The sequence below is a fragment of the Sus scrofa genome, chromosome X (assembly GCF_054392235.1).
Source record: "Sus scrofa isolate SSC_HxYL_T2T_F1_AM1 chromosome X, Sscrofa_HxYL_maternal_Yorkshire_Landrace_v2.0, whole genome shotgun sequence".
Classification (NCBI taxonomy): Eukaryota; Metazoa; Chordata; class Mammalia; order Artiodactyla; family Suidae; genus Sus; species Sus scrofa.
This window is the reverse complement of record NC_139401.1, coordinates 40619731-40763909: the sequence shown is the minus strand read 5'-3', so window position 1 is coordinate 40763909 and position 144179 is coordinate 40619731. Positions and strand designations below refer to the sequence as shown.

Genomic DNA, 144179 nt, shown 5'->3' with positions numbered 1-144179 from the left:
GAGCATTTAGGGCCACTCTCCTCTGGGGACATTCGCCCGTTCCAGAGGAGGCGCCCAAGGGACCCAACAGCACTTGGGACACTTCCCAGCGGTGGGGGGAGGGATGAGGGCCAGCGCTTGTCTGAGGGGGAGGGTTGAGGAGGGAGAAATGAACTTCCCTCGAGTTCGGGGGCACCCTGAGCGTTTGTTCGCCTCCTAGGAGTAAGGGTGACCAGCAGTGGACAGACCCTCACAGTGACTGCTCAGCCTCAAACCTGCTCAAGCCCTGGCATTTGATGGAGGAAGAATCCCTGTCCTAGGCCTCAAATATTCCCCACAAATATTTAGCAGACACCATGCCTGGCGAACAAACAAAAAATAGGCACATGAGGAGAAAATAGTTAAAGAGATGGATACAGTTTATATAAACATATAACCCTCATGTTTCGTTGGGTTTTAAATAGACACAAGTAAAATAACTATGACGTATGAGCTGGGAAGGAGGTAAATAGAATTAACATGTCTTAAGGGCTGCATATGATCAAAGGAGACCGTATGAGCATTAATTAAACATGGAGTCAAGGATGTAAGTTTCGAGTAATCACTAAAAGAAAAATATAAAAGAGTATACAACTTCCAAGCCAATAAGAAGGTAGGAAAATATAAAACATAGAAAATCAATCCCAAAAAAAGTAAGGAAAAGGAGAAATAATAATAATGGGGGGGGGGGGACAAATTGAAGCCCCTTAGTAAGACAGTGAATGTGAACCCAAGTATATTTAAAATTTTTCATTAAGTGGGAATAGATTAAATGCTCCAATGAAAATAAAAAGGGAGACTGTACTTAAAATTTTAGTGTCTTGAGTTCCCACTGTGGTACAGTGGGTGAAGAGCCTGACTGCAGCAGCTCAGGTCACCGCAGAGGTGCAGGTTCAATCCCTGGCTTGGTGCAGTGGGTTAAGGATCTGGCCTTGATACAGCTGTGGCAGGGTTCGCAGCTGCAGCTGCGATTCAGTCTCTGGCCAGGGAACTTCCATATGCTGTGGGTGCAGCCATAAATTTAAAAAAAAAATTTTAGTCTCTAGACTTATGAGACACATCTTAAGCATTAGAGAAAGATTAAAAAGACAGAAAAGATATATTATGAAAACACTAGCCAAAAGAAGCCAGTGCAGCTATATTAAAGAAAATAGACTGTGTCCAAAGGCATTATTAGAAATCATTTCATCCTTATAAAAAAGTTCAAACTGGAGTTCCCGTCGTGACGCAGCAGGAACAAATCCGACTAGGAACCATGAGGTTGTGGGTTCCATCCCTGGCCTCGCTCAGTGGGTTGAGGATCCGGCGTTGCTGTGGCTGTGGTGTAGGAACCTCCATGTGCTATGTTGGTAATTACCTAATAACCTAGCCTCAAAGTAAAAGGGAAAAGTGACAGACCTTCAAGGAGTAAATAGACCAAAAAAATCAATGTAGTAGTGGCCTATTCTAATGTAGCTCTCTCGGCAATCATAGCCAAGGTGACAAAAAATTAGTAGGGATATGGAAGATTTGAACGGCATCGAATCCCGAGGAATAAGTCTGACAAAAGACACACAAAACTCTTCTGTAGGTTATAGCTGATAAGATGTTACTGGAGGAGTTCCCATCATGGCGCAGTGGTTAACAAACCCGACTAGGAACCATGAGGTTGCGGGTTCGGTCCCTGCCCTTGCTCAGTGGGTTAAGGATCTGGCATTGCCGTGAGCTGTGGTGTAGGTTGCAGACGCGGCTCGGATCCCACGTTGCTGTGGCTCTGGCGTAGGCCGGTGGCTACAGCTCCAATTCGACCCCTAGCCTGGGAATCTCCATATGCCGAGGGAGCAGCCCAAAGAAATAGCAAAAAATAATAATAATAAAAAAAATAAATAAATAAAAAAAAAGATGTTACTGGAAAACTTGAAAGAAGACGGAAATAAAGGGAGAAATCGGCAGTAGTGGTGGCTGGCAAGATGCAACATTGAGAAGATGTTAATTCTCCCCCAAACTGGTCTGTGGATTCAGTACAATTGAATTCAAAATTTTGAGGGTTTGGTTGTTATTTTTTTTATTTTTGGCACTTGCCAAACTGATTATTAAATTTACATGAAAATTCCAAAGATCCAGAATAGTCAAGGCAAACTGAGAGGCGAAGAACAAGGTGTGAGAACTTCCTCTAAAAGCCTTTCTTTCTTTTTTGGCTGCCCCACAGCATATGAAGTCCCAAGGCCAGGGATCAGATCTGAGCTATAGCTGCAACCAGATCCTTTAACCCACTATGCCGAGGGTCAGAGATTGAGCCTGCGTCCTGGTGCTCCAGAGATGCCACTGATCCCGTTGCACCACATCGGGAACTCCCTTCTAAAGACTTTCTAAATTGAAATAGAGAGTTCCCATAGTGGCTCAGTAGTTAACGAACCTGACTAGCATCCATGGGGATGCAGGTTCCATCCCTGGCCTCGCTCAGTGGGTTGGGGACGTAGCGTTGCCCTGAGCCATGGTGTAGTTTGCAGATGCAGCTTGGATCTGGTGTTGCTGCAGCTGTGGTGTAGGCCGGCGGCTGTATCTCCAATTGGACCCTTAGCCTGGGAACCTGATATGCCGCGGGTGTGGCCCTAACAAGACACACAAAAAATTGAACCATAGTTATGATTGTGTTGGTTTCAGATGTCCAGCATAGTGATGCAGTTTTGGTGGCTTTTTTTTTTGCAAATTATATTCCATTATAAGTTATTATGAGATACTGGGTATAATTCCCTCTGCTATACAGTAAATCCTTGTAGCTTCTCTGCTTTATTTGAATCTGTTAATCTCATACTCCTAATTTATCCCTCCCCACCTCCCTCTTCTCTTTGGTAACCGTAAGTTTCTTTTTTATGCCTGTGACTCAAAAGACTTTTAAGATTTACCAGAAAGCTAGAGTAAGTGAATGCTTATGGTATTAGCACAAGGCTAGGTGTATAAACCAATGACCGAAATAGCCCAGAAACAGTCCCAGCATATTTGAACACTGGCAGAGTGATAGGCAGTGAAAGGAGAATCTTTTCCAAAAATAATGTGAGGACAATTGGATTACCATGCGGAAAATTTTTTTTAAAAAGACAGAAAAAAAAAAAAAAGGAATTAAGAGTTGCACCTGCGGCACATGGAAGTTCCCAGGCTAAGTGTCAAATTGGAGCTACAGCTGCCAGCTTACGCCACAGCCACAGCAACATAGGATTTAAGCCACATCTATGACCTACACCACAGTTCATAGCAACACCGGATCCTTAACCCTCTGAGCACAAGGCCAGGGATTGAACCCGCATCCTCATGGATACTGGTTGGATTCATTACTGCTGAGTCACGACGGGAACTCTGGAAAAAATAATTCTTGATTCCTGCTTTACATCATATACACAAGTCAATGCAGGACAGAATATAGCTCTAAATGTGAAAGGCCCAGTTCCCGCTGTGGCACAGTATGTTAGGAATCCAGCTGCTGTGGCTCAGGTCACTGCAGAGGTGCAGGTTCGATCCCTAGCCCAGTGGTGTTAAAGGATCCAGTGTTGCTGCAGCTGTGGCTCAGATTCAGTCCCTGGCCCGGGGATCTCCATGTGTCAAAGGTGCAGCCATTAAATAAATAAATAAATAAGAAAGGCAAAACAATAAAGCTTCTACAAAATAGTATTTTAGAATACCCTCATAATGTAGGGTAGGAAAAGATGGTTTATACAGGACAAAAAAAGCACAAACCATAAAGAAAGAGACTGATATTTAAGATCCTACATTTAATGGTCTAATTTAAGAATGACTTAAGACTATTTATCAAAAGACATGACGAGGAAACTGAAAAGGCAAGCCATAGACTAGGAGAAAAATATTACAAAATATATATATATATATATATATACACAAAATATATATAATCAATAGGTGATTTCCTACAAATAAGACAACCCAAAGGCAAAATGTACAAGACTTGAACAGGTGCTTCACAAAAGTGGATCTCTAACTAACCACTGACATATGAAAATATTCTCCACCTCAGTAGTCATCAGGGAAGTATATACATTAAAGCATTTCACTACCCTCAACACACGGGTGGTGTCAGACAGCAGCAAGTGCTGGTCACGGTATAGAGCAATGGGGCTTCACATGCCAAGGAAGGGGATATAAACTGGCCAACAGTTTAGCATCATCAACTAAAGTTGATGAATCACCTGTGACCCAGTTATTCTACTCCTGAGGATATATACAGTGGAAATGCACACACTTGTACAAGAATATTAATGTGTTTAATAATATTAATAGCAGTATTCCTTTGGAAATAATCCAAATCTCCATTAGCAGTAGAATGAAAAAATAAATTATCGTCTATTCATGGGAGTTCCCTTCATGGCTCAGTGGTTAACAAAACTGATGAGGATCCATGAGGATGCAGGTTTGATCCCTGGCCTCACTCAGTGGATTAAGGATATAGCATTGCCATGAACTGTGGTGTAGATTGCAGACGTGGCTTGGAACCCTGTTGCTGTGGCTGTGGCATAGACTGGCAGCTGCAGCTCCGATTCAACCCCTAGCCTGAGAACCTCCATATGCCTCAGGTGTGGCCCTGAAAAGCAAAAGTAAAAAAAAAAAAAAATTACAGTATATTCATACAATGAGATACTATGTAACAAGGAAGATGGACAAACTATAGCCACATGACAACATGGATAAATCTCACAAATACAATTTTAAATAAAAACAAGCTAGACACAAAGGAATGCATACAGTATGATTCCATTTATATAAACTTTTGAAAACAAGCAAAACTATAGTGTTCCAAGAAGCATGCTATACAGATGGCCAACAAGCACATGAAAAGATGCTCAGTATTGCAAATTATTAGAGAAATCCAAGTCAAAACTTTATAATGAAGTATCACATCATACTGGTCAGAATGGCCATTGATTAATAAATGCTCCACAAATAATAAATGCTGGAGAAGGTGTGGGAAAAAGGGAACCCTCCTACACTGTTGGTAGGAATCTTAATTGGTTAAGCCACTAAGGAGAACAGTAAGGAGGTTCCTTATAAAACTAAATGTAGAGCTACCATATGATCCAGCAATCCCACTCCTGGGCATCTATCTGGAGAAAACCATATTCAAAAATATACATGCACCCCAGTGTTCACAGCAGCATTATTTACAATAGCCAAGATGAGGAAACAACCCAAATGTCCATTGATAGATGAATGGATAAAGAAGATGTGGTACATATACACAACGGAATACTATTCAGCCATAAAAAAGAATGAAAGTTGCCATCTGCATTAACATGGATGGGCCTAGAGATTATCATACTGAGTGAAGTAGGTCAGACATAGAAAGACAAATATCATATTACATCACTTATACATGGAATCTAAAAGAAAAAAAATGAAAATGAACTTATTTAGAAAACAGAAATACACATAGAAAACAAACTATGGTTACCAAAGGGTAAGAAAGGAGATAAATTAGGAGTTTGGGATTAGCAGATACACACTACTAGATATGAAATAGATAAATAAGGTCCTACTGTATAGCATAGGAAACTATATTCACATCTTGTAAAATTATATTGGAAAATAATCTGAAATATAGATTTCAGATACACACAACATATATATATATGTATATATATAACTGAATCACTTTGCTATACACTTGCAACATTGTAAATCGACTATACTTCACTAAGTCGCATACCCACTCTAAGCCTCAAGAGAGTTGCAAAAATATTTTGCTTGTGGCCTCATTAGTGAAGTCAGGTTGGAAAAAAGGACCAAGCACCAGTTTCTGTCCCAACTGCCAGCAGAGTTATACCACTATTACTCCAAATACTTAACAAGTTAAGAGTTTAATTCCAGGACATTAAAATATAGGAGAAAAAAATGAAAACTCATTTTATGACTCAGCTTATTTAAAGCACACAAGGGAAACTCATCTATAGTGTTAGATTCAAGGCAATAGTTATTCAGGGGGAGGGGGTAGCAGCTAGAAGGGGGCCTGAAGAGGACTTTGGGGAGTGTTGTCCTGTTTTGTATCTTGATCTGGGTACAAAATACACAGATGGGTTCATTTTGCAGAATTTCATTGTGCTGTACACTTAGGATTTGTGCCCTCCTCTGTATGTACATTAGACTTTAACTTAAAAAAATTTTAAAGCTTCTGCACAGCAAAGGAAACCACTGACAGAATGAAAAGACAATTTACTGAATGGGAGAAAATATTTGCAAATGATATGACTGATAAGAGGTTAACATACAAAATATATAACCAGCTCATACAAGTCACCATCAAAAAAAAAAAAAAAAAAAAGCCCCATTAAAAAATGGGCAAGGATGGAGTTCCTGCCGTGGCGCAGTGGTTAACGAATCCGACTAGGAACCATGAGGTCGCGGGTTCGATCCCTGCCCTTGCTCAGTGGGTTAACGATCCGGCGTTGCCTTGAGCTGTGGTGTAGGTTGCAGACGCGGCTCGGATCCCACGTTGCTGTGGCTCTGGCGTAGGCCAGTGGCTAAGCTCCAATTCGACCCCTAGCCTGGGAACCTCCATATGCCACGGGAGCGGCCCAAAGAAATAGCAAAAAGACCAAAAAAAAAAAAAAAAAAAAAAGGGCAAGGAGTTCCCGTTGTGGCACAGTGGTTAACAAGTCCGACTAGGAACCATGAGGTTGTGGGTTCGATCCCTGCCCTTGCTCAGTGGGTTAAGGATCCAGCGTTGCTGTGGCTGTGGTGTAGGCCGGCAGCTACAGCTCCAACTGGACCCCTAGCCTGAGAACCTCCATATGCCGCAGGAGCGGCCCTAGAAAAGGCAAAAAGACCAAAAAAAAAGGGGGGGGCAGAAGATACGGGATTAGGATGGCAGAGTAGAAAGACTGGAGCTTACCTTCTCTCATAAAAGTAACAAAATTACTACCAACTGCTGAACAACCTTCAACCAAACAGACTTCAGACTATCAAAAAAGATACCCTACACGAGAAGGCAAAAATGCCATATCAAAACAGTGGGGGGGGGGGGCACGATTACACTATATAAGCAACCTCATACCCACAGACTAGAAAGTAACTATCACAGAGGCTCACCTATGGGAGTGAGAGTTCTGTTTCCCCCACCTGGGTATCTGGCATTGGGAGGAGGAACCCCCAGACCATTTGGCCTTGAGGGCCAGTGGGTCCTGTGCACAAGAGCTTCACGGGACTGGAGGAAACGGAGACTACTTTTTTTTTTTTTTTTGCCTTTCTGCCTTTTCTAGGGCTGCTCCCATGGCATATAGAGGTTCCCAGTCTAGGGGTCCAATAGGAGCTGTAGCTGCCGGCCTACACCACAGCCACAGCAACGTGAGATCCGAGCCACGTCTGCCACCTACGCCACAGCTCACGGCAACGCCAGATCCTTAACCCACTGAGCGAGGCCAGGGATCGAACCCGCGACCTCATGGTTCCTAGTCGGATTCGTTAACCACTGAACCATGACAGGAACTCTGAGACTCCATTCTTAAAAGGCGCACACAGGATTTCATTTGCACTGGGTCCCAGGGCAAAACAGAGACTCCATAGGAATCTGGGTTGGACCTACCTGTAGTTCTTAAAGGATTCCCTGGGAAAACAGGGGGTGACTATGGCTCATTGTTGGGAAAGGACATTGGAGGCAAAGATCTCAGGAATAATTATTAGCATGTGCTCCTCTAGAGGTGGCCATTTTAGAAAAATCTGGTCCCACCCATCAGGGCTGAGAAGCCCCAGGCCAAACAATAATCCTGGTGGGAACACAACCCCACCCATCAGCAAACAGTGCCCTAAGGCACAGAGCTGCCTTTAATCTTGAATCTCACCCAGAGACAAAGCCCCACCCACCAGAGGAATTAAAAATCAGCTCTACCTACCAGTGGACAAGCACTAATCCATCCCATCAGGAAGCCTGCAGCAAGCCCCTGTACCAATTTCAGGCACAAGGAGGGCAGACATCAGAAGGAAGAAAGGCTACAACCCTATATTCTTCCCCCCCCCCCCCCGCCCCCCCGGCTTTAGGGCCACACCCGTGGCATGTGGAGCTTCCCAGGCTAGGGATCAAATCAGAGCTACAGCTGCCTGCCTACACCACAGCCACAGCAATGCCAGATCTGAGCCACGTCTGTGACCTACACCACAGCTCACAACACCAGATCCTTACCCACTGAGCAAGGCCAAAGAATGAACCTGTGTCCTTATGGATACTAGTAAGTTTTGTTAACCACTGAGCCACAATGGGAACTCCCTATTTTCTGCAAAAAGGAGACCACACCAAAAATCTATACAAAATGAAAAGGCAGAGAATTATGACTCACATAAGGGAACAAGAAAAAACAAACAGAAAAACAGCTAAGTGATCTGGAGATTACCAACCTCCATTAAAATGACTTTTTTTTGTCTTTTTAGGGCTGCACCTGTGGCATATGGAGGTTCTCAGGCTATGAGTCAAATCAGAGCCATAGCCACTGGCCTATACCACAGCAACACAGGATCCAAGCCACATCTGCAACCTATACCACAGCTCATGGCAACATCAGATCTTTAACCCACCGAGCGAGGCCAGGGATCTAACCTGCATCCTCATGGATGCTAGTCAGATTTGTTTCTACTGAGCCACAACAGAAACTCCAAAAAAGACTTTATAGACTAATGATAGTCAAGATGATTCAAGATCTTGGAAATAAAATGGAGGCAAAGATTGATAAATTACAAGAAACACTGAGAAAAAAAATAGAAGATTTAAGGATTAAGCCAGAAGAGATGCAAAATAAGCTAACTGAAAAAATTCACTAGAAGCAACCAACAGCAGAATACAGGAGGCAGAAAAACAAATAAGTGAGGTGGAGGACAGACTAGTGGAAATCACTGATGTAAAACAGAAAAGAAAAAAAAAACATCTTAGAGAAAAACATAGACCAAACACTGACATAAACAACAGCAACATCTTCTCAGATCCACCTCCTAGAGTAATGACACTAAAAACAAAAATAAACAAATGGGACCTAATTAAACTTAAAAGTTTCTACACAGCAAAGGAAACCCTAAACAAAACAAAAAGACAACCCACAGAATGGGAGAAAATATTTGCAAATGAATCAACTGACAAGGGATTCATCTCCAAAATTTATAAACACCTTCTGCAGCTCCATACCAAAAAAACAAACAACCCCATCAAAAAATGGGCAGAAGATCTAAACAGACAGTTCTCCAAAGAAGACATACAGATGGCCGAGAAACACATGAAAAGATGTTCAAACATCACTCATTATTAGAGAAATCAAATCAAAACCACTATAAGGTACCACCTTACACCAGCTAGAATGGCCATCATCCAAAATCTACAAACAAAAAGTGCTGGAGAGGGTGTGGAGAAAAAGGAACTCTAGTACACTGTTGGTGGGATTATAAATTGGTGCAACAACTGCGGAAAACAGGATGGAGATTCCTCAGAAAACTAAAAATAGAATTACCATTTGCTCCAGCAATCCCACTCCGGGGCATCTATCCAGAGAAAACCATAACTCGAAAAGATACATGCACTCTGATGTTCATTGCAGCACTATTTGCAATAGCCAAGACATGGAAACAACCTAAATGTCCATCGACAGAGGAGTGGATAAAGAAGATGTGGTACATACACACAATGGAATATTACTCAGCCATTAAAAAGAATGAAACACCAGCATTTTTAGCAACGTGGATGGACCTAGAAATGATCATGCTAAGTGAAGTCAGCCATACAATGAGACACCAACATCCAATGCTTTCACTGACATGTGGAATCTGAAAAAAGGACAGAATGAACTTCTTTGCAGAACAGATGCTGACTCACAGACATTGAAAAACTTATGGTCTCTGGAGGAGACAGTTTGGGGGGTGGGGGGATGCGCTGGGGTTGTGGGATGGAAATCCTATAAAATTGGATTGTGATGATCATTGTACAACTACAAATGTAATAAATTCATTGAGTAATAAAAAAAGAGAAAAAACATTGACAAGAAGGGAAGACAGTCTGAGAGAACTCTGGGACAATGTTAAATACACCAACATCCATATTATGTGGTGCCAGAAGGAGAATAGAGAGAGAAAGGGCCAGAGAAAATGTTTGATGAGATAATAGCTGAAAAATTCCCCAACATGGGAAAGGAACCACTCATTCAAATCCAGGAAGCACAATGAATACCATCTAAAATAAACCCAAGGAGGAACACCCTGAGACACATTCTGACCAAAATTAAAGACAAAGAGAAAATATTGAAAGCAGCTACATAAAAGAAACTATAACATACAAGGGAACCCCGATAAGGTTATTGGCAGATTTTACAGCAGAAGCTCTGCCAGCCAGAAGGGAGTGTAGACTCTTACATCAAAACTTCATGTTAACTGCAAACCAAAAATCTACAATAGATACATGCACAAATAAGAAAAAGGAATCCAAATACAACACTAAAGATAGTCATCAAACCAGAAGAGAACAAGAAGGGAAGAAAAAAGACCAAGAAAAACAAATCCAAAATAATAAAATGGGAATAAGAACATACATATCAATTATTACCTTAAATGTAAATGGACTAAATGCCCCAACCAAAAGACATAGACTGCCTGGATGGATACAAAAACAAGACCCACAAATATGCTGTCTTCAAGAGACCCAGTTCAGTTCTAGGAACACATACAAATTGAAAGTGAGAGGATGGAAGAAAATATTCCATGCAAACAGAAATCAAAAGAAAGCTGGAGTAGCAATACTCGTATCAGACAAAAAATAGACCTTAAAATAAAGAGACAAAGAAGGACATTACGCAATGATCAAAGGATCAATCCAAGAAGACATAACAATTGTAAATATACATGCACCCAACAGAGGATCACCTCAATATATAAGGCAACTGCTAACAACCTTAAAAGGAGAAATTGACAGTAACACAATAATAATGGGAGACTTTTAACACCCCACTTACAGCAATAGACAGATCATCCGGACAGAAAATCAACAAGGCAACACAGGCTTTAAATGATACATTAGACCAGATAGACTTTAAATAGGTATTTATAGAACATTCCATCCCAAAACAGTAGAATACACATTCTTCTCAAGTGCACATGGAACATTCTCTAGGATAGATCACATTCTGGACCACAAATCAAGCCTCAGTAAATTTAAGAAAATTGAAATCATATCAAGCATCTTTTCCGACCACAACACTACCTGACTGGAAATCAACAAGAAAAAAACTGCAAGAAACACAAACACGTGGAGACTCAACAACATGCCACTAAACAACCAATGGATCACTGAAGAAATCAAAGAGGAAATTAAAATACCTAAACGCAAATCACAACACCGACACAATGATTCAAAACTTATGGGATCCAGCAAAAGCAGTTATAAGGGAGAAATTTATAGTAATACAGGCCTACTGCAGGAAACAAGAAAAAGCTCAAATAACCTAACTTTATACCTAAAGAAACTAACAAAAGAAGAACAGACAAACACCCAAAGTTAGCAGAAGAAATCATAAAGATCAGAGCAGAAATAAATGAAATAGAAACAAAGGAAACTACAGAAAAGATCAATGAAACGAAAAGCCGGTTCTTTGAAAAGATCAATAAAATTGATAAACCCTTAGCCAGACTCATCAAGAAAAAAAGAGGACTCAAATCAGTAAAATTAGAAATGAAAACGAAGTTATAACGGATAACAGACATCACAGGACATCACAGACATACAAACGATCATAAGAGACTACTACAAGCAACTATATGCCAATAAAATGGAAAACCTAGAAGAAATGGACAAATTCTTAGAAAAGTGCAATCTTCCAAGACTAAACCAAGATGAAATAGAAAAGATGAATGGACCTTTCACAAGTACTGAAATTGAAACTGTGATTTAAAACCTTCCAACAAACGTCCAGGACCAGACGGCTTCACAGGTGAATTCTATCAAACATTTAGAAAAGAACTAACACCTCTCCTTGTGAAACTATTCCAAAAAATTGCAGAGGAAGGAACACTCCCAAACTCATTCTATGAGGCCACCATCACCCTGATACCAAAACCAGACAAAGACACCACAAAAAAAGAAAATTACAGGCCAGTTTCACTGATGAATATAGATGCAAAAATCCTCAACAAAATACTAGCAAACTGAATCCAACAACACATTAAAAGGATTGTACATCATGATCAAGCGGGATTTATCCCAGGGATTCAAGGATTCTTCAATATCCACAAGTCAATCAGTGTAAATATATCGCATTAACAAACTGAAGAATAAAAACACTATGATCCTCTCAGTAGATGCAGAAAAAGCTTTTGACAAAATCCAACACCCATTTCTGATAAAAACCCTCAAGAAAGTGGGCCAAGAGGGAAACTACCTCAACAAAATAAAAGCCATATATGACAAACCCACAGCTAACATCATTCTCAATGGTGAAAAGCTGAAAGAATTCCCACTAAGATCAGGAACAAGACAAGGATGTCTGCACTCGCCACTGCTATTCAACATAGTTCGGGAAGTCCTAGCCACGGCAATCAGAGAAAAAGAAATAAAAGGAATCCATCTTGAAAAGGAAGAAGTAAACTATCACTGTTTACAGATGACATGATTCTATACCTAGAAAATCCTAAAGATGTTACCAGAAAACCATTAGAGCTTATCAATGAATTTGGCAAAGTTGCAGGATACAAAATTAATACACAGAAATTGACTGCATATCTATACACTAACAGCAAAAGATCAGAAGGAGAAATCAGGGAAACAATCTCATTTACCATTGCATCAAAAAAATAAAATACTTAGGAATAAACCTACCTAAAGAAACAAAAGACCTATACTCTGAAAACTATAAGATGCTGATCAAAGGAATCAAAGATGACACAAACAGATGGAAAGACGTACCATGCTCTTGAATTGGAAGAATATTATCAAAATAACTATACTACCCAAGGCAATCTACAGATTCAATGCAATCCCTATCAAATTTCCAAAGACATTTTTTCACAGAACTAGAATCAAATATTTTAAAGTTTGTTTGGAAGCACAAAAAAAAAAAAAAAAAAACAGAAGAGCCAAAGCCATCCTGAGAAAGAAAAATGGAGAGAGAGGACAAGATGGCGGAGGAGTAGGAAGACACGCTCGCCCTCTCCCACAAACACAACAAAAAAAGCACATCTACAGAATAAATGACTCGCACAGAACAGCAACCAATTGCTGGCAGAGGAACCTAAACTCCAATACCGGCAAGAAATTCGTGACATTATTGGGCAGAACAGGAGAAAAGAGGAGAGTGAGAGAAGGCGAATCCGAGCGAGACGGGGGCTCCCGAAAGGGAACTGCGGAGGAGAAAGGGATCCCGCACCCTGGAAAGTCACCTACCGGGCGAAAGATCAAACGAACCGGAGGAATCTCCAGATGCAGAGAGGAGTGTGGCAGGGAGTTGGAGTGCGGAGGGGCCGATCAAGAACCCAACGGACCATCTGAACTACGGGCACAGTCACCAAAAGTTGAGACGCCTGGGTGGGGGCTGGGCACCGAGACCTCGCCGCCGAAGGTTAGTCCCCGAGAGGGGGCCGGGGGACGCCTGGGTGGGGGCTGAACACCGAGACCTCGCCTCCGAAGGTTAATCCCTGAGAAAGGGCCGGGGGACGCCTGGGAGGGGGGCTGGGCACCGAGACCTCGCCGCCAAAGGTTAGTCCCCAAGAAAGGGCCGGGGGGCGCCGCCTGGGTGGGGGCTGGGCACCGAGACCTCGGCTCCAGAGATTAGTCCCCGGGCTAGGGGGGCGGGGCAGAGCGGAAACTGCTTGGGAGGTCTAGAAACCAGTTGACGGGGCAGAGACTGCCTGGGAGACTAGAAAACAAAGCTGTCACAGAGGAAGGGAGCAATACTCCAGGAGTGGGGAAGGGGAAAGCCACATCAGAGGGAACCTGGGAGAAGAGCCTGGTCTGCGCCCGTGCTGGGGAGGGGAGAGAAGAAGGGGTGGGTCCCCATAGAATACCCCCCACGCCACAGCAAGCTTACAGGCCCACTAGCTAGCTGAAAACTCTGCTTCCCAGTGCATCCCCTCCCCCCACCCCCGCCACACCCTACGCTCTCAGGGACCTGGGGCTGCCTGCCATCCAGGAGGGCTGGCCTCAACAATTGCCTGAAGCCTACCACCGCAGGGGCTGTCCCTGCACAGGCCTGCTTGCCCTTTGGAGGGGCCACACTTCCGCAGAGCAGCACCAAACAGCACCAGCCCCCGAGAAAAGGCCTGCAGCCTAGAAAAGCTAGAACAAGCTTAGCCAGGCTGTGAATAGATTGGCCTAATTCTCGGACGTTTTTTCTGAGTCGGGTTGCCCCGGGGAGGAGCCTCTTCGGTTTCCAACGGCCCTGCTACCCGCCCAAGCCCCCAGGGGATGCTCTAGTGGACCAGCTGCATAGGACTGCCAGCTCCAGGCAGGACCCCCTGCAGCCCAGAAAAGCTGCAACAAGCTCAGCCAGACTGTGAAAAGATCCGCCTACATTCTCAGGCTGTCCTTCTGAGTTGGGCTGCCCTAGGGAAGAGCCTCTCAGGTTCTCAGTGCCCCAGATAGCTGCTCCAGCCCCCAGGGGGTGATGCACCCCTAAAAAGCAGCTGCCCAACACCGCCAACCCCCTGCAAGAACCCCACAGCCTAAAAACACCAGAGCAAGCTCTGCATGGCCAAGTGAAATCTGCTGCCATCGCGGTGTGGACCTCTCAGTCCTGTCTGCCCTCAGGAAGTCCTCCTTTGCTTCAAAGAAACACTGTTAGCCCCATCAACACTCCAGAAAAGCCACACTGCCTCAAAAAAAGATTGACCAACAACGCCAGCTCTCAGGAAATATTCCACGGCAGTGACAAGGCAAACACTGCCCGATCACGGAGAGTACAACTCCCTCAGGAGAAAGAAAACAACAAGCAAGATGAAGAAGCTGAGAAACCACTCCCAGTCAAACCAACAGGAGAACTCACCTAAAACAGTCAACAATGAAACAGATCTCGGCAGTCTGACAGACCTGGAGTTCAAAAGAGAAATAGTGAAAATACTGAAGGAATTAAGAGAAGATATGAACAGTAATGCAGATACCCTCAGAAAGGAACTAGAAAATATAAGGAGGAGCCAAGAAAAACTAGAACATTCATTTGCAGAGATGCAAACTGAACTAGGGGCAGTAAAAACCAGAATGAATAATGCAGAAGAACGAATCAGTGATATGGAAGATAGAATAATGGAAATCACTCAATCTGGTCAACAGACAGAAAACCGAATCAAAAAACTGGAAAGCAATATAAGAGACCTATGGGATAATATAAAATGGGCCAATCTACGCATAATAGGAATTCCAGAAGGAGTAGAAAAAGATAAGGGAATGGAAAATATATTTGAAGAAATTATTGCTGGAAACTTCCCAAATCTAAAGGATACTGGATTCAAGATACAAGAAGCACAGAGGGCCCCAAACAAACTGAACCCAAACAGACCCACACCAAGACACATCATAATAAAAATGGCAAAAGTTAGTGACAAAGAGAGGATCCTCAAGGCAGCAAGAGAAAAACAGAATGTTACCTACACGGGAACCCCCATAAGAATATCAGCTGATTTCTCTACAGAAACACTACAGGCCAGGAGGGAATGGCAAGAGATATTTAAAGTGCTCAAAGGAAAAAATATGCAACCTAGAATACTCTATCCAGCAAGAATATCATTTAAAATAGAAGGGGAAATAAAAATTTTTCCCAACAAACAAAAACTTAAAGAATACAGCAACACAAAACCCAGGTTAAAGGAAATATTGAAAGGGCTTCTCTAAACCAAAAAGAAAGGAAGGAAAGGGAAGAAAAAAGAAAAGAAAAAAAAAAAAAAGAAGAAGAAGAGGAAGAACTAGGACTGAGGAAACTGCAATCAGAGAGCAGTCACTCAAATAAGCCAGCATACAGACTTCATCATGAACATGCTTCAAACAAAATAAAATTAAAAAGAAAAAAATAAAAAAGAGTCATCAAAACCATAAAATGTGGGCAAGGGATGTCAGGAGGTAAATAACCCTTTTTGTTTATATGTATGTCTCTCTTCTTAATTTTAATATAGTAATGAAGTGTTTGAACTTACAGGACCATCAGGCTAAAACACACATTTATGGGAAGGGGTTAGCATACTTAAAAAACAGGGCAACCACAAGCCAAAACCAAATATTGCATTTGCAAAAAATGAAAAAAAACCCACTCAAGCAGATAATAACAGGAGACCATCCAACCAAAAAAAAAAAAAAAAGAAAAGAAAAGAAAGGAAGAATGGAGAACCATAGAATCAACTGGAACACGAGGTTCAAATGGCAATAAATAATCATCTATCAATTATCACCTTAAATGTCAATGGACTGAATGCCCCAATCAAAAGACACACAGTGGCTGAGTGGATAAAAAGGCAAAAACCTTCAATATGCTGCCTACAAGAAACTCACCTTAGGACAAAAGATACATATAGATTGAAAGTGAAAGGGTGGGGAAAAATATTTCACGCCAATAGACATGACAGAAAAGCAGGAGTCGCAACGCTCATATCAGACAAAATAGACTTTAAAACAAAAGGCATAAAGAAAGACAAAGAAGGACACTATTTAATGATTAAGGGATCCATCCAAGGAGAGGATGTTACTATTGTCAACATATATGCCCCAAATACAGGAGCACCCAGATACACACAACAAATATTAACAGACATAAAGGGAGATATTGATGAGAATACAATCATAGTAGGAGACCTAAATACCCCCCTCACATCAATGGACAGATCCTCTAGACAGAAAACCAATAAAGCAACAGAGATCCTAAAGGAAACAATAGAAAAGTTAGACTTAATTGATATCTTCAGGACACTACATCCAAAAAAAGCAGAATACATTCTTCTCAAATGCTCATGGAACATTCTCAAGAATCGACCACATATTGGGACACAAAGCGAATCTCAATAAATTTAGGAGCGTAGAAATTATTTCAAGTATTTTCTCTGACCACAATGCCATGAAATTAGAAATCAACCACGGGAAAAGCAAAGAGAAAAAACCTACTCCATGGAGACTAAACAACATGCTACTAAAAAACCAATGGGTCAATGAGGAAATCAAGAAGGAAATTAAAAACTACCTTGAAACAAATGATAATGAAGACACAACCTCTCAAAATCTATGGGATGCTGCGAAAGCAGTGCTCAGAGGGAAATTTATAGCAATCCAGGCCTTTCTCAAAAAAGAAGAAAGATCCCAAATTGACAACTTAACCCTCCACCTAAACGAATTAGAAAAAGAAGAACAAAAAAGTCCTAAAGTCAGCAGAAGGAAGGAAATTATAAAGATCAAAGAAGAAATCAATAAAATAGAGACTCAAAAAACAATAGAGAAAATTAATAAAACCAAGAGCTGGTTCTTTGAAAAGGTGAACAAAATTGACAAACCCCTGGCCAGACTCACTAAAAAGAGGAGAGAAAGAACCCAAATAACCAAAATTATAAATGAAAAAGGAGAAATCACAACGGATACAGCAGAAATACAAAAAACCATAAGAGAATACTATGAACAACTGTATGGCAACAAGTTTGACAATCTGGAAGAAATGGACAATTTTCTAGAATCTTACAGCTTGCCAAAACTGAATCAAGCAGAAACAGACCAACTGAACAGACCGATCACTAGAAATGAAATTGAAGAGGTCATAAAATCACTCCCTACAAATAAAAGTCCAGGACCAGATGGCTTCACAGGTGAATTTTATCAAACATATAAAGAGGAATTGGTGCCCATCCTCCTTAAACTCTTTCAAAAGGTTGAAGAAGAAGGAATACTCCCAAAGACATTCTATGAGGCCACCATCACCCTCATTCCAAAACCAGACAGAGATACCACCAAAAAAGAAAACTATCGGCCAATATCATTGATGAATATAGATGCAAAAATTCTCAACAAAATCTTAGCCAACCAAATCCAACAACATATCAAAAAAATTATACACCATGACCAGGTTGGGTTCATCCCAGGTTCACAAGGATGGTTCAACATACGCAAATCAATCAGCATCATACACCACATTAACAAAAAAAAGGTCAAAAATCATATGATCATCTCAATAGACGCAGAAAAAGCATTTGACAAAGTTCAACATCCATTCATGATCAAGACCCTCGCCAAAGTGGGTATAGAGGGAACATTCCTGAATATAATCAAAGCCATTTATGATAAACCCACAGCAAATATAATCCTCAATGGGGAAAAACTGAAAGCCTTCTCACTCAAATCTGGAACAAGACAGGGATGCCCACTCTCACCACTGCTCTTCAACATAGTATTGGAAGTCCTAGCCACAGCAATTAGACAAACAAAAGAAATAAAAGGCATCCATATAGGAAGAGAAGAGATCAAACTGTCACTGTATGCAGATGATATGATACTATACCTAGAAAACCCTAAGGACTCAACCCCAAAACTCCTTGAACTGATTAATAAATTCAGCAAAGTGGCATGATATAAGATTAACATTCAGAAGTCAGTTGCATTTCTGTATACCAGCAATGAAACATTAGAAAAGGAATACAAAAAAAATGATACCTTTTAAAATTGTACCTCACAAAATCAAATACCTTGGAATACACCTGACCAAAGAGGTAAAGGACCTATATGCCGAGAACTATAAAACTTTAATCAAAGAAATCAAAGAAGATGTAAAGAAATGGAAAGATATTCCATGTTCCTGGATTGGAAAAATCAATATTGTGAAAATGGCCATCCTACCCAAAGCAATCTACAGATTCAATGCAACCCCTATCAAATTACCCATGACATTGTTCACAGAACTAGAACAAACAATCCAAACATTTATATGGAACCACAAAAGACCCAGAATCGCCAAAGCAATCCTGAGAAACAAAAACCAAGCAGGAGGCATAACTCTCCGAGACTTCAAGAAATACTACAAAGCCACAGTCATCAAAACAGTGTGGTACTGGTATCAAAACAGACAGACAGACCAATGGAACAGAATAGAGAATCCGGAAATAAACCCTGACACCTATGGTCAATTAATCTTTGACAAGGGAGGCAGGAACATCAAATGGGAAAAGGAAAGTCTATTCAGCAAGCATTGCTGGGAAACCTGGACAGCTGTATGCAAAGCAATGAAACTAGAACACACCCTCACACCATGCACAAAAATAAACTCCAAATGGCTGAAAGACTTAAATATACGACAGGACACCATCAAACTCCTAGAAGAAAACATAGGCAAAACACTCTCTGACATCAACATCATGAATATTTTCTCAGGTCAGTCTCCCAAAGCAATAGAAATTAGAGCAAAAATAAACCCATGGGACCTCATCAAACTGAAAAGCTTTTGCACAGCAAAGGAAACCAAAAAGAAAACAAAAAGACAACTTACAGAATGGAAGAAAAATAGTTTCAAATGATGCAACTGACAAGGGCTTAATCTCTAGAATATACAAGCAACTTATACAACTCAACAGCAAAAAAGCCAATCAATCAATGGAAAAATGGGCAAAAGACCTGAATAGACTTTTCTCCAAGGAAGATATACAGATGGCCAACAAACACATGAAAAAATGCTCAACATCGCTGATTATAAGAGAAATGCAAATCAAAACTACCATGAGATACCACCTCACAACAGTCAGAATGGCCATCATTAATAAATCCACAAATAACAAGTGCTGGAGGGGCTGTGGAGAAAAGGGAACCCTCCTGCACTGCTGGTGGGAATGTAAACTGGTACAGCCACTATGGAGAACAGTTTGGAGATACCTTAGAAAGCTATACATAGAACTTCCATATGACCCTGCAATCCCACTCTTGGGCATCTATCCGGACAAAGCTCTACTTAAAAGAGACACATGCACCCGCATGTACATTGCAGCCCTATTCACAATAGCCAGGACATGGAAACAACCCAAATGTCCATCGACAGATGATTGGATTCGGAAGAAGTGGTATATGTACACAATGGAATACTACTCAGCCATAAAAAAGGATGACATAATGCCATTTGCAGCAACATGGATGGAACTAGAGAATCTCATACTGAGTGAAATGAGCCAGAAAGACAAAGACAAATACCATATGATATCACTTATAACTGGAATCTAATATTCAGCACAAATGAACATCTCCTCAGAAAAGAAAATCATGGACTTGGAGAAGAGACTTGTGGTTGCCTGATGGGAGGGGGAGGGAGTGGGAGGGATCGGGAGCTTGGGCTTATCAGACACAACCTAGAATAGATTTATAAGGAGATCCTGCTGAATAGCATTGAGAACTATGTCTTGATACTCATGTCGCAACAGAAGAAAGGGTGGGGGAAAAAACTGTAACTGCAATGTATACATCTAAGGATGACCTGACCCCCTTGCTGTACAGTGGGAAAATAATAAAAAAAAAAAAAAAGAAAAATGGAGCTGGAGGAAACAGGTTCCCTGACTTCAGACTATACTACAAAGCTACAGTCATCAGAAAAACAGAAATATAGATCAGTGCAACAGGATAGAGAGCCCAGAACTAAACCCACGCACCTACAGTCAACTAATCTATGACAAAGAAGGCAAGAATATGCAATGGAGGAAAAAAAAACAGCCTCTTCAATAAGTGGTGCTGGGAAAACTGGACAGCCACATGGAAAAGAATGAAATTAGAACACTCCGTAACACCATACACAAAAATAAACTCAAAATGGATTGAAGACCTAGATATAAAACCAGATACTACAAAACTCTTAGAGGAAAACATAAGCTGAACATTCTCTGACATAAACCACAGCAACATCTTTTCAGATCCACCTCCTAGAGTAATGACAATAAAAAAACAAAAATTTAAAAATGGGACTTAAAAGTTTCTGCACAGCAAAGGAAACCCTAAACAAAACAAAAAGACAACCCACAGAATGGGAGAAAATATTTGCAAATGAATCAACTGACAAGGGATTCATCTCCAAAATTTATAAACACCTTCTGCAGCTCAATACCAAAAAAATGAACAACCCCCCAAAAAATGGGCAGAAGATCTCAACAGACCATTCTCCAAAGAAGACATAAAAATGGCCAAAAGACACATGAAAAGATGTTCAACATCACTCATTATTAGAGAAATGCAAATCAAAACCACTATGAGTTTACACCTTATACCAGCCAAATGGCCATCAGCAAAAACAGTAAGTGCTGGAAAGGGTGTGGAGAAAAGGGAACCCTATCACATTGTTGGTGGGAATGTCAATTGGTGCAACAACTGTGGAAAACAGGATGGAGATTCCTCAGAAAACTAAAAATAGAATTACCATTTGCTCCAGCAATCCCACTCCGGGGCATCTATCCAGAGAAAACCATAACTCGAAAAGATACATGTGCTCTGATGTTCACTGCAGCACTATTTACAATAGCCAAGCCATGGAAACAACCTAAATGTCCATCGACAGAGGAGTGGATAAAGAAGATATGGTACATATACACAATGGAATATTACTCAGCCATTAAAAGGAAAGAAATCGCATTTGCAGCAACATGGATGGACCTAGAAATGATCATGCTAAGTGAAGTCAGACAGTGAGACACCAACATCAAATGCTATCACTGACATGTGGAATCTAAAAAAAGAACACAGTAAACTTCTTTGCAAAACAGATACTGACTCACAGACTTTGAAAAACTTATGGTTTCCAAATAAGACAGGTGAGGGTGGGGGGATGCACTGGGGTTTTGGGATGGAAATGCTATAAAACTGGGTTGTGATGATGGTTGTACAACTATAAATCTAATAAAATTCATTGAGTTAAAAAAAAATAGCAGCAAACCAAATCCAGTAATACTTTAAAAGGATCACACACCATGATCAAGTGGGATTTATCCCAGGTATGAAAGGACTCAGTATCTGTAAGTCAATCAGTATGACACAAATTTGAAAAACCTGAAAAATAAAAACACTATGATCATCTCATTTTGTGCAGAAAAAGGGAGTTACCTAATGGCCTAGTGGTTAAGGATCTGGCATTGTCACTGCTGTGGTGAGGGTTTGATCCCTGGCCTGGGAACTCCTACATGCCATGGGCATAGCCAAAAAAAGAAAAAATACTCAACAGATGAAGAAAAAGCTTTTGATAAAATTCAACATACATTTGGAGTTCTCATCATGGCTCAGTGGTTAACGAATCTGACTAGCATCCATGAGAATGCAGGTTCAATCCCTGGACTTGCTCAGTGGATTAAGAATCCAGCATTGCTGTAAGCTATTGTGTAGGTCACAGACACAGCTTGGATCCTGTGTTGCTGTGGCTGTGGCATAGGCAGGGAGCTGTAGCTCTGATTTGACCCCTAGCCTTGGAACCTCCATGTGCATCTCCTTTTTAGGTGCGGCCCTAAAAAAGACAAAAAAGAAAAATTCAACTACGTTTATGTTAAAAAGTCTCCAGAAAGTGGGCATAGAGGGAACCTACCTCAACATAACAAAGGCCATATATGACAACCCACAGCTAACATCATTCTCAATAGTGAAAAGCATTTCCTCTGAGATCAGGAACAAAACAAGGATGTCCACTCTCAATCACTTTAATTCAACATAGTTTTGGAAGTCCTAGCCACAGCAATCAGAGAACAAAAGGAAAGAAAAAGACTTCTAACTGGAAAAGAAGTAAAACTGTCACTGTTTGCAGACCACATGATAATATACCTAGAAAATCTTAATGATTCTATCAGAAAACGACTAAAGCTTAAAGAATTCGTTAAAGTTGCAGGATACAAAATTATTATTTTGCTTTTTAGGGCCGCACTCATGGCATATGGAGGTTCCCAGACTAGGGGTCCAATTGGGGCTGTAGCCACTGGCCTACACCATAGCCACAGCAAGGCAGGATATGAGCTTCATCTGTGACCTACACCACAGTTCACAGCAATGCCAGATCCTTAACCCACTGAGCAAGGCCAGGGATCGAACCCACAACTTCGTGGTTCCTAGTTGGATTCGTTCCCACTGTGCCACAACAGAACTCCATGGTTACAAAATTAATACATAGAAATCTCTTGCCTTTCTATGCACTAATGATGAAAGATCAGAAAGAGAAATTAAGGAAACAGTTCCATTTACCATTGCATAAAAAAGAATAAAACATCTAGGAATAAACCCACTTAAGGAAGCAAAAGACTTGTACAATGAAAACTATAAGATGCTGTTGAAAGAAATCAAAGATGATAGAAACAGATGAAAAGATATACCATAATCTTGGAGTGGAAGAGTCAATATTGTAAAAATGACTATACTACCCATGGCAATCTATAGATTCAACACAATCTCTATCAAATTACCAATGGCATTTTTCACAGAACTAGAACCACAGGAATTTTAAATTTGTATGGAAACACGAAAGACCCCAAATAGCCAAACAATCCTGGGAAAGAAAAACAGATCAGGCTCCCTGACTTCAGACTATACTAAGCTACAGTCATCAAAGCAGTATGGTACTGGCACAAAAAACAGAAATATAGATCAATGGAACAGGACAGAAAGCCCAGAAGTAAACCCACACACCTATGGAAAACTAATCTACACCAAAGAGGCAATAATATACAATGGAGAAAAGACAGTCCCTTCAATAAGTGGTGCTGGGAGAATAGGACAGCTAAAAAGAATGAAATTAGAACTCTCTAACACCATATGTAAAAATAAACTCAAAATGGATTGAAGACCTTTTTAAGACTGGATATTATAAAACTCCTAGAGGAAAACACAGGCAGAACACTCTCTGACGTCAACTGCAGCAGTATCTTTTCAGATCCACCTCCTAGAATAATGAAAATACAAGAAAAAACAAACAAATGGGACCTAATTAAACTTAAAAAGCTTTAGCACAGTAAAGGAAACCATAAACAAAACAAGAAGAGAACCCACAGAATGGGAGAAAATATTTGGCAATGAAGCAACACACAGGCACTACTCCCAAATATACATATAGCTCATGCAGTTTAGTATCAAAAAAGCAAACACCACAATCAAAAAAATGGGCAAAAGGAGTTCTCACTGTGGCACAGCAGGCTAAGGATCCTACATTATCTCAGCAGTGGCATGGGTTCGATCCCCAGCACACTGGGTTAAGGATCCAGCATTGCACAGCTATGCATAGGTCACAGCTGCAGCTCAGATTCAATTCCTGGCCTGAAAACTTCCCATGTGTCACAGGTGCAGCCAAAAAGAAAAAGGTCAGAAGACCTAAGTAGACATTTCTCCAAAGAAGACATACAGATGCCAACAGGCACATGTAAAGATGCTCAACATCACTTATCATTAGAGAAATGTAAATCAAAACTATAATGAGATAACACCCCATGCCAGGCAGAATGGCTATCAAGAAAGTCTACAAACAATAAATGCTGGAGAGGGTGTGGAGAAAAAGCAACACCTCCCCTTACACTGTTAGTGGGAATGTGAATTAGTACAACCACTGTGGAGAACAGTATAGAGGTTCCTTAAAATTCTAAATACAGAACTATCATATGATCCAGTAATCCCAGTCCTGGGCATTTATCTGGAGAAAACCATAATTCAAAAAAATACATGCACCCCAATGTTCACTGCAGCACTAAACACAACAGCCGAGATGAGGAAGCAACCTAAGTGTCCATTGACAGATGAATGGATAAAGAGGTTGTGGTACGCATATACAATGGAATATTACTCAGCCATAAAAAAGTGTGGGAAAAAAAAGTGTGAAATAATGCCATTTGTAACAACATGGATGGACCTAGAGATTATCATACTAAGTCAGACAAAGACAAACATCATATAGCACTTATATATGGAATCTAAATAAAAAATACAAATGAACTTTATTTACAAAACAGAAACAGACACACAGATTTAGAAAATAAATTTATGGTTACCAAAGGGGAAACATGGTGAGGGGGGGAGATAAATTAGGAGTTTGGGATTGATATATGCACACTAATGCATATCAAATAGAGAACTACAAGGACCTACTGTAAAGCACAAGGAATTCCACTTAATATTCCGTATAACCTACACGGGAAAAGAACCTGCAAATCACTGTGCTGTACATCTGAAATTAACACAGATGTTCATCAGCTATACTCCATAGTGTCTAGTGTAAATCAACTATACTCCAATTTAAAATGAAAGAAGAAATTAATTTTCTTTTACAAAACTGCATGGCCCCAATACAAACTAGGAGATCAAGAGATCGGGCCAGAAAATGGGTCACTCAATTACAGTATCATCTTGCAGCTGGACCTGTTTTGTAAAAGGCAAAGTCAAGAGGAGGATGCCCCAGAGGTCCAAATGCTCACATCCCTGTTTTGAGAATCCCGGGTCTAGAAAACTCCTGCCCAGGTGTGCCTGGCTCACACCCTTAATTTTTTCTTTTTTCATTTTTACAGCCACACGCACAGCATAGGGAAGTTCCCGGGCTAGGGGGTCGAATTGGAGCTTCAGCTGCCACAGCCACGTGGGATCTGAGTGGCATCTGTGACCCACACAGCAGCTTGTGGCACCGCCAGGTCCTTAACCCACTGAGCAAGGCCAGGGATAGAACCCACATCCTCATGGATACCACTGGGGTTGGTAACAGGAGTTATGAGAACTCCTCACATCCCTTCAGAGTGTCTTTTCCCCCTCCAGGAACCCAGTAGTTTAGGGGACCCCCTTATGAGTCCACCTCCTCGAGGTCTACACCTGGGAACCCCTACCTCCCCCCAGTTCTGCGGGGGAACAGTCGTCCAGACTGTCTCCCCCCAGCGCCCTGCCTGGGCTGCTGGAAAGCCCACCCCCATAGCCCTCCAGCCCTGTCTTGTATCCTCCATTCCTGGAGGTGCGTCCTGCTGGTACTGAGCAAAGCAGGGCTACCACCAACCTCCCAATTGCACACTCTGTCCCTTGAGGGAGGTGCCAGCTGGTGGCAGAGGAGGAATCTGAGTCCATGTCCTTTTTGCTCTGGCTGACCTAGCTACTTGCAAAGAGAAATGCAGACGTTCTTCCAAAGGACCCCTGTTGGTTCATGGAGGAATTCACCAAGCTGACAATGTCTTAAGAACTTACTGGGAGGGACCCATGGGTCCTCCTTTCCACCTGCTGCACCTTTGAAGAGAAAGGCCGGATCCTTAGTGCAGCCCAGGCAGAGGCCTACGAAGTGGCAGCCAGAAATCAAGGCCACATGAGCTACCCGACAGGGAGGGATGCAATCCCCAACCAAGACCCCCCTGGGACTTCCACCAGGGTGGCAGAGGGCTGGCACACCAGAACCACATGATAACTTGCCCCACAGAAGGGATGAAAAGGTGTGTTATTAAGCCTGCTAATTATGGACAAAGTCAGAGAAGTATCAGGGAAAAGATGAGAATCCACCCTCTTCCAGGGCAGGCTGGTTTTGGAAAGTATACCAATATCTACCCAACACCCCCAAAGGGCAAGTCCTAGTAAATACCCATTTTTATCATTCAATCTGCCCCAGACATTAGCAGAAAATTACAGAATGCAGCTATGGCAAATCCCATGAATCAGCTGGTGGACTTGGCCTTTGGAGTATTTATTTTTATTTTATTATTGTTTTTTCTTTTTACAGCTGCACCCATGGCATATGGAGGTTCCCAGGCTAGGGGTCCAATTGGAGCTACAGCTGGAGGCCTACACCACAGCAATGCCAGATCCAAGCCCCATCTGTGACCTACACCACAGTCTGCGGCAATACTGGATCCTTAACCCACTGAGTGAGGCCAAGGATTGAACCTGCATCCTCACAGAGACAATGTTTGGTCCTTAACCCACTAAGCCACAATGGGAACTCCTGGAGTATTTACAGTACAAATAGGATTGAGGAAGTAAAAAGGACTCAGGGACAACAACAAAAGGCACAATTATTGGTAGCAGCCCTAGCCCTGCACCACCTCAGGGCTACCCACCCTTGCTAAAGCCCATGGCAGTGACAGGATCTAGAAAGTCTGGATCAGAGACGCTGCCCTGCCAAGAAGCAGCCTGTTTTCGATGCAGCCAGGAGGGCCACTGGAAGGACGATGCTCCTTGTATGGAAAAAGTCCACTGGGACCCTACCCCATAGGCAAACAAGAGGACCATTGAGCAGGACTGCCTGACCCCAGTCCTGAAAGGGACTTGGGGACTCCCAGACTGATGCAGCCCAAAGGGCTGAAGACTGACAGGGCCTGGGGACTCTGCCTGGCTCCCAAAGGACACCTGGTTATTTTCCCAGGGGAGCCTCTGATAACCCTTTGACATGGCAGGTAGGAAAGTCATTTTTTTCCCCATCTTTTTAGGGCCACACCCTTGGCATATGGAAGTTCCCAGGCTAGGGGTTGAATCGGAGCTGCAGCTACCGGCCTCCACCACAGCTGCAGCCACACCAGATCCGAGCTGCATCTGCAACCTGCACCATAGCTCATGGCAATGCTGGATCCTTGACCCACTGAGCGAGGCCAGGGATCAAACCTGCGTGTTCATGGATACTAGACAGGTTCATTAAGCACTGAGCCATGATGGGAACTCCTGGAAAGTCATTTTTTGTTATTCCATACAGGGGCTGCCTCGTCTGCACTGACCGATTTCCTGGACCCTTGTCTTCCCAATCCTGTATAGTAACTGGGATTGGTGGATGGTTCAAAGCCAAATGATCCATCCGCCACCCCCACCCCAGCTGCTTACTAGCAAGTTTGACCTTTGCACACCAGTTCCTGCTCATGCTCCCTGAATTCCAGACGATAGTCCAATTCAAAGACCTCCCCCCCGCCAGAGAAGGCACCTACTAGGAGAAATAACTGCTCTTGGCCATGGGAGCCTGCCTCAGTCATACATCAGAGGTCTCCCCTCCACCCCATATTGTTTCTCAAGTGAACCCCACTGTCTGGGACACAGAGGTTCCTGGCAGAGCTACCAGTGTGCCCCAAGTTCAGATTTCTTTTAAACCCAATGCTGGTGACTCGTGACAAAAGGCAAAACAACAACAACAAAAAAACAGTATCCCTGGAGGCCTGAAGCATGCCAAGGTATCCAGGCTTTAATAGCCAAGTTCTTAAAATATGGACTGTTATAACCCTGCCCATCTCCATGTAACACCCCCATTCTGCCCATAAAAAAAGCAAAGGGGAGAGTACAGGTTTGTTCAAGCCCTAAGGGCCGCTAAGGAGGCAGTGGTCCCAGTTCACCAGATAGTCCCTAATCCATATTGACCCCAGTTCCAGAAAATGCAAACTGGTTCACAGCACTAGACCTAAAGGGCACCCTCTTTTGCACTCCCCTGCACCCAGACTCAATATCTCTTTGAGTGAACAGATCCAGACACTCATAACACTTAAACCAGCTAACCTGGACAGTGCTGCCCCAAGGCTAAAGGGACAGCCCCCACCTGTTTGGGAGCGCATCAGCAAAGACATTAAGCGCATTACGGTAGGCTAATGGGGGCACAGCATCAAGATGGCAAGAGTAAGATGTCACGCTCACCTTCTGCCACAAACACATCAAAAAACCACATCTGGAGTTCCCGTCGTGGCGCAGTGGTTAACGAATCCGACTAGGAACCATGAGGTTGCGGGTTCGGTCCCTGCCCTTGCTCAGTGGGTTAACGATCCGGCATGGCCGTGAGCTGTGGTGTAGGTTGCAGACGCGGCTCGGATCCCGCGTTGCTGTGGCTCTGGCGTAGGCCGGGGGCTACAGCTCCGATTCGACCCCTAGCCTGGGAACCTCCATATGCCGAGGGAGCGGCCCAAGAAATAGCAAAAAGACAAAAAACAAAAAATAAAAATAAAATAAATTGTTCTTTTTTAAAAAAAACAAAAACCACATCTGCACGTAGAACAATTCACACAGAACATCTACTGGATGCTAGCAGCTGACCTTAAACCTCCAAAAAGGGCAGGAAACCCCCCACATAGCTGGATAGAACAAAGGGAAAAAGAGAGAGACAGGAATCAGGACAGGACTAGCACTGCTGAGAGGGAGCTGAGAAAGAGGAAAGGAACCTACACCCTGGGAAACCACCTAACCAATGGAGAAATCAGTTGAGACCGAGGGACCTCAAAGCCTCAGAGAAAAGCACAGCAGCTGGACTGAGGAGGGCAAAGCATCGAGAGCCGCACTTCCCAGGACACCACAGCCTCAACACACGGAAGGGGACTGGGTGCTGAGACTCAGGCTCCAGAGAATAAGAAAAAGAGAAGGAAAATGAAGAGGCTCAGGAGCCATTCCCGGTTAAAAGAACAGGAGGATTCACCTGAAGGAGCCAACAATGAAACAGACCTCTGCAGTCTAACAGACACCGAGTTCAAAAAGGAGATAATACTGAAGGAATTAAGAGCAAATATGAACAGTAATAGAGATTACTTTAGAAAAGAACTAGAAAATATGAGGAGCCAAGAAAAATTAGAAAATGCATTTGCTGAGAGATGCAAGCTGAGTTAAAGGTATTGAAGAGCAGAATGAGTAATGCAGAGGAAAGAATAAGTGACAGCAGATGGAATAATGGAAATCACCCAATCAGGACAGCAGACAGAAAAGCCAGTGAAAAGACATGAAAGCAATATAAGAGATGTAAGGGATATTATAAAGTGGGCCAATCTATGCGTAACAGGGATTCCAGAAGAAGAAAAAGAAAAGGGGATTGAAAAATCTATTTGAAGACATTATGGCTGAAAACTTCCCAAAATCTAAAGGAAACAGATAGCAAAATACAAGGAGCATAGAGGGCCCCAAACAAATTGAACCCAAACAGGCCCACACCAAGACATGTAATAAAAACAGCAGCATTCCCGTTGTGGTCCAGCAGAAATGGATCCAACTAGCATCCATGAGGATGCAGGTTCGATCCCTACTTTTGCTCAGTGGGTCAGGGATCCGGCATTGCCGTGAGCTGTGGTGTAGTTCGCAGACAGGGCTCAGATCTGGTGTTGCTGTGACTGTGGTATTGGCCGGCAGCTGTAGCTCTAATTTGACCCCTAGCGTGGGAACTTCCATATGCCAAAGGTGTGGCCCAAAAAGCAAAAAAAAAAAAAAAAAACAAAAAAAAACGGCCAAAGTTAAAGAGAATTCTAAAGGCATCAAGAGAAAAACAAGAATTACAAGAGAACTCCCATAAGGCTATCAGCTGATTTCTCTACAGAAACACTTCAAGCCAGAAGACAGTGGCAAGATACATTCAAAGTTCTAAAAGGGAAAAATTTGCAGCCTAGAATACTCTATGCAGCAAGAATATCATTTAAAATAGGAGAGGGGGTTCCCTTCGTGGCTCAGTGGTTAACGAATCCGACTAGGAACCATGAGGTTGTGGGTTCAATCCCTGGCCTTGCTCAGTGGGTTATGGATCCGGCGTTGCCATGAGCTGTGGTGTAGGTTGCAGACATGGCTCAGATCTGGTGTGGCTGTGGCATAGGCCGGCAGCAACAGCTCTGATTCAGCCCCTAGCCTGGGAACCTCCATATGCCGCAGGTGCAGCCCTGGAAAAGGCAAAAAGACAAAAAATAAAATAAAATAAAATAGAAGGAGAAATAATGAATTTCTCCAACAAACAAAAACTGAAAGAGTACAGCCATACTAAACCCATTCTAAAAGAAATACTGAAAGGGCTCCTCTAAATAAAAAAAGTAGTAAGAAGAAATAGGATGGAGGAAATCACAATTGTAAAGTTATCCCTTAAAAAAGCCAGTATATGTAGAGAGATGCAAATCAAAACCACTCTGAAGTACCACCTTACACCAGCCAGAATGGCCATCATCCAAAAGTCTACAAACAATAAGTATTGGAGAGGGTGTGGAGAAAAAAGAACCCTACTACACTGTGGGTGGGATTGTAAATTGGTGCAACAACTGTGGAAAGTGGTATGGAGATTCCTCAGAAAACTAAACATAGAACTACCATTTGATCCAGAAATCCCACTCCTGGGCATCTACCGAGAGAAAACCACGACTCGCAAAGACACATGTACTCCAATGTTCACTGCAGCACTATTTACAATAGCCAAGACATGGAAACAACCTAAATGTCCATGGACAGAGGAGTGGATAAAGAAGATGTGGTACATACACACAATGGAATATTACTCAGCCATTAAAAAGAATGAAACACCAGCATTTTTAGCAACATGGATGGACCTAGAAATGATCATGCTAAGTGAAGTCAGCCATACAATGAGACACCAACATCCAATGCTTTCACGGACATGTGGAATCTGAAAAAAGGACAGACTGAACTTCTTTGCAGGACAGATGCTGACTCACAGACATTGAAAAACTTATGGTATCTGGAGGAGACTGGGGGATGGGGAGATGTGCCTGGGCTGTGGGATGGAAATCCTGTGAAATCAGATTGTGATGATTATTGTACAACTACAAATGTGATAAATTCATTTGAGCAATAAAAAAAATTTAAAAAAAACTTCTGCATAGCAAAGAAAACAACAGAATGAAAAGGTGGTCTACAGAATGGGAGAAAATAGTTTCAAACCATATATTCGATAAGAGGTTAATATTCAAAATATATAAGGAACTCATATAGCTCAAAAACAGAAAAAAAAGAAGAAAAAAAATGGGCAAAGGACCCAAGATGACAAATGGCCAACAAGGATATGAAAAGATGCTCAACATCACCAATTATCAGGGAAATAAATTAGAGTCACAATAAAATGTTACCCCTCACCTCAGAATGCCTGTTATCAAAAAACAAAACACAGTGAGTATTGACAACAATGTGGAGAAATTAGAACACTTGCCCACTATTGGTAGGAATGTAAAATGGTGCAGCTGCTATGGAAAATGATAAAAGTATTTCTCAAAAAATCAAAAATAAAACTACCATATATGGTCCAACAATCCTACTTCTGAATATATATCCTAAGGAAGGGAAAGTAGGATATGAAGAGATAACTGCACTCCTACCTTCCTTGAAGAATTATTTACAATGGCCAAGATGTGGAAACAATTTAAATGTTCATCACTGGATGAATGGATAAAGAAAACATGGGGTATACACACAATGGAAGACCAGTCAGCCTTTGAAAAGAAGGAAATTCTGTCACAGGCAACAACAAATAAACCAGGAAGACATTATGCTGCTAAGTAGAATAAGGCAGTCGCGAAAGGACAAATACTGGCTGATTCCACTTATATGAGGTATCTAAAATAGTCAGATTTATAGATTCAAAAAACAGAATGGTGGTTGCCAAGGTCTTAGAGGTGAAGGAAATGGAGATTTACTGATCAATGGGTAGAATGTTTCTGTTATGCAAGATAAACACGCCTGTAGTTAACAATATTACATTATGCACTTAAAAGTTTGTTAAGAGGGTAGAGATCACGTTAAGTGTTCTTACCACAAAAAAGAAAAATGGGCACAGGGAAACTTTTAAAGGCGAAGGATATATATTATCTTGATTACTGTGATGAACTCATGGATAGGCATCTATGTCTAAGCTCATCAAATTGTACATTAAAATATATGTAGTTTTTTTGTATATCATTTATACATCAATAAAGCTGTTTAAAAAGTGGGGAAAAAAAAGCCAGTGTATGGATCTGCGTCCTCACAGATGCTAGTCAGATTCTTTTCTGCTGAGCCACAATAGGAACTCCAGGAGTAACTCTTAAGGTTTGCCAAGTCCCTGGCCTAGCCACTCTAATGCCGGACCCCCACCCAAGGGTCCCTCTTTCGCTCCTGTGTGGGGACTGTTGAGCAAGTTTACTCCATTAAGCCCGACCTCAAAAATCAACTCCTGACCAATCCCAATGCAGATTGGTTTACGAATGGAAGCTGTTTTATCCATGAAGGGTTTAGAAAGGCCAGCTATGCCAGGGTCAGCCTGCAGACAGTTGCTGAGTCTGCAGCTCTACCCTCTCACACTTCCACCCAAAAGGCCGGCTTGATTGCCTTGACCAGAGCTCTCCAGCTAGGAAAGGGATTAAGAATCAGTACATATACTGATTCCAAGAAGGGATTCTAGGGCTACGTGCCCACGCTGCCATGTGCAAAGAGAGGGGACTACCAACAGCCAAAGGCCTCCATATGAAACACCAAGCAGGAGTTCCCATTGTAGCTCAGCGGAAACGAATCTGACTGGCATCCATGAGGATGCAGGTTCGATCCCTGGCCTCACTCAGTGGGTTAAGGATCTGGTGTTGCCATGAGCTGTGGTGTAGGTTGCAGACGTGGCTTGGATCTGGCGTGGCTGTGGCTGTGATGTAGGCCGGCAGCTGCAGCTCTGATTAGACTCCTAGCCTGGGAACCTCCACATGCCACAGGAGCGGCCCTAAAAAAGCAAAAAAAAAAAAACCAAAAAAACAAAAAAACCCAAAAACTCAGCCTATTTGAAATGACCAGTGGGAGGCTCTTTATGGCTTCAGATCTCTTATTTGATGAGGAAACCCACAAACTGGTCTCCTACGTTGTTAGCTGGAGCCAAGTTCAAAGGGCCCTCCAAGAACACAGAAGCGAGGTGCTAACCACCTGCACATGAAAGAAAAGGCTGAGGTCTCACTTCAGTCAGGGGACTTTGTCCTAATAAAATCTTGGAAGGAAGTGTCCCCTGAGGACCAGCGGCAACTAAAATGGAAGGGACCATATCAAGTGTTACTAAGTATCCCAACTGCTATCAAGCTACAGGGAGTTACTAATTGGGTATGTCTATTAATAAAATCTGTACAGAGTTGCCATCGTGGCTCAGCAGAAACAAATCTGCCTCGTATCCATGAGAACGCAGGTTCGATCCCTGACCTCGCTCAGTGGGTTAAGGATCCAGCGTTGCTGTGAGCTGGGGTGCAGGTCGCAGATGTGGCTCGGATCCCGCATTGCTGTGACTGTGGTGTAGGTTGGCAGCTACAGCTCCGTTTTGACCCCTAGCCTGGGAACTTCCATATGCCGCGGGTGCAGCCCTCAAAAGCAAAAAAAATAAAAATAAAAACTAAAATTAAATAAAATCTGTACCTTAAAAGTTCCAACAGGAACCAAAAGTGAGGCATCTTCCTGTGAGCCAGTGGAAGCCTTCAGAGATCTGTTCAAAAGAACAGCTAAGTGGCTTCCTGCAGCTGTGCTGAGCTGGCCTAGTAACCCTTGTGTTTCTGACTACTGTGCTTGAATTCTGCTGCTTTTCAGAACGCCCTCCCCTTGATAAACATCTTCTTTGCCCCTTGCTGGGTCCGAGAGAAAAAAAATACAGTAATATTCCTAGTAGGACTTCTGACAATGGCCGTGACTCAGAGGGAACGGGAAAATACTGCTTGAGTAAACACATCTAAAATACTGCTTTAGTAAACACATCTAAAATAGTCACTGGGGGAGTTCCCGACATGGCTCAGTGGTTAACAAATCCAACTAGGAACCTGAGGTTGTGGGTTCGATCCCTGGCCTCGCTCAGTGGGTTGAGGATCCGGTGTTGCCATGAGCTGTGGTGTAGGTCACAGGCGAGACTTGGATGTGGTGTTGCTGTTGCTGTGGTGGAAGCTGGTCGCTACAGCTCTGATTCAACCCTGAGCCTGGGAACCTCCATGTGCCACAGGTGCAGCTCTAGAAAAGACAAAAAAATAAAATAAATAAAATAGTCGCCAGGGGAGGAAAACTAGTTAATTGTTGGGTCAGTCACAAAAAGTCTGGCTTCCAACCAATATTACACTTACAAATAGATACAGACAACGAGAGCTTTACACCAAGTCAAACACGTGGGAAAACAATCCCCCCACACACACCGATAGGAGTGGGGTGGGCGATACCCTATCAGGCCCGACGCTTGGCCCATGTCTAGCTCTTTTTCAAAAAGTTGACATAAAAGGAAAAAAAAAGAATTTAAAAAAAACCCATAAAAGAAAAAAAAGAAAAAACATAAAAAGAAAAACCAAAAAAGAAAAAATAAATTAAAAGTTGACCTAACTTTTCCATTAATGATGGCTACTTTTGTTATCCAGAAAACCGGCCATGCTTCCAGGGCCACCACACCGCTAACGGTTCTCTTGGAGATGGTGAGCCTCTTGGGAGTCATCTCTGGCCACTGGATGGTGATATCACGACAGTGTTGTGGACCCTGGACCCAACTGCAGTCCCACAAACCTCTCCACTCTGTGTGCTTGTAATGAAGACCAAACCCAAGGTGCCTACAGGACGGGGATGGAATGGACTCAAAGTTGGGCTAGAAATTGTCAGGCTACATGGAAGCCATGAGTAAAGCCCTCTTCCTGCACCATCTCATCTAAGCCCAGGGAATGGAAAATTCCTGAACATAACTCTTTGGAATACACTATTGCGCCCTTGACCCTGCATTGTGTTCATAACTCATCCCTCCCACGGATCCAAATGGCCGCTTCCCTGTTGAATTCTTGTCTTCCCAGATCTCCCATTGCACCTGCAGGATCTGTCTGGCTATGTGGCACTTGCTAGAATGAGGGCACAAAGACAAGGGCACCCCAGGGAAAACTTGGCCCTTATGTAAATGCTTTTCCTTATATCGATAATGCGTGGTACATTAGGACACTGGATTCCATTCACAAGCACCACCCCAGGAAGGCCATTGGGTTAAAACTGGCAGGAACAGGACTGGCAGGGGGATGGGCAGCTTCGTGGGGAGGCTTTGCCTACCCTGGGGCCACCCTAGAAAACCTAACCAACGCTTTAGAGAACCTAGTCCTGCCCACTGGAAATGCCCTGAATAGACTTGCAACTTCTCTAAACTCACTTGCCAGTGTGGTCATGGTCAATACATCAGCCTTAGAATACATGCTTGCTGGTCATCCACAAAACCTGCTGTACCTACGTCAATTGGGGCCAGTGGAGATGGACAGTGAAAAGATTTATGAACAGGCATCATGGTTACACCACTACAACCAAGAATCAGCCCCTAATGCCAACTGGTTCTCCATTAGGAGTGCCCCCCACCAGCCTTGCATGGTTCCTGCCCGTCCTGGGCTCTGCAGTGCTCCTACTGCTCTTCCTCCTCCTCTTTGGATGCTGCCTCTTTAACCTCTTGGTCAAGTGTGTGTTTTCCAGGTTGCAACAGTTCCACGTCGAAACCATGGCTCCGCAAGGATTCCAGCCCACGCCACCCTCTGACTTAAAACAAGAAGCCGTGCTGCTCCTGGGAGCCCTAGACCAGGCGTCCAGAGGTTTCACTCCCTCACAGGTAGGGTCGATGCCCCTGCCCAGCCCTGAAGCATCTGCAAAAGATCAACCATGGCTCCTCTGCTTCCCACGAGAATGTGGGAGTAAAATCTCTGGGGGAGGAATGAGACAGGAGGGAAAAGCCAGAACACAGACGCTAGAGAAAGGAAGAAGGGGGCGCAGCTGTGGGGATGTGATAACGAGCAGCTTCAAGATGAATCTGATCATTGACCCTTAGCTCATTATCCCGTCCCCGTGATCCTCAAAATCAGCCCCTCCTTATGTCATGCCGGTTCCGAGACAAACATACAAGGCTAAAAAAGTGGACAGGGGCCCAATTTCTGGAAAATCCCCACCCTTCCCCCAAACAGCAAAAACATTCCTCTTGCTCATTAGCATATTAAGTGTTTCAGCCCATAAACACCGAAGACCCCATACCCCTGGGCCACTCTTTCTGAGACCATCCGCATTTTCCCTGAGTGTGTATCCCTCTAAATAAACTCCCCTTCGCTTTTCTCTGGCTCGCTCTCGAATTCTTTCCTGCACGAAGCCAAGGACACTTACTTGGTGGCCAGTCCTAAGGACTGCTGCGCGTCGCAAGACATACTTCCCTCTCTGGCAGCAATTTAATGGACGGGGGAGACGCAAGACATACTTCCCTCTCTGGCAGCAATTTAATGGACGGGGGCGGAATCTTACCTGTGTGAAGCAAAGTCCTGCAGCAACCTCCCAGCAGCAGGAAATGGAGGCGGACTTTAGTCCCAGGGGCCGGGGGAGGGTGCCAGTTAAAAGGGGAATTGACCTCAGCTTGGCTCATCAGCTACCAAAGAAACCAGCAGAGGGGCACGCCCCTCCCCGCCCCTTTAGTGAGCTATCACGGTGGCTAAACTTAGAGTCATCATCAGCTGGGGCCCGGGTCAAGAACGTAGAAAGGTCAATCATGTACAGGTGAAGCAGGCACGGGTGGAGCGGGGGATGTATAGAGAGCAAGAGAACAGCCATCTTGGGCGGCCTGACCAGACACTAGCTTACAAGGTTGGGCAGTTGGGTTGAGTTCTCTCAAGAGTAGGGATGGGGTGGGGAGAGGGGGCTCTGATTTTTAGGCCAGATGTGACCCTGGAGAGGAAGTTGATTTGGATGTGAAAGTACATTTGCCTTGACCAAAGTCTGGCGACAGATGATGCGGTCTTCCCAGAGGTGACTGGTGGAAGTTACAGAACAGACCTCTATGTCCCTAGGGGGCCACCAAGTTGTGACAGTCTCCCCTATTCTCTAATTCCCCTTTATCTTTAGTAATAAAACCCTCATTGTTTAGCTGGATACATAACCAAGTGAGAGAAAAATGACATTTCCCAGCCTCCAAACCATTTTGGTTTGGTCCTATGACTAAGGATTGGCCAACGGGATGAGAGCAGAGGGGTTTGTGCAACTAACAAAGACCATTTTATTTTTGGCTGTGCCCGTGGCATATGGAAGTTCCCAGGCCAGGGATCGAACCCAGGCTGCTGCAGTGACAACACTGGAATCCCTTAATCCACTGAGCCACCAGGGATCCCAGAGAGCATTCTAGATAGAAGATGTATTTTTCCTCACCTTCTTCCTCCATCTTTCTGGGATGGAAAGGATGTGATGGCATGATACTGGGATTTATAATAAGAACGACGTATTTAGTTTTCATCCTGTTTCTAGCACCAAGCTCCTACAACCCTTGGAATTTCCTAAATGATAAAGGCCACGCCCATGACATGCAAAAGTCCTCAGACCAGGAATCAAACCTGCACCACAGCAGTAGCAATGCCAGACCCTTAACCCACTGTGCCACCAAAGAGGCCTGATCATCATTGCTCTTAACAAGCCCCTTTCAAGTACCCTTAAGTATGTTAAGTGATTTGAGGAAAGCTCTTAGATTAGCCTCAGGATGGGGCACTGGTTGCCAAGGGAACCAACCCCATGAGCAGAGGGTTGGAAATTTCAGCCCCACTCCCCCCCCCACAATCTCCTGGAAGCAGCGGGAAATTGAATTACCCACCCAACGGTTAAGGATTTAATCAATCATGCCTCTGTAAAGATCCCAAAAAGATACTGTTGGGACAGCTCCCTGGCTAGTGAACAAGAACACATCAGCATTCACCACCCAAACTACACGTGGACAGGAACTCCTGTGCTCAGAACCTTTCCACACCTCACCCTGCGTATCTGTTCCTATGTATTCTTGTAAGAATGTAGTAAGTAAAGCACATGGAGGTTCCCAGGCCAGGGGTCCAATTGGAGCCACAGCTGCCAGCCTATGCCAGGGCCACAAAAACGCCAGATCGGAGCCACATCTGCGACCTACACCACAGCTCACAGCAGCGCTGGATCCTTAACCCACAGAACGAGGCCAGAGATCGAACCCACAACCTCATGGTTCCTAGTCGGATTCGCTTCTGCTGCTCCACGATGGGAACTCACCCCCCCACACACACCTTTTTTTTTTTAACGGCCGTACCTGCAGCCTATGGACGTTCCCAGACCTGGGATTGAATCCCAGCTGCAGCTGCGGCAACACCAGATCCTTTAAACTACTGTGATGAGCTGAAGATCAAGCCGCTGCAGTCGGATTCTTAACCCCCTGTGCCAGAGCAGGGACTGCGAGAGTAAGCCCTTAGTGTGTGGGCCCTGATCCTACCTCCAGGCAGAGAGTGTCAGAATTGAGTTAAATTATAAGACACCCAGCTGGTGTCATAGAATTGCTTGTGTAAGAAACATTACCACTCATGTGGTGACCAGAAGTGCCAGGAGTGAAGAATTAAGTAGAGGAGAGACACACAAGAGTGTATTTACCCTCAGACGTGGATGGCAGCCGTCTTGGATCATGAGATGACTGCGAGCAGAGAAATCACACACAGGGGACCCATAATATAGGCAGAATCTGAGTCCTTATGAGCTCTGTGGAGCAGAGCTGCCACACATGCTCCATTGGACTTTGAAGGGTAGCAGAATGTACCCAAAATATGCCTCTTTGCCATGTTAAAAAACGAAATTCAGCTGAGTAAATTGTAACAATCTTATCGGCTTTATTGGGTGATTCATGAATTGGGGAGCATCCCATCTGGCAGAGAAGAGCTTGAGGAGCTGTATGAAATGCAAGACTTTTATAGGTAGAAGAGGGCAGGACAAGGAAGTTACTAGCAAATTGTGGATTATCTGTGGCAGGGTCACATTACTCTCAGGGACAGCAGGGGTCTACCAGGCAGATTACCACACCAGTGCTGAGCTTCCAGACTGATTGGTTTAAGATTCTACTCCTGGGAGAGGGTGAAACTGGGGGGTTTTTTTGTTTGTTTTTTGTCTTTTTAGGGCCACACCTGCGGCATATGGAGGTTCCCAGGCTAGGGAATGAATCAGAGCTGTAGCCGCCGGCCTACACCACAGCCAGAGCAACGCCAGATCCGAGCCGCATCTGCGACCTACACCACAGCTCACAGCAATGCCAGATCCTTAACCCACTGAGCAAGGCCAGGGATCGAACCCGCAACCTCATGGTTTCTAGTCGGATTTGTTTCCACTGCGCCACAACGGAAACTCCTCATTGCCCTTTTTTTAATAGCCATTTGGGTTATTTTCAGCTGATTGTTTTGAGAAATGAGACATAGGAGAAGCTGTGAAAACAGAAGCTACTCTTTTGTAAGAGGCATTTACATTTATAAGGAAAAACCTCCATTTCTGAGGGTGTCTCGATTCTGTGCCAGGAAGAGAAGGGGACGAAATCGCAAAAAAAAAACTCTAATCCATGAAGAAGGCGCCAACTTATATCTGCATAACGACCTTATCCTTATTTACTCCGAGTCTCCTGCCCTCCCAGAACTGCCCCCTCACCCGCAACGCACACACCCTTCTTTCTTTTGTCTTTAGCTGAACGTGGCCTTGAAACTGGTCTCTCCCTGGCACACAGGAAATACACATGTTAAGAAATGGATGGGCTTTTTTTTCTGTTAATCTGTCTTTTATGACAAGGATTTCAGCTAAGAACTCAGAAGGGTAGAAGGAAACTTATTTCTCCTCCCCTACAACTTGCCTGGGACTTGATCATGAGAGAGAAAGAAACTTCTACCTTGTTTAAGCCACGGGTACGTGGAGGTTTCTGTTCCTCCCGGCTGAGCCCAATCCTACTGGAGCCCCAAGTGGTGAGTCACATTTCCTTGGCTGGCGCAAGGGCTTCACAGCTATTAGACTCTCTGTTCCTCACAATAGCTCTTTGAGGTCAAAAGCATTTTCCCCATGAGGAAATGGAAGCTTCGGCCCTCCGTGGTGAAGCGAGACAAGTGATGCTGGCTTTGTCTTTCCAGAAGGCTGTGCCTGCAGTTACCGTATTCATCGCAATGAGTCAGCCCTGTGATTTCAGCCAGGTGCCCAGGGAAACCAGAAAGCTCGAGTCGTTCTTGGTTGGCCCTAATCTGAAGTGCTGGGTGGTGGTGGGGGGGTGTCCGTCTGGAGACCAGCTCCTGCCCAGAGGCTGCTGGTTTACAGAACCACAACGCATGCCAGGGAAACACGCGATGCCACTTCTCGGCTTCGCAGAGAGACGTTTCAAAAGCCCCAGAGGGAGCTTTCGATGAGGCTCTGCATAACGGAGGGGGCTCTGTTCTGCTGACGAATGTATTTTAAAACGAGAGAAAGCAAAAAATGTCAGCCGAGAAAATTACTAGTGGGGAACCAGGGAAAGCCAAAAAAAAAAAAAAAAAAGAAGAAGAAGAAGCAACCATGTTGTAGGGGAGCAAAAGTGCCCCCCTAAATTGTTTTCTCTTTGGCAGGAGGATTAATGTATGCTAATTATTTTTAGGGACCCAGGGACCCAGGAAGAATCTCTGACCTTCCTCCGTTCCAGGAAGGGCGCTACCATCATAGGAAACTCTGTTAATATTCCTCTCTGGAGTTCCCATTGCAGTGCAACGGAAACAAATTCAACTAGTATTTTTGCCAAAACTCGGCCTCTGTCCACCGTTGCTGAATAGAAACTCGGAGACAGAGTTTTGGGTAAAGGAGAAACAGAGAGCTTTATTGCTTTGCCAGGCAAAGGGGGCCACAGCAGGCTAATGCCTTAAAGACTGTGCCTTTCTTGCAAGGGGTTAGGAGGTGGTTTTACAGTTTGAGGAGTGGAATAAGGATGGGGCCACAGATAAGGATCAGGGTAGAGGCAAGTTTGCATTGTCTTTCAAAGCTGGTGTTTAGTGGCCCCAGGATGGGTTCCGGTGGTCCTCCTTCTTCCCGGAATGAAGGATGCTTCATCAAGTAGCTCTTCCATTTGCTGGGGGTTTTAGTTCTGCAGAAAGGCTCAAAGATACTGTTCTGTCTATTCCTTAAAGAGGAGTCAGGACCCTGCCCCGAGTCTGTGCCGTTGTCTCTTGACCGCTCTTCTCCGGTCTCTGCATCCCCTCCCTGCCCTGATTAGCAACCGTCCTTTGGAACTCAGGGAGGGTCACGTAGCCTGAAGCTTATTCCCTAGAAACAAGAAATGGAGGACGCAGAAAAGCTTGTGTGTCCAGGAGCTTCACAGGGCCCCGCTCCGTTACAGTATCCATGAGGATGTGGGTTCAATCCCTGGCCTCGCTCAGTGGGTCAAGGATCCGGCGTTGCCCTGAGCTGTGGTGTAAGTCACAGATGAGGCTCGGATCCCCTGTTATTGTGGCTGTAGTGTAGGCTGGCAGCTGCAGCTCAGATTTGACCCCTAGCCTGGGCTCTTCCCTATGCCACAGGTGCAGCCCTAAAAAGGAAAAAAAAAAAAAATTCCTCTCTGGGTCCCACCACCTGCGCACGGCCCAGCAAACATTTATTTCCCAAACATTTGCTTTTCCACCTCCTGTGAATTGCCTCCCCGACCCTGCCTTGAAGTCCCAAACCGCTACCCCCAACATCCACTTTTGACTTTCTTCCTCCCTGATGGTGTCGAATCTAAGAACGCTTACACTAGTCCTCTACCCCCCCCAAATTTTTTTTCTAAAAGTTTTATAATTTCATATTTTACTTTTAATTCCAAGATTCATTTTGAGTTAATTTTTGTATAAGATGGTGAGGCAGACTGCTAACTCAGGTAGTCAGTGGAGGAGCATGGGCTTTGATGCTTTCTTGATAAGGCCACTGATTCACACGTGGGGCTCAAGGGCTCCAGGGAGTAACATCCCCACAGGCCTTGTTTACTGCAGGGAGTGCACCTACGCCCAGATGGACGTGAATCCCTAGCCCCCTGTGACTCAGTTTACCGAAGGAAAAGCGCAAAGAAACCATGAGACTTAAGGGACATTTCCACCCCCAGGACCCTATTGGACAAGGGCTGATACAGGAAACTGAGCAAGGCCAATGGGAGAAAACCACATCTCTCTGGACCCCACGTTGGTACCCCCCCATCTTTAAGGACTAAAACCCCCTACAGGACAATAGAGAAGGGGGGCTCTTCTCCCCCCTCCCAGCAGCCCTGGGAGCTCTCTGCTTTCCTTTAATAATGACTTTGCTTGCTTGCTGCCTGTGTGTTCGTGGAGTTCATTCTTCGGCGGCCGGATTCTGTTATCATCTTTCCGGCATCAGTAGGAGGCTTAGGTTGAGGTTCATTTTCTTGCCTGTAGATATTCAATTACTCCAGCACCATTTGTCGACAAGGCTCTCCTTCCACTGAAATGCTTTTGCACTTTCATAAAAAAAAATCAGTTGAGCCTCTTAGTGTGGGTGTATTTCTGGGTTCTCTATTTCTGTTCATTGATCTACGTGTCTATGTTCTTATCTCTGACACTACCACACTTTCTTGATTCCTGCAGCTGGATAGAAGACTTAATGCCACACAGAGCAACTCCTCCCTCCTTACCCTCCTTGTCAAGATGGGTTTAACTATTTTATGGCCTGTGCCTTTCTGCGTGAATTTTTTTTCTTTTGGTAAGATTTATTAAGGAATCTGAGGGGGACAGGCTGGGCTCAAGATGGCACCAGCCCGGGGTAAACTTTAAAGATGCTTGTCTTATGCCTACAGAGAGCTTTGCCGAGACTGTAACAGAGATTGCATTACTTTGTAGGAGGGCAGAGTGTGCCACCTCAAAATGCATCTCTTTGTCATAAGGATTATTTTGTTGGGTTTGTTTGTTTTTTGCTTTTTAGGGCCACATCTGCGGCATAGGGAGGTTCCCAGGCTAAGGGTCGAATCGGAGCTACAGCCACCAGCCTACACCAGAGCCACAGCAATGCGGGATCTGAGACTCGTCTGCGACCAACACCACAGCCACAGCAACGCCGGATCCTTAACCCACTGAACGAGACCAGGGATTGGACCCGCAACCTCATGGTTCCTGGTGGGATTCGTTTCCACTGCACCACGACAGGAACTCCTTAAGTTGGTTATTTTTTAAGACACAGGAGACATGGGAAAAACAATGAAAACCAAATGGAAGTTTTCTTTTTCTTTTTTCAGAGGGCCGTGCCTGAGGCATGTGGAAGTTCCCAGGCCAGGGATCGAACCCATGCCACAGCAGGGATCTGTGCCCCTGCAGTGGCAATGCCTGATCCTTAATCCACCAGGCCACCAGGGAACTCTGAAGTTACCTTTTCATAAGAGGCATTTACATGTACAAGGAAAACCCCCTTTGTTTCCCACGCAGCACCAGAAGAGGGGGATGCATGACTTTCTAGACACGCTTATCGCCAGAGAAGGTAAGGATTTAAATCTGCATAACCACCTTACCTTTGTTTCCTGCGCTCTTCCTGGTCACCTCCCCTAAATGATGTCCCCCAGCCCCAACATCCTCTCTTGTCTTTAGCTGAAAATAGTATTTAAGGTGAGAACTTCGACCTCTTGGGTGAGTCACTCAGTTCTCCTGGGTCTCTCTCATGTACACACTTGTCAAACTTTCGTTTGAATTTCTCTTATTAATCGGTCTCATCTGTCAATCTAATGTTTAGACCAGCCAGAAAAACCTGGTAGGGTAAAGGGAAACTTTTTCTCCCCCAACAACTCCTATAGATCATTTCGAGGAGAACCAACATCTTTAAATGTTGAATCTTGGGAGTTCCCTGGTGGCTCAGTGCGTTAAGGACCCAGCGTTGTCACTACTATGCCTTGGGTTGCTGCTGTGGGGCAAGCTCAATCCCTGGCCTGGGACCTTCTATATGCTGCAGTTACAGCCAAAATAATAATAATAATAAGTAAATGCTGAATCTTTTGACCCACGAATACAGTGTGTCTTGTTTAGATCTTAGATTTCTTTCGTCAGCATTTCATACAGATACATGTTAAATGTATATGTAAGCATTTTTCTTTGGAGCGATTGTAAATGGTATTGTTTGTAAAATATCTGTTTCCATCTATTTATTGTTAATATATAGAAATATGATTGATTTTTGTGTATTGACCTTCTTCCTGTGATCTGGCTGAATATGCTTATTAGCTCCAGAAATTTCTGGTGTATTATTTGGAATTTCCTATGTAGAAAATCATGTCATCTGCAGGGAGTTCCCGTTGTAGCTCCACAAGTTAAGAATCTGACTAGTACCCATGAGGATGCAGGCCTCGCTCAGTGGGTTAAGGATCCGCCATTGCCATGAGCTGTGGTGTAGCTCACAGATGCAGCTCGGATCTGGCATTGCTGTGGCTGTGGTGTAGGCTGGCAACTGCAGCTCCAATTCAACCCCTAGCCCGGGAACCTCCATATGCCGCGGGAAGCGGCCCTAAAAAGACCCACACAAAAAAATTATGTCATTTGCAAATAAGAGCAATTTTATTTCTTCAAGTTTGTATGTCTTTTTTCTTGACTTACTGCTCTAGCTAGAATTTCCGGGACTGAGTTGAACACAAATGGCAAGAGTAGACATCCTCACCTTGTGGCTGATTTTAGGAGGAAGCATTCAGTCCTTCACCAGTAAGTATGATTTAGCTATAGATTTTTTGTAAATCCTTTTTTATCAAGTTCAGAACATTGCCCTCTATTTCTAACTTGCTGAGTGTTTTTATCATGAATCGGTATTGGATTTTGTCAAATGCCTTTTCAGCACCAACGGGCAAAATTATATTTTTTATCATGAATTTGTTGCTACAGTAGATCAATTGATTTTCAAATGTTCAACCATCCTTGTACACCTAGAATAAATGCCACTTGCTCAAGGTGTATAATTCTTTTGGAATCTTTTGTAGCTCTTTTCTTCTGAACTTCCGCTATTAGCTCCAGAAGAGGAAAGTCCCCAGAGGTGAAAAGTGGTGCTTCACACTGGGAACTATATCTGGTCACTTCTGATGGAGCATGATAACGTGAGAAAAAAGAACATATGATGTATGTATGTATGTGTGACCTTGCTGCACAGGAGAAAACTGACAAAACACTGTAGACCAGCTATGATGGAAAAAACAAAAATCATTAAAACAAAATTAAAAAAAAAGAAGTGTCGCTTCATAATCAGGAGGCAGGTAAATTTACTCTGGGTCTGGAGCTTAGAGACCCGGGTTCGAATCCCAGTTTGGCCATTTACTAGCTCAGGAACTTTGGCACATCACTAAATTATCTAAACCCCAGTTTCTGCATCTGTAAAAGGGGGATAACAATGCCTAAATGAGAGAATTAGATGATTGGACATTGACTCTGACACAGAGTAGTCAATAATTACCCATTTGAATTCCTGAGCAAGGAACATTTTGGAGGAGAATTAGAAACATTTTATAAAGGCAGTTACATGCAATATTAGGAACAGGGCACCAAGGTGACATAACATAGCAGGATTAACCTAAACGATCACAATCTCTGCAATCATTTCCCCTTGGGGTTTTTTTTTTTTTTCATGTTATCGGATTCTTTAATAATAGAGATCACTGGACACCAAGTGGTTCCTTCAAAGACATTCTCATTATTAGCTACTTATTAAATGAAGCAGCCATTCATGCTCTGCAGGCCTTTACAGAACCTTATTCCAGAAGCCCCACACCCATTAGCCACCTGGTCTGCACACACCTCCTCACCCGGCCTCTTAATGTTTTATTTTTTAAATAGTGGAGCATTAAAACCATCCCCTTTTTAATAGCATTTTTTATTACTCAATTACATTTCTAGTTGTACAACGACCATCACAACCCAATTTTATAGCATTTCCATCCCAAACCCCCAGCCCATCCCCCCATCTGCCAACCTGCCTCTTTAGATCCATCAAAGAGCATCTCAATTCTAACTCCTAATTGCCCAGGGGCTCTTTGAAAGGCCCAATCTTGCTTCTTTTGATCTAACAGGCCTTTAAAACTGGAAAAAGGAGTTCCCACCATGGCTCAGCAGTTAACAAACCCTACTAGGCTCCATGAGAACATGAGTTGCTCAGTGGGTTAAGGATCCGACGTTGCCCTGAGCTGTGGTGTAGGTCGCAGACGGGGCTCGAATCCGGCGTTGCTGTGGCTGTGGCTGTGGCGTAGGCCGGTGGCTACAGCTCCGATTAGACCCCTAGCCTGGGAACCTCCATATGCCGCAGGTACGGCCCTCAAAAGCCAAAAAGAACCAAAAACAAAAACAGGAAATAAATAAAGCTAGTCCACTTTTTAGTGGTGATGCAAGAAAATAAACTGGTTGGGAAAAAAGTAATCAACAAGTGAAATGGACTCCTGTGCTTTACTTTCAACCCCACGCTCTGTGAAAACAAATAAGGAATCAAAGTGACCTGTGACACTGGCTATTAAATAGTCATGATCATGATCTCCAGGGAGAGGTACATTTTTTATATTGTGCTCCAGTACACACACACACACACACACACACACACACACACAACTGAAGCAAAAGTTTACAGAAATAATACTTTTCTTACCATCTAGGATGTGTGCTGAAGCTTCCCCATCTACTCAGTTACCTTTTTTTTGGCCGCACCCATGGCATATGGAAGTTCCCGGTCTGAAGACTGAAGCCAAGCCACAGATGCAACCTATGCCACAGTGGCAGCAACACTGGGTTCTAAAGGCACTGCACCGGGCCAGCAATCAAACTCTCCTGCTGCAAAAGACAACGCTGGATCCTTAACCCACTGCATCACAGTGGGAACTCCAGTCACTATTATTTTTAAATACTGAAAAAATAAAAATTAAAAAATTTGTTAAAATGGGATTCCCATCATGGAGCAGCGGAAATGAATCCAACTAGGAACCATGAGGTTGCAGGTTCGATCCCTGGCCTCATTCAGTGGGTCAAGGATCTGGCGTTGCTGTGAGCTGTGGTGTAGGTCCCAGACATGGCTCAGATCTGGCGTTGCGGTAGCTGTGGTGTAGGCTGGCAGCTACAGCTCTGATTAGACCCCTAGCCTGGAAACCTCCACATGCTGCAGGTGCAGCCCTAAAAAGACAAAAATAAATATAAATAAATAAATACTGGTTGCCGCAACAATGCCATGACCCACGAATGGATCGTGACTGAGCCACAAGTGGGCCTCAGCCACAAGGTCACATATGGCAGAGAACGCCTGCCAGGCCTAGGAACCACAGCAGTGCACCCTCTATGGGCCTCCGTGCGGGTTGGTGTTTCACTCAGCCTGGTTGTGAACAAACTCTTTTTCTCCTCTCGGGCACAGTCGTAAAAGTCAGCAGTATTTCAAGGGAGCTCCCTTGAAAAGTGCAAATGTTTGTCTAAGTGCCTCTAAATTTTCTGTGCCTGGAACACAAATAGAAGGAACATAAGTAGCATTCATTCAGCAACTGAAGTTGGCCAGGCTCACCATGGAGGGGCCGTGTTTCACCCCAGCCTTGCACCCCAGGCCACAGGCACATGCCAAAGCGCTCTAAGGCCAGGGGCTGCCGAGGACTCCTCCGATCAGCTCAGCCCCTCCGTGTATGTGTGTATGTGTGTAGGGGGCAGGAAGTAGAGATCTAGTTGCTACTGCTGCTTCAAATCTGAAAATACCACATCCCCTGGTCTAACTCCCATCCCCTTGGGCCTTTCCCAACCGCACTGGCCATAAGGCCATGCAAAAGCCCCCACACGCGTCATCCACGAGGACCGGCAGGTGCAGAGACGTCCCAGCCAGTGCAGTGAACGGCAGGAAGATGGGACTCTCCGACATCGGAACCCAGAAAACTCACTGTCGCAAGCAGGTTCTGCTCCGTGGGGTGGAGACTTGGGTGGCCTCAGGGGGAGACCGCCCTCTGCGCCGTGAAGCCAATGGGGCCCCGAGCAGAGAGAAAGGCAGGGCCAACCCCTTGCTCTTGGGGAAAACCTGAACACAGTCTCAGAAAGGGAAGGGAAGGGTCCTGTTTGACAAAAGCAAAAAGGAGTACCTCTCAAAATTAAGAAAGAAAAATTAGGGAGTTCCCGTTGTGGCTCAGCAATGACGAACCTGACTAGTAGCCACGAGGATGTGGGTTGATCCCTGGCCTCGCTCAGTGGGTTAAGAATCCGGCGTTGCCGTGAGCTGTGGTGTAGGTGGCAAATGCGACTCGGATCCTGTGTTGCTATGGCTGTGGTGTAGGCCAGCAGCTGCAGCTCCGATGAGACCCCTAGCCTGGAAACCTCCATAGGCCACGGGTGCAGCCCTAAAAAGCAAAAAAAAAAAAAAAAAACCAAAACCAAAACACTTGGGTCACACACGTAACACTTTAAAAGGAGGGGGATTGCTGTGTTTCTTTCCCAGCTGTCTCCCAGTCTCCCAGAGGATGATACTCTTTGGAGAGAAATGTAACTTGATTTTGTGCATCTTTAGGCTAACTGGCGGTTCCAGAATTATTGGTTCTTTCAGGGCTCTGAGCAGCCAGGTTTTCGGGCACCCTGGAGCTGGGGTGAAGGGACCAGCAGGCAAACAGGCAGGCGGGTTGAGGCTCTGGACTCGACTGGCCCCTTCAGCTCTGACGGACCTCACTGTGGGACCATGTGTGGCAGATTACAGGGCGTGCTACAGAGGTCAAGGCCAGCCACGGTTTGCATCGTTGCCAGTATGGGGCTGGGGAGTGGGCCTCAGAAAAAAGGGGCACCAGAAAAAAAATCTCTCTCGAAGTTTCGTCTCAGAAACACAGCGAGGCCTGGGCATCCCCAGTCGCATGGGGAGGGAAGGGAGTTAATCCAGCCCAGACACAGGGACCCTGAGGGGTTGGGGTCTGGGGGTTCTGCTGACAGCCACATCCAGCAATAGGCAGATGAGCCACTTACTTCTCTTCCATTATACCCAGCCCTTCCAGAAAGTCTGCGCTTCTCAACTGATGGGATCTTCTGTGCTGTGGGGACTGAGGGGGAGGACCTAAGCCATCCTTGGGCCAGAGGATCGAAGAAGAGAGTAGGGTCCCCACCCTTGAGGTTGGGGTAAAAATGGCAGAGGGAACCAACAGCCCAGGACAGCTGGGCCTGGCAGACACTGTCTTCCAGAAGGTAGCACTGTGGTGGCCCGACAAAGGTGGGTGCACGGGAGAGGGTTACTGACCATCCCCGTGAAACCCCCAAAGGGAGATCTCTTCAAAACAGCCAGGGAGCTTTCTGAGAGGGAATTTTCCGAAGATCAAGCTTCCGGGGATTTTGATACTGTAAGTTGAATCTTTGTGTGGAAAACGTATTTTTAAGGGGAAAACATGAAACTTTTTTTTTTTTTTTTTTGCTTTTTAGGACCACACCTGCGGCATATGGAGGTTCCCAGGCTCGGGGTCTCATTGGAGCTGCAGCTGCCGGCCTACACCATAGCCAGAGCAACGCCAGATCTGAGTCATATCTGCAACCTACACCACAGCTCACGGCAATGCCAGATCCTTAACCCACTGAGCAAGGCCAGGGATCAAACCCGCAACCTCATGTTTCCTAATAGGATTTGTTTCTACTGTGCCATGACGGAACTCTTGAAGACATGAAACTTTGTGCGTTTTCTCTCCTCTTTCTTGAAAGAACCAATGTCGATTAACTCCTATTGGTTAAAACAAATATTGTGTTCAGGAGTTCCTGCCGTGGCTTCAAATGCCATATGTGTGTGTCTGTGTGTATGTGTGTGTATATGTGTGTGTGTCTGTTGAAAGCCAAGTTGGGGAGCTGGGAGGAGACAGAAAGTGGGTTGCTCGGAGCCCCTAGTGCTTTGGAGTATTGCCAGTGTTCACCAACATTCCCAGGTCTCCTCTCCTTCTGGGGACACGGGGAGACCATACCTCCCTGCACTGGTGAAGCTAAGTGTGGCCGTGCAACATTTTTGGCCAATAAAATATGAGAAGCAACATGTGTCAAATATCTGGGTGGAGGCATTAAAGAGGATGATTCTCCCAAGCTATCCTTCTCTGTTGCAATAAACCCTAGAGCCCGTGTTTGGATAACAATGTCCCCAAATGGCAGCTCATTCTTCAGCCCTGGTCCCTGAGGGGCTACAATGCACAGAACCCCCTGATAAGCCCATGTCGGGCAGGCAGCATGAACAAGAAGCTACCCCCAGTCAGCCACTGAAATCTGGAGCTTGTTTGTTACCGCAGCATAACATGGTCCATGCTGACAGGTATGCAGCTGTGCTTAGCAGAATCCATAGGACCTTAAGATTTCCCAAGACACGAATTAGCCAATGACGGGGTGAGAAACGTAATGAACTCAAAACTGGGACCTCTCCACTCCCCTTTCTCCCATGAGCGCTCATAATAGCCACAATTCACTGGGAACTCGTTCCAGGCAACTCTGGATCTGTTCGGCAGGAAGGAACTCCCACGTTCCCAGAATTCTACCGGGCTGGGCAGCTCTATAAAAATCTGTCTCCCCGGAGGCTGTTTCAGTGTTGATACTTGTTCGAAAACATCCAGCCAAACAAATGTTCATTAAAAAGCTCACCATCTAACCACCCAGGCAGAACTGGAGCAGCGTTTTGAAGCTGACTCTCTGGGACCTGCTCCGAATGAAAGGAAGGACATTCCTCCCAAGGCGCATCTCGTTCCTCAGTAACGCGGGCGGCGTGTCTGCTGAGGACTCTCCCAGGTTCCCCAACGCAGAGCTCCCGCCTCCGCGATCCTCCTGGTCCTCACTCGGTTACCATGGCCACAACACACGGTTTGAACAAACAACATTTCTGACCTCATCTGGTTCTCACATTTAAAAAAAAAAAAAAAGAAAAGACATTTGGAGAACAAATTCATTTTGAACCGTTAAAACCAGCCGACGAATTAAGAATTTTGAGGATTGGGATCGAGTGAATATAAGCCCCAGCCCAGGAACCTCATTTTTCCACCCACTGGAAAAAGAATGACTGCCTAAAAAAACATTTTGACAACTGTTGACATTTCAGCATAGAGTACATTTTAAATACTCATGTGCTATCGAACATAAAGTCCCTGGTTGTGATAATGGCACTGTGGACAAGAGAATGTCCTTGTTCTTAGGAAATAAAACACTGAGGTAGGTAGGGGTGAAGGGTTGTGATGTTTACAACTAACTCAAACTGTTAGTAAGAAACGATAATATGGAGCAAGAAAGCCAGTGAGAATAAAATGTTAACACTGGGAAGAGCAGGTGAATGGTCGGCGCGTTCGTTCTACTATTCTTGCAACTTTTCTGTAGGTTTGCGACTTTTGAAAATTAGAAGTTTAAAAAGAATCAGGAGTTCCCGTTGTGGCGCAGTGGTTAACGAATCCGACTAGGAACCATGAGGTTGCGGGTTCGGTCCCTGGCCTTGCTCAGTGGGTTAAACGATCCGGCGTTGCCGTGAGCTGTGGTGTAGGTTGCAGATTCGGCTTGGATCCCGCATTGCTGTGGCTCTGGCGTAGGCCGGTGGCTACAGCTCCGATTCGACCCCTAGCCTGGGAACCTCCATATGCCGTGGGAGCGGCCCAAAGAAATAGCCAAAAAAGACAAAAAAAAAGAAAAAAGAAAAAAAAGAATCACACATGGGTGTTCCCACTGTAGCACAGTGGGTTAAGAGTCCAACTGCTGTGGCTTGGGTTGCTGTGGAGGTGTGTGTTTGATCCCCAGCCCAGCACAGTGGGTGAAAGGATCTGGCATTGCCACAGCTGTGGCATCGGTCCACCTGCAGCTTGGATTCAATCCCTGGCCAGGAACTTCCATATGTCACGGGTGTGGCCATTAAAAAAAGGAAGGGAGGGAGGGAGGGAGGAAGGGAGGGGAAAAAAGAATCATGCAAGTTCCAAATTAAATGACTTTTAAGCTTTTTTAACAATAAGCCTTACTAAAACATAAACTGTATGCAGCAATCCAGACACACACACGATCTGAACAAATGCATATAAATTAAACGTTCCACAAAACAGTACTTACTCTTATTACATGTGATGCTCTGGGACTTCTCCATTCTATCTTGTTTCTTAAAATGCCAACCGTGACCCGTTACATTGAGTTGATGACCACTAATGGTCACAACCCATGTGAAGACTCCTGCCCTCAGTGGTGCATTCTGCAACATTTCTAATACTTAGTATATTACCTAGAGACACAGAAGAAGCATTATTGCCTTGAAGAACTGACAGCTCAGGGCACCCTGAGTCCCTGTGGGCTTTGAAAACCCACCCCTTCAAAACAGCCAGAGGACATTAGGATGGCCAGTGTTGACAGAGGCAGTCGTTATTACATGCGTGTGGAGGGCAGCCTGAATCCGCCTGCAGCAGACACACAGCTGCTTCTCTGGCCTTCAGGCCTGGGGGCTCGCAGGGGGCCTCCTCCCACCCGGGGAGATCTCTCAGCCCCTCGTGCCAGCTACTGGCTGCCTCCTAAGCTCTTGGCCCATGGTCAGCCCCGAAGTGTGATGCCCATAACAACGTTCACCCCTAGTGGGGTCACCCAGGCCGGGGACTGTGCCCTTCCACACATCTCTTGGCTTGCGGACACTCTTCCCACAAAAAAACCTTAAGACAAGAGGGTTTTGTGGCCTCCTCAGGAGAGTCACAAGGCATGTTTGCATATGAAAGACTCTGGAAATTCCTGAAGAAGAGAAACCTGTTTAATCTTTTTTTTTTTTTCAGCCTTAGGATCTTACAAATTTATTTGTCCAAAGACACTGCCCCCTCCTCTTTTTTCCCCTACCCTGCCCTAAAGTTACTTTGCCACTAAGGCCACCTCTGGGAATAACTGTGAAGTAAATGACATGAATCGTTGTTTTAAATGCTTCCAAACACATCTCAGACAGCAACAACCGCGGCCATTGCCTCGGGTCTTAAGTCCCTCTCCCACAGCCCTTCTCTCCTGTCCTATCCATCTTCCCGGACCCTCGTGTGCCCAGGCCCCTGGGGGAGGGGGAGGAGGGCTGTAGTAGAAAACAAAGGGATTGGGCTTACTGGTTGTCCCACCAGAAGAACTGGCACAGTTTTTAGTACTTGGCCAACGAATTAGCTCTGATTCAGGCGTGCAGCCCCAGTTTCCTGGAAGACGGCGGCGGGGAGGCGGGGAGGAGGTGGAGCCCCGCAGCCCTAGAAACTTCCAATTTCCAGTCTTCTCACCAGAGGGGGCACGTTCATTCTTGCTTCTCTTCCAGGTGTTGCCCGTGTGACAGGAGCAGAAATCCTTAACCTCCTCCATTCCCCATATGGCATTTCCCAGGGTCCTCCTCTCCCCAGGGCCATCTCTGGAGGCAAACCGTTCCTTCAGCCCTCTGCTGGAATTTTCACCCCCTACCCTCATCCTGTTCCCCCCTGCCCCCCTCCACCAAACACCCAGTTAACTAAACTAGGCCCCCAACCCACCCGAGCCGGCCAAGGCAGTCTGAGCCACCTCAGGCGGCAGGTCAGTCCATCCCGAGGACAAACACCACGTGCTGGGCCACGCTGAGCAGGAGACCAGAGCCCAAGAGAAACGGGGTCCTGTGGCCGGAGCCTCCCACCCCCCGGGAGGGAAGGCCGTCGGAGAGCGAGGCATTGACCGGCCCCTCGGTGGTGTTGGCCGCCTCCCCCACCGGAGCCCTCGGGGCCAGCAGCTTGGAGAGGAGGCTGCTGAACCTGCTCACAGTGGTGGCCGCTGGCTCTGGCGACGGGCCCGGAATGGGCGCCGTGAGGTTCAGCTCCTCGGGGTCCACGCAGAGGCCGTCGGAGGAGTGCCCGAAGGCCACCTGGCGGAGGTCCAGGCCAGCCACGGAGCCCGGGGAGGCGCAGGGCACGTCAGCTGCGCGCCCGAAGCTCTCCATCCAGTCCCGCAGCCACTCCAGGCGGCAGTCGCAGCGCCAAGGGTTGCGGAAGAGAAAGAGGTGGCCCAGGAAGAAGCCGGGCTGGAAGGCGGCCCAGGCGAGCATGGTGAGGTGGTTGCCGTTGAGATGCAGGGCCAGGAGGCCGGAGAGGTTCTGGAAGGCGCCCTCCTCCACGAAGGCGATGCTGTTGCGGTCCAGATAGAGCAGCTCGAGCTCGGCCAGCTCGGCGAACCAGGCGCGCGCCACGCGGCCCAGCGCGTTGCCGCCCAGGTTGAGCGTGCGCAGGTGGCGCAGGCCGTGGAAGGCGTCGGCCGGCAGCGCGGCCAGCAGGTTGTCGTTGAGCAGCAGGTGCTCCAGGGAACCGCAGTCGCGGAAGGCGCCGCCGTGCACAGTGCGGACGCGGTTGGCCTGCAGGCTGAGCGAGCGCAGGCGGCGCAGGCCTAGCAGCGAGCTGGAGGCCACGGCCTCGATGCGGCTGCGCTCCAGGTGCGCGTGCGTCAGGTTAGCCAGGCCGCGCAGCGCGCCGGGCACGCGGCGGAACAGGTTGTCGAAGGCGGCGAGCTCGCGCAGGGCGGGCAGCTCGGCCAGGAGGCGCTCGGGCACGCTGAAGAGGCGGCAGGCGGCCAGGTCGAGGCGGCGCAGGCGGCCGAGCGCGGCGAAGGTGCGTGCGTGCAGGTAGCGCAGGTCGCCGTTGTGCGCCAGGCGCAGCTCGGCCAAGCGCGGCAGGCCCTTGAAGGCGCCGGGCGTGATGAAGGACAGATTGTTGTGGCGCAGCGACAGGCGGCGCAGGGACGGCAGCGTGCCGAAGGCCCGCTCGCCCAGGAAGCGCAGGCCGTTGCGGTCCAGGTCGATGGAGGCCGCCTCGCACGGGAACTCTGCCGGCACGCGCAGGAGGCCCGCGCGGTCGCAGCGCACTGAGCAGCCGCGCTCCACGCTGCTGCAGACGCAGGCGGCCGGGCAGGCGCTCGCGCAGGCGTCCTCGGCGGCCTGAGCGCTGCGCAGGCCGAGGATCACTGCTGGTGCGGGCAAAAGGGAGGGGGTGTCGGGGGAGGGAGGAGAAAAGACAAAAAAGGAGCAGCTGTCAGCCAGAGGGTCGCCCTAGGTCCAATCGCACCTGTCCGCGGGGCAAGATGCACTGGCCTCTCAAACATCCCAAGGAGCCGTATCCTCCAAAGGGCCTCTTTCTACCTCGAAGAGGTTACTCGGGTTTCCTCACGGAGAAAGCCCTCCCCTTTGCTTTCCAGTTCTCTTTTGTGTGTGTGTCTTTTGTCTTTTTAGGGCCACACCGGCACCATATGGAGGTTCCCAGACTAGGGGTCAAATCGGAGCTGAAGCCACCGGCGTACACCACAGCCACAGCAACGCGGGATCCAAGCCGCGTCTGCGACCTACACCGAAGCTCAGGGCAACACCGGATCCTTAACCTGCTGAGTGAGGCCAAGGATTGAACCCCAGTCCTCATGGATGCTAGTCGGCTTCGCTAACTCCTGAGCCACGATGAGAACTCCTCCAGTTCTCTTCTTCATCAGCAAAACTCACCTGGAATCCTGGCACCTGACCTCCATCCTAACCCTCCTCCTGCCTGCATCATGGCTTGTGCTCTCCTAGAATGCGGCTCAGAGGATTTGTTGTCTGCATGCCTAGGGGGACCTAGAGGGCAGCACTGTGGCCTATGCTCTAGTCCTGCGCTGCCCAGTACCTTAGCCTCTCGCTGCATGTGGCTGTTGAGCATTTGAAATGTGGCTAGCCTGAATTGAGATGTGCTCTAAGTGTAAAATACACACCAGATCCCAAAGACTTAGTACCCCCAAGGTAAAATATCTAATCAATAATTTGTTTTTTGACCACACCTACCCCATGCAGAAGTTCTGGGGCCAGATATCCAACCTGAGCCACAGCAGTAACCTGAGCCACAGCCATGGCAATACTGAGTTTTTAACCACTAGGCCACCAGGGAACTCCACATCAATAATTTTTATATTGATTACATATTGAAATGATATTTTAGGAGTTCCCATCGTGGCTCAGTGGAAACGACTTCGACTAGGAACCACGAGGTTTCAGGTTCCATCCCTGGCCTCACTCTGTGGGTTAAGGATCCATCCAGCATTGCTGTGAGCTGTGGTGTAGGTCACAGACACAGCTCAGATCTAATGTTGCTGTGGCTGTGGTGTAGGCCGGCAGCTGTAGCTCTGGTTCAACCCCTAGCCTGGGAACCTCCATATGCTGCAAGTGCAGCCCTAAAAAAAGCAAAAAAAAAAAGAAAAGAAATGATATTTTAGATATATTGGGTTAGCTAAAATATTAAAGTCAGAGTTCCCATCGTGGCTCAGTGGAAACAAATCTGACTAGCATCCATGAGGATGCAGGTTCAATCCCTGGCCTCGCTCAGTGGGTGAAGGATCTGGCATTGCCACGAGCTGTGGTGTAGGTTGCAGATGCGGCTCGGATCCCATGTTGCTGTGGCTCTGGTGTAGCCCAGCAGCTACAGCTCCAATTTGACCCCTAGCGTGGGAACCTCCACATGCCGTGGATGCGGCCCTAAAAAAGATGAAAAAAAATTTTTAATATTAAAAATATTAAAATCACTGTCAATTGTTTCTTTTTTTTTTGTCTTTTTTTTTTTTCTTTTTGACTTTTCTAGAGCCGCTCCCACGGCATATGGAGGTTCCCAGGCTAGGGGTCGAATCGGAGCTATAGCCGCCGGCCTACACCACAGCCACAGCAACTCGGGATCCAAGCCACGTCTGTGACCTACACCACAGCTCACGGCAACGCCGGTTCCTCAACCCACTGAGCAAGGCCAGGGATCGAACCCGCAACCTCATGGTTCCTAGTCAGATTCGTTAACCACTGTGCCATGATGGGAACTCCTAAATTGTTTCTTTTTAACTTTTTTATTGGGCTGCTTAGAGAATATAAGTATGTGGTTTGCATTATATTTCTCTTGGTGCTACTCTAGTTCCTCGCATCATAAAAATTCAATTCCTAAAAACCCCCACTGGGTAAATTAAGCTTCATGAAGAAAGGAGCATTAGGGAACAGGTTGGGAATGAAAGTAAAGCCAATCTTTTTTTTTCTTTAACAGTCACTATAATTAAGCCATAAGGACAACATACTAAATATCAATGACCTTCTTACGCATCTCAAAAGAATAATTGTGGACACTGTGTGGTTAATTTCCATTCATCAGCTCCTGCTCTCTAGAGACTTTTTTTTTTACATCATCGTAGGAAGGACTGGTGCTTATAAATTAATTTTGTTCTGAGCATTTTTTCTTTTTTTGGCTGCACCTGTGGCATGTGGAAGATCCCAGGCCAGGGATTGAACCCGTGCTACAGCAGTGACCCAGGCCGCTGCAGTGACAATGCTGGATCCTTAATCTGCTGTGCCACAGGAGAACTCCTGTTCTGATCACTTATATGGAAAATCAGATAAAGACCTCCTGAGCCCTCTGGGTGGCTTGCCACCTGCAGGAGAGCAGAATGGCCTGGCCTGCTTTCATGTGATAGAATCCTAAGCCCTATCTTGAGGTCCAGTGGAAAAGGCAGCATGGAAGATACACGAGTTTTAGTTTCTGGCCAGGAGCAGCTGGCAGGTGGAGTGTGCTCCATCTGAAATTCCTGCAGAAGAGCAAAGATACCCAGATGTAAAACCTGACCACTGCTATTCATCATTTGACCTGTCCTCAGCAGCACTCCCAAATTCCTAGCAACCACCCTGGATTACCATGCAGTCAGTCGCTCGCACTGTGTACACACTACCCTGCTTTGCCTAGCCAAGCCCTGGTGAGAACCTGAAGGTGTGGCCACACAAGGAGTATGTAGATATGTTTGCTGCTGATTCTGTAGGTTTGCTTAGCTTCCAGTGTCTTTTCAGTATATCTGTTATGGACACTTGTTGGGGTTTTTTTTAGCTGCTAGGAAGGGGATGCAGCCCTTTCAGCTTCGGCTAGAGAATACTCAGTCTTTTGAGCAACCCTTCAGTTCTAAACTGTAGCTACCGCGACATTCTTGTGCTCCAGAGACTTGGCTTTTCCCTCTCCCCAAGAACTGTGAACTAGACACCAAGCTTCAGTGTCCAGATACTGAGCAAGATTCTTGGGCTCTGGGCTAAGCTTGGCTGTAAAAAGGGCAGCTGCTGGACAGGAGAGACACCCTGCTAGAGAGACGGGGCCAAGAATATAACCCTAACTCCAGTCATTAGCAGGACAGAGGCAGAACCTTTTTCTTTTTTTCTTTTTTATTTATTTATTTTTTTTGTCTTTTTGCCTTTTCTAGGGCCACTCCCGAGGCATATGGAGGTTCCCAGGCTAGGGGTCAAATCGGAGCTATAGCCGCCGGCCTATGCCACAGCCACAGCTACAGCTACAGCAACGCCAGATCTGAGCCGTGTCTACGACCTACACCACAGCTCACGGTGACGCCAGATCCTTAACCCACTGAGCGAGGCCAGGGATCGAACCCACAACCTCTTGGTTCCTACTCGGATTTGTTAACCACTGAGCCACGACGGGAACTCCGGCAGAACCTTTTTCTATCAACTCTTCCAACTGGGTCAAGCAGAGGCATCTGATTTCCTTACAGATAGTCCTTCATTCTATTTCTCTTCCTCTTTCTAATTAAGAGAAGTACACCCTCAACCATATGACTTATGTTTCTACTCCACAATAGCTAATATTGTTCCAGGCACACTGGATGGCTCTGTGAATGTTTGCAGAATTAAATGGAATGGATGCCTTCCTCTGTAACAATCCCTTCTGGAGGAATGTCATTTATTTTTAAAACTTTGTCAGGGAATGCATGGAATTATGACAAACAGGATACAAACAATTTGCTTGTAAAATTCAAGATATCAAATTTTTGGCTCTTTGACAGCCAGTTTAAAAAAAAAAAAAAAACAAAAAAAACAAAGACATGCCAGAAAGGTGAGGTTGAAGCTTTTTCTTGTATATCCTTTTTACCTTGTAAATTTTGAGCTATGTGAATGTATTACCTATTTTACAAAATAGATTAAATCATTGGGAGTTCCTGTCATGTCTCAGTGGTTAACAAATCTGACTAGTATCCCTGAGGATGCAGGTTCGATCCCTGGCCTTGATCCGTGGGTTAAGGATCCGGTGTTGCCGTGAGCTGTGGTGTAGGTCACAGACACCGCTCAAATCTGACGTTGCTGTGGCTATGGTGTAGGCCGGCAGCTCCGATTTGACCCCTAGCCTGGGAACCTTCATATGCTGCGAGCGCAGCCCTAAAAAAGAAAAAAAAAATTGTTTCTTAACTCTGTTTTGTGTGGGTTTTTTTTTTTTTTTGCTTTGTTTTGTTTTGTTTTGTTTTTGCTTTTTAGGGCTGCACTGGCAGCATGTGGAAGTTCCCAGGCTAGGGGTCAAATCGGAGCTGCAGCCGCCAGCCACAGCCACAGGCACGCAAGATCCTTGCCGTGTCTACGACCTACACCACAACTCACGGCAGATCCTTAACTCACTGAGTGAGGCCAGGGATTGAACCTGCATCCTCATAACTACTAGTCGGGCTCATTCCTGCTGAGCCATAATGGGAACTTCCTTTTTTTTAACTTTAAACATTCAATATGTTGTCACTATTAGAGACCTAATTTCAGCCTCTGAAACTTTGATAGCCATTGGGAACAACCAATTTACTGGATTATTTAGTCAAATTTAAGTTAAATCAACAAAATCTCAGAACAGACAACTAAACTCCAGTGTTGGTTTACTCAACATGAAGACTAAGTATATGCCTAGTGATCCAGAAAGACAGGGCACCAAAACAAAATTTCCGAAAATAATAACATATTTAGGTGAGCTCTGTTTGTAATAATGCAGACTAGCTTGTATCAGACTAACATTCCTGCTGATTGCTAGTGTAAACTCTGGAAAAATATTTTTAAAAAATCATTTGAATATGCCATTGTAAATCAATTGTACTTGAATTTTTAAAACAAAATCCTATAAAGGCACTGGAGAGAAACCAAAACAGGCTACCAGAGTAAATACAACCCCTTTTTGTTTTGTTTTGTTTTTTGTCTTTTTGCCTTTTCTAGGGCCTCACCTGCGGCATATGGAGGTTCCCAGGCTAGGGGTCTCATCGGAGCTGTAGCCACCGGCCTATGCCTGAGACACAGCAACTCGGGATCCAAGCCGAGTCTGTGACCTACACCCCAGCTCTCGGCAACACCAGATCCTTAATCCACTGAGCGAGGACAGGGATTGAACCTGCATCCTCATGGATGCTAGTCAGTTTCGTTTCCACTGAGCCATGATGGCAACTCCTAACCCTTAAATGAAAAGATGTAAACAAGGTGGGAGGCATATTTTGTTTATTTGGTTTTTTGCCCATGCCCACAGCATATGGAAGTTCCAAGGCCAGGGATCAAACCTGTGCCAGAGCAGCAACCTGAGCCACAGCAGTGACAACTCAGAATCTGAAACTGCTGAGCCACCAGGGACCTCTGAGAGCCACATTTAATTGGCTTTTCCCCTTGGCATTTTTTTTGGGGGGGCTGTACCCATGGCATATGGAAGTTTCCAGGCTAGGGGTCGAATCAGAGCTGTAGCTGCCAGCCTACACCACAGCCACAGCAACACAGGATCCAAGCCATATCTGCGACCCACGCCACAGCTCACGGCAATGTCAGATCCCCGACCCACGGAGCAAGGCCAGGGATCCAACCTGTGTCCTCACGGATACTAGTTGGGTTCGTTAACCACTGAGCCACGATGGGAACTCCTCTCTCAGGGCATTTTCAAGTCTACACTGCACTCTGGGAGTAGAGCCTCAAGCAGAAAGCAAGACTGTTACTGGGCTGAGAAGTGAGAGGTCAGAGTATACGGTGGCTGGAAGTTGAGAAGGGAAACCATGAGAAAGAAGGAGCCACAAAAGAGGAGCCACAAAATTGGCACATAGGCTCGCCTTAGATCTTTGTTTAGTCCTAAAGTGCATGTGTGGGGGGTGACTCCAAGGAGCCGAGAATGGAAGGCCAAGAACTAAACAGAGATTTCGGCAATTTCCCACTAATGGGAAACAGATTAGGAGTCTAGGGTCCACCAAGTTAGAAGGGCTTATAAAATACCTAGCGCTTTCCATTGAAAGACCAGAGGGCCACACCTTAGGAGTAAAGACCATTTCCCAGAGCCAAGGGCAAAACCGAATTAGGCCTTCCCAAAGGAAGGCTGAAATCAAGCCTCCCATATGTCAAGGTGATCTGCCAGTAGTTTAACCGAATGCCAGAAGGAAATTCAACACTCTTCAAAGGGAGATAAGAGAATCTGGAGTTTCTACAACTATTATCTACAATATCTACTCTAAATCAAATAATACTAGATATGTGGAGTTCCCTTCGTGGCTCATTGATTAGTGAATCTGACTATGAACCATGAGGTTGCAGGTTCCACCCCTGGCCTCACTTAGTGGGTTGAGGATCCAGCGTTGCCGTGAGCTGTGGTGTAGGTCACAGACGCAGCACAGATCTGGCATTGCTGTGGCTGTGGTGTAGACCAGCAGCTGTAGCTCCATTTAGCCCCCTAGCCTGGGAACCTCCATATGCTGTGGGTGCGGCCCTAAAAAGCAAAAAAACAAAAATAAATAAAAGAAAAAATCCAGACCAAAAAAAAAGAAAAGAGTACATGCTATATGATTCCATTCACAAAAAAATTCTAGAAACTACGGATTGGTCTTCAGTAACAGATCTGTGGTTAGCTGGGGATGCGTAGGAAGGCAAAGAGGAGCAGAAGGGAAGAGTTATAAAGGGGCATGAGTTTTGGGGGTGATGGACATGGAATATGTTCATTAGCTCAGCTGTGCTGATGGTTTCACAAGGGTACACTTTAAATGTTTAATTTGTTATATGTCAATATGTCAATTACACCTCAATAAAGGTGGTTTTTTTGCTTTTTTTTCTTTCTAGGGCTGCACCTGTGGTATGTGGAAATTCCCAGGTTCAGGGTCAAATTGCAGCTGCAGCTGCCGGCCTACACCACAGCCATAGCAATATGGGATTCGAGCCGCATCTGTGACCTACTCTGCAGCTGATGGCAATGCTGGACGCTTTAACCCACTGAGTGAGGCCAGGGATCGAACCTGCACCCTCAGGGACATTAGTCAGGTTCTTAACCCACTGAGCCACAATAGGAACTCCAATAAAGCTGTTTTTGTTTTTTGGGTGTTTTTTTTTTGTTGTTTGTTTGTTTTTATTTTTTTGTTTTTTGCTTTTTGCTTTTTTTAGGGCCATACTCATGGCATATGGAGGTTCCCAGGCTAGGGGTCGAATCAGAGCTACAGCTGCCAGCCTACACCACAGCCAAAGCAACACCAGATCCAAGCCACATCTGTGACTTACACCACAGTTCATGGTAACGCCAGATCCTTAACCCACTGAGCGAGGCCAGGGATCAAACCCAAAACCTCATGGTTGCTAGTCGGATTCGTTTCTACTGCACCACAATGGGAACTCCTAAAGCTGTTTTTTTAAAAGATTACCGTGTGTGTGTGTGTGTGTGTGTGTGTGTTAGAGAGAGAGAAAGACTTGGATATAGAATATTTTGAAGACTACTTCTATGAGTGAAGAATAATGAAAAGACAAATGATTTGAACACTTCACAAAAGAATGTATTAAGTAGATTTTAAGCATAGGAAAAGAACCTCTACATCATTAACTATTAGGGAAGTGCAAATTAAAACTACAATGAGGGAGTTCCCTAGTGTCTCAGTAGGTTAAGGATTCAGTGTTGTCACTGCTGTGGCATGCGTTCAGTCCCTGGCCTGGGAACTTCCACATGCCGCAGGCACAGCCAAAAAAATAAAACAAAACTACAAAGTTCCCACTGTGGCACAGTGAAAACGAATCAAACTAGTATCCATGAGAATGCAGGTTCAATCCCTGGCCTCAATCAGTGGGCCGGGGATCCAGCATTGCCATGAGCTGTGTGTAGGTTACAGGTGTGGCTCAGATCCCGTGTGCCTGTGGTATAGACCGGCAGCTATAGCTCCGATTCAACCCCTAGCCTGGGAACTTCCATGTGCTGCAGGTGCTGCCCTAAAAAGCAGGCAAAAAAAAAAAAAAAAACTACAGTGAGGTTTCCCTACACACGCACACATCAGAATGGCTGGCCCCAAAATGTTGGTGAGGATGTAGAACCGCTGGATTCTCATCATCGTCGATGATAATAGAAAATAGTTGAATAACTTTGGAAAACTTTGGCAGCAAGTATTAAAACTAAACATAGGACTATGACTCAGCAATTCCTAGGTATTTACCCAAGAGAAATGAAAAAAAAAAAATGTCCACATAAAGACTGTAGAAGAATGTTCATAGTGACATTCATAATAGATCCAAACAGGAAATTACCCAACAGTAGAGCAATAAATTACAACCTATCACACAGTGGAATACCGCTCAGCAATAAAAAGGAAGAAACTACTGACACAACAAAAACATTATGTTGCGCAAAAGAGACTTGACACAAGACTACATACTATACAATTACATGTATATGCAGTTCTAGGACAGAGCTGCTGGAAGTGGCTCTGGGAGCTCAACAGAGCAAGGCCTGCAGATGTATTCAACCCCCAAAGCCAATGACAAAAGAAACTTCCACATAGGGAGATATAGGTAAGTCATTCTGGCTTATACATGAGTTAACCTGAATATGATGCTAACTAAAATAGCCTCTTTGTGGCCTATGAAATATAGATTATTTATCTGCTTTAGCTATTTAAGAAAAGGGCACACTTACTGAGAAGTAAAGAATGTCTATGTTAAAAATAAAGATTAGGAGTTCCCTTCATGGCTCAGCAGTTAACGAGCCCAACTAGAATCCATGAGGATGCGGGTTTGATCCCTGGCCTCGCTCAGTGGGTTAAGGATCTGGCGTAGCCATGAGCTGTGGTGTAGGTCGCAGATGAGGCTTGGTTCTGGCGTTGCTGTGGCTGTGGTGTAGGCCAGCTGCTACAGCTCCGATTCAACCCCTAGCCTGGGAACCTCCATATGCCGCGGGTGCAGCCCTAAAGCCGCCCTTCCCAGGAGTTCTGTGTGGCTCAGTGGGTTAAAGATCCGGTGTTGTCAGTCCTGTGGCGCAGGTTCAATCCCCGGCCTGGGAACTTCTGCATGCTGTGGGCTTGGCCAAAAGAAAAAAAGACTCATTCCCAGGCGCTAACGCCATACTGTCTTTCTGTGTACCTGCGGGTCTGTCTGTTTTGTTGTTGTTCTTTTGAGACCTTGAAGAAATGTAACCTTGACTTTAATGTTCTTTGTTCTGACAAGATATAAAACTGTGCTCAAAACCCTGCTTCTCTGAAGTAGTTTCTCAGAATAACCTGGGAAATAGGCTTCTGGGCTACTCCTCTGTTTGGCTCAAATAAAACTCTTTTTTCTATTCTTATTATTGATTTTTTTTCTTTTTACGGCTGCACCTATGACATATGGAAGTTCCCGGGCCAGGGGTCAAATCAGAGCTGCAGCTGCAGGCCTACACCACAGCCACAGCAACACTGGATCCTTAACCCACTGATTGAGGCCAGGGCTCAAACCTGCGTCCTCAGAGAGACAATGTCAGGTCCTTAACATGCTGAGTCACAATGGGAGCTCCTTGATTGTTTGATCAACGACAGCAAATATGCACAGGACAAGAGATTGGAAAGTGTGGTACTGCACGTTGTCAAGGTGATACAAACATGTCTAATGTTATTCAAATTAATCATAGTTTATGGGTTTCTTTTTTTTTTTTTTTTTTGGCTTTTTTAGGGACACACTCATGGCATATAGAGGTTCCCCAGGCTAGGGGTTGAATCGGAGCTGCAGCTGCTGGCCTACACCACAACCACAGCAGGGAAGGATCCAAGCCGCATCTGTGACCTACACCACAGCTCATAACAACGCTGGATCCTTAATCCACTGAGCAAAGCCAGGGATTGAACCCACAACCTTATGGTTCCTAATCGAATTCGTTTCCGCTGCACCATGACAGGAACTCTGGTTTCTTTTCTTCTTAGAACAACCAACTTTTAATAAGTATTTGCTCAGGGTAAATCTTGCTACATATATTATTTTTCTTTGTTCTTTTTTTTTTTTTTTTTTTTTTTTTTTTTTGTCTTTCTAGGGCCACACCTGCGGTATATGGAGGTTCCCAGGCTAGGGGTCAAATAGGAGCTGCAGCTGCCAGCCTACGCCACAGCCACAGCAACGCTGGATCCGAGCCATGTCTGCAACCTACACCACAGCTCTCAGCAAGGCCGGATCATTAACTCACTGAGTAAGGGCAGGGATCGAACCCGCAACCTCATGGTTCCTGGTTGGATTCGTTAACCACTGCGCCACGACAGGAACTCCCCCAAGTACCACTTCTAAGAAATAAAATACCCCACTCAGAGCCCCATGTGTCTCTGCAGCCTCCTCCCAGCCACAGTTGTCTGGACCACAGGTGAACATATGAGCTTAGCAGAGCCTATCAGATTCATTCCTTCCCTGTGAACATGGAACCGGAAGGTGAGATCATGTGACCAACCTGTGTAGCACCGGGACTGGTGTTTGTTCCAAAGCCACGTGCAGGTCAGTCTTGGGCAGCAGGAGCCAAGGGCAAGGTGAGGAAACTGGTGTGCAGAGAGAGGCCTAGATCAGCCATGAGAATCCCAGAAAAGGAGATCAGGGAGAGGGGGAAGCTCCTGGCCAGCCCTTTAGCTCCCATAAAGCCCTGCTAGAGCTATTTCTGTGACATTTCCATGTTTCCATTTCAGAAACCCACTCAAACCATCTGTGTGGACCAGTGGATTTCCGTTACTTGCGAACAAACCATCTCTGATTGTAGTGGGCATTTGATAACCTTTTCTGGCTACCCAGCACCTTTTAAGCACTGTGCATACGTTTAGGGAATCTCCTACATTATAAGTCCCGCATAGAAGCCAAAAACAAGGGAGTTCTCGTTGTGGCTCAGCGGAAACAAATCCGACTAGGAACCATGAGGTTGTGGGTTTGATCCCTGGCCTCGCTCAGTGGGTTGAGGATCCGGCGTTGCCGTGAGCTGTAGTGTAGGTTGCAGACATGGCTCGGATCCCGCGTTGCTGTGGCTCTGGTGTAGGCCAGCGGCTACAGCTCCGATTCAACCCCTAACCTGGGAACCTCCATATGCCGCGGGAGCAGCCCAAGAAATGGCAAAAAGACAAAAAAAAAAAAAAAGTTACAAGGTGTAGCACAGTTACCATATGCCCTAGCAGTCCCATTCCTAGGTGAAAGTAGGTGTTCTAACAAATACTTGTGCATGAATGTCCATATAGCACCTTTCAAAATAACCCAAAAATGGAAGCCACAAGTGTTCACCAACAGACACATGGATAAACAAAATGCCACACGGTGGAATATTAATTTGCCATAAAAAGGAATGAAGTACCTACACATGTTTCAACGTGGCTGAACCTCGAAAATATTGCGCTAGGTGAGGAGTTCCCATCGTGCCTCAGCAGAAATGAATCTGACTAGTATCCATGAAGCCTCACTCAGTGGGTTAAGGATCCGGTGTTGCCATGAGTTGTGTAGGGCACAGAAGTGGCTCCGATCTAGCGTTGCTATGGCTGTGGTCAGTGGCTACAGCTCTAATTCGACCCCTAGCCTGGGAACCTCTATATGCCGCAGGTGTGGCTCTAAAAACGCAAAAAAGGAGTTCCCATCGTGGCTCAGTGGTTAACGTATCCGACTAGGAACCATGAGGACGCAGATTCAATTCCTGGCCTTGCTCAGTGGGTTAAGGATCCAGTGTTGCTGTGGCTGTGGTGTAGGCTAGCAACTACAGCTCCGATTTGACCCCTAGCCTGGGAACCTCCACATGCCACCGGTGTGGCCCTAGAAAAAAGACAGAAAGCCAAAAAATAAATTAATTAATTAATTAAATAAAATAAAAATACAATTAAAAAAATAAAAACGCAAAAAAAACATATAAAAAAAAAACCCCACACATTATGCTACGTGAAAGCAGTCACACAAGGCCCCGTGTGCTTCCATTTATATGAAGCACCCAGAAGAGGCAAATCCATAGAGACAGAAAGTGGATTAGGGGTTGCCAGGGGCTGGGGGAAGGAGAGTGGGGAGTGACTGCTTGATGGGCACAGGGTTTCCTTTTAAGGTGACGGAAATGTCTTAAGAACTAGAGGGGATGGTTGCACAACACTGCGAATGGACTAAATGCCATCGAAACGTAGGCTTTAATCTTTTTCTTTTTTGACCACTCCACAGCATATGGAGTTCCCGGGCCAGGGATCAGATCCGAGCCACAGTTGCCACCTGTGCCACAGCTAGGGCAACACCAGATCCTTTAACCCACTGTGGGAGGCCAGGGATGGAACCTGCGTCCTGGCACTGCAGAGACACTGCCAATCCCATTGTGCCACAGCAAGAACTCCCCAAACTGTCCACTTTACGTTGATTAATAGTTAATTTTATGTGAAAAAGGGGGGCAAAAGTTTCAAGATGTCCCTGAATTGGGGGAAATACCAGAAATGGAGCCCTGCCTCTGTGTTCTGACCCAGGGTACCGGGCAACCCCCCAAACTGCAGGGGGGCAGCGATGACCAGGCTCAGATGCCCTCAGAATGATGTCTTAATGCAGACCAGCTCAGGGATTTCTCCTTCATAGGTCCGCAGCTTTCAGAATATGTGATTTTTTGCCCCTGGAGGTTTGCTAGGGCAACAGTTACTCATGGAGTTTCCAACCACAGACGGAGTTTGAAGTGTTTCTTCATTCTCATCGTTTGCAAAAGACTTGGGCCTCAGGAAACCAAAATAGCAAGGGAAAATATGGTCCATTTTCTGGATTCAGCAAAATCTCAGCAGCCATCTTGGCCCTAGAAGTCATTCCTTTCCCATTCCTAGTAAATGCGATCGCAATTGCTCCTCAGACCAAGCCCCGGGACTGGATTTGCAGAACCAACTGGGCTGGGGGAGGCAGACATGCCGTGTTGGGGGGCGGGGGGCAGTGGCCTCTGACCACACAGTCACCCTAGAACTTGCTTCTCACATCACGATGGTACCTTCTGCGACAGGAAAGACAGGATCAGGGATTCACACTGCAGCTGTGCTGGCCAGTGTGCGTCGTGCGGGATGGTGGAATCAGTTCATCTTCGGAGGCGGGGTCTGCTGATGGCCTCCCAGGCCTGGTGGAACTCAGGATGGAGAGCTGCCCCAGCCGAGGAGAACACTAGGCCCCACAAAGCCCTAAGTATACTTGCCCTGAACTAGAAACAATTTAAATGCTCAACAATAGGGGAATGGATAAACAGACCAGGACACCCAGACAAGGGAACACTACTTGGCAATCAAAAGGAACGAGCTACCAGAGTTCCTGCTGTGGAGCCGTGGTAACAAACCAGACTAGTATCCATGAGGATGCAGGTTCGATCTCTGGGCCTTGCTCAGGGGGTCAGGGATCTGGCATTGCCATGAGCTGTGGTGTAGGTTGAAGATGCGGCTCGGATCTGGTGTTGCTGTGGCTGTGGTGTAGGCTGGCAGCTGCAGCTCCAATTCAACCCCTAGCCTGGGAACCTCCATATGCTGCGGGTGCGCCCCCCCAAAAAAAAAATGTTTGCCAGTGGAGTTCCCACTGTGGTGCAGTGGGTTAAGAATCCACTTGCAGCAGCTCGGGTTGCTGCAGGGACAAAGGTTCAATCCCCAGCCCAGCACAGTGGGTTAAAGGATCTAGTGTTGCCACAGCCGTGGCACAGGTTGCAGCTGTGGTTTGGATTCAATCCCTGGCCCAGGAATTTCCACATGCTGCGGATGCAGCCATTAAAAAAAAAAAAAAAAAAAAAAGAATGCTTGCCAATTTATAAAAATTGGGTTGCTTCTTATTGGATTTGCTGAGTTTAATATATATATATTATGCAAGACCTTTATCAGATATTGTAATGGTTCCAATCTGGGTAGTTTTGCCCATTCAACAAGCCATCCCTTATTAAGCACTTACTGTAAGACCCTAGGAGTTCCAGTCGTGGCTCAGTGGCTAACAAATCCGACTAGGAACCATGAGGTTGTGGGTTTGATCCCTGGCCTTGCTCCGTGGGTTAAGGATCCGGCATTGCCGTGAGCTGTGGCATAGGTCGCAGACGTGGCTTGGATCCTGCGTGGCTATGGCTGTGGTGTAGGCCGGCAGCTGTAGCTCTGATTCGACCCCTAGCCCAGGAACCTCCATATGCCACAGGAGTGGCCCTAGAAAAGACAAAAAGACAAAAAAAAAAAAAAAAAAAGACCCTAGACACAGTGAGGTGAATAAAACACAAACCCAGGCCCTCTTTAAAGACTCCTGGTTTACAGCAAGCTGATCGTGGAGAGCCCTGCAAAGCAAGATAAGGAAGGAGGCTCTCGTGCCATGGGCAGCCGGAGACCCTGAAGGAGTGCCATGAGGGGGAGGGGGGGGAGGCACATCCAGGAGATCCTCCAATTGGGAGAATTTGTTTCAGTTTTGCCCCAGATTTACCCTGCCATGAGCGAGCCACTTCTGATTCCACCAAGACCTTGTTTTGTCCAGCCGATTTGGTCATTTTTCTCCAGCCGGGGAGGTAGAGTCCTACCCCTGCCTGCTTCTCTGGAACATGTCGTCCGTAATCTTTGTGACGTGTCGTCAGAGTAATATGGTCTGTGCTGCCGCGTGCGTTTTAAATGAAAGCACCGGGGATGTGGAGAGGGTCATTAATTTTAAGTGCATCTATTGTTAGCAAATGATGTCACACTGCTCAGCTCTCCAACTTGTCATAAGAAGTCTGCCCGTATTTCGGGTTTTTTGCAGCAGGGACAGTTCCTGTTTGGCAGCACGCGGGCTATGAATACTGTCTGCTTTCCGTGAGGAACGGGAGTGCTCTGGGTACATGTTTAAAATAAAACTGGCTCTCAGGAGCAAACATTCTGTCCCCATGAGTCAATCAAACTTCATATCCTTTCTAGGTAGGAGAAATGGCAAGGAACTGGTTGTTTGTAATCATATAAATGTCAACCTCTGTCCTTTAGAGGCTCCTCCAGCTAGGAAGTCATGTCCTGTTTATCACACTGTTCCCTGCACCTCGTTCTAATTGTGTGTGTGTGTGTGATTTACTTATGGAGTCTGCCATTAAAGAATGTAAGTTTCTCAGGGACAAAGCCTATGCAGTTATAGCTCTCATGATATCCCCTGAATGTACTGAAGATACCGTGTGTACCTGTTAATTCACTGAGCAGAGCAAGTTCTACTTTTTTTTTTTTTTTTTTTTTTTGTCTTTTTCGGGCCACACCTACGGCATATGGAGGTTCCCAGGCTAGGGGTCGAATTGGAGCTGTAGCTGCCAGCCTACCCCACAGCCACAGCAACACAGGATCCAAGCCGAATCTGCAACTTACATCACAGCCCATGGCAACGCTGGATCCTCAACCCACTGAGCGAGGCCAGGAATCGAACCTGCAACCTCATGGTTCCTAGTCGGATTGTTTCCGCTACGCCCCAACGGAAACTCCAAGTTCTACTTTTGTAAGAAAAGAGTAAGAAAATTCTATTACTGCCATTTTGTAGAACTATCGGGTGACATTTTCTCTGCCAGCACTGCAGAGAGGGGTCTATTACCGGGATAGTTAGAATCTCAAAAATGACATTCACCTGAGGGTCAGAAAACCGGTTCTTTGTGTAAATCACTTACTGCAGAACTTAATGGGGGGGCCTTTTCCATGGGCTGTCTCGGTTAGGTTGGAACAGCTGGAGCTGGAGCAGTGTGGGAAAGAACTTGGGATGGGTCTTCTTGCTACATGAAAACCCATATAGCATTAGGACCAAAAACACTTGGGAAAAATTTCTAAACATCTGTAATCACACAATTCCACCATGATATTTTTCATGTCATCGTCTTCCTTTAACATGATTTCTTTAAGGGATTTTCTTTTATAAATGACCTTAAAATAATGTGATTACAAAACTACTGTAGTTTTTGGTGATTACACCAATGAATTCATATCCAAAATGAGAATAAGAGAAGCACCAAGAGGTTATTTCATATATTTGGCTCAGGAGTTTTTGTTTTTGCTTTTGCTTGTTTACAGCTGCACCTGCGGCATATGTAAGTTCACAGGCCAGGGGGGCGAATCGGAGCTGTAGCTGCCAGCCACAGCCATGACAGAACCGAGCCACATCTGTGACCTACTCCATAACTTGCCACAATGCCAGATCCTTAACCCACTGAGCGTGGTCAAGAATCGAACCCACATCCGCATGGAACTATGTTGGGTTCTTAACCTGCTGAGCCACAAGGGGAACTCCAGGCCTTTTTTGGTTTTGTTTTTTGTTTTTTTGCTTTTTAGAGCTGCATCCGTGGCACATGAAAGTTTCCAGGCTAGGGGTCTTTTAAACAAACAACCCAAAGCAACCCCCACCGCCTGCTGTTTTCTTTCATTCTCTGTCCCCTTCCCATGATCACACCTTAACTGAAACCTAATGAGAAGAATTGTTGTCCAGGTACAGCTTTCATGGAAGCCACCTGAAGCCCATGCTTGTTGGGTAGAAGCCCTGGGGTTTCCACACATCTTCCAACTCCTGCACCCACTGGCAGCTGCCTCCTATGGGACAGAAGGAGGGGCCTCAGAACTCACCATGCAGCAGAAGGACCAGCATCCCGTAGCCTTTCATGCACCTGGTGGCTTAGAACCACCCAGCTGTGGGATCCCTACCTGTGGGGAGAGAGCACAGGTTACCGGGTACCCAGGAGGGATCCCGCGAGAACCAAGTCACTGGGCCCCTTTCTACACCTCTACTTCTTTTTTTTTTTTTTTTTTTTTTTTTTGCCTTTTTGGCATATGGAGTTTCCCAGGCTAGGGGTCGAATCGGAGCTACAGCTGCCAGCCTACACCACAGCCACAGCAGCACAGGATCCGAGCCGCATCTGTGACCTACACCACAGCTCACGGCAACACCAGATCCTTAACCCACTGAGTAAGGCCAGGGATTGAACCTGCGTCCTCATGGATGCTAGTCAGGTTTGTTAACCGCTGAGCTGCTACGGGAGCTCCTCCACTTCTTCTTGAATGCCTTGCCTTTCCCCGCTTCTTCTCCACACACATTTCTCCCCACCATCCTGGTGCTGGTTTAAGAGAAGCCAGGAACAGCAGCCAATCAGATGCTCCCCCCACACTGACAGCTTGGATCCGTTTGGAAACCCTTCATCATTCTAAACCAGCAACTCACATGGACTCACTGACAACCCAGCAAGGAAATGGACAAAGAGGAAACCACTGCAGAGAAACATTAGTGAATAGTTTCCAGATGACACTTACCATCCTGGGGGTCTGTCTTATCCCACTCCTCCTCCTCCGAGGCGCCCTTCAGCTCCCCCAGCCCATCATCCATCTCCCAAGTCAAGCAGCCACAGACGCTAAAAATGGCCTGACCCAGAAGTCAGGGGGGAGGGGCGGGGAGAAATAGTTGCTTGTGCAGGTTTGAGTGCTTATTTTTCTTTCTCCAGATTTAATGGCAGGAAAATCCTGTATCAGAGGAGGATTAACAGAGATGAAAAAATGTGTCTGCCTTTTGAATCACCAAAAGCCAGTGACAGATTTTGCTGACACACCAATCAGCTTTATCCCCAGGCCTTGGCTTCTCCATCTGCCTGGCCCCTTTCTCTCCTTAAACCCTCCACAGACCCCGCCTCCTGCCCTGACCCCAGCCCCAGCCCCAGCCCCAAGTAATTTGCAGCTAGAAATTGGCTTCCCGCCACCCAAAAAGCATTATCAGCATTTTCACTAAGGACATGTCATATAACTAGGAGAGGTGGGGAAGGGACAAAACAGCTTAAAATAACGGTATTTTCCTGAAATGCAGGCTGCTGCTTTTCTTTCTCTGTGGAATGCTTGATGGTAGATGATCCAAAAACAGACTGGGGGAGTTCCCGCTGTGGCTCAGCAGAAACGAATCTGACTAGTATCCATGAGGATTCGGGTTCCATCCCTGGCCTGGCTCAGTGGGTCAAGGATCTGGCATTGCCGTGAGCTGTGGTGTAGGTCGCAGATGTGGCTTGGATCTGGTGTTGCTGTGGCTGTGGCGCAGGCTGGCAGCTGTACCTCTGAGTAGACTCCTAGCCTTGGAACCTCCATATGTCATGGGTGCGGCCCTAAAAAAAAAAAACAAAAACGGGGAATCTGAGCTCCTATTCAGCAGGTTAAGAACCGAACAAGTATCCTTGAGTATGTGGGTTCGATTCCTGGCCTTGCCCAGTGGGTTAAGGATCCGGCGTTGCTGCAAGCTACAGCATAGGTCTCGGATGCGGCTTGGATCTGGCATTGCTGTGGCTGCGACGTAGGCCGGCAGCTGCAGCTCCGATTTGACCCCTAGCCCGGGAACTTCCATATGCCACGGTGCCGCCCTAAAAAGAAAAAAGAATGAGGAATCTCAGCACCCCATCCCCACCCAGGCCTCTGGAGTCAGCCCCTGCACTATAACAAGATTCCTATGGTCCCTAAAATAGAAAACCCTGTTTTAGGGGGGTGGCGGAGGGGGTCTGCTCAAGGTGGTGGCAGCAGTGCGAGTGCCCCCACATTCTTCTGCTGCTGGCCCCGCAGATCCACCAGGCCTGGCTGTAGAGTCTGGACCTCAGCTCTGCTTGGAGCACGCTCCCAGGTATCCATGGCAACCTGCCATGCCCTGGCTGTCCTGGCCTTGGTGTGCTGGTGCTGATGGGCCAGGAGTCCCATCCCACAACCAAGTTGCAGGGTGTGAGGTTAAGCATCTCAGGCTGCTGTGCCCTGAGGAATTTTTGCTTTCTTCCATGTGGGCCTCAAAAGCCAAAATATGGCTGAACTTGTCATAAGCTCCGCTGGGAAGGAAATCATTCTAGGGATGGGGTGGGGAAGTGGGTGGAGTAAGCCCCCCAAATGAAGTCCCTGTTGCCAGGGGTGGGCTCACCCTGCAGAGAGGTGAGTGGTGGGCAGCGCTCCCCTTGTGACCAATTAGTGGGGGGGGGGGCAGAGGGGTGTCCTTGAAGGCTTCCCTCTGAACCTTGGCCCCATGAAGCCTCTGCTCCCCCAGCAGCAGGCCAGAGGCTGAAACGTGTGACCGTGAGAGCAGCCTGTCTGCACCTACAACCCCGGACCACACTGACTGGGTCCACCTTGCTTTCAGACTTCTCCAGGCTGGTGGGCCTGTGGCTCCAGGCCAAGGAGTTCCCTGAAGAAGGCCACCTCTGCCTGTGATATCAGACATTTCTCCAGAGTAGGAAGCAGGGAGCAATGAGAAGCCTCTCAGGGGAGAGAGGGAGGGTCCACCAGGCCAGCTAGTACCACTGACCTCAATGGGGACCGAACAGCTTCGTCTTCAAAACTTCGTTCCCAGGAGTTCCCGTTGTGGCTTAGCGGGTTAAGAACCTGACATAGGGAGTTCCCGTTGTGGCTCAGTGCTTAATGAATCCGACTAGGAACCATGAGGTTGTGGGTTCGATCCCTGGCCTTGCTCAGTGGGTTAAGGATCCAGTGTTGCCGTGAGCTGTGGTATAGGTTGCAGACGCAGCTCAGATCCCGAGTTGCTGTGTCTCTGGCGTAGGCCAGTGGCTGCAGCTCCCATTCAACCCCTAGCCTGGGAACCTCCATATTCCACAGGAGCGGCCCTAGAAAAGGCAAAAAGACAAAACAAAAAAAGAAGAACCTGATATAGTATCCATGAGGATGCAGGTTTGATACCTGGCCTCACTTGATGGGTTAAGGATTCGGCGTGGCTGTGGCTATGGTGTAGGCCAGCAGCTGCAACTCTGATTCACCCCCTAGCCTGTGAACCTCCATATGCCGCATGTACAGCTATAAAACAAACAACTTCGTTCCCAAGGGGAAAAAAAGCAAAGGGTGAGGGGTCGTCACCGGAAGTGCCATTGACTAGCATACCCCTCAGGGAGAAATTTCAGACCGGATCCTGTTATCCCAGTTAGCTGGCTCTCTGTCATGATGCAGTTGGTGGCTGATCAGAGGGACAGGAAGAGGGAGGAGGGGTATGCTACATGAGAGGTGGCCCAGGATGCAACGCTTTGCCTTTGCAGGTGGCCTTCTAGAAAAGTTTCCAGCAGCAGTGGGGGTGGGGAGAGGGAGTCGGCAAGCCCTAGTGTTTCTTTGTAATTCCTGCTGCATCAGTTTGGAGGCCGCCAGCTGCGACTCAGCAAGGGGCCTCTAATGAAAGGAAAAGACAAAATTCTTCCTCGGGTTCAGGGGTTCAGACTTTAGCGGCCTCCAATAGGCGCCCTCAGAGGGGCTTGAATACGAAACCAGATTTTCTTTCCATTTCTCTGTCCCCAACTCCTACTGGCGCACGTGTACACACACACACACACACACCACGTGGAGACAAGACCATTCCTCAGGGCCAGCGTGCATGGGTGTGTTCAGCCTGGCCTCGAGTGAAACAAAGCAAGGTGCCTTGTGCTATTAGACAGCAGGCAGGCGGAGCAGGCAAACTCCCAGCAGAGCCCGGAAGGAAGTCAGGGGGCACTTCGTTCCACGCTTTTATTTACAGATGAGGCGCCCCAGGCCCAACTGCGACAGGAAATGTCCTTATGCTTAGTGCAGATTTCCCCAGAGGCAGATCCAGGGACAAGGACACACATGGAAGCACTGGCGCGTCGAGCAATCGTGGGAGCTCCAGCAGGAGAGTGGGGAAGGTAGAAATCAACAGTGTTATCAAACTAGTTGGCGCTGTCGACAGGCAGAGCCCAATCCCCTAATCCCGCGGCAAACTCACTCGCCAGACAGTGTGGAGCACATCTCTCAGAATTCTCTCTGCTGCAGGGCAGGGAGCTGGGGCATTTATCTACCAACACCCACAGGCTGCTCCCACAGGAGAGGAGGGGCCCATTCCTCCTCCAGCAGTCACTAGCTCGCAGGCAAAATTCCTAAAGAGAGTTTCTTTCCAGGCAGAATGTCTTATGAGAGCTGGGAGTATAGTAGTTCAGCTCCCTCAGCTTGGAATTGGTAAAGAAATGCTAGTTGGAGTTCCTGTCATAACTCAGCAGAAACGAACCTGACTGAGGACGCAGGTTGGATCCCTGGCCTCGCTCAGTGGGTTAAGGATCCAGCGTTGCCATGAGCTGTGGTGTATAGGTCGCAGACACGGCTCGGATGCTGTGGTGTGGGCCGGCAGTGCAGCTCTGATTGACTCCTAGCCTGGGAACTTCCATATGGTCAGGGTGCAGCCCTAAAAAGACAAAAAAAAAAAAAAAGAAAGAAAGAAAGAAGGAAAAAAATGCCAATTACCAAGGTGGCATGGTGTGGGGAAGGGCATCGGGATATATGCCCGATGCAGAGCTGCCCTGGGATGGACTGTAAGGTCCTCATCGTGCTCTTCGATGGGCGAGGCTGCAGGGGCTCCACAGTTGGCAGCCCCACCCTACATGGCGCAACGCTATTGGAGGTGCAGCCTGTTATTTCGGAGGACCAAGATTCACCTCCATCCAGCCTTTTTACAGGGTGGTCACAGTTCACAGACATTCCGACCCTGGATGGCTGGTCCTCAGGCCTTCGCTCTTTTCTTTCCCCACTTCTCCACCTGCTGAGACCCCAACCTTCCCAGCAGGCTTGGCACAAGGGCTACCTCCTAGCCCCTTCTTGGCACCCTCCCACCTTGCCTGTAGACATTGGCCTTGCCCTTCGTAGAGTTCAGATGCTCCAGGGCTGCATCCCCATAACGCCTGGCAGGTACCACCCTCAGACTGGGCAAGATGGACGCTGGGGAATCAAGGTGCCAAGGACATGCCCACCGGGTTTCGGATACCTGGGACCTCAGAACTCCCTGCCCAACAGATTCTGAACCTGCTTTTCTTAGTCTGTCCTCCTGGGGGTGGGGGGTGGGGGGCAGTAGACTGTGCCACCACTGTCCACAAGTGGCCTCTTAAAGGGCAGTGGGAAAGGGTCCTCCGGGTGTGGGGTGGACACAGGTTAGGAAGAGCAGGAAGCCACACCACAGCCCTTGAGCTGGAGTTACTCTCTGTGCCACCACGTTCTAGCTTAGAATGTGGAGGAATACAAGAATTCCAAACTTGAACCTGATCTTCCAGATTGTTATTTTTATGTAGGTATATCTGTCAAGGTAGGAGGATAGAATGCATTTTATTTAAGAGTTTGTTAGCTTGATTTATAACTTTTAAATATTTAGACACATGGTATGTGGTCCTTCGTGTGTACACTTGCCCCAGGTCTTACAAACATCAGGGGTGAGCCTATGTTTGGCACGCAACAGCGGTGCACAAGTGTTTGCTAACGAAGCCCAAGTGCGAATGGGGAATGGGGAGCTACAGAAAGAGGACTGGGGTGTGATAGCCTTGGCCCCTGGCCCAGCCTTTTTCTCTGACTCCACAGTTTTAGGACAGACACCCTCACTCCCCATGCCTTACAGTACTTGAAACTATTCCAGAATCTAGTCCAGACCAGCATTCTTCAAGTTGGGAAAGTGAGGCCCACAAAGGTTAAGTGACCTGCTCCCCAGGGTGACAGTTAAAAGGAAGTAGAGCTAGGACCCAGTCCTCCAGCATCCCAGTTCCTGGGTTATTCTGGGGCCCTAGTAAGACAGGGACACGATCGATCGATCCCCATCTCCGTGGCCACCCCCACTGGGAGAGAGCCACCCCCATACTGCCAGGCACCCCTAAACTACCTTGGCTGAACCCAGTCTGTGGCTAATGCACCCAACTCCTTTGTTCTCTATGAGAGAACCACCCTGCTTCTCCCATCCTTTCATTTCCACCTTCCAATCGAAACCCAGCTCCATGGGGCCCGGTTCTGGAATTGGGAAGAGGAAAAGGGCGGAAAAACTCTGCCTTCATTCCGCTGACCTCCGGAGGAATAGTGTCGCCCCAACTACAGGCTGGGGCACAGAGGGGGTGCGGGCTCGCGCCCTCTTCCGTCCCCCCCCGGAGGGGGGCGGGGAGCAGGGTGTGCCACCGCGCTAATGGAGGGGCAATCTGGATGTTTCGGCCCAGCCCTCCCTGGACCCCTCCCTCCCCAGGCGTCAGAGAACTAGTTCAGCTCGCTAACCCCGGTTAGCAACCACGCGTGACACAATGGTTTTTTACCCTTAGGGTCACGTCCTTGCGAAACCTCTGCAGCTCCTGCAGACATCCGCCGTTCCCGGCCCCACCCTTTGGGGGCGAAGAGGCGGAGCCGCCGGGCGCTGAGCCCCGCCCCCGAGCAGCCCCGCCCTGCCCAGCGCAGTCGCCAGGGGGCGCTGAGGCTCTGGAGCCCGGGCGGGGCGGCTCCCAGGCCGGGGGCCCCGCCCATTCCCCCTCCCCCCGCCCCCGAACGCCACTCTCTCCAGCTCCGCGGGGCGGGGCGGGGCCGGGAAAGTCCCAGGGTGCGTCTGTGCCGGAAACGTTAGTCACGCACCTGGAGCCGCAGAATATCCGGCTGGAAGGGATGCCAGGGCGAGGGCTTGACCTGCCAAAGGTCACACCGCAGGGAGGGTCTGCCAGAGCCTTGCCCTCCTGACCCGGCCATGTAGCTCTGATGGTGGCTAACACCCTGTTTGTTCATCTGTAAGTGAAGAGCTGGCTTAGGGTCCCTTCCTGCTGTGTCACTCAACAAACGCTGCCCAAAGATACACCTCCTCAGAGCCTCTTTTGAAATCACGGCTCTTTACATTGCATCAAAACTAGGTCTCTTCTCATCTCTCGGAAAAAGAAACCAGAGCTCCTTGAAGAAAAGGCAGCTTCCAGGTCTGAGGCAGGCAAAGTACAACATGATCCTGGAACATCTTATTATGACAGAAGAGAGGACATCAAAGATATTTGAGTAGAAGGAAAGTCGAGTGGTTCCACTGGCCAAAGCTGGGACAAGCATCAATAAGAATAGTGAATGTAATGAGTTGAAACGCATCAAATGAAATAAATATATTTGTTAAATCTATGAGTTTATAGTGATTTGTGAAAAACTCTCATCAGTAGACGGTGGAGGTTACTAGGGCACTATTTTGAAAGGTGATAACTAAAAGGAAATTTACCTTGTCTTTCCTTTATGGGCTGTATTTCAAGGTAATTAAATATACCAGTTGAGAGAAAGTTTTTCCTAATAAAAGAATCGCAGCTAGGAGTTCCCTTGCAGAGTGGGTCAAGGATCTGGCATTGTCACTGCAGCAGCTCAGTTTGAGCTGTGGCACCTCGTCAACCCTGGCCCACGAAACTCCCCACATGCTATTGGCGCGGCCAAAAAAGAATCACAGCTAGGAGTTCCCTCATGGCTCAGTGGTTAACAAACTCAACTAGTATCCATGAGGATGCAGGTTCGATCCCTGGCCTTGCTCAGTGGGTTAAGGATCCGGCGTTGCCGTGAGCTGTGGTGTAGGTCTCAGACGTGGCTCAGATTCCACATTGCTGTGGCTGTGGCTATGGCTGTGGCTGGCAGCTACAGCTCCAATTTGACCCCTAGCCTAGGAACCTCTATATGCCTCAGGTGTGGCCCTAAAAAGACAAAAAAAAAAAAAAAATCACAGCTAATAAATGTGGAAGTGATAGAATGAGGAAATCACCATATTTGCAATGAATCATAGATCCTACAGATCATTTTTAAACATGCCCCCCAAATGGCACAACCAGACATTAGGCACCTCTTGATGTGACATAATAGAAAGTATACAGCACTACCATTGAAGTATTTGGGACAGAAAAAGAAAAAGAACCTGAAGCTAATCAAGCCTACAGATTTTGCTACCATTTAAAGAAATGTGAGGATTGGAGAAATACATTAAGAACCACCAAAGGTACAAGATAAATTAAGCTAAATATAGACTGTGGAGAGTTTTACAGGGCAAATGATCCAGTTTTTCCAACAAATTAATGGAACGCGGGAACGAATGAAAAGAAGGGAGACCTGTTAAGTAAAAAACTTGAGATAACAGTCAGTGCAATTTTCGGACAATTCTGAAACAATCAGTAGAAATGAAATACAGAATGATTATTAGATAACATTAAAGAATTGGTTTTCTGGGAGTTCCCGTCATGGGCGCAGTGATTAATGAATCCGACTAGGAACCATGAGGTCGAGGGTTCCATCCCTGGCCTTGCTCAGTGGATTAAGGATCCAGCATTGCAGCATTGCCGTGAGCTGTGGTGTAGGTTGCAGATGTGGCTCGGATCCCGCGTTGCTGTGGCTCTGGCATAGGCGGGCAGCTGCAGCTCCGATTTGACCCCTAGCCTGGGAACCTGCCTCCATACGCCGTGGGAGCAGCCCAAGAAATGGCAAAAAGACAAAAAAAAAGAATTGGTTTTCTGGAGTTCCCTTCATGGCTCAGTGGTTCATAAACCTTACTAGGATCCATGAGGATGCAGCTTCGATCCCTGGCCTTGCTCAGGGTTAAGGATCCAGCGCTGACATGAGCTGTGTTGTTGCAGATGAGGCTTGGATCCCTTGTTGCTGAGGCTGTGGTGTTAAGCTGGCAGCTACAGCTCCAATTAGACCCCTAGCCTGGGAACCTCCACATGCCATGGGTGTGGCCCTAAAAGGCAAAAAAAAAAAGAAAGAAAGAAAAAGAATTGGTTTTCTGTTGGGTGCGGTAATGGTATTAAAGCTCAATTTTTACAATTCTCGGGCATTAGGAAAAAATACAGAAGTATTTATGGTGAAATGATATCTGGGATTTGCTTTGAAATACCCCCACAAAAGAAGTGGCAGGGGAAAACTGAAATGAAAATAGCAGAAAGTTGTGGGTTTTTTGTGGGTTTTTTTTTTTTTTTTGGTCTTTTCTAGGGCCACACCGGCAACATATGGAGGTTCCCAAGCTAGGGGTCTAATCAGAGCTGTTGCCGCTGGCCTACACTACAGCAACTCGGGATCTGAGCCATGTCTGTGACCTACACCACAGCTCACGGCAACGCTGGATCCTTAACCCACTGAGCAAGGCCAGGGATCAAACCCACAACTTCATGGTTCCTAGTCGGATTCATTAACAACTGAGCCATGACGAGAACTCCAGAAAGTTGTGGGTTTTTTTTGTTTTTCTCTTTTGTCTTTTTAGGGCCACACCCGTGGCATATGGAGGTTCCCAGGCTAGGGGTCTAATCAGAGCTGTAGCCACCAGCCTAAGCCACAGCCACAGCAACATGGGATCCAAGCCGCGTCTTCGACCTACACCACAGCTCACAGCAACGCCAGATCATTAACCCACTGAGCAAGGCCAGGGATAGAACCTGTGTCTTCATGGATACTACTCTGGTTAACCACTGAGCCATGATGGGAACTCCCAAAAATAGCAGAAAGGTTTTTTTTTTTTTTTTTGGTCTTTTTGTCTTTTTTGTTGTTGTTGTTGTTATTGTTGCTATTTCTTGGGCCGCTCCCGCGGCATATGGAGGTTCCCAGGCTAGGGGTTGAATCGGAGCTGTAGCCACTGGCCTACGCCAGAGCCACAGCAACACGGGATCCGAGCCGCGTCTGCAACCTACACCACAGCTCACGGCAACGCCGGATCGTTAACCCACTGAGCAAGGGCAGGGATCTAACCCGCAACCTCATGGTTCCTAGTCGGATTCGTTAACCACTGCGCCACGACGGGAACTCCAGCAGAAAGTTTTGAGTGTTTGTTGTTGTTGTTGTTAGTTTGTCTTGTTTTTTTGTTTTTTGTTTTGCTGTTCCCACGGCATGTGGAAGTCCTCGGGCCAGGGATCAAACCTGAGCCACAGCAGTGACCCAAGCCACAGCAGTGACAATGCTGGATCCTTAACCCACTGAGCCACCAGGGAACTCCCCCAAAATAGCAGAAATTTGATAAGTGTGGAAACCAGGTGATGAATAATACATGGGGGTGTCTCTCCTCTTGTGCGTGTTTAAATTTCTTAATAATAGCCTTTTAAATGTATGCCCTTCATTTGGCCCCTTTCAGATATATAGCTAAATATATTCGGTGGAACGAAAAATTTGTATTTTTCTCTGCATTTCCTTCTATGCATTCCTATCAACTGTCCTATATTTCCTTCATCGAAAATGAAAACAGGGAGTTCCCACTGTGGCTTAGTGGTAACAAATCCCACTAGGATCCATGAGGATGCAGGTTGGATCCCTGGCCTCGCTCAGTGGGTTAAGGATCCGGCGTTGCTGTGAGTTGTGGTGTAGGTCACAGATGCAGCCTGAATTTTCCTTTTTTATTTATTTATTTATTTATTTTTAATTTTTTTTTACAGAATAAAATATATACATTTACACACAATTACATTCACACAGATTATTATAACATGGATCTTAAGAAACAGATTAAGTGACTCCCACTGGAGAAGTGGAATGGAAAATATGCTGAGACAAATAGGAAATTTATTCTATACTTTATCCCAATTTTATGGCTTTCATCTTTACTACTTAGTTTTATCTATTACATTTCAATTTTTCTTTAAAAATTAGCATTGTATTAAATTGTTATATTATGCAACTAAAATTTATAAAGAAGAAAGCCTTATATACCATTAAATATCTTATATAGCATAGTAAAAAGAATAACTGGTAAGCATAACAAAAATAATACACCCTCTGAAAATAAGTAAAATATAAAATGCATAAGTTGGTTAAAAAACAGTGAACTATATCAATATGTCCTCACAATTTATTCCATCTCATTGATTCTTCTTTTTTTTTTTTTTTTGTCTTTTTTTTTTTTGCTATTTCTTGGGCCGTTCCCGCGGCATATGGAGGTTCCCAGGCTAGGGGTCCAATCGGAGCTATAGCCACCAGCCTACGCCAGAGCCACAGCAACGTGGGATCCGAGCCGCGTCTGCAACCTACACCACAGCTCATGGCAACGCCAGATCCTTTAACCCACTGAGCAAGGCCAGGGACCAAACCCGCAACCTCATGGTTCTTAGTCAGATTGGTTAACCACTGCGCCACGACAGGAACTCCTCATTGATTCTTCAGTAAAGGCATTACACCATTCTCGGTGATGTGATAAACAAGACAATATAGACTTTGCATTGTACCATGGACAGAATGGTTATTAATAATACAATTGTAGAACTGTATTATTTAATTGTACAGTGGCATTGTTTAATTATAATTATCATAAGTTCTTTGATGGAGAGGAAATCAGAATCAGATCTAAGAAGACTTCAGCATTCCAAGAATGATGTCAAATGACCCCCTTCATGGTGGATTATGCACTTATTTACCATGAGATATATTTCTTCTCCAGAGATTCCTTGTTTGTGAATCAATTGTAGATTTTTGGTTTGCAGTTATTCTGAAGTTTTGATGTAAGAGTCTATATGTATATGAGATTGTTTTAAGTTGTTGTTCTCTTAATTGCAAGTTCATCTCCGGTGTCCCGCATTTGTACCCACCTCTTCTCCTGATTTCTGATTTTGATGGTATAATTGTGCATGGATGATTTCGTATCTTTACTGTATATATACCTTTACTGATGAGCCATGTCATTTGTGGAATTTTTGTTTCCTGTTGCTGATCTTTTCTTTCCTGCCTAGAGAAGTTCCTTTAGTATTTGTTGTAAGGCTGGTTTAGTGTTGCTGAATTCTCTCAGCTTTTGCTTATCTGTGAAGGTTCTTATTTCTCCTTCAAATCTGAATGAGAGCCTTGCTGGGTAGAATATTCTTGGTTGGAGGTTTTGTCCTTTCATCACGTTAATATATCATGCCACTCCCTTCTGGACTGCAGAGTTTCTGCTGAAAAATCTGCTGATAACCTTATTGGGGTTCCCTTGTATGTTACTTGTTTCTTTTTTTTGTTTGTTTGTTTGTTTTGTTTTGTTTTGTTTTGTTTTTGTCTTTTTTTGTTGTTGTTCTTGTTGTTGCCATTTCTTGGGCCGCTCCCACGGCATATGGAGGTTCCCAGGCTAGGGGTCCAATCGGAGCTGTAGCCACCAGCCTACGCCAGAGCCACAGCAACGGGGGATCCGAGCCGCGTCTGCAACCTACACCACAGCTCACGGCAACGCCGGATTGTTAACCCACTGAGAAAGGGCAGGGACCGAACCCGCAACCTCATGGTTCCTAGTCGGATTCGTTAACCACTGCGCCACGACGGGAACTCCTTTTTTTTGGTTTTTTGTTTTTTTTTTTTTTGTCTTTTTTTGTTGTTGTTCTTGTTGTTGCCATTTCTTGTGTTACTTGTTTCTTTTCCCTAGCTGCTTTAAAGATTTTCTCTTTGTCTTTAATTTTGGTCGGTTTGATTATTATGTGTCTCATTGCATTCCTCCTTGGGTTTATTTTATATGGTACTGATTGCACTTCCTAGATCTGAGTGAGTGGTTCCTTTCCCATGTTAGGGAAATTTTCGGCTATTATCTCTTGGAATATTTTTTCTGTCCCCTTCTCTCTCTCTTCTCCTTCTGGCACCCCTATAATATGGATGTTGGTGCGTTTAACATTGTCCCAGAGTCCCCTGAAACTCTCTTCATTTTTTTTCAATCTTTTTTCTCTTTTCTGTTCTGCATCCGTAATTTCTTCTAATCTGTCCTCCACCTTGCGTATTTGTTCTTCTGCCTCCTTTATTCTGCTGTTAGCTGCTTCTAGTGAGTTTTTTATTTGTTATTGTATTTTGCATCTCTTCTTGTTTAAGGTTTATATCTTGTATCTCTTTGGTTAGTGTTTCCTGTAAGTTATCCATCTTTGCCTCCAGTTTATTTCCAATGTCTTGCATCATCTTCAGCATTGACAGTCTAAAGTCTTTTTCCTGGAGGCTGAGAATCTCCTCATTGCTTAGCTGATTTTCTGGGGTTTTTCCTTTCTCTCTCATCTGAGTTATAGTTCTCTGTCTTTTCATTTTTATAGGTTTTTGGTGTGGTGACCTTCTTACAGATAATAGTTGTAGCCTCTCTTACTTCTGGTGTCTGTCCCCCTTGTGGCTGAAGTCGGAATGGGGGGCTTGCTGTAGGCTTCCTGATGGGAGGGACTGATGCCTGCCCACTGGTAGGTAGAGGTGATTCTGATCTCTCTGGTGGGTGGGGCTTAGTCTCTGGATGGGATTAGAGGCAGCTGTGTGCCTGAGGCTCTTTAGGTAGCCTGTTTACTGAGGGGTGGGGCTGTGATCCCACCTGGATTGTTGTTTGCCTTGGGGCTTCTCAGCACTGACTGACGGGTGGGGCCATATTTTCCCAAAATGGCCACCTCCAGAGAAAGGCAACTGCTGAATATTCCCGAGAGCTTTGCCTTCAATGTCCTTCCCTCACAACAAGCCACATTCACCCCTGTTTTCCCATGATGTCCTCCAAGAACTGCGGTCAGGTTTGACCTAGGTTCCTGTGGAGACCTTGCTCTGCCCTGGGACCTAGTGCACGTGAAAGTCCGTGTGTGCCTTTTAAGAATGGGGTCTCCATTTCCCCCAGTCCTGTGGAGCTCCTGTGCACAAGCCCCGCTGGCCTTTGATGCCAGATGCTCCAGGGGCTCTTTCTCCCAGTGACAGATCCCAGCATGTGAGGGTTTGATGTGGGGCTCAGAACTCTCACTCCTGTAGGTGAGTCTCTGTGAACCAGTTAGTTTTCAGTCTGTGGAGCTTCCCACCCGGGAGGTATGGGGTTGTTTATATCACGAAATCACCCCTCCTACCTGTGGATGTTGCCTCCTCTTTTTCTTCTGGAGTAGGGAATGGGTTTCTGGTCCATTTGGGTGGAGATTGCTCAGTCTTTAGTTGTGAATTTTGTTGTTTTTAGGAGAGAAGTTGAGCTCCAGTCCTTCTATTCCGCCATCTTAATCCTGTCTCACAGATGCAGCCTGGATCTGGCGTTGCTGTGGCTCTGCTGTAGGCCAGCAGCTGTAGCTCCAATTCAAGCCTGGGAACTTCCATGTACTGTGGGTGCGGCCCTAAAAATCAAAAACAAACAAACAAACAAACATGAAAACAACCTATGAAAACGTGAAATGACTGGCAATCGCGTCTTCTGTTTCTGACCTATATAACAGTTTCATACGTAACCCAGAACTCAAAATGGTTATAGAGGAAACTGAGAATCAGAACTTCTGAGCTTTATAGTCCCTTTGATGTATTGCTTTGGTTTTCTTGTTTGTTTCCATAACCTTAGGAGGTGGCTTATAATAAGTAATAATTTCTCGTGAACCCCAAAATGTTTGTTTTGGTTCAGGAGTTAGTATGTCAAGATGGGAATTTAAAGCTTGTGAATGTCAGTTCTTGGTCAAGCAAAGGAGAAAGGCTGAGCTCATTGCTGAGCTGTGGGGAGGTAGCTTTATTCTATCCCCAAACAGGAATCTTCTCTTTGTGTTTCACTTTCCTCTTTCGTAAAATGGAGCTGTTTTACTTCTTCCTGGTAGAGTTATAAGGGCTAATTAAAGCCTGTGGAAGCACATTTAAAGAAGATCCTAAGATGTATGATGCTTGAGAAGTGAAAACTATCATTAATATATTTTAATCATCACATTAAATACCCACATAGACACACCCACCTCTTCTCCATTCAGGCAGATTTTTGCAAAGGGGTAATTAACAGCAATGATGTCATAGCCACAGATGGTTGCTTTCATCCTGAAATTGCAAAGTTTCCAAATGCTTACTAATTCCTCATTAGACTTTTAAAACATATTAAATAAGTACAGAGTCCCCAAATCTGAGTGAAAGCATGCTGGCAAGAGATACCTTTTTCTTTGTAAACAGAGTAAATGAACATTAAAAGTAGCCATCTTTTAGATAAGCCTGCCAAAACCCAGAGGGCAGCAGTAATAAAATCAAATGCTGAGATTGCATGTTTAGAAAAATCAACTCGACAGCTTCCAAAAAATCCCCAGAGATCTTTTTAAGTCCTCAGCAGGAGGTGAGGAGCTACAAGAGTCCTGTCTCCTGGCACCTAAAAAAGGATGAGGGCAACTTTTCATCGGGTAAATGCCAAACCCTCTGGGAAACAGCTGACAAGCGCATTGCTAATGCAGACACCAGCTATGGTGATGCAGCTCTTTGAAATTCTAATAGAATGGACTCAAATTCCCCAGCAGTGGGAAACCCTTTGTTCTCCAATATCTAGAGGGATAGTAGGGTGGAGCAAGAGGATACATGTTACCTAGTGACTTCCGGTTCTCATTTCCGGCTTGCTCAGAGAACTGTGTCACCCACGCTTCACCTCTCATTTTCTCTCCACTCCCTAACATGTGATAAAGTCTCTTTCCCTCCATCTCCTCAAAACACCACTCACCGATGCTGTTGTGCAGGTGGGGCCGACTTTGGCTGAGGACTTGCAGAGTTTGAAAGACAGAATGGAAGGGAGTTCCCACTTGGTGCAACGGGATGGGCGGTGCCTCTGCCTCTCCAGGACGCAGGTTCAATCCCCAGCCTGGCACAGTGGGTTAAGGATCCCGAGTTGCCACAGCTGCAGCATAGGTCACAACTGTAGCTCGGATCTGATCCCTGGCCCAAGAGCTCTATATGCCGTGGAGCGGCCAAAAAATAAAATAAAAAAAAAAAATTGAGAATGGAGGTAGCCCTCAGCCATACATCTTCCTCTCACCCCTCTCCCCAAGGGCCGTTTCCCTGGGCATCTCGCCCACTTAGCTCCACCTGCAGCCACTTCGTGGGCCACGTCCCTCTCCTTTGTTCCTCTCCCAGCAAACTGGCCCCAGATTCTCATTCTTTTCTTAGGCTGAGCAGTCTGGCTCTCTTTCTCTCATTTCCGGGTGGCCCCAGCCTTGCTATCTTTCTACAGCCACAATGGCCTTATCAATCTGCTTTTCTAAACAAAGACTGTTCTCACCCAAGAAGAATTCTGTTCTAAATCATTCAGGAATGTTTTTCAGAAATTAACAATTTCTGCAGCAAGTAGCAGAATAATCCATCTAATAATGAATGCCTTTTGTCAGCAGCTCTTAAACATTTTTGGTCTTTTGTTTTCAGGACTCCTGTACATTCTTCAAAATTATCAAGCCTTTGTTTATGTGGGTTACATCCATCAATATTTAATGTAATATAAAAGTTAAAACTGAGAAACTTAAAATTTGCGTTAAAAATAACAATAATAAGCCTGCTGCATATTAACATAAATAGTACATTTTTATGAAAAAAAAAAAGCTCTGTTTTCCAAAATAAAACCACAAAAAAATGAGTGAGAATGACACCGTGTTACATTTTTGCAAAACTTTCATGCCTGACTTAATAGAAGACAGCTGGACTTTTCTAGCTGCTTCTCCCTTGAATCTGTTGTGATATTAAACAATATGGTAGGCTCTGGAAAATCCTACTGTATGCGCATGAGAGAATGAGGGTGAAAAGGGTAAATAACATCGTAATGCTATTGTTATTGCTCACCAATCTACCAGTACATCGTATTAGTAAAGCCAATCTACTGACACTGGGCTGTGGTGAAGGAAAGTGCAGCATTTACCGAATGGCACCAAAGGGTCCAGGCAGCTAATGCTCAAGAGGCCCAAACCGATGACTTTCAGGGGAAGGTTTTTTGTTGTTTTGTCTTGTTTGTTGCACCTGTGGCATGTGGAATTTCCCCGGTCAGGGATCGAACCTGTGCAGCAGTAGTGACCTGAACCACCAAAATAACAATGCTGGATCCTTAACCCACCGCACTAAAAGAGAATTCCCATTCTTTTTTTTTTTTTTTTTTTTAAGCTGCTATAAATTACTTATTTTTCTATATCGAAGTATAGTTGATTTACAATGTCGTGTTAGTTTCAGGTGTACAGCAAAGTGTATAAATACACACACACACACACACACACATGCTAGTACATTCTAACCTCAGCAAAGGATAAGTTTGACAAGAAAAAATAAAATAAATCTGTAAATATTTTGAGAAATAATTGGTACAAATCAAATTTTATTTTATTTTTTGCTTTTTAGGGCCACACCTGCGGCAGATGGAAGTTCCCAGGCAAGGGGTCGAATCGGAGCTATAGTTGCCGGCCTACACCACAGCCACAGCCACAGCAACACCAGATCCTTAACCCACTGAGCAAGGCCAGGGATCAAACTCACAACCTCATTGTTCCTAGTTGGATTCATTTCTGCTGCGCTACAACGGGAACTCCCACATCAAATTTTAATAAGATTATCTCGCAACCACAGATGGTTGAGGATGGGAGGGCAGAGAACAGAGAATAAAGTTTTAAGACTAGACCTTTAACATTCCTACATGAGAATTCAAAGTATACCAGGTTAATAATAGAATACTAGAAATAAACAGTGGTAGAAAAGCCTGATAAATTGAAAGCTTAGAAAAACAGATTAGTTAAGGTTACCTTCTGAGATCATTCAAAAGGAAACAAAAAGCTGAAAGTACCCTACCATAAAGTCCATAAATTGAAAGGGATAGAACAAATGAAAACTTAAGTAAATTTAAAAGGAAATGGGATATGATAAAGTTTCACCAATTAAAGCATTAAGTGTAAACAGGCTGAACTCTCCTATTCAAAAAAGACAGTCCAGGAGTTCCCATTGTGGCGCAGTAGAAATGAATCCGACCAGGAACCATGAGGTTGCGGCCTTGCTCAGTGGGTTAAGGATCAGGCGTTGCTGTGAGCTATGGTGTAGGTTGCAGACTCGGCTCAGATTCTACGTTGCTGTGGCTGTGGTGTAGGCTGGCAGCTACAGCTCTGATTAGACCCCTAGCCTGGGAACCTCCATATGCCGCGGGTGCGGCCCTAAAGAGAAAAAAAAAAGAGAAAAAAAAAAAGGCAGTCCATTGACTGTTAAAAGAACAAAATATAACAATCTGCTGCTTACAAGAGAACACAAACCAAAAAAATCCACAGAGCGCCAGTTGTAAGAGGATATTCCTATGTGAACAGAAGAAAAGCTGGGATTACTATTTTGGTAGCAGATAAAGCAGATGTAATAGCAAAAAGCAGTACAATAAATAAGGTCATTACATAATGGCGAAATGTACATTAAATTAAGAAAACTGAAAAATACTGACTATATGTGTTACAGAAACTATTGCAACAAAATCAAGAAAAGAAAGGGACAAAAGGCAAGAAGAAATAAAAGGCAAATATTATTTTTAACTTTTTTTTTTTTTTTTTTTTTTTTTTAGGGCTGCACCCGCAGCATAAGGAGGTTCCCAGGCTAGGGGTGGAATCAGAGCTGTAGCTGCCGACCTGTGCAGTATCCGAGCCTCGTCTGCAACATACGCCATAGCTCACGCCAATGCCAGATCCCTAACCCACTGAGCAAGGCCAGGGATAGAACCTCCATCCTCATGGATGCTAGTGAGATTCATTATCCTCATGGATGCTAGTCAGATTCGTTAAACACAAAGCAACATTAAACTTTTTTTTTTGGGGGGGGGCTGCACCCCCAGCATGTGGAAGTTCCCGGGTCAGGGATCTAACCCTCGCCACAATAGTAACCAGAGCCACTGCAGTGACAACACCAGATCCTTAACCTGCTGCACCACAAGGGAACTCCACAAACATTATTTTTATTGGAATCCTCAATATTCCATTTCAGGAAATAATAGACAAAGAATATATTGGAAAATACTATATAATTGAATAACTCATTCAATAAAAATTTTTTTTTCTGCTTTTTAAGACTGCACACATAGCATATGGAAATTCCCAGGCCCGGGGTCAACTCAAAGCTACAGCTGCCAGGCTACACCATAGCCACAGAAACTTGGGATCTGAGCCACGTCTTCCACCTATACCATAGCTCACAGAAATGCCAGATCCTTAACCCACTGAGTGATCCAAAAATCAAAGCTGCGTCCTCATGGATAATAGTAGGGTTTGTTACTACTGAGCCACAACGGGAACTCCAAACTCATTCAATAAAAACCTTGGGGAGGTGTTCATGATGTTCCAGGGCCCCTGTGCTACATGCTAGAAGACAAGTCCATAAACAGTATGAGTTTAACAGACGTGTGCAGAACCTAAAGATAAATTCATGTCTTATCCTTTCTCAAATGTACATAGATCATACTATTTGCAAACAAATACATGATCCTATATTGGAGCACAAAGACTCGTTTCTTCAGTGATTTAGCACACATTAAAGAGTATATCCAACTTACCAAGGTTTGGTATTCTCAGAAAGGCAGAAATACCATCTACCAAATGGTCAAACCACAAGGCATTAAAACATTTTAAAATAACAAAAACAAAATGCTGATCACATAGGAATGTTTTGACACATTTAAATGTCTCTTTGGAAGTGCTTAGGTTACACAGGAAATCCAGAACATATGTAGTGGACACCTGTTGTTTTTGTCCTGCCCCATCTCTTCTCCCTTCTGGTAACAGAGGTCATCTCTTTCTCTGGGGAACATCCCCCCCCCCCAACTCTGCGTGACCTTGGTGGAACTGCCAATCTTCTGGTTCTGCAATGAGGAGGCAACCCAGGTGGTCAGAATAACTCACTCTCCTGACGACATGTCACAGGGCATGTGGGCATGTGACATGTGATCCATACAGGCCAATCAAGAGCCCCCCTTTCTTTTTTGCTTTTTAGGGCCGCTCAGGAGACATATGGAAATTCCCAGGCTGGGGGTCGAATCCGATCTACAGCTGCCGGCCTACACCACAGCCACAACAATGCAGGATCCAAGCCGCCTCTGCGACCTACACCACAACTCACAGTGGCAATGCTGGATCCTTAAACCACTGAGTGAGGCCAGGGATCGAACCCGCATCCTCATGGATCCTAGTCGGGTTCGTGAATCGCTGAGCCACGAAGGGAATTCCAAGAGCCCTCTTCAAAGACTAATATGGACACAAGGGGAGAGAGAGTGATGGTAAATTCTCCAGGATACTGAGGGCTAAGGAGGACATAGGCTCATGAACATCTCAATTGCCTGGTGGAGAGAGTCTACCTGAGATTGCAATCGACATGAAGGAAAAGAATGGGAGCGAGAGGGTGAGATTCCTAATGATATTGCTTGGACCCCTGGATTCAGCCATGCCTGAAGCAAATCCAGCTGCTAGAGCCAAGAAATTCTCCCCTTCTTTTTAAAAAACTTGTGGTAAAATATACAGAACATAAAATTTACCATTTTAACCCTTTTTTGGAGTACAATTCAATGGCATTAAGTACACTTAAATTGTTGTGAAACCATCAGAACTATCCTTCTCCAGAAATGTTCTGTCATCCTAAACTGAAATTCTACACCCATTAAATAACAGCTCCCCTTCCCCTCCCCCCAAGAAATTCCCTTTGAGGCTTAACTGTTCTGAGTTCAATTTCTGCACCCTTCAATCAAAACAGTCAACTAATACAACTCTGTAAGGGAATATTTTTAAACAATGAAAACAAGATATAAATTATCACATAATTATATGTGTGATATATATAACAAGAGCTATAAAAGTATCCAAACTTTTTGATACAGTAATTTTATCCTGGAGAGTAAAACCCAACAAACCTCCCCCCCCCACACACACACACACAAAATCTATATTGAACAAAAGCATTCAGATTATTGATAATAGCGAATTATGAAAACAACATGATTTACAGCAATATGGGTGACAACTACGTAAAACTTTTTTCTTTTTTTTTTGCTTTTTAGGGCCATACCCGCGGCATGTGAAGTTTCCCAGGCTAGGGGTTGAATTGGAGCTGTAGCCGCTGGCCTACACCACAGCCACAGCAACACGGGATCTGAACTGAGTCTGCGAGCTACACCACAGCTCACGGCAATGCCGGATCCTTAACCTGCTGAACCAGGCCAGGGATCAAACCCGCATCCTCATGGATACTAGTTGGATTTGTTTCCATTGAGCCACAATTCAAACTCCCTAAGGAAATTTTTTTGTGTGTGTGTCTTTTTGCTATTTCTTTGGGCCGCTCCCGCGGCATATGGATGTTCCCAGGCTAGGGGTCGAATCGGAGCTGTAGCCACTGGCCTACGCCAGAGCCACAGAAACTCAAGATCCGAGCCGCGTCTGCGACCTACACCACAGCTCACGGCAACACCGGATCGTTAACCCACTGAGCAGGGGCAGGGATCGAACCCGCAACCTCATGGTTCCTAGTCGGATTCGTTAACCACTGCGCCACGACGGGAACTCCAAAATATGACATTTAATGGAAAAAAGGGAAATCCAAACAAAGGCTGGTAGTTTAGTTAATGGTAACGCATCAGTGTTGGTTCCTTCATTCTGGCTGGCGGACCATGCACATTATACAAGATGCTAACATTAGGGCAAGCATGGTGAGGGGTGCGTGGGAGCTCTGTACCAGATTCACAACTTTTCTGTAAATCTAAATTTACTTCATAAGAAAAAGTAGTTTTTGAACAAACTATAGAGTCAACAGTGGTTCACAAATGTTTTGGCCTCAGGACCCCTTTACAGTCTTAAAATTTGGGAATTCCCTTTGTGGCTCAGTGGTTAATGAATCCGACTAGGATCCATGAGGATGGGGGTTTGATCCCTGGCCTTGCTCAGTGGGTTAAGGATCCGGCAGTGCCGTGAGCTGTGGGGTAGGTCGAAGACGCAGCTTGGATCCCCCATGGCTGTGGCATAGGAGGCAGCTGCAGGTCCGATTCGACACCTAGCCTGGGAACTTCGTATGCCGCAAGTGCGGCCCTAAAAAAAAAAGCAAAAAGAAAAAAAAAATTCATTGAGGACCCCAAAGAGCTGTAGTCTGTGTGGGTTACATCTATCAACATTCACTGCATTAGAAATTAAAACAGAAAATTCAAAAATAGGTATCCATTAATTCATTTAAAATAAGAATGAGGAGTTCCCGTCGTGGCGCAGTGGTTAACGAATCCGACTAGGAACCAGGAGGTTGCGGGTTCGGTCCCTGCCCGCAGTGGGTTAACGATCCGGCGTTGCCGTGAGCTGTGGTGTAGGTTGCAGACGCGGCTCGGATCCCGCGTTGCTGTGGCTCTGGCGTAGGCCGGTGGCTACAGCTCCGATTCAACCCCTAGCCTGGGAACCTCCATATGCTGCGGGAGCGGCCCAAGAAATAGCAACAACAACAACAACAAAAAAAAGACAAAAAGACAAAGAAAAAAAAAATAAAATAAAATAAGAATGAGAAACCCATTACGTATTAACATAAATCATACTCTTTCATGAAAAATAACTATATTTTCCAAAACAAAAAAATAGCCTAGCCAGAAGAGTGGTATTGTTTTACATGTTTGCAAATCTCCCAGCTATTGCTTAAAGAAGATGGCTGGATTCTCCAAGTGCTTCTTCCCTCAATCTTTTGCGTTAGCAAACAGATAGCCCTTGGAAAACGCTACTGTACATTAAGGGAGGGAATGACAGTGACAAATGCAAACAATACCTTAGTATTATTATGAAACTGGCAGCTTTATTCACTATATAGGAATGGATTAAACAATAAGATTGTTTTTCATTTGATTCCTCGTTCAATAAAATTGCTTCAATTAGATATATATTTTTTTTTGATGTTTAAAAACAAAATGAAATCTCCTGCAGGAAGCTAATTAAGCATTGCTACCAAGAGGCCAGCAGCTCCTGTTAAAGCTTGTATTTCTGCATCTTTCCTGCAACAGAATGAGGCTCCTACCCGGGTTGCCAAGGACACGCTGTCCCCACTGGAAAGCCCCGGTCACCACGGAGGCTCCAGCAATGTCTATGCAGGGTTTTTTAATGCATGCTAAGCGGCTGGCGCCGAGGTCATGCATGGGAGGGAGTGAAACCTGCTCATGTATTACTGGGGAGGGGGGGCCTTATGCCAGGGCCCTGGCCTCCTGGGGCTTCAGTATAGGAACGTGCCCAGGCCTGCACAACCCCAGGAGCTGCTGCCAATAGGGCACCACCCGGCCCAGCACTGCTTTCTATTTGTTTGTTTGTTTGTTTGTTTTTTGTCTTTTTGCCTTTTCTAGGGCCGCTCCCCTGGCATATGGAGGTTCCCAGACTAGGGGTCTAATCAGAGCTGTAGCCACCGGCCTACACCACAGCCACAGCAACGTAGGATCCTTAACCCACTGAGCAAGGCCAGGGATGGAACCTACGTCCTCATAGATACAAGTCGGGTTCACTAACTGCTGAGCCACGACGGGAACTCCTCTATTTATTTTTATATCAAGTAGATGTGGTTTTGCACTTTTTATTGACGTACAGCCTGGATATGAAAAAGTACATCTATGATAAGATACAGTTTCGTGAGTTTCCACAAGCTGGGAGTTCCCATGGTGGCACAGCGGAAACGAATCCGACAAGGAACCAGGAGGTTGCGAGTTAGATCCCTGGCCTCCGCTCGGTGGGGTAAGGATCCAGCGCTGCCATGAGCTGTGGTGTAGGTCGCAGACGCAGCTCGGATCTGGCATTGCTGTGGCTGTGGTGCAGGCCAGTAGCAACAGCTCCGATTCAGCCCCTAACCTGGGAACCTCCATATGCCGTGGGTGGGGCCCTAAAAAGACAAAAGACAAAAAAAAAAAAAAAAAAAAAGAATTTCCACAAGCTGAGCATAGCAGAGTAGCCCTTATTCCAGAAGCACCCTGTGAAACACATCCCCAGGCAAAACTCAGGCACCTCCTTGGATAACTAACTTCTAACACCATAAATTCATTTTGCAGAGTTCCCACTGTGGTACAACGGATCCTCAGCCCCCGTACAGGGGGTTAAAAGATCCGGCATTGCCACAGCTGTGGCATAGGTTGCAGCTGCAACTCAGATCTGATCCCTGGCCTGGGAACTCCATAAGCAGGGTGGCCCAAAAAATGAAAAAGAAAAAAATTGATTTTGCCAGTTTCTGTACATAAAGGAATCAGCTGTGCCTATTCTTTTGTATGCAGCTTCTTTCGCTTAAGGGCTTATCTTTAAGAATATCCATGTCGTGACAGTCAGTGTAGCTCATTCATTTTCACTGCAGGATTCCATTGTATGGCCATACTGCGGTTGTTTACGCATCCTCCGTGGATATCTGGGCCATCTCCAGTTTGGAGCTTCTATGAATAAGGCTTCCATGAACTTTCTTAGGAATCTTTTTGTGGAAACATTAACTAGTTTTAAATTTAAACATACCATGTTTTTTTTTTAAACCCAAGAGTACAGGTTGTAATGTGAAAAAGCAGAAATTGCCTTCCTCAGCTTTGCCTCCTTTCAACACCGTTGTTGTAAGCCCTATTAAAGTTCTCCTTCTAGAAATTTCTTAAGCATCTAAACACTCACACATACAGATGAGATCACTCTTTTGGCACTTGATTTTTTTTTTCCACTTAACAATTATCTTGGAGATTGTATTAGTCATGATGGGCTAGAATATGCTGAAGTAATGAAAATTCACAATCTCAGTGGTTTAAATGTGTGTTTTGTTTTGCTTTTTAGGGCTGCACCCACAGCATATGGAGGTTCCCAGGCTAGGAGTTGAATCGGAGCTAAAGCTGCCAGCCTATGCCAGATCCGAACCGCATCTGCAAACGACACCACAGCTCACAGCCATGCTGGATCCTTAAACCACTGAGTGAGGCCAGGGATCAAACCTGCAACCTCATGGCTCATGGATTCGTTTCTGCTGTGCCACGATGGGAACTCCAAATAAATTTCTTGAAGTAGAATTGTTAGGTCAAAGAGTGCATCTTTTTTTTTTTTTTTTAAATTTTTTTTTAGTGGCCACACCCGTGGCATATGGAAGTTCCCAGGCCAGGGACTGAATCCAAGCCAGAACCTACACCACAGCTTCGGTAATGACAGATCCTTTAACCCACATGCTGGGCTGGGGATAGAACCTGTGCCTCCACAGTGACCCAAGCAGCTGCAGCTGGATTCTGAACCCACTGTGCTATGGCAGGAACTCCTGTGCTTTTTTTAAACTGTACTAAACATTGCCAAATTGCTAGGTCTTATTAACTTGTCTCCTGAAGGAGTTGCTAATTTGCACACAGACCATAAGAGAATGAGAATTTCTATTTTTACCATGTCCTGGTTCTATCTAATGTTGAAATCTTCAACAATTAGATAGGCTAATATTGTCATTTTAACTTGTGTTTCTTTGATTAGGAATTACACTGAGCATCTTATCACATGCCTATTAAGCACTTCCACTTCTTTTTCTGTAAATCACTTGTTCCTGACCTTTGCCCATTTTCTGTTGGGTTACTGGTCTTTGTTCTCATTGATTAGTAAGAGCTCTTTGTGGATTCAGGAAATTAGCCTACAGTCTGCCATGTGTATTTCAGAGATTTTTTTGTTTATATTTATCTTTTGTCTTCAGTTATGGTATTTTTATTTGCATAGACATTTAAAACTTTATATTGATCAAAATTACCAATTTTTTGCTTTGTGCATTCTGGGTTTGGGAACTTTTTTAATTGGGAACTTGTTTTAAAAGGCTTTTTCCAATGAAAAATATAGTTTTTTGATTACCTGTGTTCCTTTCTAAAACTTTTATTTATTTTTTTTAATCTTTTTGCTATTTCTTGGGCCACTCCCACAGCATATGGAGGTTCCCAAGGCTAGGGGTCTAATCGGAGCTGCAGCCGCCTGCGCCAGAGCCACAGCAACTCGGGATCCGAGCCGCATCTGCAACCTACACCACAGCTCACGGCAATGCCGGATTGTTAACCCACTGAGCAAGGGCAGGGATCGGGCAGGGATCGAACCCATAATCTCATGGTTCTTAGTCAGGTTCATTAACCACTGCGCCACGACGGGAACTCCCCTTTCTAAAACTTTTATATTCCTTTATTCTTGGAGGAGTTCTCTCTCTTCAAAGGACAGGATTGGTATTACTAAAAATCTGTTTATTGCAGAAAGGGGGTAGGTAATTATTGAACTGAACTCTTGCATTTCAGCTGCCCCCCCACACAACACACATATGCATGTTGTGCTTTAAAACTCCTTTTCTAAGTTCACTCTATTCTTTCTCCAGGAAAATATCATTACTGGCCTAATTACAGATATTTCACTCAGAAAAAATTGATCTGGGTCAGCAGGAGTTGTTTCTGCCTTCTTTCCAAGTCTTGTTTCCTGCACACAGACACCATAATTACAGGACTGAGTTGAGCTGATGGAACAACCACAAAACTGGCAAGATAAAAGGAAGATCAAGAAAATTGAGGGATGACTACTTTGTATTTCCGTTTTCCTAAGACTGAGAACTTCAGAAACCTACAAACTAAAAGTCCATGATACCTAAACTTAAGTAAACGAAGCAAGAGTGGGTGGAACTGTATATTCTCACATGTACATAAAAATGACACAACTTTCTGGCTTAAACTTTAACAGTAGCTTGCTAAACGAAGCAGGTAAGATTTTTCATTTTTGTTTTCATTCATGTGTCTCTTAAGGACAGACTTCCAATAGGTACAAGGAATCCTATTTGGATGTTTATTTCATGTCCATATCAGGGAAATCTAAAACCTAGAGTATCTCTAGCAAAATCCTTGTATATGTGCAGGAAGATACCTGTGCAAAAGTCGTCTTGGTAACATTGTTTATAAGTATTCCAAACTGGAAACACCCCAAGTATTCATCACCAGCAGAAAGAATAAGGTAGTTATGTAATAGTCATACCATGGAATACTAGACAGCAATGGGAGTAAACAGACAGAGGACCTGCCACAACAGAGTGTTTAGCACTCCCACACCAAAATATATACAGTATCATTCATTTCTCTAAATTCAAGCACAGACAAAGCTAAACCACACTGTCTTACAATGCATACATGAAGATACAAACTATTACATTTAGAATGGATAAGCAATGAGGTCCTGCTGTATACCACAGGGAAATATATCCCATCACTTGAGAAGAACATGATGGAAAATAATATGAGAAAAAGAATGTATATATATGTATGACTGGGTCACTGCTGTACAGCAGAAATTGACAGAACATTGGAAATCAACAATACTTTAATAAAAAATAAAATAAAAAGCTCACCAGAGGTCAAAATATAAGGAAAAGCATGGAAATGACTACTATAAAAATCAGAAGAAGGGAGTTTCCGTTATGGCTCAGTAGTAACAAACCCTAGCATCTATGAGGATGCAGGTTCGATCCCTGGCCCCGCTCAGTGGGTTAAGGATCTGGCACTGCTGTGAGCTGTGGTGTAGGTTGCAGATGTGGCTGGATCATGAGTTGCTGTGGCTGTGGTATACGCCTGATTTGACCCCGAGCCTGGGAACCTCCATATGCCGCATGTGTGGCCCTGAAAACAAAGTCATAACCGGGATTGTTTCTTGAGGATAGAAGAAAACGATGATATCTGGGGGGAGGGAGAAGGGCTACCTGGGGACTTTGAAGCTGAGGATGGTGTCCTATTTCTTGATCTGGGCGTTGCTGACATGGGTGTTCCCTTTAGAAACATTTGCTAAATCACACATGTAAATTTTAGGCACTTTACTGGAGTTTATTTGTTGTTTTGGGGGTTTTTTTTGCTTTGTTTTTGTTTTGTCTTTTTCGAGCCACATCCATGGCATATGGAGGTTCCCAGGCTAGGGGTTGAATCAGAGCTGAAGCCGTCAGCCTACACCACAGCCACAGCCACTGGGGATCCAAGCTGTGTCTGTGACCTACACCACAGCTCACAGCAATGCCAGATCCTTAACCCACTAAGCAAGGCCAGGGATCGAACCCTCATTGTCATGGATCCTAGTCAGGTTTGTTAACCCCTGGGCCACGATGGGAACGCCTACTGTGTTTTGTTTCGACATGAAAAAAGATCTGAGCCACAGCAGAGACAATGCTGGATCCTTAACCCACTGAGCCACTAGGAAATCCAAAATGTTTTTTTTTAAAAAAACCCTAGCAGCTTACACAAAGCTGAATTACAGTAAAAATTCACAGAGGATTAGAGTGGGTTGTGGGCTAGTCTCCTCCTTATAGATGAGGAATTCGGGTAGGGCTGCCAGATAAAGCAAGGGATTTAAATTTCCAGTAAATTTAAATTTCAGATAACAATGCATAGTTTTGTAGCATGTTTCTAATATTTCATGGGACATGCTTATCCTAAAAAATTTATTTATTGTTTATTTGAAATTCAAATTTAACTTGGGGAGTTCCTGTCATGGCTCAGTGGTTAACGAATCCGACTAGGAACCATGAGGTTGCCGGTTCGATCCCTGGCCTCACTCAGTGGGTTAAGGATCCGGCGTTGCCGTGAGCTGTGGTGTAGGTTGCAGACGTGGCTCGGATCTGGTGTTGCTGTGGCTGTGGTGTAGGCTGGCAGCTACAGCTCCGATTTGACCCCTAGCCTAGGAACCTCTATATGCCGCCGGTGTGGCCCTAGAAAAAGCAAAAAGACCAAAAAAAAAAAAAATTTAACTTGGCTTTTTTTTTTTTTTTTTTTTTTGCTTCTTAGGACTGCACCCGCAGCATATGGAGGTTCCCAAGCTAGGGGTCAATTTGGAGCTACAACTGCCAGCCATAGCCACAGCCACAGCCACAGCCACGCCAGATCTGAGCCTCGTCTTCAACCTACACCACAGCTCACGGCAATGCCAGATCCTCAACCCACTGAACGAGGCCAGGGATCAAACTCGCAACCTCTTGGTTCCTAGTTGGATTCGTTTCCACTGCATCATGACGGGAACTCCGGCTTTTGTATTCTTATTTGCTAAATCTGGCCATGATATACTGTCCAGGCAAGAGTACAAAAGCGGGCCACTTCATCACATGTCTAAAGACTAAGGTGTACTCCCAACTATCAAACTGCTCAATAAAGTGTGTTCTATGCTCTTTTTTTTTTTTTTTTTTGTCTTTTTGCCTTTTCTAGGGCCACTCCCATGGCATATGGAGGTTCCCAGGCTAGAGGTCTAATCAGAGCTGTAGCCACCGGCCTACACCACAGCCACAGCAACACCAGATCTGAGCCGTGTCTGCAACTACACCACAGCTCACGGCAACGCCGGATCGTTAACCCACTGAGCAAGGCCAGGGATCGAACCAGCAACCTCATGGCTCCTAGTCGGATTCGTTAACCACTGTGCCACAACGGGAACTCCTATGCTCATACCTTGACAAACACACCCTCACAATGACAAAATTGATAAATATAAAGCTATGATTTTTATATGACAAAGTCAGTGAAATATTAAAGACTACTGAAAGCCATTATGTTTGTGCATGTCTATGTATTTTGTGACTTTGGGTGAGTAATAAAATTAAAATGTATTTAATTTATATATTAGCATATATATTGCATAAATTGTATTGCCTTTAGTTTGCAAAGTCATAAATTATGCTACTATAATTGAAAATTTCAGGGAGTTCCCAATGTAGCACAAGGGAGTGAATATCTGGTGTTGTCTCTGGGAAGCATGGGTTCGATCCCTGGCCCAGTGCAGTGGGTTAAGGATCCAGCATTGCCACAGCATGGCACAGGTCGCAGCTGTGGCTTAGGACTTCCACATGCTGTGGGGCAGCCATAAAAAAAAATTTCACATAACTTGTGCTCTATCGATAGTAATTATCGAAAGACCTTTTTTTTTTTTTTTGCTTTTTAGGGCTGCAGGTGTGACATATGGAAGTTCCCAGGCTAGGAGTCGAATCGGAGCTGCAGCTGCTGGCCTACACCACAGCCACAGCAACGCCAGATCCGAGCCACGTTCACGACCTACACCACAGCTCATGGCAACGCCGGATCCTTAACCCACTGAGCGAGGCCAGGGCTCGAACCCATATCCTCATAGATACTTGTCGAGTTTGTTACTGAAGAGCCACAATGGGAACTCCTAAAGGATTTTAACAGGAGATGTGTGTTGGCAAAAATTCAGTCTCCCTCCTGTGTATCTCTTTGACTCTCACACTATTACCACACTCACAATACTTCTTACATCAGATGTGTGGGTTTCCCCACCAAGCAGTCCTCTGTGACACCAGCCGGGTGTCCTACAGTTCAGCTCAACTCTGACATTATCTACCTGGAGAGAGCATCAGATCCCACAGGCTAACAAGTGTGCCCTCCCACACTTCAGACGTCATTCGCAAACCCAGATTATCACCTGTACTTCTGACCATCTGGCTGTAAATCAGAGCTTCCCGCCACCCCCTCTTCATGTTTGATTAATTTGTTAGAGCGACTCACAGAACCAGAGAAACAGTTTACATACTCTTTACCTACGTGTTATAAAAGGATATGATAAAAGATACAGATGAACAAACAGGCAGATGGAAGAGATACGTAGGGCAAAGTATGCGAAAGGGAGTGGAACTTCCAGCCCTCTCTGGATGCGTCATTCTCCAAGTCTCCACATGTTTACCAACCTGGAAGTTCTCCAATCCTGGGACTTTGGGGATATTTATGGAGGCTTCTTCACGTAACCATGGTTGATTGTTAACTCCATTTCCAACTCCTCTGCCCTCCTTGGAGGATGGGGGATGGAGCTGAAAATTCCAAGCTTCTCATCATGACTTAGCCTTTCTGGTGACCAGCCCCCAGCCAGGACCCCACGCAGAGTCACCTCATTAGAACAAAAAACACACTGCTATCACCCAGGAAATTCCAAGGGACTTAAGAGGTCTGTGTTAGGAACCAGGGACCAAAGATCAAATATTAGAACAAAACATGTTCCTAAAAGCTCTTATCGCAAGGAAATTACAAGGATTTGGGGAAGCTTTGTGCCAGAAACCAGGGACAGAGACAAATATTTTCTATTATCTCACAAGTTATAATTGCATTAAAATTATATACATAAAAATAAACACTTTCATACATTTCAAAAATACCGTCTTATAAAATATTCAAAATTGTGTATTAAAATTAAATGGCAGTGGTTACCAAGGGCCGCGGGGGGGAGTATGGGGAGTTAGTGTTTAATGGATATGGAGTTTTAGGTTTGCAAGATAAAAAGAGTTCTGGAGAGGGGTAGCTATGCTGAGAGCAAGACAATATAAATATATTCAATACTGCTGAACTATACACATAAAAATAGTTAAGGTGGTCAATTTTTATATTATGTATATTTTACAATTAAAAACATTTTTAATTAAATGGTAAATATAATCAACCAACATCACATTTTTACCTAAATTATTTCAATACAGACATTTTAATTTAAGTTTTTGAAAATTTAATTAATTCTTATTAAATATTTTATAACAGTGAAACAAAATTAAAATAATCTGGTATCACATTTCACACCTTAGGTAGAGACCTACATATATACCAAACTGAGAGTAACATAAATTTGGGGGGAGGAGTTCCCATTGTGGCTCAGCAGAAATGAATCTGACTAGTATCCATGAGGACACAGGTTCCACCCCTGGCCTCGCTCAGTGGGTTAAGGATCAGCTCATTACACTGAGCTGCAGTGTAGGTGGCAGACGCAGCTCAGAATTGGTGTTGTGGCTGTGGCGTAGGCCAATGGCTACAGCTCCAATTCAAACCCTAGCCTGGGAACCTCCATATGCCATGGGTGTGGCCCTGAAAAAGACAATAAATAAATTTGGGAGGAGTTCCCTGGTCACCTAGCAGTTAAGGACTCAGCTCTGTCACTGCTGTGGCTCGGATCCAATCCCTGGAACTTCTTGCATGTCATGGGTGTGGCCAAAAAAATAAGTAATATAAATGTTTTTAGAGTGTATTTTTTTTTTGTCTTTTTTTGCCATTTCTAGGGCCGCTCCCATGGCATATGGAGGTTCCCAGGCTAGGGGTCCAATTGGGGCTATAGCCACCAGACTACACCACAGCCAGAGCAACACCGGATGCGAGCCGCATCTGCAAACTACACCACAGCTCACGGCAACGCCGGATCCTTAACCCACTGAGCAAGGCCAGGGATTGAACCTGAGACCTCATGGTTCCTAGCTGGATTTGTTAACCACTGAGCCATGACGGGAACTCCTAGAGTGTATTTTTTAAAATATTATTTATATGTTTTTAACTATCATTCTATATTTGCCTGATGTTCCTCAGCTGCTTGAGAAGAGGAGGAGACAAATGTAGAACACTGAAAATACATTTGAAAATAAGAGAACTGTAACCCAAAACAATTCTGTACACACATAGATCGTTATATCCAAATCTAATGGGAACCACAAACCAAAAACTATAATAACAGGCACATACATGAAAAAGGAATAGCAACCCAAACACAACACTAAAGACAGTCAGCAAATCACAAGACAACAAAAGAAGAAAAAAAAGACCCAAAGTAACAATTCAAAACGATGAACAAAATGGCAATAAATAAATACTTAACCATAATTACACTGAATGTAAATGGATTAAATGCTCCAACCAAAAGACACAAACTGGCTGAGTGGATACAAAAACAAGACTCCTATGTATGCTGTTTACAAGAGACCTACTTCAGACCTAAGTACACATATAGACTGAAAGTGAGGGGCTGGAAGAACATATTCCATGTAAATGGACATCAAAGGAAGGTGGGTGTAGCAATACTCATATCAGACAAAATAGACTTTAAAATAAAATCATAAGAGCAAAGAAGGACACTACAGAATGATCAAAGGATCAATCCAAGGAGAAAATATAACAATTGTAGATATATATTCACCTAACATAGGAGCACCTCAACATTATAAGGCAGCTGCTGACAGCCATAAAAAGAGAAATCGACAGCTACACAATAATAGTGGGGGACTTTAACACCCCACTTACAGCAATGGACAGATAATCTAGACAGAAAATCAACAAGGAAACACAGGCCTTAAATGATACCCTAGACCAGATATACTTAATGGATATTTATATAACATTCCATCCCAAAGCAGCAGAATATACACTCTTCTCAAGTGCATGTGGAACATTCTCCAGGTTAGATCCCATCTTGGGCCACAGATCAAGCCTTGGTAAATTTTAAAAGCTGAAATTATTTCATGCATTTTTCTCTGCCCACAATGCTATGAGACTAGAAATCAACTACTAGGAAAAAAACAGCAAAAAACACAAACTCCTGGAAGCTAAATGATATGCTACTGAACAACCAATGGATTGTTGAAGAAATCAAAGAGGAAATCAAAAGATACTTAGAGGAGTTCCCATTGCGGCTCAGTGGTAATGAACTGAATGGGTATCCATGAGGATACTAGTGGCTTACAAACCCAACTAGTATCCGTGAGGATGCAGGTTCCATCCCTGGCCTTGCTGCTGTGAGCTGTAGTGTAGGTTGCAGACGTGGCTCAGACCCTGTGTTGCTGTGGCTGTGGTATAGGCCAGCAGCTACAGCTCTGATTCAACCTTAGCCTGGGAACCTCCATACGCCACAGGTGTGGCCCTAAAAAGCAAAAAAAAAAAAAAAAGCCAGAAGACCTAAATATACATTTCTCCAAAGAAGACATACAGACGTATAGATGGCCAAGAGGCAGATATAAAAATGCTCAACATCACTAATTATTAGAGAAATGCAAATCCAAACTACAATGAGGTACCACCTCTCACTGGTCAGAATGGCCATCATTAACAAGTCAACAAATAACAAATGCTAGAGAGGGTGTGGAGAAAAGGGAACCCTCCTGCACTGTTGGTGGGAATGTAAATTGGTACAACCACTATGGAAAACAGTATGAAGTTACCTCAGAAAACTAAATATAGAACTACCACATAATCCAGCAACCCCACTTCTGGGCATATATCCAAACAAAACATTCATTCAAAAAGATACATGTGGAGTTTCCATTGTAATTCAGCAGAAATTAATCTGACTAGCATCCATGGGGATGCCAGTTCCATCCCTGGCCTCACTCAGCGGGTTAAGGATCCAGCATTGCCGTGAACAGTGGTGCAGGTCACAGATGTGGCTCAGATCTCATGTGGCTGTGGCTGTGGTGTAGGCCAGCAGCTATAGCTCCAATTAGACCTCTAGCCTGGGAATCTCCATATTCCATGGGTGCAGCCCTAAAAAGACAAAAAAAAAAAAAAGCATCCAAAAAGATACATGCACCCCTATGTTCACTGCGTGCTATTCACTATAGCCAAGACATGGAAACAACTTAAATGTCCATTGACAGATGAATGGATTAAGGAGATGTGGTACATATATGCAATGGAATACTGCTCAGTCATAATAAAGACAAACTAATGCCATTTGCAGCAACATGGATGGAACTAGAGATTCTCATACTAAGTAAAGTAAGCCAGAAAGAAAAAGACAAATACCATATGTTATCCCTTATTTGTGGAATCTAAAATATGGCACAGAAGGTCCCATCTACAAAACAGAAACAGATCATGGCCAAGGAGAGAAGACTTGTGGTTCCCTGGGAAGAGCAGGGAGGGAGTGGGATGACAAGGAGTTTGGGGTTTTTAGATGCAAACTCTTACGTTTGGAATGGACGGGCTACGGGGTCCTACTGTTCAGCACAGGGAACTGTGTGTGATTGGGTCATTTTGCCCTACAATAGAAATTGAAGAAACATTGTAAATCAACTATAATTTTAAAAAAGGATATGGTACTATGGTACATATACACAATGGAATATCACTTGGCTATAAAAAAGTGAAATAATGCCATTTGCAACAACATGGATGGACTTTATCGTAATCAGTGATGAAAGTCAGACAGAGACGAACGTATATTACTTATATATGGAATCTAATAAATGATACAAATGAACTTATTTACAAAACAGAAACAGATCCACAGTCATAGAAAACTAACTCATGGTTACCCAAGGGGAAAGGGACTGGGGAAGGGATAAATTAGGAGTCTGGGATTAGCAGATGCATGCTACCATATATGAAATAGATAACTAACAAGGTCTTACTCTATAGCATAGGGTTTATATTATAACATATATAATAATATATATTATATAATATCTTATATAATAAAAATATAATATCTTGTATATTTATACCATTATAATATTAGAATATTACAAAATATATTCAATATCTTGTAACATTCTTTTTGATGCAATGGTAGATGGGATTGCTTCCCCAATTTCTCTTTTTGATCTTTCGTTGTTAGTATATAGATATGCCGTGGATTTCTGCGTATTAATTTTATGTGCTGAGATTTTGCCAAATTCATTGATGAGCTCTAACAGGTTTCTGATAGAGTCTTTAGGATTCTCTAGGTGCAGTATCATGTCATCTGCAAATAGTGATAGTTTTACTTCTTCCTTTCCAATTTGGATTCCTTTTATCTCTTTTTCTTCTCTGATTGGCTAGGAGTTCCAAAACTATGTTGAATAGCAGTAGCGAGAGCAGACATCCTTATCTTGTTCCTGATCTTAGTGGGAATTCTTTCAGCTTTTCACCATTGAGAATGATGTTAGCTGTGGGTTTGTCATATATGGTCTTTATTATGTGGAGGAAGGTTCCCTCTATGCCCACTTTCTGAAGGGTTTTTATCAGAAATGGGTGTTGGATTTTGTCAAAGGCTTTTTCTGCATCTATTGAGAGGATCATATGGTTTTTATTTTTCAGTTTATTAATGTGGTGTATCACACTGATGGATTTGCGGATATTGAAGAATGCTTGCATCCCTGGGATAAATCCCACTTGATCATGATGTACAAGCCTTTTAATGTATTGTTAGATTTGGTTTGCTAGTATTTTCTTGAGGATTTTTGCATCTATGTTCATCAGTGAAATTGGCTTGTAATTTTCTTTTTTTGTGATGTCTTGGTCGGGTTTTGGTATCAGGGTGATGGTGGCCTCATAGAATGAGTTTGGGAGTGTTCCTTCCTCTGCAATTTTTTGAAATAGTTTCAGAAGGAGAGGTGTTTTAAATGTTTGATAGAATTCGCCTGTGAAGCCATCTGGTCCTGGACTTTTGTTTGTTGGAAGGTTTTTAATCACAGTTTCAATTTCAGTTCTTGTGATTGGTCTGTTCATCTTTTCTATTTCATCTTGGTTTAGTCTTGGAAGATTGCACTTTTCTAAGAATTTGTCCATTTCTTCTAGGTTTTCTGTTTTATTGGCATATGGTTGCATACAGTAGTCTCTTATGATCCTTTGTGTTTCTGTGATGTCCTTTGTAACGTCTCCTTTTTCATTTCTAATTTTATTGATTTGAGTCCTCTCTTTTATTCTTGATAAGCCTAGCTAAGCGTTTCTCAATTTTGTTGATCTTCTCAAAGAACCAGCTTTTCGATTCATTGATCTTTTTTTCTATGGTTTTCTTCATTTCTATTTCATTTATTTCTGCTCTGATCTTTATGATTCTTTCCTTCTACTAACTTTAGGTCTTGTCTGTTCTTCTCTCACTGCTTTAGGTGTAAAGTTAGGTTATTTGAGCTTTTTCTTGTTTCCTGAGGTGGGCTTGTATTGCTATAAACTTCCCTCTTAGAATGGCTTTTACCACATCCCATAGATTTTGGAGTGTCGTATCTTTGTTGTCATTTGCTGCTAGGTATTTCTTAATTTCCTCTTTGATTTCTTTATACATTATATACATTATATAATACATTATATAATATCTTGTATATTTATATAATATTAGAATATTGCAAAGTATATTCAATATCTTATAATAAACTATAATGGAAATAGAATGAAAAAGAATACATATATATACACATCTGAATCACTTTGTTATACACCAAAAAACTAACTCAACATTGTAAATCAATTATACTTCAATTAAAATAAAAAGAACCCTCTCTGCTACTCCTTTGAGCAAGAAGGTGAAATCTTCCACCAATGCAAAATCGGCAGTGGGCTTCTTCTAACCTAGTGAGGCAGCTGCTGGTCCTGTACCCCATGACTCCATGGAAGAGGCTGATTTTCATTATCATGCATTCTCATGTAGTTTTTTTTTTTTTTTTTTTTTTTTTTAGGGCTGTACCTGCGGCATATAGAGGTTCCCAGGCTAGGAGTCTAATCAGAGCTACAGCTGCTGGCCTACACCACAGCTCACGGCAACGCCAGGTCCTTAACCCACTGAGCAAGGCCAGGAATCAAACCCACGACCTCGTAGTTCCTAGTTGGATTCATTTCTGCTGAGCCACAAAGGGAACTCCATCTTTTTTTTAATGAATTTTTAAATGTAAGGATTTGTAAGTCACAAAAACCCATCTTGAAAATCATTCCATTTTAGAGAATGCTAAGGTTAGTTAAATGGAGGTGCCATTGTTAAGAGAACACAGGCGAGGGAGTTCTCTTGTAGAACAGTGTGTTAAGGATCCAGCACTGTCACTGCAGCAGCTCAGGTTGCTGCTGTAGCATGGGTTCGATCCCTGGCTTGGGAACTTCCACATGCTACAGGTGTGGCCAAAAAGAGAGAGAAAGAGAGAACATAGGAGAAAAAATAACGTAGACGAGAAATTGATGAAGTGGGAGTTCCCATCGTGGCTCAGTGGTAACAAACCCAACTAGTACCCCTGAGTATGCGGGTTTGATTCCTGGCCTCATTCAGTGGGTTAAGGATCTGGTACTGCTGTGAGCTGTGGTATAGGTCGCAGACTCGGCTCGGATCTGGCATTGCTGTGGCTGTGGTGTGGTCCAACAGCTACAGCTTGGATTTGACCCTTAGGTTGGGAACTTCCATTTGCCACAGGTGTGGCCCCAAAAAGACAAAAAAGAAAGAAAAAAGAGAAGAAAGAAAGAAAAGAAATTGATGAAGCTAGTTTGAGACGTGCAGTGGCAGAGCCCGTGGAAATCAGTGAAATGGCTAATGGGCAACTGGAGATTTAACGCTGAAGCTCCAAGAAGTCTGCGATACGAATCCATATGTCATCCCTGTCTACCAGTCAGATAAAATTTGGAGCTGAAACATTCTCACACCTTCATATTCCCCAGAAAACACAATCCTCCAGTGACTGGGAAGGACAACTCTTAGGACATCATGATGTCACCAGGAGAGAAGCAGAGTAGTTAGTGGAGGAGGCCAAAAATTCTACCAGTTCTGTGGCAGAACTGGGCCTGAGGTTTGCAGACCACAGGTTTCACCTGAGAGAGTCAGGAGACAATGGGGGAAGTGGGAGGTTTGAGATAAGGCAAAACACTGAGGACAACTTAGCTAAATCTCAAAAGTTTAGAGGAGTTGTTCCAGATCACTTAGCAGAGCACCTTAGTTCATCAGGGACTCAATTCTGTCTCTTCCCGGTCTGGTCCCAGCTTTCCTGTGAATCCCCTAGGCGGCTTTCAACAAGGCCAGTGGGCAACTGCTCTAACCTAGAGAATGAAGAAACATGTAAATGAATATATATATATATTTATATATATTTGTAAATGAATATATTTAACTTACAAAAACCGCTCCACTTCATTGAAATAATTACTAATCATTCATTTACAACAGGGTTTGTTAAGGAGTTCCCTAGCGGCCTAGTGCTTAGGACTCAGTGCTTTTACTGCTGTGGCCTGGCTTCAATCCCTGGTGTGGGAACTGAGATCCCACATCAAGCTGCTGCATGCCACAGCCAAAAAATAATAATAATAATAAAATAGAGTTTGTGACTAAATGAGTCACAGGTATAAAATGTACAGCATGGGGAGTACAGTCAATACCTGACGTAATATCTTTGTGCCGTGACAGATGGTAAGTAGACTTACCGTGATGATCATTTTGTAGTGTGTAGAAATATTGAATCACTATGTTGTGTACCAGGAACTAACTGTGTAGTGCTGTAGGTCAATTACATATCAAACGAACTCATAGAAAAAAAGATCAGATTTGTGGTTACCGGAGGGGGCGGGGATGGGGGGGGATAGCTGGATGAGGGCGGTCCGAAGGTACAAACTTCCACTTATAAGTAGAGGTGTGATGTACAACGTGATTAATAGAATTAACACTACTGTATATTATATATAAGCTAAGAGAGTAAATCCAAAGAGTTCTCATCACTAGGGAAAATATTTTTTATTTTGTATCTATATGAAATGATGGATGTTCACTAAACTTATCACGGTCATCATTTCATGATGCACGTAAGTCAAATCATCATGTTGTACACCTGAAACTTGTCCAGTAGCTGTATGCCAATCATATTTCAATAAAACTGGAAGAAAAGAAAATAGGGTTTGTTGCATAAGCTTGTGAACAGAATACTGAAGGCATGTCATAGGTAGGGAGACTTAGGTGGAGGACAAAATAAACTAATCCCAAATCAATTCAGAGTTTACCTCCTCTTCCTGCTTTTCCTCGTTCTCAACCATCATCCATTTGGCTTCATCCTGTGGCTTTTTCTTTTTTTGTCTTTTTAGGGCCCCACCTGTGGCACAGGGAGGTTCCCAGGCTAGGGGTCTAATCAGAGCTGTTGCTGCTAGCCTACACCACAGCCACAGCAACACAAGATCCGAGCCGCATCTGCAATCTACACCACAGCTCACAGCAATGCCGGATCCTTAACCCACTGAGCAAGACCAGGGATTGAACCCGAAACCTTATGGTTCCTAGTCAGATTCATTTCCACTGTGCCATGAGGGGAACTCCGGCTATTTTTTTTTTTTTCCCCAAAGAATGAAGCTTTGCTGCTCTATCCCTAGCTTCCAGAATGGTGTCTGGCACATAGTAGGAGCTTGGCCAATAGTCACTGAATGACTGAATCGATTCTTTGAAAATGTAGAGATTTGTACAAATCAGATTCCTCATCAAGAAGCATTACATCCTGGAGTTCCCATTGTGGCTTGGCAGTTAATGAACCCGACTAGTATGCATGAGAATGCAGGTTTAATCCTTCGCCTTGCTCAGTGGGTTAAGGATCCAGCATTGCCATGAGCTGTAGTGTAGGTTGCAGATACAGTTCGGATCCTGTTTTGCTGTGGTTGTGGTGCAGGCCAGCAGCTGTAGCTCTGATACGACCCCTAGCCTGAGAACCTCCATATGCCGCAGGTGCAAATAACATCCTGCTCGACAATACAAGTGTGTCCTTTTTGTCTTTGTAAATCTTTTTCAGAGGATAAAAGCCATTTGGAAAACTTGAAAATTTAGAAAAGTAGAGAATTTGGAAGTAGCAGAAAAGTTACAAAGAGGAGAAATCCTGACCTTACTATTCCGGGCCACCGCAAAACAGTTGATGGTTTTTAGGATTATAATTAAGCAAGTAATCTGGGTTCAGAATTGAAATATAAACAAAAATGGAAAAGGGAGGAAACTGACATTCTCAGAGGAGAATGGCTGCAGTGTTGAACTTTAAAGAAAGCAGTCTGGGGGTTCTTGCTGTGGCGCAGTGGGTTAAGAATCTGACTGCAGTGGCTCAGATTGCTATGGACGGAGGTGCAGGTTTGATCCCTGGACCAGCAGAGTGGGTTAAAAGATTCGGCATTGCTGCAGCCATGGTGTAGGTCGAAGCTGCAGCTTGGATTTAATCCCTGGCCCAGGAACTTCCACATGCCACAGGTGTGGCCATAAAAAATAAAACAAACTAAAAATAAATTTGTTAAAGAAATAATAAGAAGAAGCAAGCAAGCAGTCTGCAGTTAGCAGGGCTGCTAGGACATTACTCTAAGCTGCCTGGGAGCATAGAGTCAGGACGAGGTCTGGCCCTGAGGCAAGAAGGCAGCTGCAGATCCCTAGGCACATGTCTACTTAAAATGTATACATCAGGAGTTCCCTGGGGGCTCAGTGGATTAAGGATCTAGCATAGTCACTGCTGTGGCTCTGGTTATATCTGTGGCGTGGGTTCAATCCCTGGCCCAGGAACTTCCAGGTGCCATGGGCACAGCCAAAAAAAAAATTCTTAATTTGAAAATTGAATTAAATCTGGTGAAATGTTTTTATAAATGTATGGCTTTTGGCGTTATTAGCATTCAATGACCATTCTAGGCTCCCTTGTGGAGCGCTAACATCATGCTCCCTGCACATTACAAGTGTGTGTTCCGAGCCACATGCACTGCCTCCGGAACCACAGCTTAGAAGACAAAGGGAAACGAAAAGACGAACACGCAGCACCCTTGGGAAATTATACTTGGTTATGTGGCAATGCCTTGCATTCGCGCTCCCGGAAGGAAGGCTTTGACAAATCAATTTGTCTTTTCTTTCACCTCCCCTTTCTGCAGCTCAAACCCTCCCGGCCCTCTGAAGCAGTGACCCTCTCCAAGATCAGAGGAGGCACAGGCCACAAACCTTCATGGCATCCAGAAATAATCACCTTTTGTTTTGAAAACACAGTGTGAGGGCTGAGCAGAACTATTTCCCTGGGGCCTGAACAGTTGTTAGTCATGCCAGTGGCTGTCTCGAGAAGGGCATAACTCAAGGCTCGGGGCTCTGCTGGCCCTGGCCACTGGGTCCCAAGGCAGAGATGCCCACGCAGTCTCTACCTCGCGTGTTCTGTGGCACCCGCCGAAAAGCGTGAAGCCCAGGGCAGGGCCCTCAAGCCTAGGTCCCAGGGCAATATTGGATTAGGATCTCCCTTTGCCACCTGGGGCAGCCCAGCCCCTGCTGTGGGACTACCCAGGACAGGGCAGTAAAAGCCTGTGACAAAAAACACTTCCATCAATCCCCCGAGCTTCACAGAACACAGACTCACTTTCCTGTGTGTGTGTGTTGATTCAGTATGTTTATAGATCATAGAACATTTAAAGTTATTACAAAGTGATGGCCAGATTTCCCTGTGCTGTACTATATTTCCTTGTTCCTTTTAAAAAGTGTTATTGAAGAATAGCTTTGTTTTGTTTTGTTTTTTAGATCCACACCCACAGCATATGGAAGTTCCCAGGCTAGGGGTTAAATCGGAGCTGTAGCTACCAGCCTACACCACAGTCACAGCAATGCCGGATCTGAGCCGTGTCTGCAACCTCCACCACAGCTCATGGCAGCACCGGATCCTTAACCCACTGAGCGAGGCCAGGGATTGAACCCACATCCTCATGGATATTAGTTGGGTTCATTACTGCTGAGCCACAGTGGGAACTCCTGAAGTAGTTAATTTATAAGGTTGTGATCATTTCTGCTATACAGCAAAGTGACCCACTCATACATATACACATATCCATTCTATTTCAGATTCTTTTCCCACACAGATGATCGCAGAATATTGGATAGAGTTCTCTGTGCTATACGGCAGGTCCCCATTAGCCAATCATTCCATATACCTCAGTGTGCCTGTGCCAATCCCAAACCCCCAGTCCATCCCTCCCCCTACTCCACCACTGCCTATCTCTTTTATACATAGCAGTCTGTGTCTCTTAACTCCTCACCCCTTTCTTGCCCTCCCCACCCAATACAGGCTCACTTTTTCTTTTTTTCATCTTTTTAGGGCCGCACGCACAGCATATGGAGGTTCCCAGGCTAGGGGTCCAATCGGCGCTGAAGCCACTGGCCTACCTCACAGCCACAGCCACTCAGGATCCTTAACCCACTGAGCGAGGCCAGGGATCAAAGTGCAAAGCTGGTTTTCTGGGATTTTTTTGTTGTTTTTTGTTTTGGGTCCTGCCTATGGCCAAGGATTGAACCCAAGTGACCCAAGCGGCTGGTGTGACAACACGGGATCCTTAACCTGCTGCGCCACCAGAAAACTCCTGCAAAGCTGTTTTATGGGAAGACAGACCCCATCCTAGGCAGGCTCCACAGCATCTCTTGTGGAGAGGGCGAGGGCTGGGTGTTTTCCTCACAACCTCACTGAAGCCAGCCAGAGCTGGGAATAAAGCCAGGGGACAGTGGGTGTGCACGAGGTCCCCGGTCCCTGGGATAGGGTAGGGGGCACTGGGAGGGAGTTCCAAGTGGGCAGCTGGGCTTGCCTGGAGCCCAGTGGACCAGGCTAAGGAAGCAGGTACCACCCCAACCACGGAGAGCTAAATATGCACTGGTCTCCTTTACAGGATCTCTGCGAAAAGACTGCAGATGAGCCGATGAGATGATCACATGTGCCATTTCTCCTTTTCACAGGCCAACCCTCCCCTGATGGAGGGCAGAGGAACATGGTGAACTGGGCCTTGAACAGGAATGGGCAATTTCCAGACCACGGAAAACCCTACAGGACAAAATGGTTCAGGCCCTGCCACTGGTAAGTTTTAAAGAAAAGAAAGAGATGGAAGGGGAAACTAGGTTAAAAGTGACTTAGAGAACATTTAAGTAAAAGTTTTTAAAAGGCAAGCTAGGAGTTCCCATCGTGGCTTAGCGGTAATGAACCAGATTAGTATCCATGAGGATGCGGGTTCGATCCCTGGCCCTGATCAATGGGTTAAGGATCAGGTGTTGCCATGAGCTGTGGTGTAGGTCACAGACTCGGCTCCGATCTGGCGTCGCTGTAGCTGTGGTGTAGGCTGGTAGCTACAGCTCCAATTTAACCCCTAGCTTGGGAATTCCATATGCCGCAGGTACAGCCCTCCAAAAACAGAGGGAAAAATTTTTTTTTTTTTTTTTTTTTTGTCTTTTTAGGCATATGGAGGTTCTCCCAGGCTAGGGGTTGAATCAAAGTTGCAGCTGCCAGCCTACGCCACAGCCACAGCAATGCCAGATCTGAGCCGTGTCTGGGACCTGCACCACAGTTCAGGGCAATGCCAGATCCTTAACCCACTGAGCGGGGCCAGGGATCAAACCCACATCCTCATGCATGCTAGTCGGGTTCATTAACCACTGACCCACAGCGGGAACTCCCAAGAAAAATTTTAAAAAAAAATCTTTTTTAAAGGCAAGCTAAAAAGTAGAGATGCAAAATTGGGTGAGAAAACTCTTGTTTTTTTATGATTAGCATAAAAGTCTGGATGGTGGTTACTTGTGGGCGAGGGAGGGAGCTGAGATTTAGATGGGAAACATGAAGTGGTTTCTAGGGTGTCTGGCAAAGCTCTATTTCCTGATCTAGGTGGTAATTACAAGGATGTTTGGCCTAAAATAATTCATGAAGTCATACTTTTGTTTTGCTTGTGTCTGTGTTTTATTTTATAATAAAGAGGGTTGGGTTTTTTTTAATGTGTGCCATAACAGTTTGCTACATAATCTACAAGGACTTCATTTTGCTGTTCTTAGGACCCAGAAACTCTCAGTATAGTTCTTCAAATTTCCAATTCTCTGGTATCTGTTGCGGCCACACCATTCATTCATGCAGATGTTTTCCAGATGTTGATCATATGTTCTGGTTATTCTGGGGCAGCCCTGATTTTAAAGTCTGTCTGCATGTCATTGCAAATCATCATTTCCCCCTAAATTCCAGGATCTTGATGAATTATATTGAAATGAACCAAATCATTAGCATTTTTTTTTTTGAGATCGTAGGGCTGGAAAATAAAAAACACACCACCTCACAATGATTCACAAAGTTGAGCTCACAGTTCTGTTGAGGGAAGTTTGTGTGCGCAGCACATTCTGGTGTGAATGCCTGTGGGCGAGGGGCCAGGGTACACAAGGGCACAGTTGGAGCGATGGCCACCTCCCTGACATACATTGGTGGGCATCCAGGGGACTGAAAATGGGAGACAGATTTCTACTGAAGTAGGAAGAGCTGGAGGGTGGGCCTGGTTCAACAGCCATTGGGGCCAAGGATGGGAAAGTCAAGTCAGCAGTGTCCAGGTTAGAAGCAGAGATAGAACAGTGGCGGAGTTCCCATTGTGGCTCAGAGGAAACGAATCTGACTGGCATCCATGAGGATGTAGGTTCGATCCCTGGCCTCCCTCAGTGGGTTAAGCCATGAGCTGTGGTGTAGGTCGCAGACACGGCTCGGATCCCGTGTTGCTGTGGCTGTGGTGTAGGCCGGCAGCTGCAGCTCTGATTTGACCCTTAGCCTGGGAATGTCCATATGCCACAGGTGTGGCCCTAAAAAGTAAAAAAAAAAAAAAAAGAAAGAAAGAAAAAAAGGACAGGGGCAAGGCCAGGGGGCAGGACCTAGACAGGAGAGGGGTAAGTGTGTGTGTGGAGGTGAGAGCGCTCCTTGCTGGCCAGCTGTCTTATGGGGGCTGCTAAGCTGGTGTGTGGGCTGCCTCTGTTCCTCTTCCACCTCCCTCCTAGGCAGGTGGGTAGGGCAAGGCAAAAGTTGGGCTGCTCCAAATTTGGGGGTTTTTGTTTTTCGTTTTTTCACCTTTTAGGGCTGCACCCGGGACATGTGGAGGTTCCCAGGCTGGGAGTGGAACTGAGCTGTAGCCGCTGGCCTACACCACAGCCTCAGCAACACCAGATCTAAGCTGCATCTGCGACCTACACCACAGCTCACAACACCAGGTCCTCAACCGACTAAGGCCAGGGACTGAACCTGTGCCCTCAGGGTTACTAGTCAGATTCATTTCCACTGTGCCACAACGGGAACTCCAAATTTGTTTTGTTTTGTTTTGTTGGCCACCCCGCAGCAAATGGAGTTCCCAGGCCAGGGACCAGATCCAAGCTGCGGTTTTGCAGCAACACTGGATCCTTGACCCACTGTGCTGGGCTAGGGATGGAGCCTTCGTCCCAGCGCTCCAGAGATACCACCAATCCCCTTGCACCACGGCAGGAACTCCGAAATGTGTCTTTGGAAAGGCCTTTGCCTTTTCCTGAGAAGGAAGGCTGGTTTCCTCAGGTGCTTCTGACCCACCTCCTCTTCCCAGAGTACAATTTCTTTCCCCCCAGTACACATTTACTCTGGCTAGCCAAAGTCTCGGCCACAAGCCAGTACTTCCTCTCCTGTGATCTCCTGCTTGCCATGTCCAGTGGGGAGGCTGATGTGACGGGAGGCAGCATAATTCCCGGAACCTGTGACTATGTCACCTTAAGTAGCAAAAAGGACTTGGCAGGTATGGTCAAGTTCAGGATCTCGTGATGGGGAAGTCAGCCTGGATTATCCAGCTGGACTCTATGATCACAAAGGTCCTTCTAAGAGGGAGGCGAGAGGGTCAGAGTCAGAGAAGGTGATGTGCTGATGGAAGCAGAGGTGAGAGAGAGAGAGAAACTGGAAGATGCTACATTGAGGGCTTTGAAGAGAGAGGCCAGAGCCATGAGCCAAAGAACACAGGCAGCCTGTCGCTGGAAAAGGCAAGGAGATGCGCTCTCCCCTTGACGTCTGGACTGGACATTCCAAACTGTAAGATGATAAAGGACTGTTGTTTTAAGTCACTGTGTTTGTGGTTATTTGTTACAGCAGCAAAAGGAAACTCATGCAAGGAGGAAGTGGGGCAGGGAGTGGGAGGAGATGCTATTGGGGGCCTACACAGGGGTCGCTGACAATGGAATTCCATGGGACTGAAGACTCCCGTGAGCTCGCATGGGCCACGAAAGTGGACATCGGCTTTTCAACAAGGAGAGCTGACGCAGAGGCGAGAAGAGTCTTGGGTTGTTTTCTCTGTCTCCTCGCAATCTAACGTCTGTCACCCTTTGTTATATATTCCTCTTTCCCACGTGGTAGGGTATCTGATGGGCCGCTCTTAAAGCTGACAGGGGCTGGGTCCTCCTGGGACAGGAAGAAGCTTTGCTAGATATTAACAGGCAGCTGGCAATTGGGTGGGTCTCGGAGGCAGCAGGGGTGAAAGCGCTAGGGACCGAGGGATGGAATGTTCTGGGTAGAGGGAGGAGAATTTACAGGTTGCCTGTTACTCGGATGATGAGTTAGCATGGGGCCACATGAGTCACTCAGTCTGGCTGTGGGGCATGAATTGGAAAGCTGTGGGGACCGAAACTCTGAAAGCTTCAGATATGAAAGGGGCTGAACGTAGTACCTCCCTCGCAGGGCTGTGACCAGGCCTAAGGAGATAAGCCACACGAGACACTCAGTGCAGCGGCCGGCTCACAGAAAGCACTCGGTGAAGGTTATAATTATGTAAAACTGCAGCCTTGATTGGAAATCAAGCCGAGGGTGGCCTGCGGAGGTGGAAAGGCTCTTCGGGAAACAGGGCGAATGCAGGTCTGTTAAGGGCAGACCATGAGGTATGGCCGGATCATGCTGTGACATGGGCGGGGTGTGTCCGGCAGGAAGTCACTGGGTGGCTCCCCATGGAAGCTCCCTGATCAGGAGCAGATACCCAAGCCTGTCAGGGACACATGCGTCGGGGGCGGGGAGAGGATGTGATGAATGGTACACAGCCCGCAGGACAGATCTTGGGGCTCGACAGCCCTCTCAGCCCTATCCCTGTAACGCAGGGCATGTCTCTGCCCTGGTGAGGTGTGGCCAGGAAGCTCAGTGCTTGGGGCGGGGGTGGGGGTGGGGTAACGGTGGTGTCCATCCTGGGGCCAAAGCAGGGCTCCCGCAGGACACAGCTAGAACAGAAAGAGTCCGGAGCAAGGCCAAGCTCGGCGAGGCCAGTGACGCCAGGCCTGAGGTAGCTGAGATCATTGGAGGAGACCAAAGGGTAAGAGCAGGGCTGAGCCTGAGAGGGAAAACACAGCGCCGGGAGCTGGAGTGCAGTGGGGCAAAGTCCAGTGGGAGGCTGGGAAGCACTGGGAGACTCCTCACCACCCAAAGGCCTGGGCTCCATGGTTGTCCATTCTGGATTGTGCCTGAATCCCTTGGGCAACTCTTTTTTTTCTTTTTTTGGCCATACCCATGGCATGTGGAAGTGCCCGGGGCCAAGGATCAAATCTGCACCACAGCAGTGACATGCTGGATCCTTAACTGCTAGGCTGCCAGGGAACTCTCAGGCTATCTTTCCCAATGGTTCTAGGCTTTTTGATGATTTTGAGGGAATGTTTAAATGCAGTTTTTATTATTTATTTGTGTCTTTTTAGGGCCACACCCATAGCATATGGAAGTTCCCAGGCTAGGGGTCGAATCGGAGCTGCAGCTGCTGGCCTACACCACAGCCACAGCCACACCAGATCCGAGCCGCATCTGTGACCTACACCACAGCTCATGGCAACACCAGTACTTTAACCCACTTAGCGAGGCCAGGGATCAACCCTGTGTCCTCATGGATACTAGTTGGGTTCTTAACCTGCTGAGCCACAACAGAAACTCCTGTGATACAGGTTTGATCCCTGGTGTGGGAACTTTTACTTGCCACAGGTGCAGCCAAATAAATAATAAAACCTACATTTTTTTAATCAGCACTAACAAAAACTGGAACAATCATGAAAAAACTGTGTTCCAAAGCCTTCTAAGAATTAGTCAATGGTATTGAGTAAAACTTTCTTTTAGAAAGATTTATCTAAACTCAAACATAAAAAAGTTAAACTTATCACTACTAAAATAGTTTATTTATTGGTTTGTTTGTTTTTGGCCAGTGTGCAGTGGCTTGATATGGGATCTCAGTTCCCAGACCAGGGATTGAACCCGGGCTGCAGCTGCTGAATCTTAAACACTAGGCCACCAGGAAAGACCCACTAAAATATTTTATGAAAATGCTATGGTTAATGTGAAAGCCCTGAACTTTACATTCTATTGCGGTAGTTAACTGACTGATTACATCAATATTTTCATTGTTATGAGGCATAAAAGACATGATACTGAGATTGCTGGATTGCCCACTCAAAATATAAATGTACAAAGTTGTAGCAGACTATAGAAGAAAGAAAAACTTCTGAAATTTTGTCGGTCCCAGAAATGAAATTGCAAGAGACAATTGCTAGTCACAGTAGAGGCAAATCTTGAGAACATCTGTTGATTATTCTAATTCGATGGGGGAAAAAAGAGCCCTGAATAGGATAATCTGAAAAAAAAAAAAAAAAAAAGCATGAAATCTCCTAAAAATCCCTCTTCCTTCTATATTATAGTGTGGCTACATCCTTTTATTATTTCTCAATGAGAACTGCAGTTAAAAGAAACATTATCAGGAACAGTTGAGTGTCCTTAAAGGCGTTCATCACAAGAAAACAAGAATGTTGGTCCTTTGGCTTCTAGGGAAGAGAGATTGTTTTGTTGCTTATGCTGGTTGAGGGGTATGAAAAGTAACTGACTACTGAAACAGTAAAACCTCTCCTAAGAATTCAAATTAATTACTCAGTGACAGGTCAAGAAATGTTTGAAATTTTAAAGAAGAATAAATAATTGTTGAGCAGGCTGAGTTCCTCAAACAAGTACATGCAGACCCACATGAAAATTGAAGGAGACAAATGCTAAAGACAGTTTACGGAACTATCTCTCAAACAGTATTCCTAACCTTTAGGATCTTGTAGTAAAGCCCATAAAGCCAAGTACTAAGTTTTTCTTCTTTAAGAGGAATACCCAATATCTAGAAAAGTGCCTAGGATATTAGGAATACCCAATATCTAGAAAAGTGCCTCAATAAATACTCATGGAATTAAAAAAAAAAAGATGAATAAAAAATCAAGGCAATTATAAACTCCAGGAAAAACTAAAGATGTAGCAGACATTATTTCCTGCTTCTCCAACAGCCATTTTTCCTTCTTCTTTGCTAATGGAACTCTGACTTTAAGTATAGGTCAGTTTCATCTACTTCAGGAATGTTGTTAACTTCTCTCCATCCCCCAGAGGGAGAATCCCCACTAGTCAAAGCCAATCATGGTCATGTATTCCCTTTGATAGTGACTCATTTACAAATCAACAGGTGACACAATACTGGTCAATGAAACCTGAGAAGAAGTCTGCTGTGAAGTTTCTAGGAAAGTTCTCACACTTAAGAAAGAGACAGGAAGATAGGACATTCTCTCTTCAATCCAACTGATGCCCTGTGATCCTTACAGCTGCTGCAGCCCCCCTATGACCATGAGGAGACCAAGGGTTTAGAGGACGAAAGCCAAGAATTAACACATCAGAAAAGGCTTGGAGGAAACCCAAGAGAAAACAAAAAGACAACTTACAGAATGGGAGAAGATAGTTTCAAATGATGCAACCGACAAGGGCTTAATCTCTAGAATATATAAGCAACTTCTACAACTCAACAACAAAAAAGCCAATCAACCAATGGAAAAATGGGCAAAAGACCTGAATAGACTTTTCTCCAAGGAAGATATACAGATGGCCAGCAAACACATGAAAACATGCTCAACATCGCTGATTATGAGAGAAATGCAAATCAAAACTACCATGAGATACCACCTCACACCAGTCAGAATGGCCATCATTCATAAGTCCACAAATAACAAGTGCTGGAGGGGGTGTGAAGAAAAGGGAACCCTCCTGCACTGCTGGTGGGAGTGTAAATTGGTACAGCCACTATGGAGAACAGTTTGGAGATACCTTAGAAATCTATACATAGAACTTCCACATGACCCCGCAATCCCACTCTTGGGCATCTATCCGGACAAAACTCTACTTAAAAGAGACGTATGCACCCGCATGTTCATTGCAGCACTATTCACAATAGCCAGGAAATGGAAACAACCCAAATGTCCATTGACAGAGGATTGGATTAGGAAGAGGTGGTATATATACACAATGGAATACTACTCAACCACAAAAAAGAATGACATAATGTCATTTGCAGCAACATGGATGGAACTAGAGAATCTCATCCTGAGTGAAATGAGTCAGAAAGACAAAGACAAATACCATATGATATCACTTATAACTGGAATCTAATATCCAGCACAAATGAACATCTCCTCAGAAAAGAAAATCATGGACTTGGAGAATAGACTTGTGGCTGCCTGATGGGAGAGGGAGGGAGTGGGAGGGATCAGGAGCTTGGGGTTATCAGATACAACTTAGAATAGATTTACAAGGAGATCCTGCTGAGTAGCATTGAGAACTATGTCTAGATACTCATATTGCAACAGAACAAAGGGTGGGGGGAAAAATGTATACATGTAAGAATAACTTGACCCCCATGCTGTATAGCGGGGAAAAAAAGGCTTGGAACTTTGCTCACACTGTTGAGTTGCTAAATTAATCACCCCTGAATTCCCTAGCTCTGGAGTTCTTTTACAAGGTGACAAACCTCATTACTGTTTAAGCCATTTTAAGTCGAGTCTTCTGCCACTTGTGGGGATAAAACACCCTAGCAGGTTCATGCTTTAAGGTGACTACTCATTCCCCACTTCCTCTTTCATTATAGAGAATGAAAATGCCAGATACTTGCTTTCCCAGCTTCTCTTGCAGCTGGGAGCTCATGTGACCTAGTTTTGACCCATGAGATTTAAAGGGAAGCCCACTTGGAGCTTTGGGAAATGAATTACCTGTCCCGCCCCCAATGAAGAAGAGAGGCATAGGAGGAAATTTTTTTTCCTTCCAGAATGATGTGGTATGAAAATGTGACTCTTGGAGCTGTATCAACCATCTCGTGACTACTAGGAGCAAAACTGAATACAAAAACCAGGACACAAGATGGCAGAGCGGGAAGGAGGGAAGGGCCTGGTTTCTGATGACACTGCCCTGGGAGAACCAGCCCGCCTACTTTACACACATTAAGAAAGTAAGAAAGGGGGAGTTCCCGTTGTGGCTCAGTGGAATCGAATCAGGTTAGTATTCATGAGGACGCAGGTTCGATCCCTGGCCTCGCTCAGTGGATTAAGGATCCGGCAATGCCATGAGCTGTGGTGTAGGTCACAGATGCAGTTCGAATCCCCCATGGCTGTGCCTGTGGCTGTAGCTCCAATATGACCCCTAGCCTGGGAACTTCGATGTGCCACAGGTGTGGCCCTGAAAAGCCAAAAAAAAAAAAAAAAAGAAAGAAAAGAAAAAAGTAAGAAAGAGCCTTATGACTTAAACCACTCTTGGTGAGATAGGTTTTCTTTTACTAGCAGCTTAACACATCCTTATTGATATATCCTTTTTTATAGAGCTATTGGGTCAGAAAGGAAGTGTGGCTATGGAGTACAATCTAGCTCAGCAGTGAGCATTTGCCTGGTCATAATAATATAAACAGTGACTTGTTTTAACCAAAAATTATAAAATAGACCTTTGGGGGGTAGCAGAGGGAGGGAAAATGGGATCAGGGTCTGCCACTCTTCATCACCATGATAGGAAGTAACAGACAATGTCTAAACTTAAAAAATAAAACGTAGTGGTTTAAGTACATTATTTAGAAATATGGAGCAATATATAAAGAGAAAAAGGGATTTCCCCTTGTGGCTCAGGGGAAATGAATCCGACTAGTATCCGTGAGGATGCAGGTTCAATCCCTGGCCTGGCTCAGGGGGTTAAGGATCCGGCATTGCTGTGAGCTGTGGTGTACATTTCAGACTCGGCTCAGATCCTGAGTTGCTGTGACTGTGGTGTAGGCTGACAGCTGCAGCTCTGATTTGACCCCTAGCCTGGGAACGTCCATGTGCCACAGGTGTAGCCCTAAAAAGTAGAAAAAGAAGAAGAAGGAGAGAGAGAGAAAAGAGCTGAAAAAAAATCTATTTTGGAAGAAAAGTGAAGGAGATAGGGAAGGCTGGGGCAGGGTGATTGCCCTGATTAATTATGAGTCTTCTTTTTTTTCCTGTCTTGGTTTTTTAGGACCACACCTGTGGGGTATGGAGGTTCCCAGGCTAGGGGTTGAATCAGACCTACAACTGCTGACCTACACCACAGCTCACCGCAATACCAGATCCTTAACCCACTGAGCAAGGCCAAATATTGAACCTGCATCCTCATGGATACCAGTCGGGTTCATTAACCACTGAGCCACGACGGGAACTCCTAATTATGAGCTTTTCAATTCCATTTGACTCTTTAAAAGATGAATATGGGGAGTCCCCACCATGGCTCAGCAGAAACGAATCTGACTAGCCATCTATGAGGACATAGATTTGATCTCTGGCCTTGCTAAGTGGGTTAAGGATCCGGCATTGCCGTGAGCTGTGGTATAGGTCCCAGATGTGGCTCAAAACCTGCATTGCTGTTGCTGTGGCTGTGGCCAGCAGCTACAGCTCTGATTCAACCCCTAGCCTGGGAACCTCCATATGCTGAGGGTATGGCCCTAAAAAGACAAAAAAAAAAATTGAATATATATATTCTCTGATAAAATCTTTTTTTTTTTTTTTTTTTTTTTGTCTTTTCTAGGTCTACACCCACGGCATATGGAGGTTCCCAGGCTAGAGGTCCAATAGGAGCTATAGCTGCAAGCCTACACCAGAGCCACAGCAATGTAGGATCCAAGCCACATCTGTGACCTACACCACAGCTCACGGCAAGGCCGGATCCTTAACCCACTGAGCAAGGCCAGGGATCAAACTCGAAACCTCATGATTCCTAGTCGGATTCGTTAACCACTGAGCCACCATGGGAACTCCTCTCTGATAAAATCTTAGACTAATTTCAAATCAAATAATATAAAAAATGTTAGAGATTTGGAGATAAATTTCTCCAATTAAACCATGCAAAAGAGAAACTAACCAAAAAATGACTACAGGGGAGATTACTCATTAACATGCTCTGATATCATGCAAAATGGATGGCAGTCCCAAAGACAAGACTGTTAAGGGTCTATGGTGATATGTATTTATGGTGAACATAGGAAATGTGAAGACAAAGTGTGAAATTTTGACTTCCAGTTCAAGGCATCAGTTTATCGGATTACAGATACTAGTTTTGGGCATGTTACATGCTCATTCTTACACTTGAATCTCTTTGCATCCCTGTAGTAAAGACGCTCAACATCCCAGCTGCGGAGCCAAGAATAACCAACAAACATAAAGAAGAGAACAGCATAAGAAAAGAGTAAAGAGATGTCAGGTGAGCATTGGTATTGTCAGGCATGGTCCTCTGGAGAATGTGGGTTGGCCCTGGACTGTAAAGAATGAATGGTGTGGAGTTCCCGTCGTGGCGCAGTTGTTAACGAATCCGACTAGGAACCATGAGGTTGTGGGTTCGATCCCTGCCCTTGCTCAGTGGGTTAACGATCTGGCGTTGCCGAGAGCTGTGGTGTAGGTTGCAGACGCGGCTCGGATCCTGCGTTGCTGTGGCTCTGGCGTAGGCTGGCAGCTACAGCTCCGATTAGACCCCTAGCCTGGGAACCTCCATATGCCGTGGGAGCGGCCCAAGAAATGGCAAAAAAAAAAAAAGACAAAAAAAAAAAGAATGAATGGTGTTTCAGGAGGCAGCAAGGAGGAGGGGTGGGGTTCCGTGAGAAATAAGACAAAATCATTAAGGCAGGAAAGATCCTTACCATATAAACAGCTCTTCCAATTTAAAAAAAGACCAGAAACCCAGTAGAATAAGGGACAAAGGATGTAAGTAGACATCATTCACCACAAAAGAAAACAAAGAAATGCAAAGGGATCTTAAATACATGAAAAGATTCCCAGGCAAAGAAAGAGAAATATCCAATTAATTTCATTTTCATCTCTCCCACTTAAAAAGATTAAAAATTTGGAGGAAAAACAAACAAACATGGAGTTCTCTTGTGGCTCAGCAGGTAGAGCCATGAGGATTTGGTTCCATTCCTGGCCTCGCTCATTGGATCAGGGATCTAGTGCTGCTGTGAGCCGTGGTGTAGGTCTTAGATGTGGCTAGGATCTGGCGTGGCTGTGGCGGAGGCTGGCAGCTGCAGCTCCGATTCACCCCTAGGCTGGGAACTTCTTATTTTTGGGGGGCCACACTGGTGGCATATGGAGGTTCCCGGGCTAGGGGTTGAATCGGAACTACAGCTGCTGGCCTATGCCACAGCTACAGCCACGCCAGATCCAAGCCACGTCTGCTACCTACACCACAGCTCACAGCAACACTGAATCCTTAACCCACTGAGTGAGGCCAGAGATCAAACCTGTGTCCTCATGGATGCTAGTCAGATTCGTTAACCGCTGAGCCACAAAGGGAACTCCTATATGCCAACAGATGCAACCCTAAAAAACAAAGTTTGATAATTCAGTATGTAGCAGTCAGAATTCTAAGAGAGTCACCCAAGTTCCTACCCCATGGTATACTGGCACCTTCTCTCAGTTCTTCTCTTATACACTAATTTAGATGTTGCTGTGAGGGAATTTTGAAGATGAGATTATGTTCCCAAATCAGGTGACCTTAGGATGATCTGGGTGGGCCTGACCTAACCACAGGAGCCCTTTAAATCTAGATCTAGAGGTCAGAGATGGGGAAGGCAGAGATTCAAAGCACAAGAAAGGTTCGATTTGCTGTTGTTTGCTTGAAGATGGAGGGGGCCACATGGCAAGGAATGCAGGCAGTCTTTAGGAGCTGAGAGCAGCCCCCAGTGGACAGCCTGCAAAGCAAGGCAGACCTCAGTCCTACAACCATAAGGAACTGAATTCTGCCCCAAACAGAAGCAGATATTTCACCAGAGCCTCCAGACAGGAACTCAGCTGGCCAACACCTTAATTTTAACCTTGGGAGACCCTGAGTGGAGAGCCCAGCCATGTTGTGCCAGACTTGTGACCTACAGAACTGTGAGCTAAGAAATGGGTGGGGTTTTAAGCCACTGTTTGTGGTAATCCCTTATGCAGCCATAGAAAACTAACAAGGCTGTGTTTAAAAGGGCGTGGAAAAACTGGCTTATTCATTTATTGCTGGCTGGCATGTAAATGGGCAGAACCTCTATGGAGGGCAAGTTGATAATATCTATGAAAATTAAAGTTGCTCATCCTTTTGACCTAGCAGCTCCACCTCTAAGGATCCATCCTACGGATATACTCACACGTGTACAAGTGATCCATAAACAATAACTTACACGGAAGCAGTTTGTAACAGCACAAGACGGCCTGCCACCTGAATAGCTATCAATGGCAGGCTAGCCAAATACATGATGGTATGTCCCCCCCCAACCCCCGCCAAAATGAGACCACTCCAGATACACTGATGTAGAAACATCTCCAGGAATTACTGTCAGGTAAAAATGTAAGGTTTAGGAGTTCCCGTTGTGGCGCAGCGGAAACAAATCTGACTAGGAACCATGAGGTTACTGGTTCCATCCCTGGCCTCGCTCAGTCGGTTAAGGATCTTACCATGAGCTGTGGTGTAGGTCGCAGACACGGCTCGGATCTGGCGTTGCTGTGGCTCTGGTGTAGGCCATCGGCTACAGCTCTGATTAGACCCCTAGCCTGGGAACCTCCATATGCCTCGGGTACAGCCCTAAAAAGCAAAAAAAAAAAAAAAAAAGTAAGGTTTAGGTGGTAATTAGCATGCTATTTATACGGGACCACCCAAACATACACAAGTAGATATGTAGGTAAGCACACAGGCTATTTCTAGAAGATACATAAGAAACTGGTCCCAAGAACATTTTGGGGAGCAGACCAGGTGACCTGCGGACAGAGGAAGGAGGAAGATTGTTCCCAGGTTGTCTCTGTTTTCTTTTGAGAACAAAGAAGGTCTGTGAATTACATGTTCAGAAAAATAAATACAAACGGAAGAACAGGATGAGCTCTGTCCTGGTGGGTACTTGAAGAGAATGAAATGATGTTTCCATTATTTGTTTCTCCTTCCTCCTTTAAAGGAAGGAAGGAGAAGAAAAGAAAGGCAGGAGAGAGGGAGAAGGAGGAAGGGAGAAAAGGGAAAATAGGAGGAGAAATGGAAGGAAAAACTTCCCCTCCACGGATGCTATGGCTCATCTTCAGGCAAAGGTCCACTTGCAAGTGGGCACAGAGATGTCCCCTGTGAGAACAGCGCCTGACATTTCCTGGTGCTGGCTGTGCACCCACATGGCTCCCAGTAGTTGCCCCGTAAATATTTACTGCGGGAAGAAGTGATCTACCGATGGCTGCTTTATCCACACCGTTTTCCCCAAAACAGGAGGATGGAAATGTGCTTTCATTCTTCTGTTTGCGAAAGATTTCTAAACTTTTGCTAAAAAGTTGGCATTTCGGTATCGGTACTTTTTTTCTTCTTTTTGGCCAGTAGGCGCAAGTTGAGGGGAGAAGCCTGGGTTGCAGGTTTGCTCACGGCGAACCAATACTGAAATTGAGAAAGGACTTGACGGCAAATGGAATAGGACACAGAAGGACCCCGAAGGCTTGGAGTCCACCCCAGCCCTGGCTACAAGGACGATCGGCGGCTCACGCAGTGGCTCTCACGCATGCATACACTGCAGTCTGGTCATTCTGAACAATTTACAGTTTTCCATGATTTCTTACACACCCATCCCTTTCCTCTCAATGGTCCCTCTGCCTGGAGTCCAACCCCTTCTCCCTCTTTGCCTGACCCACTAGGGCTTCTCATCAGACTTGGTTTAAGGCTTTCTGTCTGGTGAAACTGTCATGACCCTCCCCATCTGGGTGGAGACCCTCCTCTGTGTTCCCATAACCGCCCCCCAGCACCGTTCGCATCCCTACTGTCTTAGTTTGCATTGCCCCCAAAAGCAAACCCAGAGACACTGAGACAAGGACTTTGGGTGCAGGTTGCTTGTTTGAGAGGTGACCCAGGAATCATCAGGGAAAGAACATGGAAAGGGAGACAGAGAGGGAAGCTGATAGAGGATAAGTTTATGAGCTGACTGTTACCATGGGCAACCAGGCTGAGTCCTGCTGGGGTTCGTCTGAGTTGGCAGGGGAGCCATGCCTCAAAGGGGTCCCACAGGACGACAGCGAGGCTAGAGCATTTCTCTGCCAACCCCCACACCCTACTGGTAACTGCTCCCCCCCTTCTCAGACCCTGCCCCCCGATTCTCAGTTGCCCCTCCAGGTTCTCAAAATGAGAAGCTGAGAGGGGCGGACCCTGAGGTAGAAAGTGGTCACCTGCCTAGCGTGGCTGCAGGTGAGCTGGGGCAGTGGCGGGGGGGGGGGGGGGTGTTGGTCCAGGGAGACAGAATGAATCAATGGATGGGTGAAGGAATGAACAAACTTGGCATTTATGTGACTGAGTACTGAGGGAGAAGACTGATTTTCACTGTGCTAGGATCAAACCACAGTGCCTTCGAACGCCAGAATGAGTTGCCTAATAATTCGAGGGAACGGCTTTCACACAGAAAAAAACTGGCGGAAAACACAGGCGTTTCAAGTCATAAAAATCTCAAGACGACTTGGTCTACGGGGCTGTGCCATATCCACACTATGTCACGAGGGTGAATATGTCACATGGAAAACGGATGTGATTTCTGTAGCATCTGAGAGCCTCATAAAGTGATGCCACACTCATCCCTTCTCAGCCAGGGGTTTGAAAATCCATCCCCAAACTTCCTTAGAGGCCAAAGAGAGGGGCTCTTTTTCGTTTCCTTTTTGTGGTTCAAGTGCTATGAGAAGGAACGAGCAAGGTGCAACTCCAATTTCCCCGGACAGGAAGAACAAGAAGGGGCAAGTCCTGTGGAAATAGGGGGTTTGTGCACAGCCACGGCCGTCCTCAGGTAATTGCCCGACACGCCCTCCTGGCCCAGTTCAGGGATCTGGACCGGGCAGGCCTGGCCTTGAAAGTGACCTGCCCACCTGCCCTTGGGCACTCCCATGGCCTCTGCCATGCTGACACCCGGATGGGGCCACCCTGCCCAGGTTGCCAAGGAAGTGGATGGAACTCGAGTTGCTCCCATGTTCTCTGGCCCAGGGCCAGGACCTGAACTCCCCGACGACCAGGAGTGCTCTCCTGGGCCGTCGAAGGCCCTGACTCACCTGTCCCAGCTCCAATAGGTGTGGCTTCAGCAGGGACTCTACCAGTAAAGGCCTGGGTGGCCTCCAGGATGGGGACCTGCTTTCCTGTCAGCCTGGGATCCAACAGCGTTCCGGTTTCTTCAGAAAATTCCACTTGGGAGTTCCTATCACAGCTCAGTGGTTAACAAATCCGACTAGGAACCATGAGGTTGCAGGTTTAATCCCTGGCCTCGCTCAGTGGGTTAAGGATCCGGCATTGCCGTGAGCTGTGGTGTAGGTTGCAGACGCGGCTCAGATCCTGCATTGCTGTGTCTCTGGCGTAGGCTTGGCAGCTACAGCTCCGATTAGACCCCTAGCCTGGGAACCTCCACATGCCGAGGGAGTGACCCTAGAAAAGACAAAAAGACAAAAAATAAAAAATAAAAAAAAATAAAGTCTGATGTTCAGAAACATATAAGGAACACAAGTCTTTCTACAGGAACTAGCCTCCCTTGCAGTGGGTGGGCCCCGGGCCCTTATGGAACTGAAACTCTGGCCTCCCCAGGTTTGACACAGTACTTTTTTCTTTTTAGGGCCACACCATGGCATATGGAGGTTCCCAGGCTAGGGATCGAATTGGAGCTACAGCTGCCGGCCTATGCCACAGCCACAGCAACGCCAGATTCAAGCCATGTCCATGACCTACACCACAGCTCACAGCAATACCAGCTCCTTACTTAACCCACTGAGCGGGGCCAGGGATTGAACCTGCATCCTCATGGATACGAGTTGGGTTTGTTACCACGAGCCACAATGGGAACTCCTGACACAGTATTTTTCCAGCTTTTTTGCTACACTTCTGACCTCTTTGGTGACTGCCTTTTGTCCTCTCCTTGGTTGGGGGTGCTCCCAGGTTTCTGTCCTAATTTATGGGTCTCCCCATCCTATCCGTTAGTGAGCTCACCAAGCTTCGCTTCAAGGGATCTTTTTTTTTTTTTGAGAGTTCAAACTGTAACTGACCTTTGCACCAGTCTCTCTCTATTGCCTCCGGCCGAACCTTCTAAGGGCTCAATGGATGTGGACTCCTAAGTTTCTGCCTGTATAGCCTGACTCCCTCATGTTGCTTCTTTCTTTCTTTTCCTTCTTTTTTCTTGGCTGCATGTGGAATTTCCTGGACCAGGGATTGAACCTATGCCACAGCAACAACCTGAGCTGTAGCAGTGACAATGCCGGATCCTTAACTTGCTGAGCCACCAGGGAATTCCCTGACTCCTTCATCTTGGCCTGAATCCAGGCCGAACAGAAACTTCTGCCCAGGCCATTCAGCACCAGGGGACAATCCTGGACAGCTACACTCTTGCCCCTCTGTCTCACCATGCTGCATGGCCAAGACTTTCCCATGTGGCCCCCAGGTGTGCAGGGAGTCGGGGGACAGTATGGGACATAGTCTCCTCTGGGGTCACCAAAGGTGAATCTGGTCAAAGGCCTCCTGCTTCTGGCTTCCCTTTCAACTTTAACTGTTCACCCTTTCTTGGACACGAGCCCAGAAAAGTGACCTTGGGACCCACTGCCACACCTCTCCTGGCCCTGCCTCCTTGTTTCTTCCCACAACTCCTGGGGGCCAAGACCAAGGCTGGGCTTTCACTTCCTCTAGCTCACATCCACCTTCACAAAACAAGTCCTGTGGCCCGATCGATGGTGGAAGGGATACTGTCTCTCCATCATGGAAGAAATATTGTGATCTGAATTCTCTCAAGAAACTAAGGGTTTCTTCCCATTGCGGCTAAGCAGGTTAAGAACCCAACTTGTGGAGTTCCTGTTGTGGCGCAGTGGTTAACAAATCCGACTAGGAACCATGAGGTTGCGGGTTCAATCCCTGGCCTTGCTCAGTGGGTTAAGGATCTGGTGTTGCTGCGAGCTGTGGTGTAGGTCGAAGATGCGGCTCGGATCCTGCGTTGCTGTGGCTCTGGCGTAGGCTGGCAGCTGCACCTCCAATTCGACCCCTAGCCTGGGAACCTCCATATGCCGCGGGAGCGGCGCTAGAAAAGGCAAAAACATACACACACACACACACACAAAAAGAAGAAGAACCCAACTTGTATCCGTGAGGATAGAGGTTTGATCTCTGACCTCGCTCTGTGGGTTAAGGATCTGGCCTTGCCGTGAGCTGTGGTGTAGGTCGCAGACTCGGCTCAGATCCTGCATTGCTGTGGCTGTGGTGTAGGCTGGCGGCTACAACTCCGATTCGACCCCTAGCCTGGGAACCTCCATATGCCGCAAGTGCGGCCCTTAAAAAAAAAAAAAAAAGGAAATTTAGGAAAACCTTCCTCATTCCCAAGCAAAAGCAAATGGCTCCTCAGCTGCCCAGGGGAAAGGCGGCTGTAGAAATGCAAGAGCGAAACACCCATCTTGCATCCTCCAGTGTTCCCTGCTTCAAGTGGATTTTCTCAGTTCTGCCTCATGACAACCTAGGAGGCAGTTACTATTATTTGAAGTTTACTGTTGGGAAGATTAAAGCACAGAGAGGTTATGTGACTTGTTCACGTCACACAGCCAATAGAGGCAGAGCGGAGGTCCTGGTCTCAATCAGGAAATCGCGGCGTTTCCCCTTTTTATCTCCATGATTGTGTGGGCTTCGCTCTGATTCTTCTCTTTCTTCATTTGCCGTTAGCCAATCTCACACCAATTTTCCCTTCTAAACTCTGACTTTGCTCTTTCCTCTCCAGTCCCCCATCGAGCCCTAGGCCCAGACCCCCACCATTCCATTTCCTGATTCCTGCCCCCACTTCTCAATTGGCCTTTTACTGCCAACCCTGGCTTCCAGTACTTTTTTTTTTTTTTTTTGGTCTTTTTGTCTTTTCAGGGCCGCACCTGTGGCATATGGAGGTTCCCATGCTAGGGGTCTAATTGGAGCTGTAGCCGTTGGCCTACACCACAGCCACAGCAACGCCAGATCCGAGCCGTGTCTGCAACCTACACCACAGCTCACGGCAATGCTGGATCCTTAACCCACTGAGCAAGGCCAGGGATTGAACCCGCATCCTCATGGATGCTAGTCTGGTTTGCTAACTGCTGAGCCACGATGGGAAATCCCATACATTTTTACACAAGTGCCAGACTTTTCCTCCTAAAACTCTGCTTTCTTCACATCATTATAATCATCTACGGCTCCACCTCCAGACACAAGGTATCCAGGGAGGACCTCAGCCCATGTCTCCAAACCTGCCTCCCCCAGTTTCACCATCAGGTCATCTACGCCGACCCCCAAGCAGTCACAGCACACGCCATGCACATTCCCAAGCCCAGGGAGTTCCCATGATGGCGCAGTGGTAACAAACCTGACTAGTATCCATGAGGATACATGTTCAATCTCTGGCCTTGCTCAGTGGGTTAAGGATACAGCATTGCTGCGGTGTAGGCCGGCAGCTATAGTTCCAATTTGACCCCTAGCCTGGGAACTTCCATATGCCTTTTTAGGTTCAGACCTAAAAAGCAGGGGGAAAAAAATAAAGGCATATTCCCAAGCCCACTCTCCCACCTGGAATACCTCCCTTCTGTCCACATAATCCTGTGTCCCCTCCAAGCCTCGGCTCGGTTCCCCCACCCCTCCCAGGCCCCCTTGACTTCTTCTCTAGGACCACACAGTTTGACTCTGAATTGTCCCCTAAGAGGCCCCTATGTTCCCCCAGTGGGACTGTGAGCTCCTCAGGGACATGAGGAGTGGCCTACATTTCCGTGTAAACTCACCTCTCCCCGACTTAGAGTACTTTACTAAAAAGGCAGCTAGGAGTTCCCGTCGTGGTTCAGCAGTAACGAACCTGACTAGGATTCAAGAGGATGCGGTTCCATCCCTGGCCTCCCTCAGTGGGTTAAGGATTCAACATTGCCATGAGCTGTGGTGTCGGTCGTAGACACAGCTCAGCTCCAGCGTTGCTGTGGCTGTGGTGTAGGCCGGCAGCTGCAGCTCTGATTCGACCCCTAGCTCGGGAACTTTCATGTGCTGCAGGTGTGCCCCCCTCCAAAAAAAACCCTCAAAAATAAAATTAAAAGGCAGCTAGTTGCTCAGGTCCTATCTCAGACTTGCCAAACATGAATCTCCTAGGGTAGGCCCAGGCATATGTATTTTGTTGGTAGTAGCCCGAGATATATTTCACATACTATGAAATTCACCCCTTTTTTCCTCTTGCAGTTTTGTTGAGACATGATTGACATACAGCACTGAAACATTTTGGGGGGGTTTTTTGTTTCTTTCTTTCTTTTTGGCCAAGCCCGAAGCATGTGAAAGTTTCCAGGCCAGGAATCGAACCCTCACCACAGCAGTGACAATACTGGATCCTTAACCACTAGGCCACCATCGAACTCCAGCACTGCCTAAGTTTAAGGTATGAAGCATAACGATCTGACTTACATACATCATGAAATAACCATATTAGGTTTACGGAACGTCCATCATCTTAGAAACAAAAGAAGAAAGACAAATACTTTTTTCTTGCAATGAGAAAATTCACCCTTTTAAAGTATACAAGTCAGTGGGGTTTTTTGTATATTCGCAGAGTTTTGCAACCATCGCCACTAGCTAATTTTAGAACATTTTCATCACCCCCAAAGGAAATTCCATACCCATTAGCAGTCACCCCACCACCACCCCCCTTCTCCAGCCCCTGGCAACCACTAATCTGCTTTCTGTCTCTATGGATTTGCTTATTCTGGAAATTTCCTTTAACTAAAATCATACAATATGTGGTCCTCTGTGCCTTGCTTCTTCACTCAGAGTGTTTTTAAGTCTCATCTATGTTGTAGCAGGTGTCAGTACTTCAATTCCTTTTAATTGCTAAACGATAGTCCACTGTAGGTTTAGACAACATCCTATTTATCCATTCGTCTTTTACTGGATATTGGGGCTCTTTTCCCTTTTTGGCTATTATGAATAACACTGCTGTGAACACTCATGGACAAGGTATTGTGTGGACATGAGTTCTCACTTCTCTTGGTAGATGCCTATGAGTGGAATTGCTGGGTCATAGGATAGCTCTATGTTTAACCATTTGCGGAACCACCAAACTTTTTCTCGGCAGCTGCACCACAGAACAATCCATCAGCGAGGATTCCAGTTTCTCCCATCCTTGGCTTTGGTATTTTTAACAAGCTTCACGGGTGTGACAAAGTTTGAGCACCCCTGTGCTTTAGCCTGGAAGCCCTGCTTGTCTACCATCCTGGGAGCTACCTGGGACTACCCTGAGGTGTGTTGGGTGGTCCGGGGTTGGATGACCTTTGGAGGCAGGACGGAAGGGGTAGAGCACAACATTTAAAAGAATAACACAGCCATGGAGGCTACACAAAAACGGATTAAAAGCGACTAGTCCAAGATGGCGGACGGTTTGACTTCCAGTTGATCCTGAGCCTCGTTATACACTCATTGTAATACATTAGCTAAATGTCACACCCACAGGCACCAGGACAGTTCCGAGGCTGATCATAAAAGACCAAAAAGTGGGTGACGGCCCAATTCCTGGAAATTCCTGCCCCTTCCCCCAAATAGTTGGATTAACACCCCCCCCCCGCGCGCTTGTTTATGAAATTACCCAGTCCAAAAGAAAAAAACAATTACCCAGTCCATAAAAACGAACCACCTGCACACCCTGTGGCTTCTTGTTTCGGACATGGCCCACCGCTTATCTCTGTCAGTAAATTTACTTCTTACCTGCCCCTCTGCCTCTCCTTGAATTCCTTGCGCACCAAGACCTGGAGAACCTGAGCTTCACCAAGTCCTGAGAGTCAGGTGTGGGGTTTCAGCTGCGAAACTGTGGGTTTGGGTCCCCTGCTAAGCCAGAGGTTGTGGGTTCAAGTCCCCGCCGAAGTGAGACTGGGCTGGAGTCCCATCCCGAGGTGTGGGTTTGACGCGCATGGAGATTGGCCACGTTGGCGGCGGTGGAGACGGCGGGACTGCCAGCGTGAGCCTCGCCCGCCGGGCGCTAAAACTAACGGCCCGAGCAAGGGCGCGCTTAGAGGGATTTGGGAGGAAGTAGCAGGACTGGAGAAAAGGCCTGAGACCAAGCCAGGTCCTGACTTAGCCTCTGAGTTGCTATTTGTGTGTGCCTCGGTCCCTTCGCCTCCCCTGGATGCCTGCGTTGTGTCAAAAAAAAAAAAAAAAAAAAAGAGGCTGGTATCTGCTCCCCACCCCCAGAAGGATGCTGTTAGGTTAAAATTAGCTAATTGAAAGCATCTGGTGCAAGTTCTGAGTAACTCCTTTGCATGATTACGCTATTAGCTCTGTCTCGTCCTCGGGTGGGAACCAGAGGGCGTGGTTGATGGGCCAGGCGACGCCACGATTTTCCGATTATCCGGACTGACCCAGCAGTTCTGATTTCTTCCCGAGAGCCACAGCCACGGTTAAAGTCCCCGCCCCCTGCGGCTTAAAAGGACTAAAATAAACAGCAAGTTTCCATTTCACCCAGACCTCACAGGAGGCTTGGGTGGCATGTGACTTTTGCTGTCCAGCTTCTTATCTCTCTGGAAGGACCTTTCAGGCTGAGGTGTGGCTCTTTGTACTCCCGGCAAAGCGTCTTTTTTTTTTTTTTTTTTTTTTTTTTGCTTGCTTGTTTGCTTCTTCGTTTGTGGATTTGGGTTGTTTTCCTGCCTATATAAGTTCCTGTCCAGAAATGATCTAGTGTCCCCTCCCCCCCCACACACACACCCGCTTTTCCAACCTCGAGAGGACAGGTGCTGAAATCACAGGGTTAAAATTCATAGCAAAGCCCACCACCCGGATCTTGTTGCAAATCCTGGCGCAGCTATTTGTGTGGGATGCTGACAGTTGTTATTCAGAAGCTCAGTTCCCGGGAACAAGAAGAATGTTTCTTTGAACCAAGTGAAACCTTAGTCCCTTAAAACAACGGAAGGCTGTTTTCTTGCCTTGTCCGGCACCGGCTCCCTATGGGGTAGGTCGGAGTGGAGACCCGAGGTTTTCTTTGTCCCCGGGCTGGTGCCCGAGTCCCAGGGAGGAATGAGCCTGGGTCACTGCCTGTCAGTCAAAGGGCGGAAGGAGGTGGGGGTGGGGTGGGAGGTGTCACTGCCTTACGCGCGGGAATTGGGGTTTTGTTTCCTCTCTGCCACGTAAAGACCGGCAGATCCCTGCGATGGATCTACGTGGAAATAGTCCCTGAGAATAAACAGCTGTTGAGAGCGGCCAGCCATCACAGAGAGCCCCCGGCAGGCCTCCCTTCTCCTGCTTCCTGGAATTGTAGTCCTTGGCTGGGAGATGAGCAGATGGTGTAAATTCATTCGCGGCTTTGGAATGAAGACTTTTTCTTTTTTCTTTTTTTTCCTTTTTAAATAGAAAAAGGAATGGAGTCCTCATTGGGTGGCTGCCCAAGTCTTTGTTAAATTTTCTCAAGCCCTTGTATGTGTCTTAAATCGCCTCCTCATCCTGATCTCAGTCATAAATAAATAAATAAGACCATCAGAAGCTCTGATCCTTTCCTTCCCAGAAATCAGATGAGTCACCCAGCTCCTCAGCCTCCCCCCTGCTCCCAGAAGCCAGTGAGAGTGTAACTAGAGGGGACTGGCCCTGAGGGAAATGCAGGTGCGACCTTTGACCCGGGCCTGCTCGGCAATCTTCTGGCTTTTCCAGAACGGAGGTCCAGTCCCAGGAGGGGGTGGGGGAGCTCTGTTCCTGACTGGAAGAGTCAAGGGACCGCCTCCTAGGAGGGCCAAGAAACTTCCCAGGGCTCTGAGGAAAAGCATGTGAGGGTGTCTTCGCCCCAGTTTAAACTACCGGGTCAGCCCTGAAAATCAGAGGTCACAGAGGTGCTCAGGCTGGGTCCTCAGGGCCATGTCCTAGGGATAGAACCTTTTCGAGAAACAGAATTTGAACTGGAGGGAGAAATCCACAGGAGAGCTCGTGGTGTACCTTCTATTGGCTCTAGCTTACTTAGGGTCAGCCCTCCAGCTTCATCCAGCCCCAGGCCAGGATTGGGGGGCAGTGAGAATTGGACTCCCCATGCCCTCACACTGGCCTTCCAGAAAGCATCAATGGATTGGAGCTGCCTGTTCCTTCCCAGGCTCCCTGCCCCACCCAGTTGATGAATTGGGGGCCACTCCCTCCCCAGGGGTGGGGGGGGGGCAGTTTCTAGCCCAACACTAACATCCCAGCACCTGGCACTGACAACCCCCAGACTCCAGGGCATCATCCAGAATGCTGTTGGGAGATGGCTCTGGAAAATGACTGAAGTTAAAAAATAACCAAGAGTTCCCTTCATGGCGCAGTAGAAATAAATCTGACTAGTATCCATGAGGATGCCGGTTCAATCCCTGGCCTCGCTGAGTCGGTCAAGGTTCTGGAGTTGCTGTGAGCTGTGGTGTAGGTCGAAGACGCAGCTCAGATCCTGTGTTGCTGTGGCTGTGGTGTAGGCCAGCAGCTGTAGCTCCAATTCGACCCCTGGCCTGGGACCCTCCACATGCTGGGGGTGAGGCCCTAAAAAGACAAAAGACAAAAAAAAAAAAAAGACAGATTTTCAGGAGATATATATAGATTTTTTTTTTTTAATGATCCAACTATATGCTATCTACTATGTGTGCTAGATCCAGGCACACAAATAAATTGAAAGTGAAAGGATGGAAAAAGACATTCCATGAAAATAGTAACCAGAGTTAGGGATCCAGTGTTGTCACTGCTGTGACGAGGGTCACTGCTATGGCAAGGGTTCAATCCCTGGCCCAGGAACTCCTGCGTGCCGTGGGCACAGCCAAAAAAAGCAGTAAAAGTCTTACCCCTCACCCCACTTCAACAACAGTCACCTCATGGCCAAACCTGTTTCATCTATGCCTTGATCCATTTCCTCCTTCAATTATTTTCAAATGAATCCCAGACATCACTTCACTTCATCAGAAAATAAGTGTCAATCTCTAAAAGTTAAGGAGCCCCCCTCAAAAACGTAACTGCGCTACCATTATCACATTTAAAAGAAAACTATCATAATTCCTAATATCAGGGTGCTTGCAAGAATTAGCAAGCAGAAAGTCTGACTCAAAGAGAGAATTTTTAAGAAGTGATGGTAATTATCACAGAGTCATTGGCTCTTGATTGGTTGTTTTTGTTTTGTTGTTGTTGTTGTCTTTTTAGGGCCGCACCCACGGCATATGGAGGTTCCCAGGCTAGGGGTCCAATTGGAGCTGTAGCTGCCAAGCCTACGCCAGAGACACAGCAACGCAGGATCCGAGGCCCGTTGTGACCTACACTACAGCTCACGGCAACACCAGATCCTTAAGCTCCCAAGCAAGGCCAAGGATGGAAGCTGCGTCCTCGTGGATCCTAGTCAGATTTGTTAACGGCTGAACCAGGACAGGAACTCCAGCTCTTGATTGATTGTTGCTGGTCTTTCCCTGTAAAGGGCTCACCTCTGTCATAGCGGAACTATGATGACACAGTGTCACCACAGTCAGATGTTTTCCATATCCCTGGGAGAAGTGTGTGTGTGTGTGTTGTTTTTTTAAAAATGTATTTTATTGGCCACACCTGTGGCATGTGGCAGTTCCTGGGCCAGGGAAGCCACCTGCACTACAGCAGCAACCCGAGCTGCTGCAGTGAACACTGGATCCTTAATCCACTGCACCATAAGGGAACTCCACTAACAGTAAAAATAAAAAATATACAGCTAGAGTTTTAAAATAAGCAGTTTTATAATGATTGCAAAAGGGTCAGGCAAATAATATCTCCTATGATGGACAATATATGTGAAAATATTTATTATGTGTCATGAGAGATCCTTGAATCTGCCCTTTTCCACTAGCTTATAGGTTCTTTTACATCCCAAGGTAAGGTGTTTCGTGGGTTTTTTTGTTTTTGTTTTTGTTTTTACCACACCCACGGCATGTGGAATTCCCTGGCCAGGGATCAAATCTGAGCTACAGCAGCCACCCATGCCAATGCAGTGACAACACCAGATCCTCAACCCACTGAGCCACAAGAGAACTTCACATCCCAACTTTTTGTTTAGAAAAAAAATTTTTTTTTTATTAAACCTGCCAAAGATTTATAAGAAGAGCAGCCCAAAGGATGGGGAATGAGATACACAGGGACCAGAGGAAGACAGCTTGGGCTGGGGCAACTGGCTCACCAGAACAGGCTTGTTCATCTTCTACTCCACCATTTTCAGTGTTTTTTTTTTTTGGAGGGGGTGTCTTTTTGCCATTCCTTGGGCTGCACCTGCAGTATATGGAGGTTCCCAGGCTACGGGTCTAATCGGAGCTGTAGCCACTGGCCTGCGCCAGAGCCACAGCAACGTGGGATCCGAGCCACGTCTGCGACCTCCACCACAGCTCACGGCACTGCCAGATCCTTAACCCACTGAGCAAGGCCAGGGATTGAACCCACAACCTCATGGTTCCTAGTCGGATTCGTTAACCACTCCACCATGACGGGAACTCCCTATATTTTTTTAATAATTCTTTTTTCTGTCTTTTTAATTTTTTAGGGCTGCACCCATGGCATATGGAGATTCCCAGGCTAGGGATCCAATTGGAGCTACAGCTGCCAGCCTACGCCACAGCCACAGCAATGCAGGATCCGAGTTGAGTCTGTGACCTACACCACAGCTTGTGGCAATGCCGGATCCTTAACCCACTGAACGCGGCCAGGGATTGAACCCATGTCCTCATGGATGCTAGTCAGGTTCATTAACTGCTGAGCCATGACTGGAACTCTTTCAGTGTATACTTTTGACCTCGTGGTTGCAGATGGGTTCCTGCCCCTCTGGGTGTTACATTCCAAGTTCTAGGAGGGAAAAAATTGTAGAGCTGAAAGTCTTCCATGAGGTTTTGTTGAGGAAGGGACCCTCAGCACAGGGACTTCAGCCTACATCTCAGTGACCAGAACTGGGAGACAAGGCGATCTGAGCTGTGAGGGAGGCTGAGAAGCCAAATATTCCTAGAGAAGCACATCCATCCTGAGCCAAAGTAGAGTTCTGTGAGTAAGGAGAAGGGAAAGGGTTGTGTCACAGAGCGGGACAGAATGGAGCCAGAGAGGCAGCTGTTTCCATGGTCTGGGCTGAAGGCGACAGGAAGCAAAAGGACAGCAGACGTGAGCAATGTCTAGAAATGCTGAGGCAGCCTTAGGGAACCGGCCGGTGGAGAGGTGGTGAAATAAGGATGTGTCCGGGTGGCTGTGAGCTTCCTACCCTGGGAGGGTAGAGGGAGGGTTGGGGGGAGGGACAGGGTTTCACTTCTTGTGACAGTCCTGATTATGACGACATGTCCGCCGAAACCACAGAATTATAACGTGGCACTTTACATACGTCGTCCCTTAATTATCACAAAAAAAGGGTGTGAGGGCAGAGGCACTGTTATTCCTACATCACAGTCATGAAAGCTGTGACTCAGCAGTGAAGGCGCTTGCTGAAGGTCATGGGTAGTGGGGTGGTGTTCTCTGGCACAGAAAGAGATAGCATCTTACTCTTATTTTACTGATTATCATTATTATTACTTTTTACAGTGGGTTTATTTATTTATTTATTTTGCTCTGTAGGGGGGCTCCCGCAGCATATGGAGGTTCCCAGGCTAGGGGTCCAATCGTAGCTGTAGCCACTGGCCTACGCCAGAGCCACAGCAATGCGGGATCCGAGCCGCCTCTGTGATCTACAACACAGCTCTCGACAACGCCAGATCCTCAACCCACTGAGCAAGGCCAGGGATCGAACCCGCAACCTCCTAGTTCCTAGTTGGATTCGTTTCTGCTGTGCCACAATGGGAATTCCAGCATCTTACTTTTAGGAAATAAAAGTGATTTCTGGCTATACATCCTTTCATGGCAGCAAGGCAGTAAGGGAGGATGGAATAAATCAGGCAGCCTCTATTTGCCTAGAGTGCGCTACATGTAATGACCGGGAGAGAGTGGAAGCCCAGCCCTTTGTGACCTGTCCCTCACAAACCAGAAGTGAGGTGGCCAAAGAAGAGTCATCAGCCCCAGTGTCTCCTGCCCCACCTTTCGTGGGCACGAGACTGGCTCAGGGCCCTGTGGGAGTATGCACATCTTTCCTTTAGGGCTTCCTTGGTACTTTAATTAGAGTAGTTAGTTAGGAATGTCAGGGAAGGCCTCTCCGAAGAGGGAACACTTGAGTGGAGGCCCGAATGAGTAGGAGACAGCCAGGAGAAGAAAGGAGATTCTGGCAGACAAGATGATGTTGGTATAGTTAAGGGGTTGAAAGTTGGTAAGGAGTTCCCTGGTGGTTCTGCAGCTTAAGGATCCAGCATTGTTACTGCTGTGGCTTGGGTCACTGCCATGGTGCAGATTTGATTCCTGACTCAGGAATTTTGTATGCCATGCGTGCAGCCAAAAAAAATAAAGTTGGCACGCTAAGAGCGCAGTGGGTGGGAGGCTGGTGGAAGCTAATCAAGTAGAGAAAATACAAGCTGCAGTGAAGGCAGGGAGACCAGGTAAGGAGGCGGTTAGAGTAGTTCAGGTGAGAAAGCAAGTTACCTTGAACCAAGATTTTAGCAGTGGTGATAATGTAGTCAGGTTTGGAGGTAGAACTTAGCAGATTTGCTGATGAGAGGTCTGAGAGAATCAGAAAAGAGGAATGACCTCCAAGCTTTTGACCCGGGTGACTGGGGGAACAACCATGCCATTTAATGAGATGGGGGGAAGGACCCTGTGGAGGTCAGGGAAGAGGAGAAAGAAAATACAAGAATCTATTCAGGAGTTCCCGTCGTGGCGCAGTGGTTAACGAATCCGACTAGGAACCATGAGGTTGCGGGTTCGGTCCCTGCCCTTGCTCAGTGGGTTAAAGATCCGGCGTTGCCGTGAGCTGTGGTGTAGGTTGCAGACACGGCTCGGATCCCACGTTGCTGTGGCTCTGGCGTAGGCCGGTGGCTACAGCTCCGATTCGACCCCTAGCCTGGGAACCTCCATATGCCGCGGGAGCGGCCCTAGAAAAAGCAAAAAAGACCAAAAAAAAAAAAAAAAAAAAAAAAAAAAAAAAAAAAGAATCTATTCAGTTCTTGGGTCCAGGTGGTGAGAAGTGCCATATTGTTTGAATACTAGAAAATCTATTTAAAAACTTAGGTATATGAGTAAAACTAGGAGAAAAAAACATAATTTCCACAAAGGCTGAAAGGCGTGTGACAAATTTAACACCCATTCTTGATAAAAATTCAAAATATTAATAGATTGATAACTTTAACATGTTTAACATTAATTCAGCATGTTTAAAGGGGAAACACCAGAAGAATTCACAATTATTATTTAACATTGTACTGGAGACACTAACTAAAGCAATTGGACAAGAGAAAGAAATTATGTCTAATAATTGAGGAGTTCCCATTGCAGAGCAGCGGAAACAGATCCGACTAGGAACCATGAGGTTGTGGGTTCGATCCCTGGCCTCGCTCAGTGGGTTAAGAGTCCGGCGTTGCCGTGAGCTGTGGTGTAGGTTCGAAGACGTGGCTTGGATCTGACGTTGCTGTGGCTGCGGTGTAGGCTGGCAGCTGTAGCTCCAATTAGACCCCTAGCCTGGGATTCTCCATATGCTGCAGGTGTGGCCCTAAAAAGCAAAAAAAAAAGTCTAATAATTGAAAGGGAGGAGTTAAACTATCATTATTGACAGGCAGTGTAACTGTATACCCGGAAAAGCCAAGAGAATCAACTGAGAAACTACTATAAACAGTGTTTGGGAGGGAGCTCCCGTTGTGGCTCAGCAGATTAAGAACCCAGTTAGTACCCATGAGGATGCGGGTTTGATCCCTGGCCTCATTCAGTGGGTTAAGGATCCGGCATTGCCGTGGCTGTGGTGTAGGCCAGCAGCTTCAGCTCCAATTGGACCCCTAGCCTGGGAACTTCCATATGCCAAGGGTGCAGCCCTAAAAAGACCAAACAAACAAACAAACCCCCAAAAATTTAAAAACAAAAACAAAAACAGAATGAGGGATTTCCCATCATGGCTCATCGGTAACCAACCTGACTAATATCGATGAGGACTCTAGTTTCGTCCTTGGCCTTGCTCATTGGGTTAAGGATCTGGCGTTGCCGTGAGCTGTGGTGTGCGTTGAGCCGTGAGCTGTGGATCCGGTGTTGCTGTGGCTGTGGTATAGGCCAGCAGCTAGCTGCAGCTCCACTTCGACCCCTAGCTTGAGAACTTCCACATGTTG

The 144179-nt window shown here is 45.7% G+C and overlaps 1 protein-coding gene across 11 annotated transcripts; it reads right to left on the bottom strand.

The window, feature by feature from the left end:
• Positions 1-52995: 52995 nt before the first annotated feature.
• On the bottom strand, positions 52996-136002 carry NYX (nyctalopin). 11 transcript variants are annotated; one of them, XM_085007818.1, is made up of 6 exons: positions 78237-78312; positions 72472-72678; positions 71791-71868; positions 70848-70949; positions 65709-65793; positions 52996-55206 (listed from the first exon to the last, which is right to left on the bottom strand). In XM_085007818.1, the coding sequence occupies exons 4-6, from the start codon at positions 70875-70877 to the stop codon at positions 53798-53800; spliced, it is 1524 nt and encodes a 507-aa protein (XP_084863944.1). In that variant the 5' UTR covers positions 70878-70949; positions 71791-71868; positions 72472-72678; positions 78237-78312; the 3' UTR covers positions 52996-53797. The 11 variants fall into 11 exon arrangements, with proteins under 11 accessions (XP_084863944.1, XP_084863946.1, XP_084863945.1 ...); XM_085007820.1 differs by lacking the exons at positions 65709-65793; positions 70848-70949 and adding an exon at positions 76190-76363 and having other exon boundaries at positions 52996-55209; positions 78237-78326; XM_085007819.1 differs by lacking the exon at positions 70848-70949.
• Between the last annotated feature and the right edge of the window lie 8177 nt (positions 136003-144179).

Bases quoted from the DNA above. Each gene is read 5' to 3' on its own strand.
- NYX (XM_085007818.1), bottom strand. From the start codon at position 70,877: ATGGAAAAGGCCCCCCCATTAAGTTCTGCA. The intron at 65,794-70,847 runs GTAAGTGATTTA...TCTGCACACCAG, and splicing joins CCCCCCCATTAAGTTCTGCA to TTTCCTCACCTTGCCCTTGG. The intron at 55,207-65,708 runs GTTGGTCACATG...CCGCACCAGCAG, and splicing joins CCAGTCCCGGTGCTACACAG to TGATCCTCGGCCTGCGCAGC.